Raw genomic sequence first — 111,848 nt, 5'->3', positions numbered from 1 at the left:
GTAATAGCCTGTTGTTTTCTGGTGCTGAGGAAACCCCCCGCTGCGTTAATAACACAGAGCGGTGTTCCCATTGCCTGTCGTCTCGGTGGTGGGGATCAGCCGGCCCTCTGCCACCTAGGGAAGCAGCTCCAGCGGTGAGCTTGGAAGTAAAACGAACCCAAATGCATGCCACACCTTGTTAAGAGACATGCGGAGGTGTCGAATGCTGCTGGGCAGCAGGCGGGCTCGGGTGTGTTTCTAACGGGAGCCAACTGCGTCCTCCTTGTCTGTCCTGGGAGAGGAAGGGGGCAGTGAGAGTGCCCTGTCCTGCCCAAAGGGGAGCTTGTCCCCAAGCCCAGCGAAGTTGGGGGTCAGCCTGTCCCATGGTGGCTCTTCCCGGCCTGTGCACAGGCACCAAAACATCTGGATTTAGCAGAAGGATGACATCGAGGGACACAGCTGGACAGGGCACCCTCGCTCCTTTCCCCGGGCTGCAGGGGATGGAGCTGGGACTGGGACCTGCTCCCTCACATTGCTGAAGCAACGATGAACTCACAAAATAAGCTAAAACAGTCATTTGTCCCTTAAACCTGAACAGCTGACAGATGCAACCTTAATGTCCTGCCGCCTCTTGGCCATTGTGTGCTTGTCCTGTGCTCCAAAAACCAGTGCTCAGCACCTTGCCAGGGTTACTGGAAGACAGCAAAAGGCCTTGCTGCCGAGGTGAAACTTTAATGCAATTTGAAGCATTGAGCACAGATTACAAACAGCACTTGATCCATAGATCTCTTGAGTCAACTTGGCATTTATGTTCACAAAATATGAGATGCCGATATTTACTGTATAGGACAACAAAATAGATAAGTATCTCGTCTTCCTTTCCTCCGGCTGAAATATGTTTAGTGTCCCCCTCAATAAATCCGCGTATGTGCGCGTAGTCTCCATTGTGCTGAGACATTATGTGCGAATTTACAAACATTTACAACTAAGTTAAGCTGAGGCAAAGCACTGCCCTGGGAAGCCAGTATCTAACAAATACTTATGTTCGAGAAATGCATAAAAGTCACAAGTGATTAATTCTCTCTAATTCTATAAAGGTTAAGGAGTTGGTGCTCTTGGAAATCTAAGAAACTTCTTCCTCTGCATTGAATTACTGCAACCAATTGGACAGTCAGAAGCAAAAAAAATGATGCAGAGAACAGGGGGAAGCGGGAAATATATCTCTAAATTTGGTTTATGCAGTATTTAAAGTACAAGTAAAGCCATTCCAGACAGTATAAGGCCCACACACTTTGAAATAAATTCATTGCATGACAGAAAGCCAGTAAAACAGTTTTGGCAGTGGTGTGATGTAGTGCGACAGTCGTGTTGGGTATGTGCATGAATCAGCCGCTCTGCACCCCGCTGAGGCAATGATCATCTTCACCACCCTAAACTGATAATGTGATTTTCAAACAATGCGGGGCTTTGGAGCAAAACCCGTGCTGAAGGATGGTGCTGGGCTTCCTGGCTGCTGAGGAAGGTAAAAATCCTCATCTACCTCATGCTTCATTTCAAAGCATTGCCCATCTTGTAAAGACCCTTTTATGCAAATATGCTGGTACCTGATATTTTATTCATTAGTGAAGTTCCCCAACTGTTTTTTCAATAAATATAAAATTATTATGTGATTCTTCATGTAATGGGAAGGGACCTGCAGAGGGAGGCAGTTCCCTCAGGTCTCACAAGTCAGTTGTTTTCCCTGGGGGTTAAAAGAGCCAAAGCATCTGTGCAGAGGGGGTCCCCCTCCCCTTGTCTGCTTGAATACTGAGCACATTTCAAAACCACCACGTCCTGCCACAAAACGGTGCTCAGCTTCAACATGCTGAGCGCCCACAGCAAGTGACAGGATGGATCTGCTTCTGCAGAAGACTGAAAATAAAAAAATGGAGAAGGAGCAGCCTCACGCTTTAAATTCCCTCTTTCTGAATCAAAGCCTTTAACAGACTTAGTTTGCTCCTCAGGCCGCCCTCTGGGGCCAATTTTGCTGCACACCCAAAGCCCCGCAAACTCAGCATGGCCTCAGAGGCGCCATGGGCTGCGGCACCGACTTGGGGCTGCTAAGATCATTCAGTGCAGTAATTGGTAAGGGCCATTAAACTAGCAAGTTTTAAGATATCAAATATTGAGGGATTTGATCCCCAAAAGGAAATAATAATAATTTTTAAAAAGTCTATTACACTTTCAGGCTAAGCAGCACAGTCAGCATTGCATTACACGGCATGAAATTATTAGTCGAGTCTCGATAGCAGGAACATCTGCTGGTGTTAGACATGGCATTTTTAATTAAAGGCAGCCGCAGAGAAGCCTGTGGTTCATCAGTTCAGCTTTTGCCGTGCGAATTGCTAAATCCAAAGGGCATTTGTACAAAAGATTTGGTCAGAGCACCTGCTCTGGACCTGGCACTGCAGAAGTGTGAGCAGAAAAGCAACCAAGGTGACAGGTAATTTACACCTGTGTCCGCCGGGCCTCTCACTCGGTGAGAGCATTCTGTGAATTCCTGACTGGAGCAGAACTGCAGGGGATTTTACAAAATTGAGATTACTGTTCTGTGTTTTCCAGAAGAGGGAGAAGATGGGTTTCCAACAGAAAAGCAAGTAACAGAGAAAAGCAAAGCAGAAGGAAGCTCTGCGCCCAGCCATGCAGCTGGGGACCACGTGCAAACCTTTGCTTCAGCAGCTGCTGGTGCTCCCCAGCTCCCAGCCAGTGCTAGGGTGCACAAATGGATGACACAGACACTCCCTGTTAAACAGTACCCCCCAGGAGATTTATCTTTCAAAGCAATAAAGGTTTGAACAGGGAATAATTTGCACCTCCTGCCTCACCCAGACCTCTGGCTCTTAGCAGGTTGAGAGTGACCAAAAATCACCATCAGACCTGGGCCAGGGATTTGAGCATGGCTGGAAAATGCCCCAAATCCCCGTCAGCGTGAATACATCCAAGAAATGCCTGTGTGGATGGAGCCAACAAAAAAAAAGAAGCCTTCTTGCCCTCTTCGACCTATCACTACCATGTGGGCCAAGACTGGTCAAGACCTACCACCACAAGCCTGAGTCAAGACTAGGCGGTCTCCTTTGACAGGACCCAGTGTTTCTAGAATAAAATATGAATTTTAAATCTTTGCAAAAAGCCAGGTCCTAACTCTATTTGGTGATGGGCAGGGATGAGGAGCAGAGAAAAGCTCTCATCCCAGGGTATGGATGGCAGAAACGTCGGGCCCCACGGTCACGCACGGCTGCCTTCCCTTTGGCGCGGAGGGGGCCAGGATTTCCCTCGATGAGCCCCACAGATGGTGTTTGTTTGCTCAGCCATGATAAAAAAGGAAAATATTTGGTGCAATCTGCTAGCAGGCAGAGCAGACATATGGTTGGCGCGACGCAAGCCTGGATGCTCGGGAAAACGCAGTCAAAGCTTTGCAGCCGCTTTTACATGTTGGATTACCCTTGAGTTGAGTGGGAAATTCGTCCACCTTCAAAGAACTTGGGTGCAGGTTTTGCACAGTGGCTGCTGTGGTTCAAACCCTCTTATTATTAGCCATACTCTAATTAGTCCTATTATACTATCCCTATTGTACTAAAGTCATGGTAATTAACCCCATTTTAATTAATGCAAGCCTCAGCTCTGGCTCAGCACTTGGAGAAATTCTCCCTGGTTCAATGGCTGTTCATCTGGCACACACAAAACACAGGTTAAAAACGACAGAGGCAATTAAAGGCAATTGCTTGTGCGTTTGGACATGTCAGAATCGAGGTGTGGGTGCAGCATCGCCTTCATTCTTTTTACTCTTGACTTACGAACCTGTTGTTAAATGTATCATTGCAGCATCAAGCCTGTGGGAAATCTTTGGGCCACCCCAAAACATAAAATCATTTTTATTTCCCTTTTAGTTAACTTTTAAAAACCCAAACCTTAATTCTTCTGACTTCTGTTTCCCAGTTATCAAGGCCTATTTCTTAATTGGGACTCAGCCCCAACTAAGACAGCATTGGTGACATTAAAGGTTTTGGCGAGGTTTTTGGGCTGTGCCGAGGGGGCGATGGGGGCAACGGGCCACAGCTGCTGTGATGTGAGCCACGATGAGACCTTGCACCGATTTGGAGTCTCTGCGTCCATCTGATCCGAAGGGAGAATGCTGAGGGCAGTGCATGCTCCACCGAAAACATTGCTTTTTTGGGTATTGTGGTTTGTTTGTTTTGTTGGGTTTTGTTTGGGGTTTTGGTTTGTTTGGTTGGGGTTTTTTTTGGGGGGGGTGTTTTGGGGTTTTTTTGTGGGTTTTTTTTGTTTGGTTTTGGTTTTAAATGCACAATCATTTCCTTTTCATCAGGATGCCTTTGTCAGGATTTAATTCCCTGCCCGCCTCCCGCTGTGTGTCCTTTTGAAGATGTGCTGCCAAGCGTCCCTTTGAAGTTCTTGCTTTTAAATTGACCTTTTGGTTGCCGTGTGCTCCTCAAGGCCAGTCAGGGTTCGCCACGCCATTGATCAGGGCTCAGCACCTCTGGTTTCATCAGGATAAAACAGATTACCAGGGTTGTGGGCTCTGGGCTTATTTTGGTGAGAAACTGGCCATGAATTCTTGACAAGAAATGTGCCTCAGTTTGAAGAATTCAAGTTATTTTGGGGACAGTGAATAGACCCCCTGGGTACACCCAAGCACTCAAGGGCAGGGCCAGGTGCTGTGTCCAAGCACCAAGATGGGGACCCCAATGGGATGAATCTCCAACCCCACCAAATTCAGAAGTGCTCTGCTGGGAGGGACGCGGCCACCTCGCCAGCCCTGGCGTGAGCTCCACATCCAAAACACCACGTATAGTCATGGTGGTGCCTCTGCCGGCCTTGCTCTGGGCCTCAGCTCAAATAAAGTCAAGTCAGGGGAAAAAAAATACACATATATATCAGCAAGGAGTATAGCTGGTGTTTCTGGAGAATCTGAAGCGCGTGGGTAATGTTCCCCTAATTTAAATTAAAACGCTCCTTCTCTGCTAAGCCTTCCCTCCAAAAGCAGGAGCAGAGGGCTCCAGCATCCCAGAAAACCCGTCTCACACTTTTTAAATATAAAACCAGAGCTGAGCTGCAAACAAAACAGTAAGGAAAACCATGAGGTTATGACAGTGATATGTGAATGCGATGTGGTACCTGGGAAACACTGGCACCATGCCTCGCACAGGGGCTGGAGGAAGGGCTGGGGAGGAGGGAGGTACAGAAAACTGCCCCTCCGAAATGTGCCGGAGACTTCCTGGTCCTGCTTCTCCCCCAGCTGCTGAGCTGGTGCGTGATGGCGAGACAGATTTTGCTCAGCTGCTCAGCCCGCCCATGCAGAGAGCCCAGAGCATTTTCCCGACTCACTTCCTACCAGGAGGAAACTAAGGAACAAACACCCAACATGTCTATATGTGATTACAAGTAAGGGTATATATATTTTTAAATAGGTAAGGATATTATTTTTTTCTATACTAATCCATACTAAATCCAAATTAACACGGTAGCAGTTGCTGATGATTTATGTTGTTATAATAAATAACTGCAACTGCATGCCACTTAGCTGATGATTAATGATCCTTATTTACAGTGCGTTCAGCTCAGGTCTGCAGATTACACTTGCAAACATCAAAGGAGAGTTCAGCTTTCCTTTTCTCCTGTATTGTGAGGCCATGGCGTAAATCCTGTACAAGCAGCCTTGGTGGCTGCATTTTAATCCACAAATAGGATTGTATAAACTGCCAGAAGAAACACCGGTCTGACCCGAGAGCCACGGGGGCTGCTCCCCTTCAGCCTGGGGGGAGAAGAGTGACGAAACGTGGCAGCAGCCAGCACCATCGCACCCTCCCCTCTGAGTTATCAGCGTCTGTCACTCAAATGTAACAAGCACCAACCCCTATTTTTGTGCTCTGATTTTGTCACTCCTCTCGGTTCACCTCTGAGGCAAGTGAGATGGTTTGTGAGCTCCTCTGCAGAAAACCTCCCTCCTCAGAGCCTGTGCTTGTCCCCAGACCTGTGCCCATGCTGCTCCCTCCTGCTGCCAGGGCTGGGAAAACAGCTTCCCATTGTTTAAGACGATTTCAAGGGCTCATATAACCACGTAGGCTGACATGCTCTGTTACATCGGCCAAGCGATCTCACCCAGTAATTTCTGCTTGAGCCAGAGCTCACAAACACCAAGGAGGGCAGCGGGAAACAGAACATGGCAGCTTTGATTTGTTAGGACGAGGCTGATGAGTAACACAGAAACTTAGCAGTCCTGGGATGACGCTTATCTCTCCCATTTAACTTAGCGTGAGAGTGGTGGTATGCTGTGCAAAGGGGCACTGTATTAACGTGTCCTATATCAGCTGATTTCAAGCACTGGAATTATCACGCATGGCAACTATGTGTGGAGCAAACTGTCCCATCTCACTTCCAGATGGCCAGGGCTGAACCATTTCTAACATCCCCACCCCTGCAGGCATCTGGGGGCCCAGGTCTGGCACATTAAGGACCTTTGAAGATTTGGTCCTTTTTTTAATGGTCGTTGGTGGCTTTTTTCTTTTGAAAACACCATTTTCCAGTTTAAAAACAAAGCTTGATGGGCAAACGGGTCACAAGCAGCCTCTCCAAGGACAGGCTTGTAGCTCAGGTGCAGGCACACTGCTTAGCTTCCCTAATCCTGCCCAGTTTCACAAATCCCAGTTTATAACCCAACCCTGAGAAACAAGAAGTTTCATTTAACCCAGCGAACCTCATCCTGACAACCAAGGGTGTTGATAACAAACAGACGAACTTTGCCTTTGCTGCCATCCGCCGATGTGTGGCAAAGACTTGTTTACGGGTAAAAAAAAAAAAAAAAAGCTGCTTGCTGAGTCTTTAATGAGTTGGGTCAATGCTAAAGGTGTAGAAAGCAAGTTAAAGGAGCAGCCTTGCTGCCCGTGGGAGAGAGAAAACACGAATAAGCTGCTCCAGCTTGTTCATGGAGAGGGTTATCGCAGCATGAAGCACCAGCCAGGAGAAAATGCTCCCTCTGCGGTGCCGCACTCCCTGGAGAAGCTTTAATAATTTCTAGGGAGGCTCTGAAGGATAATAATAATAAAAAAAAGAATAAAGAAGTGAGCCCGAGCAATCGCTCTCTTCCTCTTTCATGGCAAGCCTGGAGATGCCCTTGTCTGGCTGATCAGGTGCGGCTCTGATTTCCCAGGTTCCTGAAGCAGAACGGATTCAGCAGCATCACAGCCTGCTTTGCCGTGATGGATGGGAACGATTATAATTGTTAATCAGATTAAGCCTGTGGTCTCAAATTTTGCTCATCTTACTGACATTGAAGATACTCAAAGAAACACTTGAGGAGGAGCATACGAAGATGTATGGAACACGTGCTTCTGTGCACCTGGCAGTATTGATCTTAGGGCATGATCTGGTGCAAGCTGACGTGATTTTGCATCAGAATTGGATCCCTGGGTAATCAACACACACCAGCCTTCAGCCTGGCAGTACAGTGGGCAAAGAGGAGTCTCCCTCAGCTTTGCTTTCTCCCTTTGACAGGATTTTAAATAGGAATTTTGGGGGAGCAAGATGTGGTCCCACAGCATGCTGCAGTCCAGAGCAGCCAGGCTATGGGCTTGGACAGGGACTTCGACAAAGGCTCCAAGCCAAGGACGACACTCCTGACTTGCGCCTGCTGCATCTGTCTGCTCTGAGGGTGTTGTTATGATCAGGAGTAGAGGGAGAAAAGTATTTTGAGTTCCTAGACCTCAGATAATTCCCCAGAGATGGCTGAGGAACATCTAGAAGTACTGTTGTGTTTCTAGCATTTCTTAAGGTTTGCATTGTTAATTTTTTAATGAGTTTTCTTATCAAACTCAAATACTTCAGCTTCCACAGTTCCTGGGAGGAGAGGATGTTCAGTCACTGCAAGAGGGAAGGAGTTATACACCAAAAAGGGTAAAAAAAAAAGATCTCTTAACTTTCAGAAGCACCTGGATCATAATTGCTTTCCAGCAATCATTTATTAGAGAAAATTGCTGTTAAAAAGCTGAAAATGGTTTCTGTGTTTCTCCTCTGCCTTGCTCCTAGGGCTGGCCGGGGATAAATAAGAGGCAGCACTTTGGGTTGGGTTACCCAGCTCAGGTAAGAGCTCCAATTTAGCCAGAGAGCTTCTCCAGGCTTCCCCCTGCAGCCACCCAGAGAGAGGTGCCTTGAGAAGGCGACTTAGGGCTCTTCCTATGGAGCTCCATCCCTTGCGATCCAACCCAAAGCAGATCTGTCCACAAAGACCTTCTGCCATCAGCCCTGCTGTGCTAAGGCTGCGGGAGCAAGGGAAAAATCCCTCAGGCAGGGGCGCTCACAGCTGGGGCTGACACCCTGAGGAGCATTGGTGACCTCTGCAAGCAGTGACCCTGCTCCCAGGCCCCCTGGGCCACCCCAGGAGCTCTCCCCCCAGTAGAGAAGTGGACCACCATGTGGTGATGCAAACCCATGCATGACTTCTCTGGAGCTGTGTGTCACCAGGCAAACTTCACCTCTGTGCTGATGGTTCACTCAGCACGTGTCTGTTTGAAACTGCACTGGTGTAATTAAAGGTACTCTACTACTATAATTGGATGTGCAACCCTAAGGGACCTCCTTTAATTACATTTCGGTCTGGTTGGTATCATTTCAACTGAAATTCATGGCTGTCTTGCACAGGAATAACCCAATTGGGTCTGGTTATGGAAAGGCAGGTCATCCTTCTTCCTCCTCCCCATCACACACGGGATGCATGGCAATTTGTTAGGCTCTGGCTGTGAAAAAGCCACCATGGATTAAAGCAGAGGGCTGTGTAAAACCCTTTCAGCTCGTAACTAGGACATAGTAGAGGGCTGAGAGTTCACCTTGACCTGCTAAATGGAGGTAAAAGCCTCAATGATTACCCTATATTCACTTGGATTTTATCTCGTATGTGTTACCATAAATTCTGTCGTGCCCTGCAGATGTGCTGCTTCTTTCTTAGAAGGAGCTCACGTCTTCCCTGGCTCCAAAGAGATGCTTTATTTCTACCCAGCCTGCCTGTACTGAAGAGCCACTGCTTAAAATTCAAGAGCCTCCATTAAACTGGAGGCTGGGGTAGATGATCAGATTGTTGCTTTGAGCCTCAAAGCTTGTGGGAGTGCTGCCATTTATTTATCTCCCAACATGAGGCCCTCAGACCTGCTCTCCCTGGCGATGGCCTATTTCCAGAAGTCTCCTCCAGCAGCAGTTAGCAATGAAGTGGGGGGCTGCACCCCCCAGGAACCGAGCGCTGTGGAGAGGCACCTGGTTTCAAGCTTTGCTCTATATTTAATATATGGCACAAGCTATATATTCACCCTGGGCTGAATGTGGCCGCTGTGACTCTCCCCTGTTTTGGCATGTGCAGGTTTTCAGGTGCCGCAGGATTGTACCATGACACGGGCCCCAAACCCAAAATATTTATATGCCTTGGGGTGCCCTTGTGCAGCTCCCCTCGTGCGACAGTTATCTGGGGGGGCCGGCGTGGCCCCAAATGGGCCGTGCTCCCTGTGCTGCCCTGAGCAGGGGCTGCGCGCCCGGCACCACGGGGCTGATCCTCCTCCCTCATTACCAGCGCTGCGTATGCGGGTAGCGTGGGGAGCAGAGCCAACGGCAACTTTGTGCTGGCTGTGGCCCATACTAATGTTGTTCTTACTATTTCAGTGCCATCTTCCTTATTTCCACCCTCTCCCTGAACAACTAAATTAATTAGAGTGATTTTTTTTAATTTAAATACTGTCGTGGAATAATAATTCTGGTGATTTTTTTTTTGTCATTTCCCACTGCTTCTTTTCTCTGTTGTGCTCTCTTTTAATACACTGTTGATATTTTGTTACAGCTATGCGAGATCACAGCTGTTGTCTGAAAAAAAAATAAAAAGAGAGTAAAATCAAGCTATGTGCTGTTGCCATCCAACCACCATTTTTCTTCCTCCACCCGCTCACAAAAAAGCCTTCCCCTATTAAGTGCAGGAGCATCCATTTTTCTTGGCTTGTAAAAAGCCAGAAAACCTCACAGCAGCTTCAGCAAAGCTGCAGCAATGTGGGGAAGCTGAGGCCCCATCCCGAGCCTGTTACGAGGTGGGATCCTGCAAATCCTGGATCCCAGGAGTAACCCCACATGGGCAGCAGGTCTGTGGGCACCACCCGCTCCTGCACTTTACTAGTCACTGAGTTATGTTTACCTTGGATGTGTTCATTTGACCTATAAACCTGTTTTCTGATCCAATCCAGTAGCAAAACCACTCCTGAAGGTCGCCTGAAAGCACAAAAATAATCCTGTTAGACCCTGAATTTATATTTACAGTCATGGTCAGGGCTGAGAGAACCATGGCCCTTCTGGACAGCTTTCCTTGGCTGCCAGACCTTTTCTGACCCTGCAAGTTCAGCCCTGGGTGGTTGTTTGCATCGAGACTGAAGCTAAGCGAGGACCAGGCTGGAGAAGCACCGTGCTCTCATCAGCTGCACAAAGTGATAAATGAAGGAGAGCCCGGATGGAGATTTGAATCATCGTCTCCAAGCCCACAGCTCCAATTACAAAACTGATTTGAATCAGTCTCACCAGCCACCGAACCAATTATGAAATTCCTCCTTGACTCCCTGGCCCTGGACTTGTACAGCGATTGCACCGTGTATACCTTGTGGCTGTAATATTTTACAGCATTTTTAAATTAAGCTCAGTCGAGGCCCATGTAGTTCCAATTAGCACATATGGGCTGTGTGATCGCTCCGGCAGGGCTTGCCTGGCACTGCTGCTCCCGGTTGCCTCGAAGAAGGGTTATTAGGGTGGCTGAAGTGAGATTGCATTAAAGCAGTGAGATGAAAAGCTTGTTTTCCCCCCAGACAGCAGCATTCATCTCTCTTTCCGGGAGAGGTGATGCACAGTGGCACACTGAGGGCTTCTCTGTCCCTTCCAGGGACACCAGGGTCAGTGTTTTCGGAGATCTTACCTCCCTGCACAGACCAAAAAAAGGACTGCGCTTGCGGGCTGCCTGGCTGGTTTTGAAAGCAGAGGCATGTAAAGCAAAAATTTCTGAGGGAATTCAGAGAGGCCTGACAGTGGGGGGCACCTGCTCTGACACCTGCACATCGGCAGGGTGAAGATTACCGCAAGCGCTGAGGACAGGGAGTGTGTCCCCATCCTTCCCCTGACATCTGCAGCCTGCTCATCACCTTTAGGACAGATTTTATCGGTTATTTTCTTAGCCAGGGCTCTGCATTTCTGGCCACCCCCGGAACGAGAATCAAGCTCTCTCGGGGAGGCAAAGGGGTGATGAGAAGCCTGGAGCTGGTGGTGTGAGGCAGGACAGTATTACCTTCCACATTTACCATCCCAGAATTGAGCCTGGAGTGTGTCCCACCTCCAAAAGGGACGGGTTGAATCTGTGAGGCTCTGCAGGGATATTTGTGATGTGGCACAAAAGGTACTTCAGCCCCTGGTGATGTTATACACAACCTCCTTGACAGATGCTTCAACCCCCTAAACAGTTGTAACTGCTTCTCCACAGGTTGCAATTAAATTCTCTGAAGTATGTAAACTTTGGCCTGTTTGGACCAATACCTACAGACTTGATTGCCATAGCAGATGTTTTATTTTTACCTGTGAGTGAAAACAGGGAGTATATATCATGGCAGTGACACATTTAGCATGAAGCAGATGTTTCTATTAATGCCAGAATTGGGTGGAAATCCAAAGGATGCTTTTTTTTTGAAAACTCTATTTTACCCAATTAAACTGCAACTTGCTGAAGTATTCCAATGAATCATTTCCTTTTTTTTTTTCTTTTGTGATTAGTAGGCTCTAAAGGGACAAAAGAATAGTTTTGTATCAGTCTCCCTCAATTAAATGTAAAGTACATCTGGACAGAGTCTGAAGATCCATCTTTCACTGGCAGTTGCAAAGCCATCGACATAATAAAATAATACTCTGATTGGTATTACAAGGCTGCATTTAAATCATTGGCATTCATGCTCTGAGTCCTTTGCAGGGAGCACAAGCCCTCCATTAGAGAAAAGCTTAATTTTATACTGTGATAAGATATGCAATGAAAATGAGAAAAAAAGAGCTTTTGCAGAGCTGGAGACATAATAATAGAAGCTACAATGAATGTCTGGGCAGCTTTTTCAGTTACTTATAAACTGCAGGTGTCAAACACATTCTGGAAAGAAGCTGAATTCCAGTTTTAATTACAGTCAGCAGGTTGAGGCATAATTCAAGGCTTGATAATACCTTCGATCCATAACTAAACCCCTCCTGCTATCAGTAAGACGTTGACACCAAGATCAAGGAGAAAACGTGACCTCCCTGCAGTAGCTAAACTCTGAACTTCAGTATCCCACTGTAAAATCCTGAACACCCTTGATATTGAAAGTACCTATCCCTTGCATGATTATCTCAGCAAGTCTTAGCATCAAATGGGAACTGAACTAGTAAAATTCCTCTGATGATCAGAGTGAGAAAGATGTGTCATTGCAGCTTTCATCTAAAGGTTCCTTTGGCTCTAATTAGCTGGGGCGGGGCGGGGAGGTGAAAGAAAACCAAACAAAACCCAACCAACCAACCAACCAACCAAAAGAAAACAACACAAACAAACAAGAACCTTTGGCTGGAATTGTATGAACCTAAAACCAAGAGCTGTATGGGTCTTCCCAGGGAAGTACGACCCAGCTTTATCGGCAATCTTTTGCCAGCAACAGCCAGTTTATTGAGCTCAAAGACTTTAAGTTCATTATGTGCTTGAATAGCCCCACGTACATCAATGCCCTGACCCAAAACTGAGTCTTTGAGGCCTTATGCTGGTACATATAATAAAGAGTAGTATTAAACTCTTCTCCCTATTAATGATTCTGGGGGAAAAAGCAGGATGTGCGAGCTGGTGTGCTGAGCTCAGCTACGGGGGGCTGCTGGTCAAAGGTAGGCAGAGGTCTCGTTTAAAGCCAGTGGGCAGAGTCTTTGAAGGGGAAGCTAATTATGCCTCATTATGTGGGATAATACAGCTCTAGAGTTACAGGGGCAGGCACCACCTGGGTGTTGAGGAGGAAGGTCACTGCAGAAGAAGCAGAGGCAGAGCCGCCTGGGAGAGGGAGGCTGGCAGAGGCAGATGTAAGGATTTCTGAGCAAAGGAGATGCTTGTTGCTTTTACTCTGCTCAGAGAAACACAACCTTATGAAGCAAACTTTTCGTTTCAGAGGATTCAACCAATACACCTGCCTTGTACCATTCTTCTGTAATGGAGGAGCCCTGAACAAGAAAAGGGCTGGTTGGGGGAATGATCTTCTATTAGGTACCAAGAGCCAGGAACTGCCTGGGACTGAATAAACTACAGAACAAACCAAAACCACTGGAAGTGTAGATGTTTAAAATTATTATATTTGTGCTGACATAACCCACACATACAGATAAGCTTTATGTCATTACCAAAGACGGCCCCCACCAACGGCACCCGCGACTCTCAGTACGTAACACCTATGTACTCACAACACCCCTGTGAGGTAGGACAAGGCCATGAAGCCCATTTCACCAGTGGGGAACCTGTCAAAACTGAGCAACTTTCTCATGGTCACCCAGCCAGTCTGTTGCAGAGCAGAGCGGAGCGCAGGCTTTCAGAGAGGGCAGCCACGGGACTGCTTTTTTGTCAAACACCCTGCGCTGCCGACAGCTCCTCTGCTCCATCACGGCCATTGCTGCTGTAAGCAAGTGGCCACGAGCAGCAGGTGATGCCAACTAAGTCCTCTCGGGCATAAAAGAGATCATAAAAGAAGAGCTGGGAGTGGGGGGAAAAAGAACCTGTGGAAAGACCAATCTGATTTGTAACCAAATGCTAGTCTTAAATGCATACCACATTCCTAGTAACAAAATAAGTGCATATTTTTTTAAAAAAAGCATTTTAAGAAAACATGACGTTTATCTCCACCACCCCAGAATCATAGAACACAGGGCTGGAAGGACCCCAGGGGGTCATCAGGTCTTTTCCCCAGCTTCTACAATCCCCTGTGGTTTGGTCCCTTCAATAGATGGAGCTTATGGTGCTATCTTGGCTACTTGTGTCAGAGCTGTCCAGTGTCAGATCAGGACTCGCGTCCGCGCTGTCAGGATCAGCTTGATTTTTAGCAAAGTTGATGAAAACCTAGAAGTTTAAAGGAAAACATTCAGTATGTGACAGCATAAAGAATTTATAATATGAATTAATATAAAAAAGGAATGGCTGTGAGCCCGGAGAGAGTGCTCAGGAATGGATTCACACTGGATTTGAGAATTGCAAATGTTGGGCTTCTGCGGGCTAATGTAAATAAATGGATACACACTCCTGTACTGCTGAACCGACATCCAGGATGCAAAGGTGCATTCCTGTACAAAACCTAATTGTCCTGCAGCTCATGTTTCTGAAGTACTGGCGAGGTAATACCTGTGTGGTGGCTCGTTTTGATCACAGTGTAATAGAGCTATATTATTACTTTATAAACCCATCTGTCTATATATAATTGACATCCTTGCATGCAGAACTGCATATTATATAGAAAGGTATATATAATCACACGTAACAGTCTTTGTTTGAACAGTATCTAATGAATACATAAAATATTCTTACTAGAACGCTGTCTGCAATCACATTTGCATATAGACAAATCCAAGCTGTCCTCCCACAAACCACGACTTGAGGCTTCCTGCTGTTTGTCTGCCCATTTCTCTCACAACCACTGCCCCTTATTAAAACAATATTGAGGACCTCCTCCCCCCCTAGATCTCTGTTTAACAATCTGTAGGATTACAGGGCTGCAGTTTTTGCTCTCATCTCTGGGACAGACCAAATATATCAGATGCTGATGCTCAAGAGGATGATTTCTTCTGCATATTCCTTGCAGCATCCCTTCAGCTGATGTGGTTCCTACAATACTTTAACGCCAGTGAGAATGTTCTTCCAAGGGAAAATGGAAGGAACTCAACCATGAAGCTAGGTTTGGAGTAATGCTAAATGAACTTACAAGCAAAATACAGTAAAAGAAAGAGCAAAATCAAGCAAATTTCCAGGACTGGTGGGAAAAGCCCACCGCCAGGAAGCCTAGCACTGAACTCAGGGGTGATTCATAATCCTGCCCTTCATCCACACCTATGGGGCTGCTGAAATCTGCAGTTGCAAAGGGAAGAACAGGTTCTTTATGCTAAACAGAGCTTTCTATGTGCATTTTCCTAGTGCCAGCACAGGTATCTGGAGGCAGTAGTCCTGATAAAGTATCCCCAGGAGGAATATAGATGGAAATCCCTTTCAAAACATAGTCTATTGTGTGCAGCAGTCCATTATGTGTAACTATCAGTCTGCTCCCCTCTTAACAATTTTAAATGGATGGCCACACATCTTTAATTCCTTACCTCCTCTAAGGTTGTCTGACTCACTGAGAAGTGCCTGATATTGAAGACTGCTTTGCTGGCTTCCAGGAGATCAAATATATTTGCTACTCCTCCTGCAGAGACGGGAACGTGATACTCCACCATGTTGAAATGCCGATCCTGTGGGAACAGGAACGATGGAGTAGAGTTAAGAGGTTGCTGCCTATAAAGAGCCAACAGATCTGGTGGCCATCTGGCTGACAACAAAAGCAAAGAGGAGCTTTGGAACCACAGGAGAATGAAGGGGCAGAGGGTGTATTCTTCTGGCTCCCAAAGGTGAGGAATATTATTTTCTGGTATTGACCAGTGTTTCTCCATTGGGAATTTTTGTGAATTTTATGACTGGGAGGTGATAACTAAGCCCCAGAGCTGGAAGCTTGAGAGTAGCCATAGCATTCTCCAGCTCCAAGTCTGCTGTTTTGATTAAAAAATTAGGGTTGGGGGCCATTAGGGTTGGGGGCCAGGGGTTAAGGCCATTAGGATTAGGGGGTAGGGGTTAGGGTTATGGCCATTAGAGTTAGGGGCCATTACGGCTGGGGGCCAGGGGTTGGGGTTTGGGTTAGGTGTTAGGGTTTGTTGGGGGCTGGAGGTTGGGGTTTAGGTGTTAGGGGTTAGAGGTGGGATGGGGGTTAGGGTTAGGGCCATTAGGTTTGGGGGCCAGGGGTTAAAGGTTTGGGGTTAGGGGGTTAGGCGTAGGCTTTGGGTTAGGGTTTCGGTTAGGGCCATTAGGGTTGCGGGCCAGGGGTGTGTGGTTAGGGGCCATTAGGGTTGGGGGCTGGGGTTTGGGTTAGGGTCAGGGTTTGTTGGGGGTTGGAGGTTGGGGTATAGGGTGGGGGTTAGGTGTTATGGGTTAGGGCCATTAGGTTTGGGGGCCAGGAGTGTAGGGTTAGGGTTAGGGGCCGGGTTAGGGGTTAGGGTCAGGGGTTGTTAGGGGTTGGAGATGGGGGTATAGGGTGGAGGTTAGGGGTTAGGGGTGGGATGGGGATCAGGGTTAGGGCCATTAGGTTTCGGGGCCAGGGGTTAGGAGTTAGGGGGTAGGGTTAGGTTTAGGCTTTGGGCCATTAGGGTTGGGGGCCATTAGGGTCAGGGTTTGTTGGGGGTTGGAGGTTGGGGTATAGGGTGGGGGTTAGGTGTTAGGGTTGGGGGCCAGGGGAGTGGGGTTTGGGGGTTTTTGGGTGATTGGGGGTTTTGGATGGTGGGGGTGCTCAACCTTGCACTGACAAGTGTGTGCGTATGAATCTCCTACATTCTGAGAGCACAGACCTATATGCACCACATGTTGCAAGGTGTCTGTCTTGCTAGATCATCTTGGTTATTTGAAGGGCTTGAGAGGGCCTCTCCTGAAAGCATTTGTCCTGCTTACCTTCAGGCATGTGTTTGGAAAGTGTGACTTCATGAACTCCGTCAGCGTCTCAGTGCAAACTGTGTTGCTATTCAAGTGCATCTTCACAGTGAATCCTCTTCCAAACCTAAGGGAAAAAGAAAATCACAATTAACACAGTAGGAAAGAGAAACGGATAAAGAAAATCCTTTGAGAGTAACACACAGCCTCTTTGGGGAAATCTAATCCAGGCAGAGTGCAGCTTGAACGGGGTCAGGGTTGTTAACCCGGAGTGAATCTTAATAAGAAGCTGAGCTATTGTGATTACTAATACAATCGAAGCTCAACCCTAACATACATTTCACATTTTCAGCAGTGAACAGATTACTTTAGGGAACACATCTCTGGGAAAAAGGTTGTGAGAAAGTAGAAAGTGCATTAGTTAATACGGAATTTCAGTGGCGTAGTAAGAAACATAAATCAGAGAACGACGTTATTTTGATGCCCTGTTAACAAAGGTCTCACGTTCTGAGCCCTCAAAGCTGTAGGTTACTAACTCCATATGCCGTTCAGTAAAAGAGAAATAGGTACATTTTACTGACCTGCTCTTGATATGCTGCAACGAGCCAATGCACTGAAAACTCCCGTTCACCATAATTGCCAGCCTGGTACAGAGGGCTTCGCATTCTTCCATGCTGAAAAGCCAACCAAGAAACTTGAGTTGAGAAGGAAGGGGAAAGGGAAAGGGAAAGCGAAAGGGAGAAGAAAAAAAAAAGAAAAAGAGGGCCTCTCCATAACCCCCTGTGGACCCTGAGGCTGGAGACAGAGCCAAAACCAGCCCTACCTGTGGGACGTGAGTATCACCGAGCATTTGTTCTGCACTTCCTCACTGATGATTTTCCAAAGGTGGCGTTTAGCATTTGGATCCATTCCAGAGCTCGGTTCATCCTATCGGGAAAGACAGGACTGAATGTAAATTTACACTCAAAATCTGATCTTCCTAACACTTGTGCTTTAAATATCTAGAAACACCACAGGCATAACCTCAGACAAGAAGCTATCAACTGGCACTCTGCTCCTATGTACACCTGCGTTTTGCCTCTCTCTCACCTGCTGACAAAGCCAGCGTTGCATTTTTCCATTTAGAGAGACAGTAAGCCAGAGATGAAAGATGGTCTATTGTCTCTTATTTTTGCATCACTGATAAAATTGTTAGCCCATTTCCCACTGACAAACTGTTATTGTTGAGCATAATGCCTTATATAAGGCAGAAATAAACCAGCTTGGGTTCAGGCAGCAGTCAGCATGGAGGAAATTTCCCCACCTTCTATTTTTATTGAGATTTTTTTTAATGTCACAAAAGCAGCTAGAGGGCTGGTATATGTGGTCAGAAGTAAAGGCAGTAGTGCTGGGCTTGATATGAGCTTGGACAAGGGAGATTTATGTCCACTAGGTATCAAATTTAATATTGGAAAACCTGCTCACAGAGCACTGCACACATTCAAAACACAGCAAGTGGAAAAACTACACAAAAAGATATATTTTAGCAATGGCATCTCACATGGAAGAACTGGAAAGTTGAAAGTGAAAAACAAAAGGGGAAGCCAAACCTAGAAAAACAGTTTTATGTTCTAATCCTGGGGGAAGTTGCTCCTTTGCTCTCCTACAGATTTGGAGCCTTGGATTCTGCTTTTCTTGCAACACTGTGCAGGTAGTTGATAGAAACAAACAACAAACAAAAAACACAAACAAGACAGACCTGGGAACAAGGAGAATTTACTTGGCAAATATAAGATCTATTTTTGACCTCTGAAAGGTGCTAACAGAGAAGCCAGCAGACCCACCACTCTTATGCCCTCAAAGAAAATTTGAGTGCTTGCTAAACTTTCCTCTGATGCACATGTTGTCAGGCTACGTATGGGCATTTGGGGAGTGTCCTGCAAGCTGTACCTAAGGAGGTTCTGCTAAACTGTGGAAATACCTCTGTCAGCCCAGAGATCTGCTCATCTGCCCCACAACAAGGCCCCCGTTTCTCACCAGCAGCAGAATTGATGGATTCCCAATGAGAGCCAGAGCAGTTGACAATTTCCTGTTGGTGCCGTAACTGCACATAGAGGTGACTCTGTCTTTGTAGGCCATCAGATTCAGCCGGTGGAGAAGCTGGAGTACAACCTATGGGAGCAAGACGACTGATTTCACAACCATGTCCAGGCATAAATTACCACACGCGTATTTGTTTACTGGAAGACTAATTAAATCAATGTAAAGTCTGTCAATAACTGGAAAATGTTTTAACTCAAGCCCCAGTGTTACTCACTCCCTTGATGTCTCTCTCAGGGATGCCATGTAGCCTAGCATAGTAATACATGTGCTCTTCCACCGTCAGCAAGTCATCCAAGGCATCTTCTTGAGGACAGTAACCAAAGAGCGACCAGTGTGCCTCGCTAATGTCATTCAAGGACCTGTGTGAGGAAGTTGGCAAGTCATTTTAAACACAGTGAACTGTCAATGTACTCCGGAATCAGACAGGAGAGAGAAAAACCCTTTCTACTGCTTTCTATCCCTTCCCCAACTCCTGAAAAAAAATTCTATGAATTTGCAGACCTTCAACTTCTAGACCTTCAGTTCTGCAGAGGAAGACCTGTATCTGCGAGGTCTGTTAGCTGTGGTGTCTAGTACATGACTCTCTGTTCACCATCAGCACTTCAGATGGCACAGTTGTCACCACGCCTGCTCCTGTTAGACAGTGCGGGTCTTACTGGTCTCCAGATGCCGGCTCAGCAGTGGGATCATGCTCAGCTAAGGATCTGAGTCTGATCGCATTGGCAATAGAATGACATGGAAGAAGCACCACTGAGAGCAGCAGAGGTACGACAGCAAAGTGCAAACCCTGGGGAAGCAACCGTACCATCTCCAAAGGATGAAATTTCCTGCCTTATTTATTTTTGCTCTCAATGTTTTGTTTCAGACTTTTACATTTCTTTTCCTTTGCCGTTCAGCCTGAAAAACTCCCAGGCTGGTTTGCTCACACACTTTCCCCAGAAATCACGTCCTTCGTACCCAGAATGATCCTGGACCCGCAGCCTTCCGCTGGATGCTCCGATATCACCTGTCAGCATCTTAAAGATGGTCGTCTTTCCAGCTCCGTTCACACCAAGCAAGCCAAAGCACTGAATTGTGAGAAAGAAAAGTAGAAATGTAAGCATTTTGTATTTATAATGCAGAAAATATTGCTCTGAGATGAGCGCTCAGTGCATCTTGTGTCTTCTCTGGACCCTTGAGCAAGATGAATTGCTAGAGCAGCAGAGGTACTCGGAGCATATGAACGTTATAATGGAGGTTGTTTATGGTGCAATATACTGCAGCTTATATTAGGACCGTTTGTTTAATACGGTGAAGAATCAAGGATGTGCCTCTAATAGAGTCATTCCTTTTACTGCAAGGTACACTTTTGCAGCGAACTCATCTGACAGGCCAAATCCTGATCATCTAATTTGTGCAAAGCCTCCCATTGACAGGAATGGAGCTATTCATAGGAATGAGGTGAGTGAAGTTTGTGCTGTCATTGGTAAAACCTTAATGCGACACAAGATTTTTGTCAAATAATCTCACTAATGCACTACTTTAATAAGATTAAGAACTGGCTCCCTGTAGTGCAGTTCAGTATCTCATACTAAAATCTTTGTTTTATTGCTAAGGTTGGAGATATGCAGTTGTGTGTTGCATAAGCAACCACCACTGTGCTGATAATTCCTATTATTTTGATGTCGTTAGTACAGAGCAGCTGATGTGACAATCCTCACATGCTGGGCCTGCTGCAGATGTACAGCATTGATTCAAGGCTCCTGTCTTTTCTCGTGAGTCAGTGTTTTTGCAGGTAACTGCACTGACATGACCAAAGAGTGGGTTTTTTCTTTAGAGTTAGTTTTAAGTCCTGATTCATGAAAATGTGTGTTCAGCTGAAGTGATTTGTCTTTCCCTGGTGGGAAATACAAGCAGATAAGCCTGGCTCACTGTCTCCCATGCAGTTTAGGTGAATAATTGCAGCTGGACAAATTCTGCTGTCTTCATTTACTATATGGTAATCCACAGCGACTGCCTCCCCCAAAATGCACTGTGCTAGGTGCTGTACAAACACAGCAGGCAGACATTTTGTTCTGAATACAGCTCCATCACTGTCCCATCCACTTTTCTTCTTTTTGGGGCCTTCAAACTGTCGCTTGGTGTCCCAAATCCACCAGGAGCCTTTAGTCGCTACCATAACCCCAAGAATCAATAAATCAGGCAAAGGAGAAGGTCGGAGCAGAACAAACCATGACAGTTGTGCCGGGACAGCGACAGGGACTGGGAGAGAAGATGACAGTGGGACTGTGGATCTGTTCCAATTTCCCTGCCCAGGGTGGAAGGTGCCCGCAGCCTTTCCCCTTCGCTTACCTCTCCAGCAGGAATCCCGAGGCTGACGTTTTTCACAGCCACGATGCGTTTGTGAGGGAGGTGGTAGATCTTCGTGAGGTTCTGGAGCTGCACCACGTCGAAGTCAGCTTTGCCAGACTCCACCCGGTTCCTCTCTGCCTGGACGTCCCCGTCCTCTTCAGCCACGGGCGGCAGAAACGACGTTTTGCCGTGCACTCTGTCAAACAGGAACCTACGGGGAGGGCAGAGAGGGGACCTTACCCTCGGGCAACCAGACAGCGGTGCGCCTGTGTGCTTGGGATACTAAGGAGCCTTCCTGGGACATCCCAGGGCGTGCAAACGTACACAGGTATATGCACAGTTTCTATTCTCTCCTGATATTTGCACCATTTAGGGAATTAAAAAATCCCCTGCGTTCTCTTTCTGCCTATTTTTTTTATTCTTTTTCAGCAAATATTTTGAGCTGGAGGGGATCCTGCACCATAGACACACTCATAATGCAGGGGACAGGACTGGTTTTGGTCTTTCTTGTGGGCACCCAAGCCAGAGGAGATAGAGAGACTGAAACAGAGGAGGCTGTCAACGGACTGACCGCTCTTACCAACCAGCTGAACATCAGCCTACCCAACCCAGAGCCCTGAAAGAAAGGCCACAGTCTCAGCCAGCAAGGACTACCAAGAGACTCTGGCAACCTATACCTCTATTAGTTAATACTCTAATTACTGGTAGAAACTGGGACCGCTGCCAGAGAAAACTTACTCCTTGTTTGCAAAGTGTCTTGGAAATTTATGGGCTTCATAATTGACAATGATGGTGCAAGAGCCCAGAATTAAACCAAAGAGTGCTGGCTTGGTCTGTTTTCATTGCAAGACTCCAGATGTTACTTACTCTAGTATGTTGTTCCAGACTCTCTGAATCATCCTGTCTTGAACTGCAAGACGAATAGCAAAAAACACAGTGCCCTGGATAAACATGGCAAACAGCTTGGATGTGGTCTTGTCCAGCTCGAAGGTTTTGTCAGGGTAGTCCACTCCATAGGCTCTTAAGAAGCCCAGCAGTGCCTGATCCTGTGACAGTTCAATCAAGCCATAGCCAAAGCAAAATTGTGGGAACAGAAGGAACACGTGCCTTAAGTTTTCAGCGAGATCACGCAAGCCCTGAAAAACAAAAAAAAAGCCAAAAAAAAAGCAGCACAGTCAGTCACTGTTTTTATTCATGGAACAAACTCATCGGCTTTACTGTGGGACTGAAGTGTAACAATTACATTGGGATTTGCTTGTGTCTCAGAGCAGAGATAAATTGAAAGCAAAGAGCTCTGGAGACATCTCGTTTCACAGGCACAAGGTCAGAAAAGTCAACAGGCAGCTCTGAAGTTGCGATCACCCACAGCAAACAGCAGCTGGTTCCCAGCGCAGTCCCTCAGTGCTGCTCCAGCCGCTCACCCTGTGTGTGCAGCAGCGCCAAACCCACCCCTGAGCCAGAGCTTAATCCAGCCCAGAGCCGCCCTGTGCCTCCCAAAACCACACAGCTCCCGCACCAGCCCGCTGGGGAGCACTGCCCCCTCCCCTGGAGCGCTGTCCTGTCTGTTTTACTTAGACAAACATCTCCATAAAACACAAGATTTGGCTTTAAAAGACACAGATGAGCCTTTCCAGTTAACTCATGGCAAAACAGCCTGGTGTGCAGTCTCACACTCGCGAACTCTCACACAGAGAGATTTAGTACCTTTTGAGCAGAAGGAAGGATTAGCGCACATGGCAAAGCGGGGAAGCAGTAAATGAGCATGGAAAGAAACCAACTCCCTGCCGCTGGGGCACAGAGGGATAAAAGATGATCATAATTGCACATCCCTAAAATCCAGGGGGTTGCTAAACAAGCACTGTCCAGCTAGAGAGAAAAATCCGAGCCAGCTATTGTTTTACGAAGCAATTGCCCCTTATAAAAAAAGAAAACTACATGTGAGGTGTACATTTTATCCCAGCGATTCCCATGGATATCTCAGTTTAAGAGAAGGCTTTACTCTAGGGAATCATCACTGTCTCTGAGTCATTTTTCATCCTTGTAGGGAGAAGATGATTGCATTACAGAACTAGACGACAGACAGCCGGTGCTGGGCTTAATGCAGCACACGTCAGACTCAGGGCAATGACATCTAGTTGTCACTCTCCACAGTTTGTGCTATCATAACTTAGCAATGGTTCAAAGTCCCTATCAACTTCTAATCAAACATCTATACCCACCTCCTGCCATTCTCTGCACAGGCAGTTTTCTTCCTCTCTTTTTGTATTCTCCCCTCTGTCACCATCATTTCCTTCTTTGCTGGGGGTGCGGATTTACAGACAGGCAAGATTACTATTTGACTCATGCCCTGTCTGTAGGGAACCCCATTAAGTCCTGCGACTACTGTCCTCTGTTTGGTCTACCTCTAACACCTTGAAAACAGCCAGCTGCTAAGGACCTGATCAAAGCCACCAAACTCAACGAGAAGCCTCCTGCTGTTTCACCAAGGGTTTAATATTAGTAGGGTTCCTACCTGGTCCGTGGCCTTTTCCTGGGAGAGCAGAAATACAACCGAGTGAGTGATGATGGTATTGATGCCAAAGAACAAGTTGACGCAAACATAAACGATGAAGGCCATTCCTGTTTCCTTGAAAAACCCAGCCAGCAGGTACATCCATGAAAATGTTGCATATCTATAAATTGCCAACATTGCAGAGAATACTACAGTAACTCAAAGTGCAATTGAAAAACAAACAACTAAAGACCTCAGACAACATAATAGTTCTGTTTCGGCATGTGACTAGATTTCCATATTACAGGAGCTTCAAGAAGAAGAAACAGCTTTGTATCTGTTAGAATTTGGAAAGAAAGTTTATGTTACATACTTTGAACATGGAACCCCAACTGAAAGCAGACAGACTGGGCCTGGAGGATTCAAAGCCAGGGAGACAGTTTTGCTAAGTTTTCCTGATTTATGCTGCTGGTTAAATTTTTTTTTTTTCCTTCTCTGATTTTGAAATGCTTCTATATCTCGAACTTTGCAATAGTACAATAAGCATCTGCTTATGGCTTAGGTTGTCACTGTGACCTTGAACATTTCATACCCTCATACAGAGTTTGCTTTGAACAAAGTGGGCATGATGACAGTAGTTCAGCTCACTGCTTCTGGAAGGAGCAACTAGTTACCATATATAAAGTAAATGTTGAAGAAAAAAGCCCACGTATTCCTCCCTTGGATCCCAAATTGCAGCAGCCTGCAATATCCTGATCCTCACTCTGTGCAATGATATTTAAATAACTAAGCTCCACACTTACCCAAACATTAACAGAAGAAGAAATACTGCCAGTAAGTTATTGTTGTTGCAGAAAGCTGGTATCTGGAAGGATGAAATAACTCCTATTGAGAGTCCAACAGGGACCATAAAAAGTACCTGCAAAATGATATTAAAAAGACGTTATTAGGACGATAATTCTTAAACATTTCTCTAGAACTATGCAGAAGCAACAATGCCATGCCTGAACCTGGCCCCACAAGTGCAGTTTGGGTTTTCTAAGGGAAAACAAACACAGGAGGGGTCTCACTCCTCCTGAGACTTTCAGGAGTCTTGCAAATGAGTTCCTGCAAAGCCACTTTGAATGGGTTAAGCCTCAACATTCAGGACTGTGGACAGAAAGTGCTTTAAAAAAAAAGGTTGTGAATTAAGAATACCCCTTTGGGTTTTCTGTTAGCCTTGCAGTCAGACCACTTTATCGCGCCCTGTAAATCTCGTCTTTATAATGTTGAGTCAAGCCAGGGACCTACCAAACATCTGCTTCGAGAGGTTCCTCTCTTCCCCAGCCTTGGGGTTTAACAGAATTTACTGGCACAGGTTCACTGAGAAATATCAAGTTGCCGAGAGCACTGGATTAGTCTCAGCCCGCTGAATACTGATTGTGGCAAGGACTCCGGGGATTTTTCCGCAGGCTGATTTAACAAATACGCAGTGCTGGAAGGAGGGCCCGGATCAGAGATGCAGACACAGGCCTGCCCCATCCTCGCCCGAGCCAGGCTGCAGCCACGCTGCCCTCAGACCCCTTCCAAGCCGCAGGTACTTGTGCTATTGCCTAATCACCCTAGTCCCTGTAAACAGGCTGTTTAGTGCTGAGCACAGCAGTGTTAGGACTGCTTTGTTAGTGCGCATTGGTGTTACCAACACACCCAGAAGCTGAGGCTGTGCTCTGCAGAAAGGGTTGCGGCTCATGTTCCCCCAGGGATTTCAGCCCTTAGCCCTCACTGCGACAGAGGAGCCGGCCACCCAAACACCCTCCAAAATTTCATACTTTCAGGAACTGATGACATCAGTGGGATTTTTAGGCACTAGCAGAACTGCATCGATAGAAATTTGTTGGATACGTAGAGCTGATCACCATTACAGCATAGCTGGCAGTGCCAAAGCTCGCAAGCAGCTCTCTAACAATGTGAGGGTTTGACATTGTGCGCTGAAGGTAATTCATAAGACATAAAGTACTTTAGTCTACAGACACTGTGCATATTTATCCTCTTAGCCCAGCGATGCTTTCCAGCAGTGCTATCAACCCTCTTTACCATGAGGAAACTTAACTTCAGGGAGAGCAAGGGCATGCCTACGCCATGTAATGCAGCACAGTGCTAGGGAGCTCAACCATCTATAGGAACAAGGTGGTAAATCTATACAGAGCAGTGCAGCACTGTAGAAAGGAACGTGCTCAGGTTCTGGAAGGCATATAGCTGCATTATTAGCTTCCCTTGGCTTCAAAACCTTTATAATATATAACCTTAAAGTGAGCATTGAACCCAGCAATGGATTTTCGCCCAACAGGGGAGTGCCAGCTGGTGAGATGTCACACTCTCTACTCCCAGGGTTTCCAGAATGGCTGTAGCCTCAAGAACCAAAGCCTTACCCCAGATGCGTAAAGCCTGCATGACAACTAATCTAGCCCTGCAAGCTACCAGAAAGGCAGCTTGCTGCTTGCATGTTAAAATTGAAATCAAACTCTGGCCTGTTGTGTGTTGCTCTCATATAAATGTGCTGAGTGCTTTGCATACGCTCGAGAGAGGAGGAGTGCCTTCGCTTAGCAAAATCCAGCGGTGTGGTTCACATTTAATAGTCTTCAATGCCTTGGAGAACAATTACTACACAACACTCTTGGTAGTAATAATATTAAGATGACTAGGCAACCAACTTTAAATAAAGACCTTTTTTTTCCCCTGCTGTGTAATGCTACTCTTAGTGCATTTATGAATGTGAATTATTTACCAGATCATAAACGAAGTTAGTCACCCAATAGCTTGTCATCCCAATGCCTGAAATATGCTGCAGTTGTTTGGCTTTGGTTTGATGTTCTTTTACCACGTAGAGCACAAAGCTTGCCGTTGTGATAGAGTAGCCAACCAAGACAGACATTGAAACTATGATGTCGAGTAAACTGTTGAGCCTGGGGAGAAAGTGGAGAAAGATGTATATGGTGAGTCAAAGCGGCAGGTTTCCCTCACTGCAGCAGCATTGTTTAGAGCTCAGAAGCAAAAGGTCCTGATTCTGTGCCAGCATCTTTTGCTGATGTTAATTACTCCTAGCAAAAAGGAGTCACAGCACTGAGTCGTAGCACTGTACCATGGCATTGATTGGGAAATTATGTAATTATTATTATTGTGGCAAAGCACAAACGTGTGATGCTGTAACTGTGATCTCCAGGTCTATATGAGATCCTGCAAAGAAACCATAACAGGAATCAGCAGCTCTGATGGCAAGCAGGATGCTACTCATGCGTAGAGGGAATAAAGACAAGGAAGAAAACAGTTTCATCATTGAGAGATATTCAGCAATTTAGGCTGGTTTATGGTTTCCAAGAAGCTGGTTTGCTCCTTTTGAAGCTAAACAATTCAGGCATCAGCCAAATGAATCTTCTTACATTATTTGTTCTTGACTCTGTCCTCCGGGATATGGGTGAGATGACAAGAAAATACCTACAAAAAACAACAACAGAAAAAGAAATTGAAAATGTGGCTAACTTAAAGCTTCCCTCACCAGCTCCTGATATTGACAGTAATACAGAAAACTCTGAGTAGAGAAGAAAAGCAGATCAAAAGCTGGCTTTCGCTCTGTCATCTTGGTGTGATGTTGGGCAGAATTCTGAGCATCCTCATTTTTCCTATGACTTCACTTTGATGCACAGCAGATCTGAAATTCAAACCCTAGGCCTTGTTTCTGCATCTATCTGGCTGATGGTATCATTCACTTCAGTGAGAGCACTCCCACACCTAAAATGAGGCACATGGTCATAGGTCCATGTATTTTAGGTTGGATTCCTCAACACAGGCACATTCAAAACTGGTGAATATGTTTCATTTTAAAGTTGCTGCTTGATGATCTCACTGCATTTAATTTGTTCTTTTATCATCAGAAACAATCATTCCCTATTGGCTTTTTCTACAACTATTATCTTCCTATGATATATGTCTTTCTCAATACAACACCTGTCGAGATGCTAGCATAAAACCAAGTAAGCTGCAAACACTTTTGTTCCCAGTTTGGCAAAGAACTAATTCTGAATTATTCTGTCTTATGCAGCTAGGGAAAAAAAAAATAATAGCATTTTGTCCAAAGGAACCAGCAAAAAATCTAGTTACTGTGTTGGTAAGCCCTATGTGAAACTTTGCAAAAAGATCCCTTAAAATGTGTTTGTATCAGGCACAAGCTGCAAGAGAGAAATCTTCTGATCTTGTGCATCATATTCAGAAGAAGATTTGGTTTAAGTACTTCTTTACCAAGGAGAACACCTAACCCAAAATATAATACTACTCTTCATCACAGTACGTTTGCTGTTTGGAGGCAATTTGTGCCTATAAAACCAGAGTTTCCTAACAAAAGGAGGAACCTGGGGGGCTCTGGTGGGCCAGTTGCAACCTCCAGTGAAGGTCTCTGCCCAGGTCTCACCAAGATGACAGCCCAGTCTCTAAGATTCCAGCACCTGAGAAAGGGTTTAGGCTAAGATGTTTGTGTGGCTGAAAACAAGGTACTCAATCCATATTTAGGCCCCTAAGTAAATGCCTCAGTTCTCAGGGAGCTCCGGAGGACCTGTAGCTGCTATTAAATCCTGAGCAATTTGCTAGAACATGCCACCTCTGAAATTTAAGCTCCTTACAGGCAGGCACCTGACTTTCAGCAGTTATACGCGGAAGAACTATTCTGGGCTATTTTCCCTAAGAACCAGCACTCCACACGGGGACCAGAAAGGGGGAGACCGTGGGCTGGGCTGATTAAGTGCCATACCGAGCAAATAAATTCGAAAGGGAAGATTTCATAGGAAATTCATTTTGGAGGGGGGAAAAAAAAACCCTCAGTCTTGTCATCAGTGAGAGAAATGGAATTAAAATCTTGGGCTGCTGATAAAGCCACACAAACAGCCAGGAAATGTTTCCCTTCTCTAAAAGAGAGAGAGAAAGAAAGATACCGTCTGTCTAATCTGTTAATACTTCACTATAAAGCCATTTTCCTTTACTGAAGCTTAGGCTAGAAGTCAAAATTTCCATTTCAATGCTTTCTCTTTTTTGTTGGTTGGGATTGAGAGAAAGCACAATATACGTAAGTCAAAAGCTATTATGACTTGCTTAGTGACAGGGTAAAATGTTTTTTATGTATTTTTTAAAAATATACGCAGCCTAAGTCAAACCTCTAAAGCAGGACTGGCACCTCTTTCAAACTGCTGAAATGACAACACACTTTTATCTGGCCATTTCAACGGTTCTTAAACTGTCATTTATTTGTCACAACAACAAATAGATTTAGCTGCCAGGAACATACCATGCAGAACGTCTGTTCAATTGTATTTCAAACTGGATTTACACTACCCCAGGGGAGCTATCCTTATCCATTCATTTTATTTCCCCTGTTCTATGGCTTGGATCATTAGTGGGAAGTGGGGAATTATCTGCCTGGTCATTTACTACTAAGCATTTCTTCCCAAAAATGCATAAGCAGCAGGACAGATGGAATAAAAACTGCTGCTATTCCTTCCCACTGAAAATTGTTGTGGTGGGTTTTTTGTTTTGGTTTGGTTTTTTTTTCCCTGGTATAAAACTTAACCTGTGAAAACTCTGACTGTTCACAGGAGCCTCCTGCCTTTGCTCTCACTACAGCATGTGTTGGGAATACAGAGACAGGGCAAGAAGCTTCACTGCTTAATAATTCAGCTGCTCTGGGACGTTCCTGCGGCTGGAAGTGCCTGGCTCAGGTCTCCTCTCTCCGCACCCCGGCAGGGGCTGCAGCTTTGCGCAACGTTCTCGCAGGGCAGACCTAAGAGCTTCAACCTTCTGACCTGTCGGGCATGCTGCAAATCTCGAAGGCATGCGCCAGGGGGTATTTTAGGATGGCGGCGGGGACAAGGCACCAGTTTCACTTGTTGTGAGCCGAGCTTGTTGCGAGGGGAGTTTCGGTGCATCGGTACGTGGAGGTGGGATGAGAGAGATGCTGCTTTGACTTGTAATCAGCGCTCTGCTCTTTAATTCATGGCATGACACTCAAAGCTTCAGACCAGATGCCTTTTCCATTGTAGTTCAATTGAGACATGTGGACGAGCGACAGTCTTATGAGTAAAGAGACACTGTCACCTATTTCACCATCTACCTGGAGCGGCAGGTCTCTGAGGTGAGGGGGCAAGGCAGGACCAGGACAGAGCTGGAAGGGCACCATTTGTCACAGAAAAATCAATTGGTAGGGCACTTCTGCACACAATTGCTACTCTTGTCAGATCCCATAAATCTCTGCATAAGGTTTCTCAAAATGGCATCAACATAAATCTTTCTCTTCTCCCTGCACTCCCGCCCTCTCTAGAGACGGGCATACACACACGGACGCGTTTGTGCCCATGCCGCACCCTTAAAGTAGGCTAAACCACAAATGGGGAGAGAGGGTGCCCTGCTTTATCAGCAGGAATTTGGGTTGCTGTATTACATTACTGAGGAGAAGCTCTGAGAACTGATAACCCCAAATGCGTTACGCTAATACTCCTTGAAATCTGTGTCTGCTGCATGTCACAGGAAAAATATAGCTGAAAATTATGTTTCTCTCTTAATCTCCCTCTCATTCAAACACAAACACACACACACATCCTGAGTTGCTCTCAGCAGAAGGATGACATATTAAAATTTATTAATATAAACCACCCCCAAAGATGACCTAATCTATGTTTAACTAATGGGCACCTATCACGAGAAAGCTGTTTCAGTACAATGATGGGAGGCAATAAATCAAATAGCAACCATTGGCATTTTTTGGATAAAGGAAGTGGTTTACGTAGGAGCTGGGGTCATCCCTGTCCAGCTCCCCTGAGTCTTTGACAAAGACAAATTAAACGTGTGATTTATTCATGGTTTTCAATTCTGTTTATAAAGGAATTGCATAATTAGGAATACAGAAATGGCCTCATTGAAGTCAAGGTAAGTGTTGTCATCGATTTCAATAGAACCAGGATATTCCCCCCTAAAAGAGGAGAAATAATCTGCTCATGTAAAGGGACACTTACCATATCTGGAACTCTCATTTTCTGGCAAGTTAGCTCGGAGAATGAAGTTGTTCAAGCTGTTGAGATAGGCTGGAAGGCTGTGATAACCTTCGGGATTATACCACACCTGCACACAATTGAAAAATTGAAACAATTTGCGAGATAAATTGTTACTGATAACATTTTGGTTTGTTCTGCTTGCACAAATGATTCATTCCATGGTTGTTATCTGAAGTCATAAGCTCTACAAGTTGAAGTCCCACGATTAAGCCGCATCAAGTACTAAATGAGCATAAAATCACATTTAACTTTCAGCAGAAGCAGACCCATCAGCCTAATTTGCCTTCTGGTAGAGAAGAAAGAAGCACTAGCTGAATATGTGACCTAAAGCAGATAGACATTTGTTTTCTTCTCTGTAATAAGTTGCTCAGATCTGACAAACGCCAGCAGTGGAGAATTCCCAAAGAAAGTTAAGCAGTCAGATGTCTAACACGCCTTGAAAGCCAGGAGAAAAAAAGGTTGCTTTGGGGCAGAAAATAGCCAGTTGTCACCTTCTCATTCAGCAACAGCACTTCCCTCGCCATGAAAACTTTTCTTACCTATCCATGATAAACTCTGGGGAGTGAGGGGGAAAATCAGATCACAGGGCATGCACTTTGGGCGAGTTTACCATCGCCTACTTCAGGCACAACTCACAGCACCCAGGTTGAAGGTGTAAGTCACCTACCAAAGGACCGAGAGCTTAGGCTATTAAGGTTAGAGGCTTCAACTCAGCCCACAGCATCCACCTTTGCATATCCCCAAATCCTGCATGCTCAGTGATTTCATTCTCCTTGCCCAGCAGAGCAAGGACTGGAGTCTGCCCAGCTTCCAACACTATGAAGGTTTCCAGGTGTTAAATCTGACACGGGATAAGCAAACAGCAATGCTTTCAGATCTAAGAGGAAGCTGTAAGACTGGAGGGGTGAAAACCCCTGCAAATTCATTACATGAGCTCTGAGGGATAGTGAAACAAATCGCGTGATTCCCTTTCATTGGAACCATCTCTGAAAATAGTACTGCTCTTGCAGGAACACTCTCCTGGTAGCTCAGTTTTGCAATGAGATCACAGGATCTTGGTAACTCTCTTGCATCTCCCTGCTCCCTCAGATTTCAGCCGTGGTGCTTTTAACGCTGATGTGTTACAACATTTTCACTGAGCAGAAACAGAGAAAGGGTACATCAGGATGCACCAGCCAGCCCTAGTTAAGATACATACGTTCTCTCATGAGATAAAGGTGCTAACTAATTGGTCTTTTCACCTCTGTATAATAAAATTATGATGGCAGAAAAAATATCTCCTGCTAGCAAGAAAAGTCAGACCAATAAAGAAGAATGGGGAGAGGAAAGGAAATGAACTGCGAGCCATTTCTCCCATGCCAAGCTGCAGAATTCAGAGGGTTTCACTTCATTTTCTGAAATATCCCTGAACTCAACAGCACTTTTCCTGAGTCCCATGCTTCCCATGCTAGGATAAGCAGATGGAGATTAGTTACCTTAGTCAATGTTCTGTTGGGGGGCACCGGCCTGATATCAAACTGAAGATCTGGTGTCAAAGGCAGCCCGAAGCTCCAGCCACCGTACCTGAGTGAAAACCAGAGGGAAGTGCATTGCTACCCTCATTCAAAAGCTTTAATACCTTTGGCTGGTGCACGTTAGCATGCCGCCGTCACCCCAGCTCATTCTAGCTTGACTGAAAAGAACGTATCCCACTACATAGTGTATGACCAAGCCAACACTGCTGCAGGAGCCCTTATTTGCAGGGAAAAAAAGGAAAACAGAAACTTGGCTATCGCTATCACAAAACTCTGCTGAAAGCCTCTATCTGAGAAACATTTTGGAGCCGTGTGGACTCCTAACCCGCTGGAATAAGACAACTGCTTCTTAACCAGAAGACAAGCAGCTCGGTGTAAATCAATGGCAGATGAACATATTCCTTGACAACCTTAATGGCAGGCTATTTTTGCCCCAAGACATGCTGTGCGGCTGCGTTGCAGAGTCCAGACACACTAATAGCTCTAACAGCCCCATGGTGCAAGAAAACGCTCAGCCTCTGATTTCACTGGAACAGATGCACTTGTTTAAGTGAAGCACGCACTGAGAGTCTTCAGAGAATCAAACTTGGAGCAAAGTCTCTCCCCAGGGTTTACTTCATGACAGGCTATGTCAGATTTTCCTCTTCTTAAGCATTTCTGAGTCAGACGAAGGCTTGTCTACAGATCCAGCCATCAGCCTACAGGCTGATTGACATGTTATCCCTAGGCTCTCTCTGCTACGATCAAGCAGAGCGCTTGCACAAACGTTTATCTTTAACTCCCCGATTGCAGGACATTTTACCTCCTTTCACCAGATTCACAGAGACCATCAGCCAAGACGCCCTTCTAAACCTTTACTGCGCTGACACCTCTCCAAGCCCAGGGGTAAGATATGTATAAGAGTCTGTTCCCAGTAGGATTCAGAGGAGAAGGACTGGAGATTTACGCTGTACCGTTTCTGCAGGAAGTCTTTGGCAGTTGCCAGAATGTAGGTCTCCACGTTGTGCCCTGTAAGGTTATAAACTGTCCGCGTGGAGAAGGTCCTTCTGTGAGGGGGAGTGTAGTTTGTCTGTGGACATGTCTGAGTGGAGACAAATGAACAAAAATGTTAGTGTCTGCGTTTTAACTGAAAACTAGCATATCAGGATAAGATTGAGAGCAGGTAATGGCAACAATTTGGTCCTGGAACCGATTCCTACAGAAGCTCATGATTCACAAATCAGGGTGCAAAGACACACGGCATACATTCCTTCACGCTGTCCTGAATATATTTATTAAGGTGCTTAAAAACAACCTTTGCTTAAACCTACACTTCAGTTCTACTGACATCAGCAAGATCTTGACACGTGCTTTATGCTACGTAGGAAGACTTTTGCTGAATTAAGGGTGATCCTACTTAGCAGAGCGTCAGAGTGACTGCACAGACAACGGCACAGGGCAAAATTCACCGAGCGGAAAACTCTGTGGTGGCCTCAAACTCTCATCTTGCATTTCACAGCAGCTACAGTCCACATTTTTGCTTTACTATCAGTCATTGGGAATATTCACCAGAGCTAAATGAAACCTTGGATTAGAATTCTGAATACATAATTTAACATGCTGAGGGTCAAGGTCACATCGACTGTTTCATAAGGTTGAAGTGTCCTCGCAGACAGCATGCTGGTTGTTTCTTTCTGCTTATCCATAAGAAAAACCCTGGTCTCTCCCATTGTGTATCTGTTCATAACTTTGCATCAGAATACACAAAATAGCTTCCTTCATGCTGAGGAACACCTGCTTCTGCTTGCTAGAGGTGAGAGTCAGCTTTGAACATTATCCTGACTTATCCGAGAAATTATGTCAACACTTTTCATGATGTGAAATTAAGTATATGTCCAGAAAACCACATGAAATAGCCAGATTTTAAGGAATGACTGTGAACATTCAACTAAGTTCATGCTTTATTGTACAAATGGCATACTGCACCTTGAGTCTTATTTCCTACTGGAAACAAGCTGAACAGCACTGGAGGGAGAAGAGATCAACTTCAAACTGGATTGTAAAATTGTAACAGCCTTGGGGCAGAATCTGCCTTTTCCCATATAAAAACACTAAGCCCAGCAGTGTCCATATCTGGTTCTGTATGTACCACCGTAATGCAAATAACTAATATTATTTATCATCACTATTTATAGTATGGAGCAGAGGAAAAGCAGATGAATCTAGCCTTTGCATAAAGTTAAATTCTGACAAGCAAACAGGAACAATATGCCTTTATATAATGACTGTGCTTGAATAAAATGCAATTTTCATCTTTAACACAATGCAATTTTCTTCTTGAATATATGTTCACCTCTGCTAAATGGGATAATCATAGGACAATCAACAACAACACTGAACCTTTTCCCACCATAGGGAGGAAGGCAGATATATTAACATGTGAATCTTCTGAGGATGCTGTTTGCTTTCAAAACTGGTGCAGACAGTGGTTATCCAGCGCACAAAGTCAACAAGGCCAAAAAGAGACAGGAGGAATCTGAACACTGAGTTCCCCTTAGTATGGTGCCTGCCCACAAAACCCCTCCCAACCTACAAGACCCCCCAAATATCCTCCCAAGCCCCCTCTCTTTTGGGTTCATTCAGATTACCTGGATGCCATCTGTGCAGTTGCAGGCAGAATATTGAGTTTCCTGGTCTCCGCTGATAACCCACGGGCCAAGCATATCCTCCTTTAAACACTGCCTGAAAATGAACACATTTTCCTCTGAGGTTCTCTATGCTCAGGTGTGCAAATGATGCTAATTGCTGTCATGTTTAATGACAGCAAGGATGGCAGTGAGTAGCTTCAGCGGAAAAGCAGACCTTCTTGTCAGCTCTGGGTGATTCAGGGATGGGTGCTCAGGGAATACCCATCCTATACCCATCCTACACCCATCCTCCCGCTGCCCTCAGTGCCCCTCGGCAGAGCCCTCACTCCTGCTCTCTCTACCAGGATTCGTTCAGCTGATCAGAAGGAACCCAGACAGCACTTCATTCCCACAGTAGATGGTGTAAGGAGTTGGCATGTAAATGCCAAAGTCATTTTACAGTGCAGAAATAAGGGCTACTGTCATTGCAATAACTGGGGAGTCCTGCGATGGACTGTATGACTGCGCAGCCACTAAATACTCAGTATAAACATAAATGTGGCACCCTTGAGCATGTAAATCTGCCCAGGATTTTACTACCAATTCCTTGAAAATTTATCTGCAGAGCCTGAAACAAACCAACCCTCATGGCACAGCTTTTAGACACAGGTAACAACAGTTACACTAAGAACTTTCTGGGTGGGCTCAGTGTTATAACTGGGATTGCTGGGGAGGCAAGGGCTACTTCCCAGACATGAGAATAGCTTGCTCTCGTCCTGGCATCCTGCCACTACCAAGGCTGCTCCCTCACTACTCATAGTAACAAAGGGTCCACTTGTGGTGGTGAATACTTCTTGGGACAAGCAAAGAACACCAGTGACAAGGTCCTGGGACTGTGTGGAAGTCCCAGTCTCAGCCTTAAAGCAGAATATAGTTCTTCACACCAGTCACAACTACACAGCTCCCCGTTCAGAACTGACATGCATCCCGCCAGCTCAAGTCCATGGGCAGTGCAAGCTCGTGCCTGCCTGCAAAAGGCCAGTTTGACATCTCCTAATGAGCTGAAAGAGCCTGCAAGTCAATTTGAAGAGAAGCAGGAGATATTTTTTTTTCTCCGCATGTGGCAGCAATGTATGAAAATTCTGCAGATGATCAAAGATGGTTATTAAGGTCTAATGGCTAACAGTGTTATGTCAATTCTCTTGCAGATTCGGAATTTAAAATGGAAGAAAACCAAGAACTACTTACGAATTGCTTTCATTCATGCATGTGTTATCTGTTCCAGGGAAAGCAAGCATTGAAGTGACTAAAGCATCTGTGGTTTCATTAAAATTCCTAAGATTTAGCAAATAAAAAAAAAAGAAAAAAAACAGAAAAATGTTCAAAGAACTTGCTGTGGCTGAATGAAACAAGATTTATTTACGATGCTAAATAAACAATTATTTGTGGTGCTAGCCCTGCAAACCACTTAAGCACCTGCAGTACACAAGCATAGTCACACGTGTTTGAAAGGATTGCTCACTGCACACATTTCAGTGATCTGCTGCCTCTATATCTAAGCAAGATAATGATGAACTTTTGAGCAATCAAGATTCTGTTTCCAGGGAGAAAGCATCTACTGCAATTTTCAGGCACTATTTCCAGCCTCGTCTCAATCAGCTCTCTCATCCGTGAAGTCCATTTGGTTTTGGTCATTCAAGAAGATGCTTCTCGCTTCTGACCCATTGCTTTCTAGCAGTGATCCATCAGGAGAAGCAGAGAACATTAGGAACAGAGGACTCCAGTTGTGGCTCATTCCGCCATCTAGCAGTACTCAAGCGGAAAGCCATCAGCAGTTCCTTCATGTTTCTTAATCATAAATTTCACACGAGATTCTGGTAAATTATTTACTCTAATTTCATATTTGCATTTGTTCAAAGAGCTATAAAAACGACATTTTTTTTAGGGTTTGTTGTTTCAAGGGGCTTTTACATAGCAAAATAACAGCAATTTTGGCTATTTTTTAAAAAGCTTGATTTAGGAAAATCATTTTTTAAATCAAGGTAATCTAAGTTCATATTCCTTGGACAGTATTCCCAAAGTGCAGGTAAAATCCTAACATTACACCTGTGTGGCATTTGCTAAAGCCTTCTTCTTATTCATTTCCCCATTTAGCATTGAATCTGAGAAGTCTGAGGACCCGAAACATAACCCTGTGGCCATAAGTATACATCTACTACAATGATAAATCAAGAAGAGTACTGAGCAACATCATACATTGAGCATAGTAACAGAAAATTGGTTGCTAATGCTTGCGTTATCTGTGTAACATAACTACACAGATGATGTAACCACATGTTATCTGCATAACACTTTTCCACTGGGTAGTCTTAGAAAGATTATAAAACTGGTTCTTTATAAACAAATGGGTTTAAGAATCACAGAGAACACCCCTCACCCGAAGAAGTCTGCCTGGTCGGACGTGCCGTACAGAGAGGGGGAAAGAATCAGCTCGGGATATTCGGTCTCCTTGGTTCTCAGCGTCCCAAGTCCCATTGCAGCCATCACAAAGAGGACCGGGAGGACAACCTGAGCAATGAAGCCTCTGACATCCCGCCGGGTATGGTGGAATCTCTTAATGAACAGAGCTGATGTCTTCCTAAGCAGCAACGGCAAACCCTGCAGGCTTTTTGATCTAATCAGGAGCTGATCTGGGTACAAAAGAAGAATGCATTTTGTCGTGGATCAGTATTTGTGAAATGCAGGGAGAATTGATGGTTTTAGTACCCTGAGAGTATATTTAGCTTCCTGTACTCCTTAACAGACAGCAAATCAAAACTATTAAGTTGGACACATACAAGTGTCAGGCTTGGGACAGGACTCAGATTTTGGCTCGAGTCATAAGCTCATGTAACGCCATTTTTTTTTGTTTAATTTCAAATGTGTATATATAGTGAATTCATTTTGAGATCTTGTAAGAGGAACACAGGCTTCCAGATGCTACAAGTTATCTACATCCTACACCCCAGCTGCAACTTACGGAGGAAATGTATTATTATTTTGTATCTGCAAACTGGATTTTTTCATAATTTAGAAAGCAAGCCCTTGGACAAATCAATAAGAGAACTAATCCTGAAATACGAAAGCAAGGCGCATAAAACAGCTGATCTTTTGCACTGACAGGCTTGTGATATACTAAAAGAAAGCCAAATTCTGTGCAACCTATTTCTCTTTATGAACTATTAACCTATATAATACATGAAGCAAATCCTTTTCAGTGGTCTCATTAGGAGTGACGCAAAACACTTCTCTAAGCATATGAGTTACTGTTTACAGCAACATTTACAGTGCAGGGTCAGCTTTGAGAAGCAAGTTCAAAAACACCTCTGCATTGTCCCTTGGATGCCTCCCTAACTATGAATGGTATACTCATAAGTACAAAAAAATGCTTCTACTCTGAGAAAGCATTTCAACCAGGTATTTGACCATTTTTGTGCCATGACACCTTTTGCAGCTCTCAAACCCTCAGAGATACTGCTGTAGCTCGACTCTCTTCTGAACATGGATTTGTCCCTCTGCCAGGCCCTTTGAGCTGTTTTTCTGCACTGCAAGGGCTGGGACACAGCAAAAAGCAGCAGGGAGGACCCAGCTCAGAGCTGTCTTGCTTTTGCAACAGGCTAAGAGGTTTCCTCAAAGTTTCTCTCCAGTTCTACTACTTGTGTAGAAATAATCCTCTACATCAATTACAGCAATTACTTTCAGAGGTATACATTTGCTCTTTCACCCACACACTGTACTTGATTAGATTAAAACCTGGATCAATTTAAAGGAAGGCGGATGCAAACAAAATCCCTCTGTAATTTATTCTGTGATTCAGACTATTTCAAACCGGTGGATCTAAACTGTTGAGTGTTTTACTTTCAGTGATTCACTAATTTTGTGATTCCTGGTTGGGTGAAATGTGGTTTTCAACAAAAAGCGAAGATGGGGAGCTCAAATCAGTCCATCTGTCACTGTTTACATCTGTGGCAAATCTGAAATAGAACCTGGAGATAATTTAGTACCGTCTCTTTCTGTGAAGGTATCCGTGCTCATAGACATTTCGTCACTGCCAATTTGACCACTGGCGCCAGGAGGTTGTTGAGGCAGTTCAGCATCTTCCTGCCGGTCCTTCCCTAGCTCTTTTGTCAGATTGAGAAACACCTATGGAGCAAGACAGTATGAAGGAAAATTGGTCCAAATGACTCCATTTACCAAAACAATAATCAAAATCTACTCTCCTACTTTGTAGCTGTAGTTGGTACAGCAATCGTAAATTACAATCCTCTTTCTCTTACCTTTGTGCTCTGTGAAATTCACTTTTTTCAGGATAAAATTGTTGTTGTCTGGCTCCTTGTTACCTCTTCCTGTCTCTCTCCTGCTGCAGCAGCGGAAACTTAAACCTTTGCTGCTGCCCCCTGGATTTACCCTGTCCTAACACCACCTACTAATGAGTAGGTGTAAATGAAGCTGCATTTCAGCTCAGTCTTACAGAACTCTACTCTCTCCACACCCACGCAGTAAGCACTGCACAGCTGGCTCTCCCTGCATGGCACCAGTGAAGATACAAGGAGGGATGTTTCCCTGGGATATTTTTCCCTCTGGCCTCTGACAATCGCGCTGCCTCCACACTGGGAATGTGCATGGCCATGGCATCCCAGCTGCCTGTGGTACATGGTGTATAACTCATTCTCCCTGCCTCAGTAAAACTCCTTGAAAGCAAGCAAAAATTTCTGAGAAAGGTAACAATCTCCCTCCCTCCTTTCTGCAAGATGAAGGTCACCACTGTTCACCATTTAAAGTTACTTTTTTGTTTCTGATGCAACTAAATGTTTGTGTTTATTTGACGAGAGACTTCCCATGGGCAGAAAGGTGCCATGTTACTCCAAGATGCACCAGGTGACTCACTTGTACAGTACAACATCCGTACTGAAGTTCATCATTTAGATGGTTCACTAAATCCCTCCCCATTCACTGCATCTGTAGACAAACCCAGATCTGTGGAGACCAGGAGAATAGTTCGAAGAGAAACACATCATTGCCCTCTCTACTTAGTCCAACTCCAGTATCTCATTTTATGGGTAAAATGCCATAAAGCTGTTAGCAAGGTGAGACAGTGGTACACTTTGTGCATTAGTATATTTATAACTTGATAAATACATCTACACACTCAGATGTTCATAAGTCTAACTTAGCGAGCAACCAAACCACTTGGTCCCCTGCCTGCAACTGTCACATGCAGAACATGCTACCGTCTGGCCCAGAAAGCAGAGCCACACGGTGCTGTGAAGCTGATCTCCATAACATTTCACTAAATTGAGCAGATCCTGAGCAGATCCATACCTCTTCCACAGTTGTGTTTGAAATCCCGTAGCAACCAAGGTGGAGATCACTCAAGCTGGTATCGAGGGCTCTGAGAAGCGCCTGGTACGCCCCTGAGACTGTGGACTTGAAGGGGGGAAGCACGTACACAAGCTCTCCGCCAATGTCCTCCTTGAGATAAGCCTCCGGGAGGTGGGACTGGATCAAGGAGGTCACTGCTGTGGTGTCACACTCCTCTATCATGTTCTGAAAAAGGAGGAAAACACTCTGTGGTCACTGAGAGGGCTGCAAGGTCAAACTTCCTACAGTAGGATTTAGCCCAAATCCTGTCCCAGAGCACAACTGGCAGGTGATCTCAGCCCAGGTATGCAACATTTCAAGTTAAATAAAGTATCAAAAGGAGATGAAAGCGGGTTTCTGGCCCTTGAAGAGGGAGGTGTGGCACCATGCCCACCTTGGTCCATCCAAGACCTCACTGGGCTCCCTCTGTCTGCAGGGATACTGGGACTGGGCTGAATCAACCACTCTGCACTAGCTAGAGGGTTTGCAGTACAGAGAAGCAGCCTAGAGAGCCACAAGAGAACTGACACCTGAACTTGGCTGCCAGCACAAATACACTCTTTTTCCCTTGAAAACCCGGACTTGCATGTGGGTTTTTTTCATTTTCTCTATCTATACTGGAAAAGAGGCTGATTTCTTATGGTATCTGCACATTTTTCTGTGTGTTTGGGTTATGAACAGCACTGCAATAAATGCTGTCAAGAGCAGAGTTCCCCCTTCCCTGCAAGGAGAACATTTTGCCTCGGGCCAGTTACTATCAGTGGACTCTCCCCGTCTGCTTTCTTTCTCTGAACTCCAGAATTTTACACTCTGCAGCCAGCCTTGCCTTTAACTCTCTAGGAAGCTGTGTTCAACAAAGCAGAGCACTGACGTTCCCGTTTTCCGAGCGCATGGAGGCTGGTCCGGTGGCCCTGCTGGAGAGTCTCTCTCTGCTTCGAGAGAAGTGGGGGCCGCACGTTCTGTTAGCATCTCTCACTGAAAGGCAGCACGCTCACATCCAGATCCTCCATAGTTCTTTGGTACCACTACCGTCCTTGCATCTGTCACTCCCTGAACAAGCCCTGACCGCCCCCTCTCAGAGACGAAGCTGCTGGGAGCTCCAGCTCAGCTCCACGCAGGCTCACAAACAGGAGAATCTCTGCCTCTTCCTGCTGTGGTGACCGTGCTCATGGGACACGAAAGGGAGCCAGGACCCAGTGGGGAAGGGAGGATAAAAAGAACGGCACCGTGCACCTGGGATACAGGGGCCTCACGTTCAGATCTCTGCCTTGTCAACTAGAGCCGCAAGGCTTTGTGTAGAGGGGTTGAAGCTAGGATTCCTGTGTTTTGGTGAACTCTTTCTGAAGAAAACTCATTATAAATAAAAAAGGATGTGAATTCCAGCATGGGATAGGCAGAGCAAGCCAGAGAGCAGAGTGACTGCAACCCAGGCATCTCAGTGGCTGAGCCATGTGAAAAAATGATGTTACTGGCAGCCCAAGGAAACAGACCAGAGTATTCTTGAATCTCTGTGGCTAAACCCAAGGGTTTCAACCCAAAACACACCCCACTTTCACCTGGGCATAAAGAAGTTATTCCATGAAAGTGAAATTATACTGGAACAACTGTTCCACCGCAGACATCTACGACTGAGATGAACCTTCTGCAGTATGCTTCATTTCTGCGGGACACTATGACATGCCTCCTTCCTTCCTATCATACAACTGATTCGGTTTCCCAGCCAAGGTGCTGGAAATTTAGCACCAACTCAGACACAAACCTTCTTTTTTGTGAGTGTCAGGTGGTATCCATCACCAAATGTCTCCTTGAGGTAGAATGGTGAACCACAACATTTGAGCCCTCCATGCTCTAGGAAGGCGATCCGGTCACTCAGAACTTCTGCTTCATCCAAGTGATGTGTTGACAGAATGATGGTTCTGCCTGGAGAACATAAAGCTGATATCAGCCACCACAGAATACGTGATTCCACAAGACAGGTGAAAGCTATGCGGAATGAGGGAACAGAACATCACATGAAAATCCACCGCGCTTTTTTTGAATTATTAGTGAAATTGGATGAAAGGCAACGTGAGAGAGAAGCTGAAAGTTACTGCATTGTAAATTGTGTACTATGGTAAAGTTACTTTTCAAATGACACTGTGAATTTACAAAAACCAACTAGGATGCACCCAGAGGGCCTGCAAAATCCCAGCCTGCCACAATTTGTTCTCTGTGGTCTCCAAAACTCACTGTCTGAAGCCACTGATTTCAAGAGTGGCACGAATCACCTTTGCCACTGGGCAGCATCTCGTCTCATAACAGTACCTTTTTTATTCTTGGAGATAATTTCCCAAATACTTCTCCGAGAGCATGGATCCACTCCTGTGGTTGGTTCATCTAGTATCACCACCCTTGATCCACCCAGCAGAGCAATAGCTATAGATAACTTCCTCTTCATTCCTCCGGACAGAGAGCCAGCTAGCTTGTGACGATGGCTGTACAGTCCTGTCTCCTTCAAAGTCCTTGAAAACAAAGAAAAAACAACCCCCAAAGGTTGTCCTTCAGGCACCTTTTAAAAGCAGGGAATCTGAAAATACCCCCCAAAAAAACATAACTGCAAATGAAAAACTGCTCAAGTATGGACTGCTCTACTGAATGGTCACAGTGCAGGGAAATTATTCACCCTGTAGCTCAGTCACTGGGATTCTAATTCAAAACATTTTTTTAGGATGTTTTCAAAGTTTCCATCTGAGAAGTCAAGGTTAAAGGCTCAACCTCATCATATGAGAACACCAAGATCCCAACTCCCCGGGATGTTCTGGCTGCTTCACTTCTCTGCACAACCAATAAAGCCAACATCATCTTTCTGACTGGTTGATTAAATCTCTCTCTGGGGAAAACTGTAAAGCAGCAAGGACTAGACCCTTAGGCCCACAAATTCATCTCCAAAGAATTGCCACAGAAGCTTGCAAGCCCCCTGGAGAAGAGGTGTTTTCTTACAGCCACAGATATCAAAATATTCCTCTAGTCAAACCAGGGTATTCTTTTAACTCTAAGTTGGATCTGCAATGGTCCTCAAAACGATTCATTTGAGCTTTGCAGTGGCAATGGCACTATCACAGAATAAATTTGGCAGCCCTCTTTCCCTTCTCCAACCCTTCTATGTTTATACCTCTTCACTTCTTGGTAGAGCTCCTGTTTACTCCAGTGAGGGACTTTGATGTACCCATAGAGCAGCAGGTGTTCCTTTGTGGTGAGGTAGTTGAAAAGCACGTTGTGCTGCATACACACCCCCATGTCCTTCCTGATAACTTCCTGGTCAGTCCTGATGTCTTTGCCATACACAAAGATAGTACCTGATGACGTAGGGAACAACCCAGTCAAAATAGATCTGAAAGGCAAAAATAAATAGAAAAGGAAGTCAGAAGGAGAAAGCCATAGTTAGTTTTTTCACACGGTCCTGTACCTATCATTGCTTTCAGAGTTTCCTTACATCACCATCACGCTTCTTCCAGCCAGAGACCACTGGCCACTGCTGCTTCTGCTGTCTGACCATGCTTTGGCAGAGCCGTGGCCAATTAACATCAAAGGACATCCTCATACCCCTCTGTGAGAATCCGAGGGCAAGTACCAAGCTGACACACTAAACTCTGGCTACTTTTCAAGTGTACTTTTATCTTTTTCAGCCTTCCCCTCCCTAAGTCAGACCATTGCATATCCCGTGCATCAATACTCATGTATGCCCCTGGCTTCCAATTTAATCACTGGGAATTCATATAATCCAGTTACTCTTCATTCTTTGAGGTTTGTCTGCAGTATCCAGACAGCCTCATATTGCTAACCACAACAGAGACTGAAAACCACATCTTCATCTTACTAACCACATCAGAGCATGGAAACCTGATTTCACTGCCATTATTAACAAAAAATGGGGGAGGACTTCCAGACAAAACACCTCACAGTTGGCAGCACTTTCATCTAGTTCAAGTGAATAATTACCTACCTAGCAATACCTAGCAGACCTGAGTCAAACACCCTCTGCTCAGAATAACTACTTGCACATTATAACTAATTTTTGGTGCTGTCCTGTAGAGACTAAAGGGAGAAGATGTGTCTCAGACTGCCCTTCACCTTCCCAGAGCTTCTCTGTCTCCTGGGAGTTTTAGCCATCATTAAAAAGGGAAGAAGTAACTTGTGACCTTACTTAGGATTTGAAGCTGGCACTATGTCTCAAGAAACCACAATACTTTTCTGTATATCACCTTTGCCTACACTTTGCAAAGAGGATATGAGATGAATTTATAATAAGTTGAGATGAAGCACACATCTGTCTTACTGGTTTTGGCTCTTCTGAGGCTTCTATTTATCAGCTTAATGTTGCTTTCAGTGTGACGCACATATATATCAGTGAAGAAGTCAAGTTCTACAGGTCTGTTTTAGTGCTATTATCTAACAACTCAAATAATAATTTATAAATGGCAAGGTTGGAAGGGCTGAAAGGCTGATATATTAACCCACTAGCATTCCAGCCCAGCCAACACATGAGTTTGTACAGCTGAAATACACCTTTACTAAGCTTTCTTGCTCACATCACTTCAGCTTTGGTGTGTGCATAAGCTGCCCACAGCTTTCAGAACAACCCAACCTCAGGCACCAAACTCTCATGGAACAAAATGCTAGGACAGCTGGTGTGCTGTGCATTACAGGTATCCTACCAGACTAGAAAGCATGTTCCCAAGCAGAAAAGAACCTTTAATTCTAATAGATGAAGGGACTGGCAAGGTCATCCATGAGCAAGATAAAACTACAGGAGGGATTTGGCCTAATAAAGAATATTATTCAGTCTCCCAACACTACGCAGCCCCACTTGCTCTTTTGTTCACCCACAGTATAAAAAAGCAAAAACATCTTTGAAGGATACGCACATGGTTGTAGTTTTCCCGGCTCCATTGTGTCCCAGCAGGGAAGTGATATTCCCTTCGTAGAAGTTGAGGCTGAGGTTGTTCACTGCAGCTTTGGATCCATATACCTTTGTTATGCCACGGAGGGAGACTCCCAAGGTGAGATCCGTGGGCTCCGGCTCCAGGTGAGGAGGGGGAGCACCTTTGACACCAAAGAGAAGGGTCAGACGACAGTTACTGCACTGCAGCGCATGTTTGTGCTACTGTTTCCACCTCAGAGATAAGCAGGGCTTTTAAAAGCAAAATGCGGCAGAAGTGGGTGCCTTTCAGTTGGGAACATAGATAACATTTCACAGGATCTGTACCATTTTGAACTCTATGGGATTTCTCCTTTTTACTTCCGCCGCTTCTAATAACTCCCGACAATAAGCATTAATCACCTTTGAAAGGTCTCATATTTAGATGTTTCAGAGCACCTAACTTAATTTATACTAAGCAAGCATAGAAAATTAGAGGACATACAGCAAAGTTGCCAAGTTATTTTCAGTTAGGTAGAAATAGCAAGCTTTTACATCTGATCGCACAGTATTTCACAGGCTAAATATTTAAAGAGATGAACAAAGAAGCACACATCCCTTTTGCCAAGTGGAAATCTCTATTTGCTTGCACTAACAAAAATGTATTTCTACATAGAGCTTTGTAGAGTGGATATACACATCTAAGGTAACTGCCCAACTACAACACACACAAATATGTATGTGAATTATCAGTACTGGATTTCCACAAATAGGAAGAACAAGTACAATTTAAAAGCCGTATCTCCATTCATGTAACAGCTTCCAATTTTTCCTGAGCTACAAACCAGGATCAATACAGAAACGTGCTTTCTCAGTGTGGTGCCCCTGTACAAATTTGGCTTCCTTTACCTAGAACGTAAGTTAGTATCACTACCCCATCCAGTATTCACATACATATCTTATTGTTGAGGGTGGCTTCTTTCCTTAACATCAGCTTGGTGAAGAGAAGGCCTCCTCGTTTGTCATTCCAGAGGGGGAAGTAACTGTTGTATTCAACCCAGTAAGATGGAAGCAACGGGAAATACCAGGGGGCAGCCATGCCATATCTGCCTGCAAGGAGAAGGGGAATCTCATTCAGGTGTCTGTTTCTGAGGAAGTATCAACATTGGGGTGCATTCAAAATTGCAAAAATAAAACTCCACAGAGATCTCTCCCCTTTTGACATGCTCATGTACTACTGATACTTGGTAGAGACTTTGCCTGATTGACAAAATGAGAGGCATTCACTAATTTGTTATTCCGAGTAACTTCACAGCTGGAGGCCAGGAGTACTTTACATTTTCCACTGGGTAGATTTCTGTATGCCAGTGGACTGCTTCATTAGGTGGGGAAGAAGACTAAAAGACAAATGTACTGGTTCTTGCCCAAGGCAGGAGTTACATTCTGAAGTCAAATGATATAAGTAAAGCAAAACAAAATCACTCAACTGACAAATGCAGGCTAACACACTCTGTTCTCATTTTCACCCACCAGACCACAAACATATCCTACCACATCCTTGGTTTCAGCTTCTTCAGGAGATCCACCTACCCATGCCTAGAAACAGAAGATGTATCCTGCACGTGCAGATTGCTCTACTGCCTGAACCATGGAATGAGCCAGTGTTGAATTCATTGTTTTCCAAAAGAGATGGTTCAGCATCAGCCTTGATGCTTCATATCCTTACCTGGGAAAACATTCCTTATATACCATCCCAGGATGAAGTAAATGAGAGAGTCTATCAGAATGAGCCAGCACATCAAACCAAAGGAAGTGTTGTCTCCAATCATTGGGGACTTATACATGTTGTCCCACTGCAGACCTGGAGAAAGGAATTTAGAAACGCAGAATCCATATTAGTGAAATGTCACTACCATGGGAGCTCAAAGCCTAGTTTTGTCTACAATAAACATACCTATGCCCTGTGCCTCATATCGAGCAATGTATTGACTTGCATAACTGAACGCAGTTGGAGACAACAAACTCTGCAGAATAAAGAAAAAAAAAAGAAAAAATAAAGAACTTATGAATGAGTCTGAAAGAGAAATAAAGTCAGTCAACCAATCAGGTACCTCATTGGCTTGGTCCAGGAACCAGAAAAATGAATAGGGTTGGTTTTGTTTGGTTGGTTGGTTTTTTCCCCAACAGTCACAAAGAGCACCAGACCAGGCTTATGATGGGCAGCGCTTCTGCTGATGGGCTGTAGCATCTCCTTAGAGCCCACCTTTCTTTTGCTTCCATACCCAGGACCAAATTTTCTCCGGCATACAGGGCTCTATTTTAGGCTTTTGAAATACAGTGGTGCTTGTGAATTACCAGCCATGTCATTAATATTTTTACCACTTGCATTAATAGATGTCCTTTCCTGAATCTGGTGACTCAAAGAAAACAAGTCTGCCTTCTGGAACCTAATATCTGCCTATTTCTACCCTTGGTAAGAAACAAGGCTTTACCTCTGTTTCAATGGCTAGGAATTTGAGACAGATGAAACTAAAGGGTGAGCAGAGCTAGCAATGAGCAGAGCCAGCCTTCCTTCACAGCCTTGCTACCTAAACTCCTTACTGAGACACACTCATTTTTCACGGTGGTTGAAAGTAACCCATTTTGCTTTGCAACTCAAAAGGGCAAAGTATGTAGCTCAATGCACTTTGATTCAGCCGGCAGGTGGGAACTCACTAGAATTCCCCAAGTATTGCTTTGGGTCATGGGATACAATTAATTCCAGGTCTCCCTCAAATAGGCCATGGCCAACTCTCCTGTGAACACCCACTGATGGAATTCAGAAAGGCACCAACTCAGGTATGTTTATAACACAAGTTATAATAAGAGTGGAAATTTATTGAAGGTGCACACACGGTCCTCTTACTGAAAAGCAGAACTTACCAGTAGGGTCTTCACAGAGAAGCTCAAATGATTCTCGATGACGAGCAACACAATGAAGGGGAAGAAGGTGAGGATGTACACAAGACTGCCCACCAAGGCTGCTATGTTGGTGTTGTTGAAGAAAACACTGATGAAGTAGCTCATGGCTATGATGGACAGGCTGTAGTCCATAAAGTACAGGAACAGGAGTGCTGTGTTTGCTTTGGGAAGGATGTCACCCACTTTCAGAATAATGACGAGGAAGGTGACAGTAATTAGAAGGAAGATGGCACACTCTATGAACCAGGCGATGAAATGGCTGCTGGCATTAACACCCATCATTTTCATGTACTACAGAGAGAAAGGTGAAAAGAAGAATCACAATACAACTGCTTATTAAGAGATCTTTCTGCTGATACTGAAGTGTTTCTTTTTGTATGCCCTGTCCAGAAGCTGAAAATCAAAACAGGCTCTTTCATACTTTGGCATACTGCACGTTGATAACCAGGGAGAAACCACGCACTCATATTTCTGGAATGCCCCAGGTTTGCAAAGCAGTCTGTCACAAAAGACCAGCACAGACAGGATCTGCAAGTATGAAGTGTCACAGCCCACAGGCTCCAAAGCCATTTCTGCCCTTAGATTTGTTACTTTTTTAAAGTATTTTGGTTATTTTAAAAAATACTGCTAATTGACTCGGTGGCTTCAGTGTAACAACTCTTCAGTGTCTTTGAAAGCAAGCCATTTCTCACATACCCCCAAGACAACAAATAATCTCTAAATTACCATGGTTATGAGGAAGCAATATTAAATTATATTAGCTGATGACCTAGCCCACAAGACTTGTATAAATCTGTATGTTTGTATTGCTAAATCCAAAAGAAACTACAGGTGCTGGTGTCATTTTGTTGATTATTACACACCTTAGAAGATTACTGACAGCCTGGTTCTTAGAGACAGTGAAACTGGGTTTTCTAAACTAGAGCAAGGGGCTATCAGCTAGTCACCAGGCTTCATTTTCAGTCTAATCGCACTTCATAGAGTGCTCTTTCTTGGAAATGTTTTTGGTGAATCAGTATTTGTTTCCATGGTACTGGATAAAACCCAAGTCTGCTCAAGCTTTTGTTGCTTGCTGAAGCTTAGTTTTACAAAAGTTCTTTGCTGCTCATCTCTGTTGACTGTGTTCACACTGAAAACCTGAGTTAATTTAATAAATTCCCTGTGTCTCAATGTCATTTCTTTTCCAATAGGCAACCTGAATGAAGAACTTCATTTCAGGGGAGCTGACGTAATATGTAGCACCTTCTGAAATATTAAGTATAATAACTTCAAGGATAGGAAATAAATCACTTTTCATGTCTTTGTCCCCAGCAGGTATGACTCAAAGTCAATTTTTAGAGAGCTTTAAATCTTCAGAAAACTTGTAATTTTGTGAGGTCCCCATGTTTCAAGTGTTCATAACTGCAAAGGAATATTCTTGCTACTTGAAGGGCACATGCCCTGCATTTCTGTGGTTTCAAGCTTGGTTACAATGTCAGAATTCAAACACTGCAGGTCAGACAACAGGTATTTGGAATATTAGTTGCCTTAATGCTTGTTTTGCTCCATTTAACACTGCACATGAGACATACTACCCACTAAAAAGGAAAATCTGTTTATAATTTTGCACGCCCCAGAAAGTTTCACCGTACCTCATAGAGCCTCAGATCTTTCTCTTGAACAAGTGTTTTAACAAAATCAGCTATAAACAGCACCCAGGCAGCCATCAGAGCAAATGGAAGAGAGTAGGTCACACTGGTTAAGAACCTGTAAAAGGCAAATAGAGGCTTTAGCTGAATACAAAATGTTCTGGGGATTAAGGCTTTATACAGCATATATTTTTCAGAATAATACTTTGGCACAGGAAAAGACATACTTATATTTCAAAACGTGGACTGTAATTAATAACTACAAAAAAGCTATTTTGCTATTGCATCAGATTTTCTATTCATGGAACTCCTGACTGTTCAAAATCTTTTTTTTTTCTTTTTCTAAATCACAGAGGGATTTCCAGATGCATTCTGCAAGTTTTGCACGACTGGCAGGAACAGGAACCACCATGGGTAGGGGCATCTCCTGGTTCTCTGATGGGGCGCATCCCATTTTGAAACGTCACAGCAGCCAGCCATATTCCCCAGTTCTGTTCATAAATATAATGGCCAAATTTTTTTATCAGGCCATATTTCCTAGTGCTGGAGCCTGGATATAGGTATTTCCCCTCAGAGTGTCTGTCCTATTACCCCACAGGACAGGTATTGCAGATCCAGGTCTGCAACGTGGGCTTCACAATTTTTGGCTCCTCACTTCAGTTAAAGCCTTCCTCCCGTGCCAAATGCACGCAAAGACATCAATGGCCAACGCAAAGTTTCTCCTTTTGTGATGGAAAGCAAACTTTTGTAGCGGGAGATTCACTTTGTTGTATCTACAGGGCTATGCTTTCCTCCGTGATTTCTAAACCTGGTTTAAAAAACTTAGTGTTATTCCTAGGTAAAACTTAATGTGCAATAACAGTAAGAAATTAATATGACTACATCTGTTTTTGAAATTTCTTACCTGTAAAGCTGAAATTTTCCCACAAGCCATATTTATAAAGAACAATGAAAGGGCATTTCAGTAGCCCTACTAGCTCTTTGTTGTTTAGGGTTTCTTTTGGCTACCACCTTGTGCATGATCTCTAGGCTACTAAAAATTCAGCCTTTCTCAACACCTTCTGTGTACTGGTGTATGTATTTACTCTATTTCCCTACAGGATGGCAACTATGTGATAACAATCAATATACAACCATTTTATGATGACGTCTACTGGATGTAGATCCAAAGCCTTTAGGTATTTTAATAATTGAGCAAACCCATGTCCCTCTGAACCTGGGGTGAGGAGGGGAACTCAAAGGCAAGTGGTTTTCTCAGCAGCTCAAGAACAAGAGAAAGAGCAGTTAACGCCTCCAGCAACCAGTTAATCATGGTACAAAACTCTCTCTCAGCAATAATCCACATATTTGCCGCAAGAAGTTGACACTTGGTTTGAATGCTTACTGCTGCATGCTTGCAGGCACTTTGCATGCTCTTACCTCGAGAAGAGATAACAGGTCCCCAGCTCTCTTAAGTGACAGGAGGTTAATAGGTCTGCTATAGGTCCTATACCTATAGCTCCCAGATAATCTTCTAGCTCAGGCGGGAGACACGCAGGCTTTTCAACAGAAAGAGTTCCTAGGTCTAGTCTATACTCTTGGTCTGAGGGAGACCTTCATGTCAGGGTGGAGGGACCATCCAACCTACCAATACTATTTGTTGAACATCCTTCAGTGCTTTCTGATGGACACTGAAATCCCTTCCCTGTGTGTTTTCCACTCACTTTGGCCACCAGCTGCGGTCAGGGTAATAATTCTGAGGACGTACTATATTGCCAGCTTTCCAACGCAGACCAAAATTGCCTTGCCAGAAGGGGCAGGTCCTCAGCTGTGAGAGATTTGCTTCTCTCCATTGCATTTGGCAGAAATGCAGTTTATATTAGCTGCAGATCTGGCTCAAAATGAGAGGAACAGAAGATGATCCAAAACTTTCTGATCTGCTTCACCATTCAAAACTTAATGCTGGTCCACAAACAGTTCACGCTGCACTGGTCTGTACAACAGGCTGTTAACTCTGGCAACCCAGGGCATCAAAAGCTTCTCTGTCCTCCCTCGTTATTGCAGAGATGAATGGTATAATTTCATCTTCCCTCTTATCCTTCTTAAAGCATCTGAGAGGCACCTGTATCCAGAACTATTCACTATACACTGAACATTCGATAGAATCACTGGAATGAATAACAAATACCAGAGCTGGATAGCAATCTCTAAGAACAAAGCTCATAAACCTAGGGACTTTTTGCCCAATAAATAAATTTTCTAAGTTCTGCTGCATTGTCTGCATGTAAACACCTGCAGAACAAGCCAACACCCATATGTAACCCAAGTCCTTCCAACCCCAGTCTCACTTCTACTATGTGTGGTAAAAAAAGGGACAGAGAATTTTACCTGCTGTAAAACCTATAGTTACCGTGACAATTCAGGTACATACAGAGCACTGAAAACAAAAGATTAAGCAAATAAACAGAGATAATTTATACTAGGGTCCAGATTTTGTTCAGACTCTTGAAAAAAAAAGAAAAAAAAACCCAAAAAACCACCACAAAATGAAATTATTTCTATGCTGTGTGAACATCGAATCAAGGAGACCAGTGCAGCTGACGCACTCCAGCAATCAGACAAGATGAGCTCACGCAAAGCATGAAGACAAAAGCCGCACAAACTTACATATCCTTATTGTAGCAGGGGTAAGGCATGGCCTGGACCTGAACAGCTATTTCCTCTGGATTCTTGCCAGTCTGTAGCTCAATAATGGCTCTTTCAATGCTGTCCTGGATATAAATAAACGCCCGGCTGTAAATCTGGCTCTGCGAGGTGGAATTGTGCGGCCCCACCGTCCAGATGCGCTCCCTGATCCTGTTGGTGGTTTGCGTGATCCGGCTGCTCATGCGGATGGTGTAGTTGAGCACGGGAGGGAGGGCCAAGTCCCCAGGGCTGCTCTGGCTCGAAGGCAGCTTGAAAATGATACCTTGGAAAAGAAAGGGAAAAAGGCTTCCCCTTCAGAGTTGATAGCATGGGAGCAGTACGCACAGATATGTAGGAATTCCTCATTTTTATAAGCCTTTTCTACATTACAATCCATCATTTCATTTCTTTGCTGCACAAATAATGCTCAGATGGGTAGGCTGCTTATTGAGGGTCTGGAAGTGGAAACTATACATCACTGCAGCTACTCATACTTTCAAACGTGACCAATGATTCCGAATGCGAAATATACCCCCAAAATACACCCCCAAAGCCTTTAAATCTTTTCCAACTGAGCACTCAAAAACCAAAGGCTCTCAAAATAGCCAGCTGTATTTGGAAAAATCTTGCTGTTAACATGGACTGTCACACATCTGTTGGGTATGTCACACAGCACACGTGCCTCTCATGAACATGTCCAAAGGTTCTCTTATCAATACAGCTCACGCAGTGATGCTGTAACATACAAATCTCAGGAACAGTGTTGAAAATTGTTCATGACCTATAAACACATTTTTGTGCCCACACAAATTCCCGCAAAGCTGAGATGTCTAAGAATATAAAAGCTTTGCAAGTTCCTGTTAAGAAATGGCACCCTGTAGGTACAGTTTGACAGACAGGACTTCTTTTCCTTTAACATGTCTGTTTGAGTAGAGGCAATACCATGGAAGTTCTTCTGCCTGGAGTATTTTTCCTGATTATTCCATATATAAAGCATACGATGGAATGGAGGAGAAACATGGAAGAAAACTGCTTTTATGGAAATAGACAAATATTATCGGGGTCTGAAGTTTCAAGAAAACAAAAAGTTTTATCTCCTCCTCAATTATGAGGTATAAAATCAAACAGGTCACGGGACTTATAAGTAAAACCTAATTGAGGAAATATTTGGTGGTATTAATAAAAATTAAGACATTTGAATTAACATAAGTTCCTATTCTCTACTGCCTCCACCCCTCTCTGTAGTCTGATCTGAAGCTACAATCCGATCCCAGAAATGTGAAACGTGTGACTGAGAAGACCTAATACAATATCGCAGTGTTTGGCTGGAACATCTCCAGAGCTTTATGACCTTCTAATAAATTGAACTGTCTCATATTTGGACTTGATGATCTTAAGACTTTTCCAACCTAAATGATTCTAGGATTCCATGATCTCTTTTCCAATTAAAGCTTCTTTTTCCAGGGGACCTGAAAGAAGGCAGCTGTCATGAAGTTCTCCTAAGTGCAGTGAAATTTTGTTCAAACTAAGAATTAACCAAGAGAAAACACCAGTTGACCAAAGGCTTTTTATACAGACAGGGGCGGTATAAGAGAAGAGGACATACAAAAAGGAGAGTGTAAACCACTGCCATAAGGAGGTCCCAGTGTGCGGGTCCCACAGACACCGGCTCAGAACTGATCGCTGTGTGGTGGGAGCTGTGACCACAACAGTTGCTGGTGGAAAGTCAGACTTCTTATGCTGGACTCCCACCTTGCACGAGGCCAACTTTAATTCACAGGGGGACCCAAGACTGTCACGTACTTGCAAAAAGCTCGTTCTTCAGAAAGAGCTCTTTAGCCATCTTCTCCATTTCCTCTAAGCTCTTGACTGCTCGAATGCGATGAAATGAGACACAGGAGGACACATTTACAGCAAGGGTAGCTAATGTATTCAACTGATCAACGATGTCAGCGTTGTTCTGTAATTCCAGACGAATATCATCTGAAAAGAAACACAAACAAAACTAGTAGCATCACTACACATAGCAAAAAATCCAACACATCATTCTGCTCTTTACACTAACAATGACACTAGAAAAGAAGAAAGCCATCATACTAAACATTAAGTGTAAAATACATTTCTGCACTTAGCAGTGCAATGAAGGTATGTTGTTGACCCAATTTTTATGTTAATCATTTGTAATATGCTTGTGAGCTCGCCTTTGGGAGGATGCCAGCAATGGGATGTGACAGCCATCCCAAATCAGAAGTTGTTACTAACCTGCTGAGGTTTTAGACTCGCATATGATGCTTGCCATTCATTCCACATCTTACAGTTTTTGATGTAATCAACTTGTCTGTTGAGCTGCTCTGTCTCAGGGGAGAATGTGCTTTATCCAAGCACATCAAGGAGAAGTTATGTCTGTTGTGCTGATGTGTGTACTAAACCTGATAATGCAGTTTAATAAAGACGCTGCTGTTTCTTGGCTGCTGTAAAAGGTGACTGCATAATGCAGTGTAACTAATATGGAACAGCTGCTGCAGGCACGATGATTTTATGGAGAGTAAAGACAGGCGATGCTACTTGTGAAATAACACAGGGGTCATCACAAACAGTATGTAAATATCCTGACTGCAACAAACGACAACCACTCGTGGTTTATGCTGGGTTTTGCTGGCACAACCCAGATTTATGTTGATATGTGTGGCCACTCATTGAAAAAGCGGGTAGGAACAGTAAGACCAGCCAGGAAGGACTGTGCTCATCACTCTGTGCAAATACAGGGGATGCATCCACCACCGCTGTTAGCTGGTGATTCCCACAGTGCAGATCAGCAACTCTCACCTTGAAAGACCATGCAAGACCACTAGAGAACAGCAAATTCTGGCAGAGCATCTCCTGTAATGATGCCTCTGGCTTCATCAGCCTGGGTACCTTTATCTGATCCCTTGCTTTTCTGCTCTGGAAAACTTTTAAGCTGAACCCTGACGTGATGCAAGTGAGCTCACCTCAACATTTCCCAGTAGAGCCTCAGGTAGCTGATTTGAAGTGATAATTATGGCTAAACAGTGTCCTCCAGTGGCCACACTCAGCTGCAGAGATTCCCATCCTACTATCCCTTCACCACTCACCAGATACATATCTTCATACAGGCCCTTTGCTTTCCAAGAGCCTTTTCCCACAGACCACTAGGTTTTTGAGTCACAGTTGAGATTGCCTTGCATTAAAGCATCCAATACTAGCCAGACAGCAGTACCAGAGGATGGCTTACAGTTCGGTGACTCTGGAGCTCGCAGACCTGAAGTACAAATAGGACAGCACATGTGGACCAACTTACCCAGTTCATTTATTTGACTCAGCAGTTCAGCTGCATCCAAATTCACCATCAACTTGATAAAAACTTGCACAAAGGGATTCTGCAGGGTGTTCTGTTAACAAGAAAAAATAAAAAGCATCAGTTTGACCAGAGGCCCCTTGATCTTATTCAGTGTATTTCTAAAATACAACAAACCAGCTGCCTTCACTGTGCATTTGTACTACCCTCCCCTACTCCTTTCCTGACCTTCCATATTTCACTCAGTTTATCAAGATGGGGAAATGTTAGCAATGAAAAACATCATACAGAACCCTGTGAGTCCAGGCTAATGTTTCTTGAAGTCAAGAGAGGATGCCTCTTGTCTTTCTACCAGGAATCAGAGTCCCATAGAAGATTCATAGAAAATCTTTGTTATTCTGAAAGTGCAGTAAATTTCACCTGCGTCTGTTTTAAGTCCTGTGAACACAGCCAGAGAACGATGGGTAGGTGACCAAAGTTTAGCTTAAAGACCGATAGATTTTTTTTTTTGCTAAATAGTTTATTATTCCAGCAACGAGTGCAGCCAGCAGAGAATATTTCATTTCACTTTTGCATATTCTACTCTGGATTTTCTCTCAGTGCCATGGAAATTAAAATGAATTCCAGCCACCAAAATTAACTTCTAATACTTCAGGGTTCCAGAGATCTAATTTTCATAGTTTTGTAAGAAAAGTAGACAATTTTTACTGCAGAGAATGGGAAGCAAGTATGCAAAACATTACAGTCTACTGCTTTCTGTATCCAAGCAAGGCTAGGCTCCTTAAGAAGGGAAAAAGAAATTTTATTTACATTCACTGAGGTACAAAGACATCTTATAGCTCTTATGTGTGTACCCAGAGCTACATGCTTATTATAGATACTGTTTCATTTTATGAAAAAGTCATTTCTTGCCTGGTCTTGGCTGGCTGGATCACTCCATCAAGCAGAAAGTTAATTTACAAACTGAAGAGCATTCTCCACTCATCTTAGCCCTTCAGCAGGCCTCAGCATGGCCAGTGTCACGGAGCATATTACAAACAGGGCATTTCAGAAAGAGGATTTAGATGGGAAGGTGCATCAGGAATATTTCTGTTACGAGAACAGGCAGGCACAGAAACTGTAGAGTCCAGCACAAAAAAGCCTGAGAAGGGTTTCCCCAGCTGACTTAAGATGTCCCTGAGGTCTGTGGAACCTCAGTTTACCTCAGGGCAGAAATCCATCCTCCCAATTCCCTCCCACAAGAGAGACGGGAGAGGTCGGATCTCATACCTTGATCATCAGAACTGTCTGGTTTAGCTTAGTCAATGAATTCATGACGACAGGAGAACTGTCCAACCACTCCTGGGACTTCAGGGCTAGATCAGCCATCTGCTTCAGGGTTGCACTAGACTATAAAAAAACCCCACATCATGTAGTGATTCATTTATTCATTTACCTTAAAGCTTTTTAAAAATAAACATGTCAATAAAACAGGTGAGACCAACTTTGGTTTCCTTAGGATTTTTCTTAGCACCCTGTCACTGCTTGGCAACATGCCCCTTAACACATTGAATTTGGATGCAAATACTTAAAAGTATGGCCTCATATGTGACATTTGGAGCATGCCTTGGATATCAGCATTCCTTCTACTACTGGGCTGCTTGTGAACAAGCATTGGTTATAGCATCTGTCCTGGGAGACATCACTCTGTTACTGGCTGAAAATATGGAGGTAAAACCTTATAAACTGAAGGCCTTAAAAAATTGTATTATATATATTAGACCAACAGCAATATTTTGGAGGTAAGATGCATTCAAAGACAAAAGATGACTCATATGACCAGCAATGCAACTAGGAAAAGATAATTTGACTAATACTCCAAACAGCAGGAAAAGAAACTTCTGCTTCTCAAAGAAACAAGCCCATGCTAGATAAATTAAAATCCTTTTGAGTGGGCATATCTCAATGTCGTGTAAACAGAGCCATACCTTTTCCATGATTGCCCGAGTTTCTATGGTATCTGGTGTATAAAGGATCTTCCCAAGCACCATCGGTTTTAAAAAAGACCAGATTAAAGCTCCAGTTGGGGTCTTGACCAGGTCCAGGTAAAAGGATAAGCAAAACGGTGCTGCAAGGGGAGAAAGGCAAACAAATTGCTTTTTCCTAAGAAACGTACCAGGGTATTTTTTTCCCCATCTGCCCAGTTTGTTGCTGTGCCCAGTAAAAGACTTTACGGCCCTCTTCACTGACTGATTTAATGTGTCTTGACAAAAGCAATCCAGCCCCAAAACCTCCTGTTGCTGAACTCAAGACAACAAAAGTCTCAGTGTTCAAGCCGGGATTCTCTGCTTGAAGGTTAAATTAAGTTCTGTTGAACTCATAGGAGCTAATAATGTCAGTACAGTCAGAAAAACTACATATCAAGAAAAAGCACTGACCTGTCAAGCCCCAAGACCAGATCAGCAACAAATGGGAAACAGCACAGCATCAAGCACTGCTCTGCTACACAGGCTGTTTTCCTTTTAACATTTATGGAAATAAACCGCTGATAATTAGGGCAATGCAGATCTTCAGCTCCATAAATCATGAGCACTTACAGCCCTCCAGAGACATACAGGGGAACAGCTCAGCACTGCATCTCTCTGGAAACAGCAGAGTTTGGCTCTGAAATGTTTTTTGCCTTAAGGAAAAGTCAGACTTACTGGAGTCAGGAGGAATCCCGTATTTCCTTATCATATTTTGGACATGGGCATCCTCCAGAGAAGAACTGTTGCTTACATGGTCTCCAAAATCTGGAAGCAAGGACTCAAAAAAGAGGGGTGTGATCTGCTGGTTGCAGAGAACTTTTGACATGGACTTAAATGTGCCACGTGTTGTCCTAAAATTGTCTGGTTTAAATAATGCCTGCAGAAGAGATAAAATACAAATAAATCCTGCATGCTAGAAGCACCCCACTCTGAGAGAAAAGGGAAAAAACAGAATTAGAAGGCAAGGATTGAACATTTTTATATTGCTTTCTTATGAGAAGTTTGTCTCTACAAAAAATAAAGTGACTTTCCATGCTTTTTTGGCTAATCTCTGCTATGATAGAGGTGGTAAATTCATTTCCAGGTACGGGATCCAATGTGGGAAATGTCTGCAATGTGTGATTACCAGAAATGATGCCTGTGATCTGTGGATCAGAGAGGGATTGGATCCAGTGCTGGATGAAGTTAGTGCAACCTGAAGTTACTGAAGCTGTCAGAGCAGGACTGGGTTTGTACTGAATGTTTTGGGCAATCTTGAGGCTTTGGGTGTGATCTAATGCACACCAAAGCTAGAGCAAAGTTTTGCTGCTGATTTATGTGGTTTTGGATAAGCCTTGTTCTCCAGCTGTTTCCACAAGCTGACCCTTTCCAGTATTTTGTTGGAAGCCTACACTCCTTCAAGACAGCTGTTCATCCTCTGCATTTTTGTTCCTAGTGTCCCTCCCACAGCAGATGTTCCCACCGTCCCCCCCATCATGAGCACATGATGATCCCACTACTCCAAATCAAAGCTCTCCCAGGAGGGCAACATATAACTTTGATAGAGATTCTTCTTAGAACACTGCTGCTTCTAAAGAGAATCAGTAATCAATGACTTAATGCACCTTTGACTTCTAGGGTAAGACATTCCTGTGGAAACTGTCCCAGTGGTGTTTTGCCTCCAAAGCACATGCAGACTACACATACCTTAGCCAGTGGCACATTTCTAGACTGCCGGAGCTTTTTCAGTGAATGAATAGCTTGTAGCAACGGTTCAACACCAGATTCAACCTGGTGTCTGAAATATTTCATTTTTGTCAGAAGGTCTAACATCTTGTCCATGGGTTTCTGCAATTCCTTAGGGAAAAACATCTGCGAGAGGCAGGAAGGAAATCAATTATGATTAGCAGGAATCTGTGTGCACATGCATGCACACATCCATATTGTATTAATTTTAAGACAAAGACTGTGGGATTTGAAAAACAATTAGGAGGCTTAGGGAGAGGATGTCCCATGGGAAATGAATGGGGTTTGTATTCCTAAATCCCCAAATGCTTTTGAAAACCACTCCCCTGAATATTACATATTCTGACCAGTGCATGTTTTCAAACACCTACAGTTAGGAAATGTCTCTCAGATATTGCCTGGGATATAATCTGAGTCTCTAAGAGGTAGCATTTCACACAATACAGATGTCAAACACTACAAGTGACTTTTGACCTGAGCCAAATTCATTGAAATTCTCATTTAATAACTTTTCCCCCCAGGATCACTTCTGTAGCATTTTTAAATATGTATTCAATACACACTTCTCCATGAATGGTATTTTTACACGCTGTTTATGTAGTTGTGTGCATGGGATATTTGAATCATTTAATAATTTGGCAGTGCCAACTAGATTGGGAAAATGCATTTTACAGGACTTTTTCCAGGGCTTTCCTTTCCAAGGAATAAAAAAAATTTAGCCCAGTGCCTTATTTTTGTGAAGCCTGACCTCAGCTAGGAATGTTCAAGAGGTTGTGACAGCATATAAAAGATACTAGCAGATGGGGAAGCATTTAGAATAGGTCCCAGTGCCTTAAAATGAGGTTTGCTGGCCTACACCAGCTGGGATCTTCATTTATATCCACACCGTCACGGCATGGATATGCAATAAAAATTACTGCATGAGCAAAGCCTGATCTTTGCCTTGTGTAAATCAGTGTAGCTTCTGGCCACTGCAATGATATTTTATGACCTTTCAGCCACTACGTGTGGCAAAGACTATAGAAAGCACTCTACAAATCCAGCACTAACCTTGTATAAGAAATTGTAAGTGTCTAAGTGTCGTAACAGGGTGACCCCCAGGATGTACATCTCACGAGTCCTCTCTGAAAGAGAGAGATTGCAGAACTCCTCTGCTACTATTTGCAGTTGTGGGTCAGCAAGACGGGCACTACAGGACTCCAGCTGGAGGATCTGAGAAATGAGCTGTTTGCACAAAGGAAGAAAATATTTGTTAGGGGGGTAGACCGCTAGCTATGGCACGCATGGATTAATCTTGCCTTGCTGTTGTGCTTTCCACAAGAACCAGAAAATGCCTACCCATTACTCCCACTGCAAGGGACAAATCCTGAGGGTTGTACCTTACTGCTGAGCTGGCACAGTAATAAAAGCTTTTGTGGCTTCAATTTCCCATTGATTGATGCACGTGAAGTTTGGAAAAGAGTGTGCTCTTTGGGGCTCGGTGCAGACAAGATGGTTGGGAAGGGGGAAAGCATCTGGAGCTTTGCTTGCACAGGTAAGCTCACCTCTTGTTATTTTGGGGACTATTTGGGGCTATTTTTGGGACCCTGCATGCTCTCAGGAATTGTGGTTAGAAGTCTGCTTTTCCATCCGGGCTGCAACAACTCCTCAGCACTGAGGACCCTACCGAGGACACCACTCGGTCCTCATTAGCCTGTTACAGTGAACTGTGCCCTTGGTACGGCTCTGGGCGATCACCACCAGGCAGCGCATGGCTGCTGAGCAGCTGCTGGTGACAGCCAGACAGACCATATGGCTCTTGGTCTCCAATAGCTGAACTAACATCAAATACTGCCCTCACTGCATTTCTGATGGCTATCTGGATCCATAACATGCTATGCTGCCTGTCCCTGTGGGATCATCTACCTCTCTCTGGGCTGTCACACACACAGTGATCTGCTTAGCTCATTCGCTAACAAATTTTGGGTTTAAAGGTCTGAGAGGTAGAAAGCAACAAGATATCCCGCCAGGACGATAGCAAACTTACCTGACTGCTGTTTTCTGGGAGAGATGCTTCCAGAAGAGCATCAATACTGGCTGTGGACATTCCTGTTGTGTTTTTGAGATCCTCTTTAAGCTGGTCCACATTTTTAAACACCTCTTTAAACTTTTCTGTAAAGAACAATCGATGTAACAGCTTTCTCCAGGCATACAGCAATCTTAAGCACACAGATGGGACTTTAGGTTACGTATGGAAGTGCGGTACATCACTGATGATAAAAAAACAACTTGCAAAATACAGTCGTGTTTCCTAGGGTTTAACATCTGATTTGTGGGCTGAAGTTGCCAGGTCTAGCGAGAGCGAAAGTTACTCAAAGACTTGGAACTGTCAGCACATAGGACTATTTGGACTGTACAGAAAACAAAGAGTAGTCTAGAATATGTTCTAGAATTACCCCAGGTGAAAGAACCCAAGGACGTAGTGATTTCAATTATATAACTTCTTGGCAGCTAAGCAAGTCTTGGGGTTTCCAGCTGAAAATGGGGCACCAGTGATGATGTTTAACAACATTGTAAAGTAAATACTGAAAGCTACCTTGCTTCCTAGAATCTGTTAAATTCCCAGTGATGTTCAACATGGAATTCAAAGTAGTCATATACTGAGGAATCTCTTGAAAGAAAGTGATTTCCGGTACATTTTCTTGAAACCTAAATTGGAAAAACCAAACAACCAACAAAATTGGGAATATGAAAAGATGACAAGAAGCCATTTCATCATTTCATAAATAGAATATAAAGGAATCTAACTCAGAGGGAGAACCTTACCACTCCATTTGTGTCTGGATGTTTGTGGCATCCCCAATCAGTATACTTTTAAGCTCTTGGGAGATTCTTCTGTGATTCAAGACATTGGTCACAACTTGATTGCTCAGTTCAATAGCATGAAGGAGCTGCTCATGAGATTGACTTTGTTCACACAGTTCTCCAAAGCTAACATCAGGGAGATGGCAAATATGCTGTACTGACTTAAAGCTCTCATAGTCACAAAGAAGTCTTGTCAGATCCCGGAGGCGAGATATCTTCAAAGGAAATTTTGAAAAGGAAGACAAATGTACAAACACCAGTTAGATGACAGAATTAGAAAGGGCAAGTTTTAAAGAGTCTAGCTGTCCCTTTCCACTCTTCTTCAGGATTAAAATTTCAATATGTTTTTAGTTCACTAAAAAGGTCTCCAACAGAACAGTTCACAACCATCATTCCTACATGAGTTTGTAGCAGACGTGGGTACACAACATTGCACAGGATCTAACAAACCTTGCAAGCCTCAACATATTTCCCCTGCCCAACATGCATATCCAGCAACACTCCATTTGGACTTACCTATTGATGACTTAATATTTCCAGAGACCAAATAAATCTACCTTGTCCAACAGGCTTAGCCTTTCAGATACCACCTGGTCATCTCTACTACAGTATTTGAAATGGAGCTGGCTAGAAGTCAGCAGAATAGGCGAAGTCCTATTATGGGCTTCCCTCTTGTCTGACATCACTTTATATTATCAGTCTCTTAGGGCAAGAACTGTTTTCTGCCTACAGTACCTGTCACAGGGAGAATCACTGTGTTATTGTTACAGACATTAGGCTGCAACGGCATTGCATACTGTTAGCTTTTTTATAAAAAAAACTTTTTAATTCTATTTCTCATACAGAAAAATAATGTGTATGCATGATATTAGTGCAATCATGTATGTATGGTGTAAGAAGCATTTTATCCAAATGAGGCATTGCCAAATCCAAACCTAGTGAAGGAAATCCATGAATTAATATTGTTTAGGTGCTTAATGTCAGAAATCATTACGGTGTTGAGGCACTCAGGGCTAAGGGTGCATGCGGGGACTCGGACTCCAGCCACGCCGGTGTTGGTACAGCTCAGACATACCAATAACTAAATCAGTGGTGCTTCCAACTGCCAGTTGAGTATGCGCAATGCCACTGATTTTCAGCAGGGCAGAGTTATCTGCTATTTGTGCCTTTGGAAACTCCTCCTGACATACTTCTCAAATGAAGCTGAGGCAGCCAGGAACTGGGACTACCGATCTCCGCTCTGCAAGGTGCTTCGCTAAGTATCAGTGCATTGAACTTTAAAACTACTAGTGCCCAGATTTATGAGGAATATGATGCCACTAGCAACCTAAGCAGTGCTCATCCTTTTGGGATGGCTGGTGGAAAACAGAAGCCATTCTATCCAACAGACAGGGAGGGCAGGAACACCTCTCCCTTCTCAGAAAAATGGGTGTACACTGGGTAGGGACTCGCATAACAAATTCCTCAGCCCATTTAATGGTGAACTTTAAATATAGGCAGCAGGCAGAAAGCAGAGTTTCAGTCCTAGTTTTTATCAGGTGGGGTTTTTTAAGAAACTTTTTTTCCATATGCTGTTTCAAAAAAACCTCTATTGCACATTCATGTATCACTGCAGGATGTCCTTCAAGTCAGCATTTTAAGCAGACTCACTTTTAGCTTCAGGAGCTCTGGTATGGATGAATGTTTCTCAGAGGTATCATTTTGCATAAAAGGGTTCTTTTTCAGATGAGCTCGCTTCAAAAGCAGTGTGATGTTTTCTGTGCAAGGAAGAAAACAAAAGTTACTTTAGACAAAAATGCCAGACTTGCAGAAACTTCACAGATGGGAATATCAGCATTTTTATTCCAAGGCCTACTGAGCCTTGCTACTGTTCACAAAATTCCCACGGCTCAGGACCTCTGAAATCACAGACCAAGACCTGGGTTTTAATCTGGATATATTGGGTTTGCATGGCCCCCTGCACCGCTGGAGGGGGAGGAGGTAGAGAAGGGAAGAAGGTGGGGGTGGAGGGAAGCTGTTTTAAGATTGTTTTTATTTCTTATTATCCTACCCTGATTTGATTGGTAATAAATTAATTTTCCCCAAGTCGAGGTTGTTTTCCCGTGATGGTAACTGCCGAATGATCTCTCCTTGCCCTCATCTCAACCCACAAGCCTTGCATTATATTTTCTCTCCCCTGCCCAGCTGAGGAGGGGAGTGACAGAGCAGCTTTGGTGGGCACCTGGTGTCCAGCCAGGGTCAAGCCACCACACTGGCTGTTAGTGGAGCCAGCTCAAGTAGGCGCTTTGCTCCTGAAGAAATCCACCCCACGCTGGAAACAGGACTCCTCACGGTGCCCTTCAGAGCACACGCAATATCTCTATTCTGTGAGCAGATAAACCTCTCGGGTTTTACAATAAGCTCATATGATGAATATCGGTGTGAAATACCATGTTAACTCTCAAAAATAACTGCTCTCTTCTCACAGGTACATAAAGCTGTGAAGGCAATATAGGTTTCTATTTGTAAGATTTCTTTATCTGAGTGTCAGCAACCTGTCACCACACAGCCAAGAGTATACGTGCCTTTTGGATACAGCTGGATGGAAAACTTATATCCACTATGTGACACAACTCAAACAAAAAGGAGTCTGGCTTCCCAAGGTCTCATCACTCCAGTTAATTGCCAGCAGATGAAAACATGTAGCACTATTCCTTCCCACCATTACATAAAATACTTTGAAAAGACAGGCACAACATATTCCAGCTGAGGTCCCACAACATTAATGAAATCATGATTACCTGTCAACTTGCTGTCTTCAACTTCAGTGGCATTTATTAAACACATCAGGTAAGGGCTATAGCTGTTATTTGCTGTCACCTGTAAGATGGTGTTTTCAAATTCTAAAAACAGAAATCTGAAAATAAGATAGGATTTTAAATCAGCTTCTCTTTCAGAAACAAGGTGTATTAGTGAGCGACCTGTCAACTGTGTAGAAGCTGTTCCCTGGCAGTGTAAATAAGAATTCCAGATGAAGCCATGTGTCTCCCATGACATCTCTTAAGTGGATACCCTCCCAATTTTATTTCATCAATTCTTTTTGCTGTTATCTCCCAAAGCTGTCATTCACTCTCAAACCATAGGTAAAGAAAATACACTTAAAAGCTTCACTGTGGATGCAAGATACAGATGGAAAGGCACACCTTGGGGAGACTAACAATCAAAAATTAGAGAGCCATACCTCAGAGGAGTTTCTGACATTTACTACTGGTGGCAAGCCTCCCTACAGGACTCTGCTCTCACTGTGAACTGACACATGCCAACACAAAAACTTTTTGAAAGTCTCACTTTTAGCTGTACGTTCAGTTCAAGAAGAAATTTCCTCTTCTTCAATTTAACCCATCTGATATGTAGTGTGCTAAATTATGGTAATTTCAGGCTTAAGTTGCTCCACTGGGAGACAATTACATACATCTCCTCCTGGAATGAGAATGATGGTCACCACTCATAAATGCAATTACAATAAGCAAAAAGGAAACTCACCGTGTGATCAAACTGGTCGGTGATAGGGTTTGGTCACTCTGAGTCCAAGGCAGGGTCTTGTTGGACAGGGTTTCCGCCATGACGATGAAGTGATGAGACACAATATCAATCACACTGTCAAAACCAGTTTTGTTGGAGAAAAAAGACAAGTGGGAACTTAGATTGAATTCATTTAGCAGATCAGAGAAGTTCAGCCTCTTGAGAATGTCGCGACTGGCTTCTATAATTTCTACAGCTGACACATTGTTGGCAGAGTTGTTTTCCACAGCTTCCAACAACTTTGCAAAGGCAGCCACTTTGGTTAGACTCAGTTTAGAGTTTAGCAAACTGTCAATCACATCCCAGACACTTGAGTAATAACTCCATTTGGTGAGGTTGAAGGTGCCTTGGAGTCTCTGCAGCAGGTCGTTTGTGTGGAGCTCATCCTGTGCCACGCCAAAGAGCATGGACAGGTTATTCCAGCCTGCTGAGCTGTCAGAGAAATTCAGGGAGTTCAGTACTGTTTCATTCAGCACGAAAGGAACAAGCATGTCCAAAAGCTGAGACGGGAGCACACCACGCACATCTTGGACTGGGACGGGACAGGAGACACCACTCCGCAGCAGCTCCTCCGTGACGGCAGTCAGAGCTCTCGCCTTCTCCTGTACCCAAGAGTTTTCCAGCTCGGAGACAAGGTTTAATTTGGAAAGGAAGCTCAGAGAAAACTGCAGAGACTGGACCATGCACACCAGCTCCTTGGAAAAGCGTTCACTGCTGTTCTTGTAGACAGCAGCAAACTCTGGAGACTGCTTCAGGTTTCCTAGGGCAAGCTGGAACATTTTTGTGAAGGTGCCATTGAGCACTGTTCCACCCTCCACGTCCATGGAATCAAAGAGGGCTTTGCAGGGGCTCCCGGCTAAGGACTCGCTTAGAGTCACATTTTCAAACAGCATCTCAAGTGCTACGTGGAGCATGTCTCGTGCAGAGCAGTTCTGGGGTGTCCCATAACCACTGTCGCTGTTCTCAAGGAAAGGACTCAAGGCTAAATGCAAGAACTCCCACATTTTTGCCTCTAGTGTAGTACTGTGCTGTAAGGAAGACTCATTGAACTCCTTCTGCAGCAGCAGATGTGAGAAATTACAGACAATGTCAATTTTTTCTTTGAATGTTTTGTTTAAGTTGGTGTCATGAAGGACTTCCATTCCTGCTCTCAGTATTTCAATCAGTCTCTGGGTGTAGTTACTGTAAGAATCAAACAATAGGTTGACAGTTTCAAGTTCACTGACATTATAACTTTTCTGCAAGCCTTTTAAAATTAACATACTCCTTTGCATGGCTTGTAAGTGTGCAGAGATGTTGGTTCCTCTGGAGTCTTCTTCACTATACAATTCAAATATAGAGGATGCAAAGTTTACCAGCTGCTTCAGTTCCTTACTGAAAGGAAGACTGGAGTCATTTTCATTGGCACCAAACTGATTTTGCAGTATATCTAGAAGCAACTGGGAAGTGAGAGCATCTGTGCTATTCCAGTTCATGGACTGGAGTACTTGAGCAATCTGCCAGGAAGCATGAAGTTCATTTCCCTGCCTTCCATGAAGAGAACTCTGGAGTTTCTGCATCAGTTTAGACAAAGAGGAGATCAGCAGATAACGATCACTGGTATTCACCTTTGCCATGGCAGGAAGAAGCTGCTCAAGGGACAAAAGCTGTTCTGCAAAATTTTCAGAAGTTACGGGGGTCAACAAGAAGTCAGAAAATAATGATGACACTTTTTCATTTGTGCTGAGGTAATTTTCAATGTCTTCAAGCGAGATAGCATGAAGTGCAGTCATTTTGATAACCTCCCATGCTTTCTCTGTATTAAAATGAGTCCTGTTTAAAATGATCTGATTCCAAATCACTGCAGCCATAGTTAGAACATCTCGATTTTCTTTTCCATCAGGATTAGGGTAGAACAATCCTTCACCACCAACTTCACTAAGGGGAAGTACTTCTTGAAACATTCTTTCTATCTCCAGCGTGCTGTTTGTGGTAGAGCTTGAATTGGAAAAGAGTTTTAACGACCTATAAAAATCATTCAAATCTGAGGATTGAATTCCTCCACTAAAATTATGAAAGATCTCATATATCGATGTTTTGCTGGGAGCAACCCCGAAGTCCACAAGAATTAGAGCTTTCTTTGTAATTTCCAGAAGTTTCACATATTGATCCACTTCTGTCAGGTTCCATTTGGTGGTCAACACATTGCCAGTGGTGTGCCACAGCCGCCAGAAATGTCCCCACTCGGACTGGTTGGAAGCATTTCTGCCCACCTGCAGCAGTTCAAATACACTGCTGTTCCTCACAGAAATGGTAGGTAACAAATGGGAAAATGTGGGCAGCCTGTGCCAGCCTGCTGAGCTGTCAGAGAAATTCAGGGAGTTCAGTACTGTTTCATTCAGCACGAAAGGAACAAGCATGTCCAAAAGCTGAGACGGGAGCACACCACGCACATCTTGGACTGGGACGGGACAGGAGACACCACTCCGCAGCAGCTCCTCCGTGACGGCAGTCAGAGCTCTCGCCTTCTCCTGTACCCAAGAGTTTTCCAGCTCGGAGACAAGGTTTAATTTGGAAAGGAAGCTCAGAGAAAACTGCAGAGACTGGACCATGCACACCAGCTCCTTGGAAAATCGTTCACTGCTGTTCTTGTAGACAGCAGCAAACTCTGGAGACTGCTTCAGGTTTCCTAGGGCAAGCTGGAACATTTTTGTGAAGGTGCCATTGAGCACTGTTCCACCCTCCACGTCCATGGAATCAAAGAGGGGTTTGCAGGGGCTCCCGGCTAAGGACTCGCTTAGAGTCACATTTTCAAACAGCATCTCAAGTGCTACGTGGAGCATGTCTTGTGCAGAGCAGTTCTGGGGTGTCCCATAACCACTGTCGCTGTTCTCGAGGAAAGGACTCAAGGCTAAATGCAAGAATTCCCAAATTTTTGCCTCTAGTGTAGTATTGTGCTGTAAGGAAGACTCACTGAACTGCTGAACTAGAATATGTGTGAAGTTGTAGACAGAGGTAATTATTTCTTCACTGGGAGCTTCACTAGCACTTGTATAATGAAGGATTTTCATTCCTGTCTGCAGAAGTTCAGACAAGCTCTCAAAGGTTTTATTGTCAAAATTAAATAAAAAATCTATAGATTTTAATTTACTGACATTATAATTCAGCTGTAAGTCTTTTAATATGTACAAGGTCTTTTGTATGGCTTGAGCAACTAGTGAGATATTGGCTACTTCAGAGTTTTCCCCAAACTCTTTAAACACGGCTGTTATAAATTCTGACAGCTGATCCAATTGTTCGCTGAATACACTGCTTGAATTATTATTCCGCTTTTGTAAATGGCTGTTTAATACCTCTAAAAACTGCCCATAGGCTATGATGCCTGTGTTATTCCACTTCATTGATCTCAGCTTTTCCCCAACGCGCCAATAGGCATTGAACTCATCCCACCAGGTTTCACCCATGGAGCTCTCTACTTTCCGCATCAGTTCAAACACAGGCATCAGTAGGTACTGATAACCTAGGTTGGTGTCTGTCATTAGAAAAAACATCTTCTGGAGAGCTTGGAGCTGGTCTGGAAAGTTTCTGTAGGACAGAGTCTTAAGCAGATAATCAGAAAACAAAGACTGTATTTCTTGCATTCCATTTAAATGTTCTCTGAAGTCTTCCAAAAATGATGGCACGCTAGTGGAGAGCAACATTTTGACAGCATCCTTAGTTTGCTCCGTACTAAAATTAGAATTATTTAACATAACTGGATTCCAAATCATTGTAGCTAATTTTAAAGCATTCTGAATTTCTTTCCACTGGGTCATTATATTGAAAGTGGAAGTTCCATTAAAGTCACTCTGTAATTGCCGTGATGCGAAGTTATAGATTTCATCAATTATTTCCTTATTATATGGTTCCTTTAATTTATAATCATGATGTGGATTCATTCCCAGTTCAAGAATTGCATACAATTTCTGTAATGTTTTATTCTTCAAATTTCTGAATAGATTTAAGCTTTTTAATTCACTTCTATTCATATTTTTCTCAAAGCCTTTTAAACGATGTAGAGACTTCTGTATGGCTTCTAAATCATCTGAATTAATGGACCTCTTGGAGTCTTTTCTACCAATCTCTGGTGACTTTATTTTTCTAGAGGGAGGAAAAAAGCATTTTAGTGAATATGAAATCAATGCAAGTGGAAAAGTAAAGTGATTTAGAGCAAAGAGAATAGATTTGAATTATACTCTTAGTAATATCCCTTTAGCTAATGTCTTACCTCAGAACTTCCTCCAAGTCAGACACTAAAGTCCAATTGTCTTTCCAGTTAACCAAGTGATTACAAATATATCTGGTCACCAAACTTTTTTCTTTATCTACAACAAACATTTAAAGAGTATATTAGTAAAGATCACATTAGTTTGGAAACTGAGAAGAGCTGTATGGCAAATCTTTCAAAGATAACATGCATATGGAAGTAGGCTCCTACAAGACACAAGACCCTGGTCAGAAATTCGACTGTTCTTTTAGGGTGTAACTCTTCCTGGCCTTCCAAAGGATGTCAGGATGCTACCTGTCATTATCAAAATTATTTTCCAGCTCAGGAACAGCTCGATGTTCCTAAGACCTGGGTGCTAACGGAGCTCTACTCCCGCTTTAGGAACACTTGGCTATCAGAAATGCAGCACAAGCTGCCCAAAAATGTATTGTTTCTTTCCCTTTATTCAGGAATGCTTTTTTACTACCCACACATAGGCTCTGTCTGCAGCATCATTTATCTCTCCCATAGCCATTTACACTCATCTTGAAATACCTGTGTGCCCAGTCCTCTCACTAGCCACATCTCCATGTTTTCTTTACTTGCACTGCATTAATCTGCTTTCTTCTTATCCACTCCAACTTACACAATTCTCCATCAAACAAGAAGTAGAGAATGGAAGGCATTTACCAATCTGTTCCTTGCAGCACTTAGATGCTGTACCTTTCCCTTGCCCATTTGCACAACCTCAGTTAGAGGAAGATGCCTAGGACCCCGCTGTGAGCAGACAGGGGTTTAGAGGAACAGTTAACCTTGATGCATACAGCTTGTTGTGCAGCCCAGCTCCTACCTCAATATACTGAGGTTTGACAGAGCACACAACTACAGGCAGATTTTGACCAAAAAAGAAAGAAAAAAAAAATCAAGGTAAAGAATTACTGCTCCCCATTTCCACTGAGACTGCAAACTCATGTCTACTGACAGAACAAAGCTTTTTTTACTTTTCCATTTGAAATGAGGTATTTTATCTAGATTTGTAAAAAGTTTAAAGAATTCATTATGCTGAGTCCTGAACAGTACGCAATCTGTATGGTTACTCATTAGCCTGCAGTTTGTTTCTCCTCAGCACCACAGGTTGTCAGGAGAGATACAACCATATGTGGAAGAGTCTTACCTTGCTCCAAGCAGTTCAGGGAATATGGAGGATCTGTAACCCCATCCTGAACAGTATTGAATCTATCATCAGTCACAGGCAATGCAGAGACATTCTGAGCTGCCAGCACAACACTAAAGGGGAAAGAAATTTTTAAAAATACCAACAACACAAAACCCAAACAAGAACAAGGAAAATAAAATGTGGTTACAGGTTTATGAGATGAAATAAAACAAGTGTTCAAATAGGAGACAGCTGGAGTACAGCCTATCATTCTTAAAATGTCTGACAGACATGGCATTGTCCCTACTTTTAATATTTGTTCAGTCATGCACAAAATGCAAATAAAAATATCTTTGATGGAAAGCCATGGCGGTATACTAGCACAAACATATGTGTTGCACTCATTAGATGTACTTATTCAAAGGCTTATGCAAAATCTATAGATCACTTAAATCCTCACAATAGGGCTTAGAAAACATTCAGGTGATATGCCAGCCCCACTGCTGCGGGTGAATCTCCTTCTAAAAGAAATCAAGAAGTGAGCATACAAGGCTCCAGGGAGAGCAGGGATCCCTAGGGAACAACATCTGTGGATGGAAGAGGCAATCACAAATAACAATTACCATTTCCAATTCTGCCTCTTTCCTCTTTTATACTGTAATAACCAGGCTGACAGGGAAGCAAGGAATATTTTTTCAGTTTTAGGAAAGAATGAGCTGATAATCAGGCATACTGTATCACAGAGGAAGTCATTTAAAAGACACTCAGTTCAATGTGCGCAGGTTACTGAAAACTTCACGGCGAGTATTAGTCCCTTTTGCTTCTCCCGTATAACGAGTAGCTCTTCACTGTCGGCACAGGGTCACCGTGAAACGCACAATCTCTCGCCTGCCTGAAGTTCTGCCGGTGACACACAAAGAACCTAGCTGAGCTGATTTCAGTGGCATGAATAAATACATACTGATTTGTGGGAACAGACTGCTAGTGAGAACAGAGCACCAGGGATCTCTTCTCCTCATTTAACATAATGTCTCCGTGCAGGTTTCGGGGACTTGGTGCTCACCATTTCCATTCTGCAGAGGTGCTTGTTAGCAAGAGTCTTAGAGGGGGAGGAGGGGGAAGAATCTGCAGTTATAAATGGCATATTTAGTTGAGCAATGGCAGGGCCAGGAGGAGGGAGGCACAGGCTTGCCAGAAGTGGACACCTAGCATACAGATCAGAAAGCAGCAAACATGGAAACAAGTGGTGTTATTGCCCTTTTATTTCAGTCTTGCAGGGCTTTTGCAGACATTGGCTTTAGACAAAAGGTTCAGCTTATGTGCTTATCTGAAAAAACTCTCTTTAAGCAACAAACCGGAGCATTTGTGAATTCCGTCTGTAAAACAGGTTTGTGTGGGCAATAAAATCTGCTCCTAAACTTTCTAGAGAATTCATGATTTTGAAGTTAGCGTTTCATAGTGGTGGTTGCTATCACGTGGTTAATACAGATGCCACAATGAGCAAAAGCTCTTTTCCTCCGGATCTTCATATTTATACTACCAAAAAATGCCCTGGAGAGCATTTCTTTTGGAGGTCAGTACTGCTTGAGTAAAAGACATGGCCAGGCTAGCCAAGATGTGCTTTTGGAAGCATCATTAAAAATACTGTTTGTGCAATCTCTTTGCAGTAACTCTTTACTCATGCGCTTATACTGCCAGATGCTAGGCATAAAAGCGCTGCACAGTTCTGGTGATGAAATTCTCTGTGCTTCTTTGTTGTGTGTATGATAACTTTGCCCAGCTCTGCAGCTGTAGAGCAAAGGAGAACAGCACAATAAATATTACTTCTTCCTGGGCACTCAAAGAGTGCAAGTTCTCAGGCTTGATTCTGCAAGCCAGTAAATGCAAACAAATGCGATAGTCCCGTGACTGAAACAGCAGCACAGACAACACATCTCTGAATAAAATTAAAATTCTTACCACACTGCTACTGACTCCTTTAAGGGTAGGACATTACAACTTACAAATAGTTCTCACAATGCCATATGGCAAATTAGCTAGATATTAAATGTACAGGTTTTTAAGTGCCTTGGCAACATGCCAGTGATGAAAAGTGAGTCCCTCTAAGCCTAGGTGTCACCAAAGTGGCAAAGTTTCTACAACCTCTTTTGGAATCTTAACCCAACTGCTCACATATCCAAGGGGAAAAAAAAAAAAAAAGTCTGAAGACATTCAGCTGCTTGCTGTCCTCTATGTGCTGTAACAAGTGACTATTCAGAATAATTTATAGCAGTGTCTGCCACATATCCAGGAGATGATACAGAACAGAATCCCCTAAACTCTTGAGTAACTCAAGTCTTCCAGATATCAGTGAGAGTTTAGCCCATCTATGGACTAGGAAAGAGATTTCAAGGCTAAACCCATTTTAGAAGAGGGGTTTTTTTGGTCCTAGCTGCACAGAGCATCAACCATTTCAGCACAATTAATGAAGTTAAGCCAGCTCTGGATTTTGTATAACCATTGAGCAAGAACATAACTGGTACTTTCTTCTTAATGTCACACATATTCAAAGCCCCATTTGTTAAGAACCAGATCCCCTCTCTTCTCTGCTTTCTTGGAATCAATCTTGAAAGATAAAACAACAGTAAATCAGGAAATCAATTTTTTTAAAGAAAAAACAAACAAAAAAAAGAATTTCTGGCTCTCCTGCAAATGCTTAAGGTCTTCCAAATCAACTTGAATTTGGCTCTATGGTTTTCTGGAAAGAAGGGGCCAGCTGCTGTCTTTGGCAGAAAAAACATTCCAGCCAGGAATGCCTTTGTTAAAGGCAGTGGCTGTTACTCACCACTTCTTCTATCCACACAGGGGCATGGCAGTGCCTCTAACCAGGCTGGAAGAAAACTAAGAGTTCATATAAAGCGTCCATTTGCAAACTGACACAAGAGTCATTGAGAATCAAAACACTGCTCACTTTCCAGAGGCATTAGTATGGAGTCATGTCTTCCCCCAAATAAATCATGCTCTTAAGCTAATACCCCTTCTTCAAAATGAGAGGTGACACATCCTTAGAGTTCACTACACAAACCCATCAGCTTTCAGTGACTCTCCTGGCATTCTCTGTATTTTTACCTGCTTGGATTCTGAAGGAAATCCATTATATCTTGCAGTTGTGTGCTGCCCTGAAACACATCTGGGGCCAGCAAAAGGAGATGCCACAGGGAGGTATCATTCTGTACTTGGGAGATGAGCATTAGAAAGGAGACCATTTCGTTGACAAATGCTGCCTGGTACTGTGGGTTGTGTTGCACCTTAACAAATAACAACACAAAAAATTATTTAAGAAGAACCACCCTTGTTGCAAGTGGGTCTTATGATTTTCAGCTTGCACTGCACTTGTACACAACCCTACAAACAATACATTCAAAGGACTCTCGTGACAGGCAATAACAAAGAGTGACTGTGCTTTACCTTCACACCCGAGATTATACAATAAATTCTCTGCATAGACAAGCCCCACAATTCACAATGTCCCAGCCAGTCAAAAGACTAGGAATAGAAGAAAAATTAATATCAATCCTCACCCTGGCAAAAAAGTAGGCATTACATTTAAAGGATTAACTTACTTTAATTATATGGCTTTCCCAAAGACAAGTACTGCTTCAAGCATGAATTGTTGGATCAGATGCAGGAGTTATTGGATGAAGTTATACAGCTAAGGTAATACACAATTAAATTTATTGCCTCCCCTAGCTTTAACTATTCTTATTTACACCACACCTTGCCACTGTTTCATCTGCCTATCATGGCAGCAGGGCCAATAAAGAAGAGAAACAAGACCTAGGCATGGTGAGAACCCTTAGTGGCCACCAGCTGACAGCTGGATGTCCCTGCCTTTCCGAGCTGTGTTCTCAGCACTAAGGTCTCTGGACTAATCCCATTCACGAAAATTAGCTCAGCCTCATCATGCACTACACGCACTTTGGTATAGAGATGAGCAACTCCTAGGCAGGTGGAGTCACATTCTATCTCCCTAACACTGCAATAAGGTGTGTGACTAACACAGCTACCAGCTGCAGATATAGGAAAGGTCCCAGGCACTCACCTGAGAGAGTTGACTTCTGAACTCTTGGGTAAATGACTCTAAAAGTGACAAATCAGTAAAGCAGAACGTCCGGTGGATATTGGCTGCCATCTTCTCTTCAGTGAGATTGGGATGTGCGATATATCGTGACAAGACCTCACACAGAATGACTTTGAGATTTGCTGCTGGTGAATACTGGCTCTGGCTCTAAAAACAAGACATAATGTTAAAGGTAGCTTTAAAGCTCTACTCTGTTTGAGAGAGTTTTAAACAGTGATGAGAATTCAAGGGGTAGTAGAGACATCTGAAAAGTATTGTCATTACAAGCACTTACACACAGAGAATTCTAGCAGGTGAACAGTGTCACTGAAATCCCTCAAACTCCTCATGTAAAGAGAAATGTGTGCGTAAGCGTTTGTAGGCCTTAATACAAAAACATAAGCATACTGGTGTCCATTACATGGTACCAACTTCCTGTTACAAAGGGAGTTGTTACTACATGTAATCAATTACCTACATAATACACACACAGTGCCTGTGATGCCGCTGCAGGAGTATTGCGAGCAAATAACAAATTAAATGGCAAAGCCTGTAACATCGTGTCTTTATTTTCACGTGGAAGAAAACACACTCTGAACAAGTTTTGAGCAAAATATATCTCAGGGTATTGTGTGTGGCCATATTTGGGAATTCACAGTATTATGTCCCAAGGTGTCTGGTTTACCTGGTTTCTGCTTAGAAGGCAAGAAACTTACCACAGAGCTTAAAAATCTACCCACAATAACTGTTTTCCTCTTCCCAAAATAAAGCACATTCACATAATTGAGGAGATCCAAAAGCAATAAAAGCTGTATGTTGGTACTTTGAGCTCCTAACTCTTTAAATGTGACTATACATAAATGCTCACACTCAGCTATTATGCAAATACAGACCTACCTTCCCAAAATGGAGGATTTTGTTGAACATGTTGATGTTGGAAGTCAAGTTGGATGATGATGAAATATTCTGAAGGGTTTTTTCTCCATAAGATACCAAATCCCCAAATGCTGCAATAACAGTTTGAAACACCGTATTTTACTTAATGTCTTTTAACCACTTTGCTTCATCAAACCATGACACAAGATAGCCAACTACAGATTTGGGCATGCCATCATTATTAATCTATTTCCAAAGGTACAGCCAATGGCATTCTGTAATTACTTATGTAAGGTTTTTTCTGATGTAATTAAATCTTGGATTACATTCTAATTTTTAAGAAGTTACAGAAGGAAATAAATGCATTTATCTGCTTGCAGTTGAACATTAATTTCCACCTGTTTTCTCCAGTCCTGCAGCTCCCCCATGCAGGAGGAGACATGGGTGGCCTTACAAGGAAGCCCATGGCAGATCAAGCCAGCAGCCCTGTAAGGGCAACTCTCCAGATGTAGAACTGAGTTCCTTCCTGACCATCCACGGTCATCAACATGCATTGATAGTTCCCATAACAGTTCATTGACTATTATTTTCCCCATGTCTCTGCATTCAGTTCCTTTTGTGTTCTGCCTTTTTTTGCCCATACACAAAGGACTGAGTGCATTGGCAGGAATGCTAATTGGAACAGTGAACAGCTGGGGCAGAACAGTCACAGAATGCAAATTTGTAATCATTTGTTTGACTGTGAGCTCCCTTGGAGAAAGGACTATCCATCACAGTGGCTTGTGGATAGTACTAGCCATTACCATCAATAAATGGTAGTTGTAATGATTTATGGAAAATTTACGTCTGAAAGTTCCTTCAAGAAAGAGAATCACATCAGAGGAGAACATCACGAACAATAAATATCCACTGTGGCACAGAAGACTTATTTGTTGGATAACTGTGAATAAGAAATACATTTGAAAAAATCATAAGCTGTTTATGGACAATTTGTGGGCAGTAAAAGGGCAATATTCCATAAATAGCCAGGTCTTTAATTAATGTCCAAACAGTCCGCAATCTCACATTACTTCTGTAAAGCACAACAATTGAATCCTGGTTACTTGGTGAAATTCTGGTAGTCTTTTTTACGGACGGCTTCTTGTAATTATTCCCAAGCATTTACACTAATGTCACAGCCATGGTCACGTGCCTGTATAGAACACATAAATCATCCTAGCAGTGCTCTAGTAATTGCATCTCTGTCCACAGATCTTCAAAAGATCAGCCTTTAAAGACCAGAACTCTGCAGAACAGTGAATAACCTACCCAGTGAAGCATTCCTGCTTTTAGGAACCTCTGCGCTCCATGGTGATGGCTGGTTGTCCTTTGTCACACTGGATGAGCTCCTTTGCTTACTGGGGGAAGGAAGGAAAAAAGAGAAAAAAGTTAGAAGAGCCCTGCAATAACTCAGTTTCTTATGATCAAGCACACACTTAACTACCCATGACTCAGATGGGTCTGCAGCTGGATTTCATGGCAGGTGTGTTGAAACCTGCGTTGTGCAAAAGTCTGGTTCCTTCTAGAGCCCTGGTGTGTATTCTGGGGAAATGAACTGGAGCACTTTGTCGAGGTTTGATTGCAGGGTGACAATAAACCATGGCAGATGTATTGTTAACCTCCTCTTCCCCCACACCTTCCCCTTCAGCCCCTCCCTCTCCCCGCTTCCCACTAAGGACAGGCGATTGGGAGGGAAAGAAGGACAGAGAGAAGAGAGTTGGAAACATTAAAAATGTTTTACTAATGCTACCAATAAAAATAGAGAAAATAATACAAAATATACACAACTGATCTTGAAAGTCCCGGCAACTGCTCCGGCAGATGTGGGGCCGGCACCCGAAGTTCTGGACTGGACCCTGCAGCCAACCGGAGCTGGATTCAGTCTGTCACTAGGTCTCAGTTTGCAGGGACGACTCGCAAGGTCCTCTCCCAATGTCGGCCACAAGGACAAGGACGAGATCCTCGTGATCCCCCACTTTTATATGAAGTATCACGTGAATGGGATGGAATACTTAGTTGGTCAATTTTTGGTCACCTGTTTCAGTTCACTACTTCTCGTTGCCCCTCTCGCAGGATGTGTATCCATCCTTATCAGTGACCTTGCGTTCCATTGCTATGGCTACCCAAACATGTATCTAGCTTTCAGGAAAGCACAGTTTGTAAGAAGACTTTAGCTGACCGAAAAATTCACTAAAAGAGAAACTTGTTTTTAACAAAACCAGGACACACTCCAGGCATGAAACAGATGGAGAGGGCTGCATTCATGCCTGCTCTGCAGGGACACCAAGGAGAGGCAAGGCTTGACATACATATTGGGTCAAATCTTTAAAAATTCCCACTTCTGGAAAGAAGGCCTCATTGCATCAAGTCCTATTCTGTCCTCCACCAGTGTATGCTCAGCAGAAGAAACAGTGCAGAACCTTATGGCATTGTTAATGACCCTGGGAATGAGCAGAGAGCTGGAATGGCTCTAAGCTATAATACCTGGTCACATGCCCCTACCACAAAATCCTTCAAGACATCAGGACCTTACTTCATCCTTCCCAAACATTTCACTAGAAGGAAAAAGAAAGGGTGGAAGATGATGGTGTTGAGCTTGGTTTTTGTTCCCTTTTATTAATGGAAATCTCAAGCAACCATTACTTGCACACCTTGGTAAAGGCTTCTGAGGAACAGAATCAAAGATGAAGAACTTTTCCCGCTTTCTCTGCTGACCACTGGTAAGACGCAGTTTCAGGGCAAGTTATAAAACTGTTTAATAAGAGCTTCAGTGAGTTGTGGAATGGGAGGGGCAAAAAAGAATAGTCTGCAATTGCTGAATATTACAAACCCTAGAATATTACACAATAATATATCCAGAGAGTGAAGGGTCACAGCTCAAATACGTTGCCTTCATGACAAACTCACCCGTGGTGATTTTGCTCCTGAGGCAAAGCTGCATCTATTCATGTTGGCTTCTGGAGCTTTCCCCTACTCAATCTACCTTCTGCTGAGGTTTGAGATTCTGCTGTATACTGCTGGGTTTGCTGTGACTACTTAATAGTTGGGTCGTTTTTCTTGTTGCATAAAATAGATTTCTAAAGCTGACATTGACCACACAAGGGTAGGTATACTACCCACATAGTTGTGTGATACTTCACACAGCCAACTGTTAGCATCAGTAGTGGTTAAGATGCTTATTAATGACTCATGTGACTTGAGCTATAGTTTGGCCAAATCCTTTGATTTTCAGTTGGCAGGAAAAAAGTTATTTCCTAAATAGCTGTACAGAAGCCAAAACCAGAAAGCAAGGAGGATTTGTAGCTATTGAAACCCATGGAAGACCTCCAGCTTTGGCACTAGAAGTTCCTGTTTCTTCATTTCAATATAACCATTTCAAATTAACCATTGTTTAACATGCTCAGGGAAAAACAATGACACCGAAGAAACCAGTGAAGAGCTGTGAATCCAGGCATCCAGTCTCTGCGCGGTTCTGCCCTATTCTGCTGTGTGACCTTGAATTTTATTAGGATTCACCTTGCTTAACTTTAGTCATCCACATATTTAGTCACTCAGTCTCCTACTAACCAACGGAGAGATCCCGACCATTGACTTGGACCAGGACATGTCAGTCCCTCTGCACTGACTAAGGAGGACCCCTGAGGAGCCACCAACCTGAGGATCCCCCATCCTGCCTGATGGGCTCTCTGGTAGAAGGCATGGGGCCCACCTTAGCTCTCCAGACTCTCAAGCTCTGGCCAAGGGGGATTTCGAGGCTCTGACATAGACATTATGGAGCAGCCTCTCACCTGAAAGCAAACATAAGCAACTAGGGACCTTGTATGCAAGATGCCCAGATTTTCAACTCTCCATTAACCAGTCAGGCTTCACGGTAGCGTGTTCCCCAGGGGTGTGCAAGAACTGGGCACACAGGATGTAGAGACAACCCTGCCTGGCATGTCTGAAAACAAACGCTTCCACTGGTACATCAATGAAATTGAAATGCCTCCACTGAACATTTCAAATTCAACAAACCAGCATTCCAACAAAACACGCCCAGCCAGCTCCACGCTGCAACTCTCCATGCTTTTGTGGGCAAAAACTGTTGCTTCGTTTTCATCTGTTTCCTGATACGTTTGATGGCTTGCAGAGAGGACGCTCATTTCTGGTTGACACCTGGAGAATCTACTGAGAGCAGTTTCTCCAGAATGAGTGTACCTCAAACAAGAGCTGTTGGGGATCATTTGCCACTTCCACCCAAAGAGTCCTGAACCGATGGCCAGAGTGGCAGATCAGCACACTGGGCTGCTCTTGGTGCAAGTCTCATCCACTGACACCCTGCAGGACCAGACCCACAGTCATGCAAAAAAAGCTTCTTTGCTCTGACCTGGGTGAGCAAAAGCATTTTTCTCAAGGAGTAAACTTCTACTATCAAGCCTGGACCAACTGACACATTACTGATAGCTGTCCCTAATATGAACATTTTTTACATGTCCCGTGTTGCAGTCCAGCTTTTCATTTCTAGGTCTTCAGATATCTGAGATAATTCTGTTGTGGACACACTTGCACATACACACACGCATTGCTGCTCCCTCCGCCTCAAAGCAAGTTTTGCTTTACAGCTTGTAACCCCAAGATATATTCAGATTCTCTTACAGTCTGAGAGATGAGATGTCATTAAGTCTTGGCAGCAGATCGTCTGGTGTGTACGGTGTGCCTTTACATCTGGCATCTGAATCACACAGCACGGTTTGCAGGAACGGGAAGAAGCCTGCACTAGGAAGGTTTCGGGGCGCAAGATAACCTGGAGGAAGGAGGAGAAAGAAAATGCCATTATTATGATGCAGATGTGCACTTTTTTTGCCATGTGTTTATATCAGTATACACTGTTTCTTCTTACCAAACCATGACTGATTCTCAGTTTTACTGAGGCTCTTTCACTCCACCCTGGTTGCACTATCTGCCAAATCCCACTAGAAGTGCCTCCTCAACACTGACAAAGCTATGAAAGGCTATTTATTAGTAAAAAGAGCCAAACTATTTGTTTATAAAAAACCTGTTAGTCCCAAAGCAACTTCGGATGTGCCTCATCCACTCCAAAATGCAAGAAACAGGCAAGAAATTACAAAAGCACCATAGGTTTATGATAGCCTAATTCCACCTTCAAAAAAATGAAATAAAAGCAGGCACATGGCCAGAGCTACCTGAAGCACCTAAGAGCATGTTCTCCAAGGCTTGGTTGGATCAGTTTCTATGCAAAGCCACAAGCTTCAGTTTCAGGCTGTTAAAACAGGGCTCTGGCTCAGCTTTTACCACAAGAAAAGGGATACAGATCCAGGACTAGACAAGCTCCTTTGCTTTTGTGCACACCTGCCCAGGGAAGGGAGAGGAGCAATCTTTCACCACCACCCCCTGCGTGTCTCCTGCCATCTCAGAGCAGCTCCCATCCCATCTGCTTGGTGACGTGATGCTGGCAGCCAGAGCTGAGGGGTGAGGTGTATGTCCCTGTCTCTCATTTCTGCAAACACGGAGTGGACCTGAGCAATTAGAGACTTTAGTATTTTATGTGCCACTTGCCCTGCTCTGCTCACTGCCAGCCCACAGAGTTCACTGGCTGCTTTTCCTCTCACTGACAAACGCTATAATAAATCTCAGAACTCTTTTGCTGGATCACAGCAACACATTATTTAAAATAATCATTTGGAAAATTACCTGGCAAAGGACACTGCTATTATTTCTACTATGGAAAGGAGCCAGATTCACAAAAGGCCTGCAGGCGGGCTTGGGGTAATTGATTACCTTGCTCTTTAGACTACAAAGATGACCTGTGACTCTTGCCCAGGCACAGTTCTATCTCTAACCCATCCAACAAAGACACAATACTACATTTGTACTACATTTGTTAATTATAGCTGTGGTCAAAAAACAGGTGTTCCCAAAGGGGATTGCAGGTGGAGTACACGGCTGTCAGTCTCCTTGAAGGAGATCTGACTTGCCTGAGCTTTCCTCAGCGTGGCTGGTCACAACCTACGAGTGTGCACTGCATTTTTGGGTCAAAATGCAAAAGCGTATAGTTTAGCACCAGAGCTCCCAGTGCTTTGGGCCAGCGAGCAACTGGCACAGCGGATCACTGAGACCTGCAGTCAAAGGCACCTGTTTTGAGTGGTGTTGTGATTCTCTTGTACATCTCAGCAGAGAACTGCCCTAGAAAATTAAAGGAGATGATACCCTGCCAGAGCAGAAGGCTGGAGCTCTACATGCTGTAGGAAGCTCCCCCAACACTCACCGCATCCCCGGGCCACCACAGTTCACATCAGGCTGAGCCAGCTCCCGGTCATCCCAGAGCACCAGGGAGAGTAAAAGATCTCTCCTGTCCCTACAAGCAGTCTTTCTGGTGTTGGGGCCAAAGGACCAAACATAAGCCACTCAAAAGGTTTGGAAGTGTAATTAGGTCAGCTGCCCACGAGGGAAACTTCAGAGTAAGGCACTTTAATCTGGAAGCTTCTTTGTGTGAATATCCCCACCACGCCCGGGACATTTGCCTTTTGTGATCACCAGTTACAACCCTGCATAATGGTGTTCTGCACACACTGGCATTTTTCTCTCGTCTTCCTTCTGATCTCCCATAACCCTCATTCCCATGCAGGAAACTGACCCAAGCCCCAGTCCAAAAATGCACACCAGAGACCTCTCTTTGTCATTGTTTCTACCAAAATGCAGCTTCAAAGACCTGGGAAGCCATGAGGTTCAGGATGGAGAGCACGACCAGAATGAAGTGAGACAGGCAGGAGCGAGGAGAGAAATGGCTACACCCTCCAGAGCTATCCATATCTATCAAGGACAAACAGGGCCAGGAATTAAGCTCATGTCTCTTGGGAGACGTGGAGCAGCTGAAGCAGTGGAACTCCAAACTGGACAGCAGAGTAGGGAACACAAGGATGGGGCTGGGAGCTTGGGGAGCCCTGTCTGTCTTTGGAGAGATGTGAGATGTTTACAGAGACAATTACGCTAGAGATCCTGTGGAATCCAGAGTGGGGGAAGATACTTCCTTGAGATATAAGCAGCAATAACAAATTTTAAAATTGGACTCAAAGGCGGTACACTTTGAATTAAGTGGACAATTAAACAATCAGTTGCTGTATCACAGCAAGGTGTACGGCATAAGAACAAAGTGATTATGTCAGCTCTTTTCCTTTTGATACAGCAGGCTGAAACACAGAGACAGGAATTTGTAACCTGAAGTTTGGAAGTGCTGCCTCTCATGGTGGTGGTGTGATGCCTGTGAGGACATCATTGACCCGATATGATTGAGGTATTCAGTGAGGCTCTGCCAAATCCCACCAGATGCTGAGCAGTTTGCTGGCATCTGGATACAACCATGGGGCCTGATCCATCACTGAGTCACAAACCGGTGTAACCCCACGATGTTCTTGGCACGAAAGCAATGGCAATGCCAGAGAGGACTTTTCTGGAAAAGGCCTGGACTCTGACAGCAGTTAGAGAATTAAGGCAGTTTTTCAAGAAAGACCATGACACAGAAAAATCTGAAATATCTGTGCCAAATTCCCATTTGGTGCAGGTTGGATCTACGCAGGTTCTTAATCCTGAGTACCTAGCACAACTGTGCTCTTTGTCAAGCACACAAACACAACACAGGCTTATCCATCAGGATGAAATGAATTGTCACGTTGGCTCTGCTGCCTGCATTGATGAGCTCTCCAATGACTCCAAAGACAATTTAAAGACCTGGTTCAGATGCAGGCATCCCTTCCGCAGACACCTGCCACTGGGAGATGAATCCCACCCACGCTTTCTGGCACGGCAAGCTGATGGTATTGAGGGAGCCACGCTGTGCATACTGCCTTCTTTATGCTATTGCCCCGCCAAGCCAAGAACACAGTGGCCAGCCTAGTGTGACAGGTCTGTCACTCCCAGATAACAAGCACTAAACCTCACCACCACCAGAACCACCAAGCACTTGTCCCCCTGTTCGTACCGCCTTGAAAAATCACGTCCTTCAGGCCAACAACTCGATTTATTAGAATTTAATAGAAGCTGAGCAGCACAGCCACAGGAAGCTCAGCTTCTGGCTGTGCTGCCCCTGGCCAGGGTGCCTGAAAGCAGAGCAGAGCACAGGGCACTGTGGAGGAAGCACAGCTGGTTTGGGAATCCAACCCCCAGACATACAGCCTACCCTCAGAGCTCTCCCCTGCAACTCCTTCTGACCCTGCAAAGGAAGGAATTTGCTGATGAGAAGGTGAGTCAAGAGATTAAGGCGCTCCCTGCTCCATCCTCCCGCCCTCCGTCCACTTGCTCGTGGCAAGGAGACGCGACTCCACGGAGCCACGCGAGCTGCTCTGCCCACACATCCACGTCCACCACCTGCGTCAGCCCTGTACGCCGCTGCAGGGACGGCTGGGAAGGAAGCTGGCTCCTGACTCCCTGTGTCGCTTCAAGGAGACACTGAGAACTACCTGTCCCTCCCCTTGGCTGAGGTTTATCCAGCACATCCACCACATCAGTACACTACATAAGCACTAGCTGTGAAACATTATTGAAGGAAAGTTGTAAAGAGTACGCAAATTTTAAAGGACAGTCTTTCAATGGGGACAGTTTTACAATCTGAAACATAACACCACCATTAGTGACTTCCATAGTATTTCTATTGTTGGGAATCCCCTCAGTCTTCCACACGCTGCAGAAGGGAGCTCCTTCTCCCATCAAAGTCTATGGCAATGCCACATCCAAGGAATATGGATTTCCCTAGCCCTGTAGTCCCCAACTTTATCATGCCACGTCACACAATACAGCAAATCCACAACATAGACATCATTTTTCATTCTCCCCACTGCATTTAGCTTTAAATCTCTTCATTTCCTAAAATGACAGTTACCTGTGGAGGGTGTCACTACACCACCTATGAGCCAGGAGGGAGAGACCACTGCCCCCACTGCTGCCCCATGTCTGAGCTGAGAGGTCACCAGCACATTTCTCATCAAGCTGGCTTGTCTGCAACCAAAATGTGAGCCCAGGTTTGTATCGTGTTAGTAAAGACTGACTTCAGGGCTTGCCAGTAGAAGAATCCCAAGCACAGAGGCTTTTGCTGTCTCGTCTTACTGAGAGCTTTCATTTTGTGTCACCACTGGAAGAAGGGCACTGAATCTGAAGATTCTCCTCCCCAAAGGGCAGGAGAAGCCAAGGGCTCAGTGCTGCATGGGCTGGCTGGTTCTCCCTGCTCAGGAGCATCTAGCCAGGCCAGCCACATCTCCAAGAGCTGACAAGAAATAAAGCATGCACAGCAGTAATAATAAACACAAGACACCTACAATAAATACAGGTATGACACTGGAAATTGTGGCATTTCTGCATTTGCTTTCATTCAGAATAAAATGAGGAAAATTCATTTGTCTTATTTCCCTGAATGTTGTAGATTCCAGCCTGCTTCCCTTCAACAGGAGCAAAACATTTTGTTTTCTTCAGGTAAAGGTGCCTCGTATAATAACGATGAAAAATGTCAGAGTAATAATAGATGTCATACAAGACAGATGAAAATTATTATTCCACTACGATCTATAAGATTAATTGAAATTGACTGAAACGTTTAAATCTAAATGGACCATGTTTTACGTTGCCACATTGATTTTCCTTCTTTCATCGCACTGAGGTTTCAGGCATTTGCATTAGCCAAATCCAACCGTTCATCTCAAGGAACTGCGCATTTCGGCAGACTCCAGGCACAGCACCATGAACACAGACCCCCATGCCACCCCCATCGGCAGCATGAATGCCCACACTGGAGCAAAACAAAGGAAATAAGGAGTATTTTCAGGTTATCACTGCTTGCATTTATTATCACTGCTGTGCATGGAACAAGGGTATAAAGACAGGACTACGTCCACATCCAGTACAAGTTACACTCTAGTTTACACCAGCCACATCCCTTGTGTAAACCAGCAACCAGTTCACTCAGTGTGCAAAGGACTTCCCTTTCCCTCCATTCCCCAGTCTCAGCTCTGCTGCTCTGATAAACACTGACTATACTGCGGCCTCAGAATTCCAACATGCAAATCCCCTTAAATACAATGGAACTACATGGGCCATATCTTTGGCTTTCAAAAAGTCACCCATGCATTCCTTCTCCCTCTTCTGACCACACTATATTTCTGGTTTCAGGGTTTCCTACCAAGCTCTGCCATCCAGCCTGCAAAACCAGGCAAAATGTATATTCTATTCTATTAATATCAAAGATAGAGGATGTCCACTATGAATAGCTACTTCTTAAATAAATTTGGGTACATTAACTGTATTCGCTTCTCCCTTTACCACCAATTTTAAAAAGCATGCTAAGCTTTTCTATTTTCTATCCACCCATAGTTTAGTGTTCTATCACTGCCCCTCCTTGGGCATGAAAAAAATTCTCTTGGCTCAGATTTCACACACTCTGGTACTGCACATACCTCATGCATTAATTCCTTCCATAGTTCATAAAGAATCCATACAAATCTCAACTCCCCCACTGGTGAATTAAAGGTATTAATGAGCAAACGACTTCATTAGGAAGTATTGTGTTTAATTGAAAATGCATTCCATCATTGCTAAATCACACAAAGAGACTTAATAACTGGGACTCTTCAGCAAAGAAAAAGATGGCCAAAAAATGGTTTGATAGAGAAATAAATATGATCATGATCAGTCATGAAAAGGGTGAGTAAATGATCATTCCTCACAACACGGACAAAGAAACACAGTGAGATCATGAGGCAGCAGACAAAAGGAACAGAAAGTACCATTTGAAACAGATATCAAAGTGTTGTGGAACTCACTGCTACATGGTGGCGTATGCTGAAAAGTGGATGTTCATTTTAAAAAGTATTAGATGAATTCACAAAAATAGATTTCCCAGTGGCTAATAAATATGAGCACTTGGGTGCAACCCATTCAGCTTCTGGCTGGAGAAACCTTAAAACCTTGACGATTTTTCACAGTGGAAGGAACACCCTGTGCATTGCATTCCTACATGTAGGAGGAGCTCTAACCCAGAGTGGCTATTCTGACTTTTTATCAGCTGTGATTTACGTTTATCTAAAACATTACAAAACATAATGAAAATATTTACTGCTACAGTGATATACTTCCAGTTTTCTAAGCAAAATGTTTATATTTGTACACACGACCTTCTCACTTCCTTTCTAGTTTTTCCCATAGTCACACAGCATTCAACTTTATTCCTTTCCTTTGGTTAAACAGTCAAAAAGACAAACATGACTGTTTCATGATGTGATGACAATGTTGTTTCTCTTCAACCACATGCAACTGCCCATTTCCAGCTTTGTTCTCATCTATTTCTGAATAGCAACATACACTGCCTATCTTTAATAGAAAGGTTTATGACAACGCTAGGACTCTCTCCAAAAACTAAACCCAACCATTAAATTTATGGAACAGTATTAATTTTGAAGCAGGGTATTTTTCATAAACACATGGAAAATGGTCCAAATAGCCAGCTGGCCTATTCCTTATCTATGAAAAAAAAAAAAAGAGTATTTAATCGCCATGACACTTATATTGCTGTGACATGGTGAGAAAGCTTCATGCACTTAAAAAAAAAGGGAGGAAAAAAAGGGGAAAAAAAAATGGAGGGGGGAGGGGGTGAGGAGCAGTACAGGCCAAATCTTGTTCAGTGTGTCCAAAGCCCATAGCAGAGCAGTGATTAGCCCTACTGATTTTAATGGGATTACTCGGATGTCAGGTCAAACACGTACTTAAGAGCCATACTGGATCAGAGCTAAGGGTTTGGTATTTGCACTCCCACTGTCCCTACACTGTTGCCTTTCATATCACAGAGCAGATTTTTAAAACCACTCTGGAGCCAGCAGGCGATTTCTTTCACCCTGTTTTGGCCAGCCAGCAGAACTGCCATTACCTCCATAGTTCAACCTGTTGAGCAGACAGCACTGAAAGAAATTCCCTGAGCTCACTGCAAAGTTGCAAGTCACCAAACACCCTCAGTATCTATTCTATCAGAGACAATGTGTCTCACAGTCCCTGGAGCACACACATTTCTCCACTGCCTTCCTGTTATGCTTTAAGCATCCCTGGCCCCCTTTTCCTCAACCCTAATTTTTTTTTTTTCCCATATAGAAATCATTATGTAACAAAAGTGTTGTGAGCATCTATTACACACGCACCGGTTCTCTTGGGTAACGCATAGCCTATCCTGATTTTCAAGTCACGCGCCCATTACCCGGATCCTTTTTTCCTAAATATAAGCTTAGCAGGACCCCAGATAACTCCTTTCAACCCCTGCCCGCCCAGAAGCCCAGTGTGGCTGGGTGAGATTCAAGAGCCTGCATTTTTCATCTTTACAGCAATAACATCTGTTTTCTCGAGTATCCCAATAACACGATGTCCTCAGCTGTCTGAAGCAGCAGGCAACTCACCGCAAGGCTCCTCCCTGTGTTGGTGGCCTCAAAACAGAGGAAGCATTTCATCGCCTAATTCTTCCCTCAAGCATTTCAGGCTCTGCAAATAAGACAACCAGCCCAGTGCAGACTGCAACTACTTCCATGCTTATTAAGACTAGGCAAGCTAGTTTTGCTCACCCACAGACCTTCACCTTCTGCCCTCTTATTTAATAAATTTTAAAAAAATCGACAATTGAATCTGAATGCATTGGGTTCATGTACTGATGAGGGAGATCTTAAAGACAAGAGAGTATAAAAATTTCAAAGGAGCAGGAGAAGCAGCAGGTGTAAAGGGAGGAGAAAGAACCCACAAACCAAACGCAAAGAACAAAGTGAGGGAGATTAAAACCTTCTAAGGGGTATTGCAAATTCAGGTCAAGATGGGGAAGTGACAGACTGATGTCTGCACCGCAGGCAGAGCTGATGGGGAGGGCTGACTGCATTGGGGAAGGATGCACCACCGACAGAAGCACAAATACACCATGAGAGAGGAGGAACTGTACACTAGCCCTTTTCCTACAGAGCTTTTTTCAAACAATATTTAACGCAGACAAGGCTAACTTAGCCTTGTTGTAATAACAGCCACCTTGCTCTTGTGCGTAGGAGCAGCAGGGCACGGCACAAACAGGACCTAAGAAGAGAGTCAGAACATTTCCTTGCTAGAAACTGGATCCTAAAAGCCTAAATCCATACCTAGACTCCAGGAAAAAAAAAAAAAAAACGCACAAAAGCTGTATTTACTAAGCCAGTGTATTTCAATGCTGAGTGCATCCAGGTAGTCTCTAGAGTTCAGGTTTAGATTCTTTTAAAAAAAGTGACCGTTCCAGAAACACAGACATCAATAACTGCTAACGTCAGTGCAAGCCAAATTGCTCAGTACCTTTGGAAGAATACTTCCCTGCTTCTAGGTCCCAGCATGTGGATTCAGATGCTTCAGGAAGTCAATTAGAACTAAGCGACTGCCCCAAGGCCCTGTTCTAATTCAGTAGGGAGGAAAAAATGCTGGTAACTCAGGAGTTCCTGTCTCCAATTCTAAACATCCCTCAGTCACACCTCACAAGGCGGAAGACTCTGAGGAAAGAATGGAGGTGTAGAGATTTATGGAAAGAGAGGCATTATAAACATCACAGCGCTGTTTAGGCTGTGGGTCTCAGCTAAGTAGGAGCTTGGACAACTCACTGGGAACTGTATGGTTGCACATTGCTTATGTGTGCAAAGAGATCAACATATAGGTCTATTCCAGCAAATGTGGGGATAATTAATGTAATTCATACCCTCCTTCAGCATCGTGTCAATGAAACAGTGTTGTATGGCAACCTGCTCCCTGGCACAACAGCAGCTCAATAGAATGAAACAAAACGAAGTTCATATCAAAGCAAGGAGGGACCTAATGAGGCTATTTTGCTAATCACACTGCAGTTGAACACGGACAAAAATATGGTGTTGGGTTGTGCAAAAAGGGGAGAAAAGTGACAGAAAAGAATGGGAGGAAAATTAAGACAGCAGTGTAAAGGAAAAGGAAGAGTAGGGCTGCTCCACCACAGGCAAATGGTAAAGGAGAGCTGGGAGTCTGATGTGTGCTTGTCAGTATAGAGTAGGCTGAACCCTTGGAGTGGATTATGTCTTGCATAAATCTCCATGACGTATCCAAATTAATGGAGTGGCCTGTGTCACTGTCTCAACTCCCTGTAATTAGCATGAGAACCTATTAATTTTTCCACACTACTGGGAAAAGACATGAGTTCAGGTTCTTCCAACTATGAAGCAAACTCCTTTAAAGTGGAAGCATCTTTTTAGACCTTTCTGATGTCCAGTATGGTATCTCAGAGGAAGGACAGTGCTGTGGCTCACCTTGCTCCATGCCATCTGCCCCATCACTCACATGGAGAATCAACCCAGCTCAAGGTCCTTCTCTATTAACTGTGGGACAAGATTAGTGTGAACATTCCTCCATCAGGGCAACACACTGGGATTGAGGCAAGGGAACTATCTGTCAGAGCTAAGAGTGGTTTGAGGTCCTTAGTTATGCAGACCCACAGGGCAGGAGCCCTCTGAAGGCATCTACCAGCACACTGCTGCAACAGCCAGCGGGGCGGCGACATGCATGGGTGACAAGGATGGAATGTGACAGGCAGAACAGACACTTTGCACCCACCACAACCAGCTGCATTATCTGCTTCCCCAGTGGTATGGGATTAACATCTACATTTATCCTTTTCTTTTAAGCAATATAGAGCATCCTCCTCCTTTTTCTGACACTGCCCTGCCCAGGGTAACTCATGTCTCAGTTACCTCTAACATGGCAATAGTGCTCAGCACAGAAGTCACAGGAAAGCTCCGCCTGCAGGTATAAGTCACAGCCACTCTCCTAAGGCATCTCAGATCTGTGCTCTGTGACTCACACTGATTTTTCCAACCAATTCTGGACCTGGTCAAATTCTGGCTACTAATCACAGTAAGACTGAATGGAGTATAGCTCAGAGATCCTCCTATCCTGGATCCTCTCCCAGGAGCACTGGAGCCAAGAATGAGAGAAGAGTATGAGTATCTGCTCCTACATAGCATTGCACCACACAGCTCTGGCTCTAAACCGGACCTCAACAGCTATGCTGGTCCTGCAAAACAATGTAGTGCACAACTATTACGATATTGCCCCAGAATATTGGCTGTAAAGAGCAGTCTTGTAGAATGTCTCCAAGAGAATGCAATACACCCTGAAGGCATCTCCATGGGCTTGAAGAAATGTAGGTGGACATTCTAGGCAGAGGTAAAGAGTAAGATGTGGTTCACTGAGAAGAGTTTGACAAATTCCTTGGCAGAAAAGATTTGGTGGATTTTAAGGCCAGGCCCATCTTTCCAGAGCTTTCTCATCTCCGGGATGGTATCACAGAGGAAGGATAGTGCACAGCTTCCTTCCATGAAGAAAGATAAATATCTGTGAAAGGGGCATAGTTTTCACAGCCCATGGGCTGTCCCGTGGAAAGGCGGGGGAGCAGAGCCCCGGGTCTAACGTGAGAGCAAGGCTTCTACCACATCCTCTCCGTAGCACTGAAGAGAAGGGTTTGTGAATGAGTGGACAACCAACCACACCCAAGAGAGCTTCTATGGAGAATAATGACGAGCCCAAACTGGCAGGAGGAGAGAGATGGAGAACAGACAGGGAAGAAGGTGGGCAGGGAAGACGTGACAGGGTGTCGCAGGGCTTGTTAAAGCAAGGAGTGTAATTGGGCTTCTCTGTAGACTGAGTGGGTTGAGCCCTGAGGGACAGATTGTATCTCGTACACAACTCCCATACCTTGCAAAAACCCGTAGTGACTTTAGTCCCTACTCACTCTAGAAAACAGGTGATACAGGCACAAAAGATTGAAAGATACCATCAAACCCAGTTCACTGGCTTTCATGCTGCAGGCTTCCAATCCAGAGCTTCCTATTCCACACGGATACCATAAAACACATCGGAATACCTTCTAGCAAATTTAAAGGCTGTAATAAAGAGGTCAAAAGCCACAACTGTGATGTGCATAGTAAACTGGACTGGGATTTTGTTTGGTTAGACTCTCAGATCATCACAGAAACTGGGTATCCAGAAAGAGAGAAATCTCTTCTTCATTTCTCCTGACAAGAATCTCTGCTTACCTTGAAATACATCATCAAACAGAGGTCTGGGAGAAAGAAGAGAGGTGTTGTGTTTGGTTTGGGGTTTTTTTTCTGTTTTTTGGTTGTTTTTTTTTTTTTTTCCCTCCTAGATGCTTTAGTTGTGAAAAAGATTATATATTAGATGGATTTCAGCTCCTTGTTTTCCTCAGTTCTTAGTTTTCCCATGAGCATCCTCTTGACAGGTGACATTTATTTGGCATGTCATTTCCCTTCCAAGTCCAGTCTGGCACAAACTCTCATTGCATTCGGTGCTACACAAATATAATTCAAAGCAAGCGACTTGCTCTTGCAGGAAACTCTTGCAACTTGGTCATTCTTGACTGATATGTGCTAGGTAATTTCTCTACAAAATCCTCAATCTATTGAAGGATGTCTAATAAACATTCAAAAGAACTTACTGTCTCAAATTTGAGCTATTTTAATTGAGCCAATAATAGATTTCATGATATTTCTGTGGCTCTGAATCTATGAGATAAGCTTACAGACTGAGATTTTCTGGGGGGAGTTATCTCTAAGGCTTCAAAACTCAGAATGTGAGTAGCTTATTCTGTCCATGTGACGTGGAGCCTGTGCTTCCAGACTTTGGTCTACCTGCAATCATTTCTTGACAGCAGAACTGGAAACAGCTTCTTGTCACTTCTTAACAATTATGTTTTTTTAAGGAAGGCATTAGAACTCAGCACAAAGTGGATTTTATTCCTATTCAAAATAAACTAAAAACTCCCTCCTGTACTAGTTTTCCTAGATGTGCCCATCTGCCCTATTTTTTTTTCCCCACCAGAAAAGGAAGTTCCCAAATGATTTCTCTTTTGCTTTTCAAGCAAAAAGTTGATGCGTTTTTCCAGTTTTCAAAAAAAAAAAAGAGGGGAATTGTCAAGTGGCTACTCTTGTTTAACTATGGAAGTAGCAGGAACTGGCTGTTTGATGCTCTGGTTAACGTTCTTCATCCCCTTGGGATTCTTAGAAGGTCTCTGAACATCTGCATCACAAGAATACATCACAACAATTATTTTACAGCATAAACCCTCTCTTGCAATAGAGAGTTCCTATCATCTGCTTCTAAGAGAAACAGACACCTACTTGCATATTTACTGAGACTTGTCCCAAAATAGAATTCATCTGTGGAAGAAAAGGGAACTCGTCCAAAGATACTGCAAAGCACAACTGATGAAGCTACTGGCTGTTCCTAAGAACCTTCCTTCCAATCCATTAATTCAGAGATGAAACCATCCAGAGCAAACATGCTCCAATTAAACAAACATTCAAAATAATAGCCATGTAGAGTAAAAGAATAAATATTTTACCATCGAGCTGGTTCTCTTGACATTCATCTTATCGAGTTTATCAGGGACAAGAAGTACAACCAATGGAGAAGCGTGGGAGAACTGCCACTTCCACACTTGGGGTTTTCACAAAGTACGTGTCCCATCTTGCCTGCTCCAACTGGTTCAAGGGAATTTGGGAGAATTTAAAATACATAACATGCCTAAAGAAGGCCTTTTGCTGACAGCAGATGGGCTTGGTGTTAAAAGATCACCCTAACAGACCAAGAATGTCCTTCTCCATTAAAGACTTCCTGTGATACTTTCAGAATGTTGCTCACTCTGGATTTCCACCCCGTCTACAAAATTAGGTTCACAAACCTTTAGTCAGATCAGGCTGCAAGCTCTCAAAGATTATCCTAACTGTATATCCAGTATTTGTTAATGTGGTCCGTTTTCACACATCACACAGACAAAGACTTTTTAAACAAAGAATCACACACATCACACTAACCAGGTCGAGCATTTCCAGTGCACATACATACCATGAAGTGCAGATCCCTCACGGCCACATTTTACACGATAGCTACAAACACTGGAAGCCAACTGCTTGTCCTCACTGCTGCCAGACTGTCTCCTCTCCCCCTGCATCAGTCTTCCATGCCCCAAATATAAAAATCCAACATTACCCACACCAGGGCTTTGTTCTTGCCCTGCTGATGACAGCTTAATGCAGGGCATCTGTGTGGTGTCTATTCTACTAATTACATGCTGCAAATATTTTAGTAAGGATAATTTTTGAGGGTCTAACTCCTACCCTGTGCTGGGAAACTACGGCTCTCACTAAGAGCTCTCTGATCAGCTTCGTGCTGCAGCACATGGATGGGATTCAGCAGAACAGATGTGCAACGCGAAGCAAGAATCCTGCTTATACTTTCATGGTCCCTGCAATAAGACCGTGGAAACCCTCTAACGAGCAGATAACAAAGAGTGCAGCTCCACAGTTGATTTCTCCCAACACACTGGTAGGCCATCACTGAAAACAGGGGCTCAGCCCTTTCAACCTCTCCTTTCATCTCACTTGGGACTGCACTTCTGAGGCCATGGAGAGCAGAATCAGGGATCCGATCCAACGCAAAAATTAACTTTGTGGAAGGGAAAAAGGCTTCCCACTGGATAAACTTTGTGCTCTGCTTTACCATACAACTTCATGAACAAACACGCCCAGGGCTGGGGACATGCTGCTTCTGATCGTGATAAGGGCTCACGAAATCAGTGTAAGTCTTTTAGAGCAGATTCAAGCGTACCCATGCTGTAGATACAGACACATCCTCCTGACGCAGAAAACATGGCTTGCAAGTAAAAAACAGCTTGTGCAAACTCATCATCCATTTAACCACCACCAACTACACACCCACCCAAAGACCTGCTCTTTGACTTGCTAGAAAGGACTTCCATACTCCCTCAGGTCACAGGAGACAAACGCCCTTCAGCTGAGCCTTAGTAGTAGCTGCCTGAATAGGTGCTTTTTGCCTGTAGCACACAAGGTAATATCTTTGATGTTGACCAACATCATGCTTGTTACCTCCCCTCCATAATCCCACTTGAAGCCTATACCCTTATTTTAATGAACAGGATCTCCCCCAGCTGCACTCTTGTACCTCAATTTATCATGTAAATTTACTTTGCTGTCTGCAGCAGCAGTATCCGAGTGCACCTTGATAAGACAGTTCTTTAAAATTGTTTTCTAATTATAAAATTAATTTGAAAAAATAAACAGGAACAACCTCAGAGGAACACAGGCATTTTATTTACAGCATGCTGCATCCCAGGAAATCTCCACTGGAAACTACAAAGAACCAAATTTGTAAAAGTAACAAAATGCATCAAATTAACACATTAGTCACCGAAATGAGAACTAAACCCCAAAGACGTAAAACGAAACCAGTTACTTACAGTTTGGCTGTGGTTCTGGAGGGAATCTGAGACGGATAATGGCCAAAATTATGAAAACCACCACAGGCCAGGAAATTAAAATGAACGACCATATCTGTAAAACAGCAATGAAAATATATCAGTTACGTTTGTCATATCAATGTGTCCCAGAGCTTGTCTGGAATGTTCAAATAGCACCCCAAATGAATTATAAGATGCATTGTAAATCACACCTGTCTTGGTATGCATACTATTAAAATCCAAGTATTATCTATGCAGGAAGGAAAATTACATGAGATTTTAGGAGCAAATAACAAGCCTGAAAATAACATAAGCCTTCCTGTGTTTCGGTTTGGCTGATAATTACTGAGGACAGTGTTTACACAAGCTTTGAGACACTGCTATGTAATAGTAAAAGCACGCTGAGAAGTACAAGACTTTTGGAAGCACTGACGGCAAGATAAAAGAGCTGAAGTGTGAAAGGTTGGTTTCGCTTTCAGTGAATGGCACTGCTCAAATGATGGGTAAAAATGACTTTGATTCAGTTATAGGTCAAAACTAAAAAAGTTTGGCAGGTGAATTGACAAGTCTACGGCTTTTTTTTCCCCCCAAATTTTCACTGTTCTTCTCAAACAGTAGTTCAGCCCCACAGCAGAGCTGAACAAAAGGATTTTCACCGCAGTCATTTACAGGATGTGGAGCTCAAGTGTGGTTAAGGAAGAGGTTTGTGGAGTTGTGCAACCAGTCAGCTGCAGAAATCACATTTAAACACTGATCACCAGGATCCCTCATATGAGCTTCTGGCCCCAGCAATCCAACTGCCCAGCATCCTTCCATTTCCAGACTCTAGCAGTCCATACAGACAAGCTGAGATGGGAGATGGTATAAAATCAGCCTAGTATGTTGGAAAAAAACATGAAAATGTATAGAGCTCTCATCTCTGACATGAGGGTTGACCATTTCAATGGACAGGAATAAAGAAAATACAGTCTGCTAGTCATCTATTGTAGTAAACCAATCTAGGTACGAGACCCTCAGTTGGTCTTAAAACTACAAGCCTTGGAGTTTTGTAAGCTAGGAAAATGCAATTATTCAAATAATCAACTGCTTTTGCACTAGCTGGCTAGCTTGCTACTGTGCTTACTAGATTATAGTTTTCAAACCACTCCACGCTGCAAAATTGCTGTGCTATCTTCGTGCCAATTTTTGAAACTGCAAAGATGTCTTTCTTCAAAATCATCCCATTTTTCATCACCGTGTTGCTACTTTTTTCAGATCAGCACATATTACCCCAAACTGTTTTTCCATAGTAATTCCAAGCCCATAAGGGTGTTTTCATTTCCTGTGATACTTACTGGAACATAAAACCAAACAAACAGACAGACAAATCCCAGAGAGCAATTCAGTTTACAGATGGTTGTTTTACAGCAACTCCATCCCTATCATCCCTGGCAAGATCACACAGTCATGAAAGTAGGAGCAAGATTCATGCCCCAAAAGAGGCACCTGATAGACATCAGACCACAAGGCACATCTCCCGTATCCCTTCAGAGAGGGTACTCCTATGATTTCAGCACTCAGCAACTTTTTAGCTTTTACAGACAGTACTCTTCCTGCCTCTTATGTACACACAGACAACTTATATAAAAAGATGCTAGTTTCAGTGATGAATCTTGTTAAATTTTTATGTCACCTGTTTTCCCTATAATCAGTCCCCAAACACACTGTTTAACTTTGATTAATTCCCATGCAAACAGTATTATTAACTTCTCCTCCTGGTTTAGTACCAGGTTGGCTAAAGTAAAATTATGGGTTAACAGCACAGGAACTGGTATTAGTCACAGGCTGCCTAAAGGAAGGGCAAGAGATCTGTCATATTCTTGGAGGAACAAATTAATACTGATTGTCTCCGGGAAATTTTTATAGCTCTCTGTTCAGATCTAAAACAGCACTTCTACTCACCACTTTCAAGACAGCTCCTCCCTTAGTATCTCTGTCCTTTGACTTAATTGGATTTAATAGTAGCTGGGTACATCAGTTGCAACATAACAGCATTCCCACTGTCCCAGGCCTTTCTAGTCAACAAAAACAAGACAGACATCCTGGCCAAGCTGATTGCAGGTGGAACAGGCTGACCTGAAAGAAGCCATAACCAGCCTCAGTTTGGCTCTTGGGACATTAAGCACTGCGATGCAGGTTGCATAATCCTTTGGTTGCTGGAATATTTCACTGCTAGATTTAATTGCTCACACCTCACTTAGTATCTCCGGTTGCAGGCACATTTTCTGTGTTTGAATAACCGAGTTGCCTAGAAGTGATGGATGGAAAGCACCAGAAGTGCAAGGGGCACTGATTTCTCCAGTTTCTCTGGGAACACAGGCCAAATCTTGCTCCTGAGAAGGCTGCCGCCTAAACTCACGAACATTCTTTTCTCGGCAGGAGCAACCCCTGGCCATGGCTGCAGAGCTTCAGCTGACTTCAACAGAGAGCCAAACAAGCCATAGCTCTCTCCTGTGCGCTGCACAGGTAGAAGCAGTCTCTCACGAGGCTTATTTCCAGAGGAAATAAAGCGTAAAGCAAAAGGAAGAAGCAAATATGTTTTGTAGCCCTGGAGAGGTTGATAAACAGAGCAGGAAAGCACTTGAGCCTGTGCGGGGAGGACATGGGCTGTCTGGTGTCAGACCATCCCACAACACACCAGTTAGCCGAGGAAAGGGCAGCCAACACCCCTGCAGCACCTGGAACTGCCTGCATAGAATCATAAAACAGTTTGGGTTGGAAGGGACCTTCAAAGGTCATCTAGTCCACTTATCTAAGTTAGTAAGGTAGTTTCACTCCTGATCAGAAACCGAGAGGCACAACAGAACACTTCCCTTGCAAAGCAAGCATGGTTAAAAAAAAAAAAAAAGGCAAAAAAAAAAAAGCTTTCTGAAAATCTGGTCCATAAGTGAAGTCAGATTACACAAGTAAATAAAACCAAACAAAAAACCAAACAAAACCCACAACAAAACAAAAACAAACCCAAACAAACAAAACCCAAAACCAAACCAAACCAAAAAAAACCCAAACAAACAAAAAAACCCTACCACCGAACCAGAAAACAAAACTACAAGCAGGAGGACAGAGAAATCAGGATGTGTTTGGGAGCAAAGATCTGGGTTTACCTCCTCACATCTTCTCCAACTGAACAAGCTCCCTAATTTGGAGCAAGAGAGGGAAATGAAGGAGGGTTGCAGGGACTGCCTGCCATAAAATAATCAGTAGTGGCCAGATTTTTATTTTAATTGACATTTCAGTTCTACAGAATTGATATTTCAACTCCACAGGAAGCCAGAATTAAAGCAAGTGATACTTCATGGTCAGAAGTACAGGTAAGGCTTAGGTTAGCATCTACTCCAGGTACATAAGAGGTGAGACAGACCCAAGACTTCTGCTTTTAACAAGGCTGTTACAGTTTCTCTTGAGAAATTAGACATAATTTGTGATTCCTCTGCATTTCAGAAAAGGTCTCCTGTATCCTTAGCACCAGCGAAGGATACGCTACTGTAAGGTGTGCGGCATGTCCACAGCTCCTATGGAGGATCATGAGGAATCAGACAAACTCAACACCTCTCTGAATCAGGCTCCAAAACTGAGAGGCAGGATAGGGCGGGCAAGAGCGGACCTTGCAGAAGCATGCAGTGATATGAGGCCCCGTGCTCCATCCTCAGATCACACCCTCCATGGCCGTTTCTCTTCTGCCGGCATTTTCTGCACCTGCCAAGGCTTCCATTCAACTGAAAAGTTTTAAATAGTCACATTTGGATTACTAGCAAGAGGAAAGGTTGCAATACAAGTCCATGAACAGCAGCATGGTTCTGCTGAGATTACCATGCAGCTGTACCGTAACCAGCCTGGGACTAAACTACCTGGCAAGCTTTGCCTGGACATACAATGCCACCCAAAAGAACATTTTTCTCCCCGATGCTGCTGCAGTTCAGATTGCTAGACATTGCTGGCAATGGTTTAGCTTTTGGAAAGAAAGACCACTTGGGGTGTTTGATTTGCAACACACTGTACCACGCTGGAAATCTGTCCTACCTGCATCTCAGAGACACTTTTTTCTTTGTCCCTCCTTTACAAATTGTTCTATATAAGGGCACCCCCTCGTCGCCCCCAAATCCTAGGGACCCCTTGGAGGCTGTACACAGACCACGGGGTCTGCTCACAAGGGAGGAGATGCTGAACTGCAGCCTGAATTCAGGCCTGCCCACGAGTTTGTGCATGGTTTTGTTCGCATGGACCCCTGCCCCGAGGGAACAACTGTGGCACCCACGGTAGTCACTCTGGACTCCTGAGCCCTCATGCATGAGCGCCAAAGCAAGACCCAATCACTTTGGCTTAAACAGACCCACCTTCGCTTCCATCCCATTCCTTCCCCCTCTGCCTCTATCACCAGCCCTCAAAATATTTTTATTTTAATACTGTGACCTTCCTCTCCTGCAGTGCCCCCTCTCGCTCCTCAGCTCCTGCGATTTCCAGCATCCCCCTCCTCTGCTACTTCATTTCCACACTCACCGGCTGCCTCTTGACACTCAGCCAGTTCTTCCACAGCAGGATCCTCAGGTGCTGAGAGAGCGCAGCCATCCTTGGCCGACCCCACCAAAACCAAACCGGCTGCGTGTTCTTCCTCCCCACGCTTAGGAGGCAAAAGCAGAGGCTCTAACCCAAACGGGCATCCAGTGTCCAATATCCAAGCCTCTGCCCCTTCCCCACAGCATAGCTCTGAAGCAGCTACTTCATCCACTTGTGGCTGCTGTACTCCCAAGTAACCGTAGCTCTTGTCCTCACAGCAATAGCTCCCAGCAAATTCAACAGGTTATTCTTCTCCAGGCAGGCAGGCGCAGCAGCCTGCCTCCACTTGCGCTAATTACAATATCCAGCCTCTCCTGGCTGCTCCTTGTTCAAGCCCTAACCGATAAAATGGATAGCATTCCAAAAAGATGCTTCTGCTTAAACAAAAGGTGATGCATGCCTCCTCCTCCTCCCCATGATGAAACTAGCTGTCTGCCCACACACCGCTTCTGCTGGAGAGGTGTCATCAACAGGAACGAGTTGGGCCACTTGCCAGGCCAGTCCAACTTCCAAGTTCACAGGAAGAGCTGGGAAGAAGAAAGTATCCACAGCACGCATCTTCCTGGCATTGCTGATTTGGAATTAGGTTTTAATACTTTTGAATGTCTCAAATCCACCCACCCAGGGAAATTAGATGAAAGAGTTAAAAAATACATAATACATAAAAACAAAAATCCCAGGGATGGATCTGATTGCTCAGCTTCCTGCACCTTCCCTTTCCTCCAGATCAGTCCTGAGGTTTTCACTGATACAATTCAATCTAACACATCAAATCCACTGGGAATGGGATTGCAGGATCAGGTCCCACAAACATTTCAGAGCACTACTATAGCTTGAACATTGTTATTATTCATTGAATTTTTCGAGCTAGTGGTAAGAAAAAAAAAAATCTGAAAGAAAACAAACAAACAACCAACCCCAAACAGCTAGAGATGAAAGGAAAGAGCAAATGGCAGGTACACAGGAAAGCAATGACAGCAGAGGGGACTGCTCCTTGCATCAAGGACTATAACAAATTTGAGATTTGAAACCAGATACAGACTTGTTTGATGAGCTCTGGTCCTCCTGCTCAGGAGAGTAACATGTACACTCAAGCACCCCATCTGCTAACACTGAGATCATCCTCAAAGTACCTAAGCAAGTCATGGAACACTTCACTGCTCTCAGTGTATTTCCTAAAAGAAATCAAAAAAGATTCTCCTACGTGGCACAAACTTTGTGCCTCGAAAATGAAAAACATCTTGAATGAGTTCTTGCTCAACTTCACCCAGGGACAACAGCAGAGGGGGCAGCCCTGCCACCCAGAATGATCTTGGAGGAGCTGGGATCCAAGGGCTGCAAAAAGCACTGTGAAAGACAGAGACTTAGTACTCAGTTAAGAGAAACAGCTGCTCTGGATTAGTTAGGAAATAGGGAATAGCAACAGAGATGGAGCAGTCCCTGCTGCACGTATCTGCAGTCTAAATAGACTGGACATTCCAATGGTGGGAGTGGAGCTGGAGCTAAAATGAGCCTAAAAGGCTTCCCTGATATGATTTTGATAGTGATGGGAAGAAACCCAAATGTCTAACCTCCCAGCTCTACATTCACATTTTTTCTACCAAATGTCTTTAGGAGAGAGGGATCTTGTTTGGGTCTGTGAGTCAAGAAAAGGCACTGCTCCTCAGGACGTCATTCTAGTTCAGCCACATTTAAGAAGCACAGCCAAATTAATTGCATTTGGTCCAAACACCATTTGCAAACTTGATTCACTTCCTCTCTGGGGCTGAAAAAAAGAAATCCAAATATAGATCATTCCACTCTGAGGGTGTACGAGAATAAGTTCATAATTTTACCATTCACTGCTTTGCGAAGGTCTTTTAAGGCGAGCATCTGATTGCTGCTTTTTGGTATTCAGTCAAACAACTGTTTCAAAAGTACACTGTGATTTGGATAATCATTTTCCCAAGCAAATGCACATCCTTACTTCCTTTGTGAACTGAGTCAACAAACATTCCCCTTGGGAAGTACCCAAAGGGTAATCTGTTCAAATTCACCACTGTACAACCAGAATAACTCAATGTCAGTTGGCTCTCAGAGCACCTGCACTCAACTCCCCAAACACCACACTGTTGCAGTTTGAGAACACAAGATGAGAGTTTTATTAAGCCATTATACCTTTATGCTTTTTAATTCCTTTACTTAACAATTCCTGCAGATGGCACAGGAGGCTGTGCAACCACATGGCCATTCCTGGACAAAGTGACCAGAGCAGACAGATGTCCCAGTGACAATCCAAATGTGCATATAGGCAGAGAGGGAGAGGAGGGAGAGGACAAATTCTTCCTTCTCCCACTATGTTCTCAGTTTATTCCTCTAGTTGAAGAACTAGGGCTTTTCTGGGCTGAAGGGCAAATTGTGGGTTCAGGTCATAGGGAAGAAAAGCAGTCTCTGCTTATGTGGCTGTGAAGCTGAGGAAACCCTCAGGGGAGCTCTGAGCTGCGATTTCATCCAATGCAGGTCTTTAGAGACATGACTCATCACATGTACCACAGTGGTGGGTATACCTCACGAAAATGCCAAAAGCAGGGGCTGTAGCCTCCAGGGGAAAAAAAAAACCAACAACCCAAACAACTGACAATAAACCCCCAACTTTCCCAATGCACCAAGAACTCACAAACTGAGACCTTTCCTAGAGACGTTCTTTCAAGTAGTGGAGTTTTTACTCCAGTAAAAATGAATGCACTCATGCCTTCCAGGTGTGCCAAGTTGCATCTATGAGAAATGAAAGCTCAGGGAAGTGATGCAAGACAGAACAGGTAAGAGAAGAAGATGAAGCCCATGAGTGAGTGACCTGCAAGCGTGCTGGAAACATACTTGCAGGAGGACATATCCTTATGTGTCCTGCTGCATGAGGGCCAGCAGCTGCATGTGCCACGGGCAGCAGCACCATGCAATGCAAGGGAGGGATCCATGAACAGAGAACATTGTCCTGTGGAAGAGCTGCTGCACAGGGCCACACCAGGGGTGCAGGGGTGCTCTCTCCAGATCTGACACACTGGGATGATGAGAAGAAATGGCCAGCCTTAGAGATAATGTTTCACTAGTTGTTTGGTCAAAGCAATAGGTCCACACACCACAAAGCTAACAGCACCATAAAACACAAGCAGCTGTCTGCTCATTCACCCCCTTGGCTTGGCTTTTAACACAAAAACAGCTGGAGCAAATCTGATAGAGCAGAATATTTTCCCCCTTTAAATCATTGCCAGACAAGAAAGAAAAAACCTATTCTGCTGGCTACCAGCAAAACACCCCAAACAAAACTCTAATCTTGCAGTGACTGTGCATGCTACAACTAACCTGCTGCAGAGACTTCCAGAGGCACACAAGGGAAGGGTGGTTAGATGCCCTCAGGGGCCTGGAGGAGGAGAGACCACACCATTAGCAAGAGAAGCAGCATAACCAGATTAACTACCATGCCAGAAAAATACAGACAAAGCGGAATGAACCGAAGGAGATCTGCAAGGGGAGCGATGGGGTAATGCCATGACTCATGAAGAGGCAGGACTCTAAATTCGGTACTTTCCTCGTGCAGGGTTTGCAGTGTCTTTAGTTACCGAACTTAACTCAGGAACAAGTCTGGACTGTGCAAATGGATTTTCCTCGTGGCTTGTGTAAGCTAATACTGACCAAATGTTTGACACGCTCTCCATAAAGATCTCAGCGATGCCATGCACAGGCTTTCTTTAACTGTGATCTCTCATCCACAAACACAGCCAAACCCAGGACTGCTGAGCAAGCAGCCTTCAGCCCCACACTCCCCTCTGCAAGCTCTGGGCACTCGCAGACCTGTCTGCTCAAAGGTAAGTGCACTCTTACATCTCCTGTTATATGGCACTTTGCTCAGGTCGCATGCACTAGCAAGGCGCTACAAAATTCAAGTGTCACCATTTCTACCAGAACAGGGCAAGAAAAGCCTTCATGCAATAGGTATGACTAATTTTCAGCTGAAAGCTGTTGGATAGCTGCTCTTTTTCATCCAGTAGCCCTCTATCAAGGGGCAGGCCTTCAAACAGAGTTCAAATTTTAGGATGCTCTCAAACCTGAAAGAGTAGGAATCAAAGAACATCACGTACTCTTGCAGCACCAAGAAAGGTAAAAGTTAAAAGGCTATATCCAACTTAAAACACTGCCTTCCTCATGGGTAGAGAAGCTCTTGCCTGAGGACTTGAGAGGTTTAAGCAACATGGTGCACAGAGCTGGATGATGCTGACGTAGCACAAGATTCTTGTGTGAACAGAACATCATTTGCTAAATGATAAAAAAGGCTTTTGCTGAGCAGCCCATGACATTCCCTAGTGAGAGACTGCACATACTCTCTGCGTTGCTCCACATTCCTTCCAAAGGCATGGCAGGAGACTAGAAATAAAAATGCCTCCACATTTCCTGTGTGCCTAATTTCAGGCACCTGAACAAGGCATGGTTTTTAGAGAGATGCTCACACAGCACATTAGGAAGAAAAAAAAAAAAAATCAGAGCCCTCAGAAAACCTGAAATAGACAGCAATATTTTTTAGACAGTATGGAAACTCTGGGTGATATGGCATCACCACAGTACCACTCTGCCACCTAAAAAGATATTTCCACAATTTATTGATTCCCCCCCTTTGCCCCCCCATCAAAACACATTTGCAAACCAGCCCCCTCTGGGAGCAGTTTTCCCTCCAGTGGTCCACAATCATCAATTAGCTCGAAAACACAAGAATGTTCTCACACAGGACCCACTCCAAAAAGCTCAAGGAGAACTGTGCTGCTGGTTTTTGGCTCAACACCCTTAGATATTAACTGCTTATTTCTATAGAGCAGCCTCGGGTTTAGGAACAAGCCCTCAAACCAAGGGCAAGTTTTGGGATACTGTGATATAAGAGTAGTTAAAGACCAAAATGTCCGAGTTTCCTGCAAGTGAATTAGAGGCATAACAGGCTCAAAATGTCTGGGACAGCATTTTCAGAAGAGCTCATCATTGGGTCTTTTATATCAACAATGCTCTACAGCAGCAGATGTAGGGAAGGGTGGGGAAATGCAACTTTTGGCTCTAAAGCCGTGGTGCTTCTGTTCAGAAGTGCAGTGTTACCAGCCAGCCCTACTCATTTGCTCCTAAGGTCACCTTCATCTGCATCTGGTTCCAGCAAACCCACAGGTCCATGAATCACTTCCCACCACACCCAGCAGCTGAGGGCTTTATTTCTGAGGCTCCCACATGCTCACCTACCGTAGTCCAGGCTGCTCGCAGGCTTCACACTGCCCCTTTTCCATCAGTTACAAACTCCCGTGATACCATTCACACACAACGCTGAATCAGGATTAAAAGTTAGTCAGAAGAGAGTTCTTAGCACAAGGAATGGACAGTGAAGCGCAGCTACTCCTGATAGACTCTGGCGGTCACTGATAACCCCAGGTTAGTCTCTCCCCGGTACAAAGTGCAGAGCCACATGCCCCTTCTATTCCACATTCTTGCTCATCAAATAAGCCCAGCAACATATAGCCCTTCAGAGTCTGCATTTAAGCTCACTAACCCATTGTGCTCAGTCATGTGTGGTGTCTCCTTAACTAAGTCCCCTTCTCCTTCTCAGGGCCAGGGTCTAACTTCCAATCTTCACAAATCCACTGAATCCCAAGGCTTGCAAGTGAGCACTACTTGATGCAACAAACAAAGTATGCCTGTTTCAAGGAAAACTTTGCTCAAGAGCCTTGCTTTGTAAGAGTAAGCAGATAATATCATTGAAAACTTCATCAGTGTGTCCTTCAACCCTTACTCCAGATTATTGACAATGTGAAGACCAACTCTAACACCAAGCCTTGCAACAAGACATTAGACAGCTACCAGCATCCAAATTCTCTGACATTCCTAGTTTATCCTTTTTTGTGCATTCAGCTAGTTTCCAATCTGTGTCAACCTGGACAGCCAACAGATGGATCAATTAGAAATCATAGTATTTGTGGTAAGACTGATAACAAGGTCAAAGTAAGGTCACTATGAAAAATGGATTTGACTTCGTAAAGAACAGTGGGTATTTCCAAGGCTGTGGACAGCCATGCTTTCCAAATGGAAGTGTCAGCAAAGCTGCCAACCCCGCCCCGCAACTAGCTTCTAAATTAAGAGGCCTAAAGACAGACTGCAAAGAAAAAAGAACAGCACTGGCAAAATATGCTTATGACAACAGCTGTATCCAGAGTGTGCTGTTGCATGTGCAATGGAAGCACACATTTTCTGAAAGATTAAAATCATATTAAGTTTAAAATTAACTATAGTCACCTGCACATGATGTGAAGATAAACCCTCAATCATGTGGATTTAGAAAGGTTTTCCATAATAAATGGAAGATTGTTGTCACAGCTGGTTGACTTGAAACAGTAGAAAGAAATAACACCAAGAGCATATATCCTGATAGATACTGCAATACAGAACTTTAAGCCAGTATCAACAGAGCAGTGATCACCACTACTGAAAATGAACATTCGTCTTACTTCTCACCATGTAAAAATGGGACCAGCTCCCAAGTAGGCTTATGTCTGGGCAGACACCTTTGCACTGAGCCTGAAATACTGGGCTGAAAGACCCAAACACGTCTGGGTTGAGTACAGATGAGTGCAGATGATCAAATAGCTGCCTAACTTGTGGAACGTGGGGCAAGACATTCTTAGGAAGATATTTGACAGTCTTGACTGCATAAAGTTAGAAATGAGCTTGTTATTTCAGATCTCAGGACACCACTGAAAAATTAAGTCTGATGAAACCCCAGCAAAACAGAGGTAAAGCAAAATTTCAACTTGTACAGGGGGTGCAAGATTTTATTGAGCTATTCAAAAGGCAACCAACTAGACCAAAAACCTGCTCAGCGTTATAAAGCAAACCAAAGCAAAGCTTTGTTCTGCTCCAAACAATATAGTCTTCAGATATACAAGGCTGACTGTATCTGATACCGAATACTAAAAAGTCCTTGGCCAAGCACATACCTTGATGGCAGACTACTTCAAAGCCCCAAGCAGCTTCAGCCAAAGCCCGCGAGACTTGGTTGATACATGCTGAACACCACAGAAGCCTAGCAAAGTCACTAAGTTGCTGAGATAACAGAATTTAAAGGTAGCAACAGGGAAAACGAAACAAAACCAGCCAAACAACAAAACCCACCACAACAACAAAACCCAAACATGAACTAAGTTTATTATAGGATAATAAAACACTTACTTATAATCCACTTTGCTCAGATTTACTAACTGATTTGTGAGCTATATTTTTTCCCCCACAGCTTGAGCATTCATAAATGCTCCTTCTCACATACATTTTCTGCTACCTAAACCAGCACAAGATTCTCAGTCCAGGCACTTAACCTGTTATTGCTCTACCCGGTTGCACATTTCTATGAAATATCTACAGGTCCGTGGGATTTATCCACCAGCATAACCTGGTTGAATTCAAGCAATAGGTTTAGAAGCTATGCGGAAGGATGGAAAAACAACCCCACAGACTCAATTTCTAGAAGCAAATAATCCAAAAGAGCACTCTAAGGAGCTAGAGTCACTATACTCCTATTTAATAGGTTTCTAGGGTGTCTATCTATCACCAAGTCACCTGGGTGTTATTACAAAATCAGCTAATTAAAGCCACACCTTGAGATCTAAATGAGTGTAGGGAGTGTTGATGAGTAATGACAAGTTACACAAGGTCTGTCAGCCTCCTATAGCTGGGAACTTGCTGGCTGCACAAGAAAAATATGTGTTGTAATAATCTCATCCAAGCATCGCAGTGATGGAGGAGCACAGAGAGAAGCAGAGAAGGGCTTGCTCACCTACAGACTGTTTTTGAAAGCTCCTTAATTTACAGAAAAGGTTCAAGAACCCTTTTGCCTTATCAGGTCATTGATAAAAGACAGATGTCCCACAAGAAGGTTTGATTCTGTGACTCATACAAGGGAGACGGGCAATCTTCAGTGACTGGGTGAGGGAGGTGGCTCATCCCGAGGCTCAGTAATCAGCCTGGGAGAGAGTGCTCACCCCTCCTTTCCCTAACGACCAGCACCCTTCCCGAGGGAAAACAGCGTGGTCCTTCAGGAAGGGTTCTGATCTGATTCACCGAGATGACAGTGAATAAGCCCTGAGAAGGGCTTATTACAAGGCATGCTCTCAACTGATGGCCCATATTTCCAAATCTGCAGGTGCCTGAGCACAAGGCACACAGCGTGGACCTCGGAGAACTGGGGAGCAGGTGTGGTACATGTGCTGGGGAAGACTGGGAGCTGCTGTAAGATGTGCTGCCATGTACTTGGGCCTCAATTGCAGAGCTGGAGTTTGCAATTACCAAGCTGCCTTTCATCAGTACACCCTCAGTAGTGGTTGAATGATGCACCTTTATCTTGGGAGTTGCCCTTGATACACACAGAGCTCTTTAGCCATGATATGCCCATCCCTGGATGACCAAATGGGCAAGATTTCACTCTAGATTTACACCTCAGAGAGTTGTCTACGCTGGATTTATCTAATACCACACTGCAGTTTTATCTCTCTAACAGAAATGACGGCAAGACAAAGTCTAGAGGTGATATTATGACTTTGCCATCAGATGGAATGTTTCTTGGGTATGGAACAGAGAAAGAGAAGAAGTTAAACTTGAGTACTGTTGGACCGTCTTGCGCTAAGGGCACAGCAAGTCCAGCATCTTCTGGATAGCCACAGATAAGTCAATCACATCCAAACCAGACCATGCTTGGTGGGCATGCACCAACCCACCATGCAGGACCAGCTCAGCAGGTCAGGCAGGTCCTGGTTGTACTGGTCCTGGTCCTACTCTACGTGCACTGCAAAGCTGAAAAGCAAGCTGTCTGGAGCCAGGAGTCCAGGACCTCTGGATGTCTGGCAGGCCTGGCAGATCCCCCTGACTGTTGGCCAGGTTGTTTGGTGGCTATATTCTGGGCTTCTTGGTCCAAAGTCCAAAACATCCCAAATGACTGGCTGGGTTTTGCAGCTACCAAGTTGCAGAATTGGGCCAGAATTGTAGCCACCTCTGTAGTCTAGAAACCTCAAACAAATGACCTTGGTTGTTGCTTCTTGTTTCTTTATTTTTTCTTGCTCAAAGAAAATTTCTGTCTGGAAAAACTTTTAAATTATCAAAAAACCCCACCAAACCCAAACTCCAGATGTGTGCCCTTCTGGATGCCATTACAACTACCGTAATAAGAAATACATTCTGTAAGAAATTTATAGCCATGATATGCAGCTGGACCAGTGGTAAGAGAACAGGAACAGACACAGTGCCTGTGCATGAAGATTAATACCTTTCGGAAGGAAGTTAGAGTCTGCCTACAAAGGGCTCTGAAGAGCTTTATTATTTATGGATAGCATCATTATTTAGAGTCCAAAGGTCTGCCCTTTTTCTTCAGCTTGTTTCAACAGACATCAAAGGAAGATTCATCAGTGTCTTCCTCTCCATTGCCAGGAGGTAGTAGTAATAATAATAACTGGGGGGCTCTTTATAATCAAAATGCTTATAAAAACCATACTCTAATTACTTAATAATGAGACGTTTGATGGTGCACTGGAAGCAACATTCATTGCCTCCAAGACAACAGAAGTAGCACCAGATGTCTACTTGGGGAAAAAATACCATGGAAGAGTGCATTCTCTGTGGACACTAATCTGTGTAACCCCTTGAAAGGAACTAGCTGATGTCTTGTTTTCCAAAACTAGTTTCAAGACAGACTATAGTCTACATACATATAAACATGCACCTCACTAGCAATGGGTGAGCAAGCCTCAGTTTGTGCCACTCTGATAATTCGAAGACAGCAGTAAGGACTTCTCAGGGGAACTGGGATTGTGATATTTATCTGGGACATAACTTCTTCCTGGAAGTGAAACCAGAGGATAAATGTAGAGATAGTGTCCAGTGTCAGGGAGATGACATGGCATGGCATTAGCCTGCTCACCAGTGCAGGCTGTTTAACTTGTATGAAGAAACCTAGAGAGCAGGTAATAGCAGAAATCATCAACCAACAGATCAACTGTCTCCCATAGGAAAAATTTATCTTCTCAGCACAATAGCAGCAATATTGAGGAATCTGTGATATCTAGACATTGATCTGCAGGACTACTTCAGCTATTGCAGAACCAACATTTTGTCTCGTGCATTTGCATGAAGTGAGTTAGGCACAGATTAATTTGGAAAAAGGCTGGGCTAGCAATGGAATAAAATATTGCAAGCAATTCTGAGCTGCATGACTATTTTCATATTGCTTTGGGCACAAAGGTTGCCCAAGAATGCATCATTTTGAGACAGGCAAGAGCCTTGGGGCTCCATTAATGTAAACCACTGTGTTCCTACACCACTGGTATTTACAGAGACTTGCTCAGTCCCATATATTAATGTCACTCTGATGCAATTTCTTACAAGTGGTGAAAATGGATGTTTTATGACAGTGAAGTATCCTAAATTTAATGGAAACATTGATGAAAATCTTAATTAAAAAAAAAAAAATCCGTACCAAACATTGGTTAAACAATCTGTCTGCAAAATCCCAAGAAGAAACCATCTTAAAATTCATAGTCCTTAAATATCCCAAAGCCCCACTTCTACAGTCATTGATACACTTCACAGACACCTTTAACGTGGAACAGGTATGTGGGACTGGGGCTCCAGATTATGGGAGCCAGATGCCTCTCCTTGGTGGCAGGAAAGCACTTTGCATGCTGTGGATGCAATTCAAAGCACCACAGAAGTCAAACCTTAATATAGACATCAGTTAGGACTATTTCATTATTCAAATCTCAGGACAGCCGTGGAGTCAGGTGTCTTCTCCTTTTTCCACGAGAAAATGTGAAAACCCCACACTGCCTTCTTCCTTTGCCCTGGACTGGAAGTTGGGGACTTCCAGACAAGATTCTGTTGCACACGTTGGCTTTGAGCCTTTTTTTTTCTCACTTTCTGGGATGCACAACAAGCGTCACATGCAGTTCTTTTTTTTTTTTCCACAGACAGCAATCGACAGCTGCAAAACCAATTCCAAACACAGCCTGCATCACGTTTCAAAAATCCCACATGTTCTCCATGTATGTGTGTGTGCACATGTGCACAATTTAATTTACTGTGGCTACAGAACTGCACTTGTAGGACTACATTTAATTTTTTATTTTTAATCTCCAAGGTGGTTATCTGTGACAGTGAATGTGTCACAGGACAAAATCACTTGCAGCGATTGCACAAATCAGCCTCCAGCCTCTTGCCTTAACAAGCTCTGCAGCCCAGTGATCTTCAGCATGACACTCCTTGCGTTTTATTGCTGGCTGGAAAGCTTTTTGAGTCTCTTTCAGTGCCAGAGGTCTTTATTGCTAAATAGCCCTGGCTGTTGAGTAATACGTGAATTTAATGTACTCGTACTGGAATGCCTGCTTGGAAGGTAGTGGAAATTCAACCTAAAACTGCAATCAACTCTTTTTTTTGGCTTTTTTTCATTCTGTCTCTGAGTTTTCTCTTTGCTGTTCGTAAACTACTTCCTGGGCTGTTTCCCAGGCCGTTACAGCTCTTTATGAACAGACTATCACCTCAGGCCTGCTTGGGCACATGAAAGAGATGATCTAGAGGAGGAAGGAGCAGTGTCGAGTCTCATAAAAGCAGCATCCTACTTGTGCGGCTTTGACAAGACATGAAATAGTCCCATTCTTCCTGGCCATCTTATTAAT

General features: G+C 43.9%; 1 protein-coding gene across 2 annotated transcripts; it reads right to left on the bottom strand.

Annotated features, from left to right (window-relative positions):
- Positions 1–13,393: 13,393 nt before the first annotated feature.
- ABCA12 (ATP binding cassette subfamily A member 12) lies at positions 13,394–100,311 on the bottom strand. Of its 2 annotated transcripts, XM_065637541.1 has the most exons (54): positions 100,081–100,311; positions 95,545–95,638; positions 80,862–81,009; positions 77,496–77,584; positions 76,209–76,318; positions 75,294–75,479; positions 74,321–74,499; positions 71,231–71,343; positions 70,078–70,174; positions 65,793–69,950; positions 65,051–65,166; positions 63,921–64,027; positions 62,232–62,485; positions 62,002–62,114; positions 61,453–61,577; positions 60,477–60,650; positions 59,388–59,552; positions 58,377–58,578; positions 57,663–57,802; positions 56,965–57,084; positions 55,699–55,789; positions 54,183–54,362; positions 52,362–52,662; positions 49,719–49,833; positions 48,049–48,378; positions 47,081–47,150; positions 46,853–46,987; positions 46,081–46,236; positions 45,134–45,311; positions 43,381–43,599; positions 42,534–42,730; positions 41,989–42,149; positions 40,191–40,415; positions 38,873–39,011; positions 37,267–37,519; positions 36,078–36,164; positions 34,851–34,944; positions 33,177–33,304; positions 32,185–32,272; positions 30,671–30,776; positions 27,059–27,113; positions 26,407–26,584; positions 24,446–24,561; positions 23,664–23,823; positions 22,019–22,287; positions 21,152–21,362; positions 19,778–19,887; positions 19,035–19,179; positions 18,755–18,889; positions 17,562–17,665; positions 17,320–17,412; positions 16,760–16,865; positions 15,379–15,516; positions 13,394–14,137 (listed from the first exon to the last, which is right to left on the bottom strand). In XM_065637541.1, the coding sequence occupies exons 1-54, from the start codon at positions 100,147–100,149 to the stop codon at positions 14,018–14,020; spliced, it is 11,952 nt and encodes a 3,983-aa protein (XP_065493613.1). In that variant the 5' UTR covers positions 100,150–100,311; the 3' UTR covers positions 13,394–14,017. The 2 variants fall into 2 exon arrangements, 1 of the variants encoding a protein (XP_065493613.1); XR_010606383.1 differs by lacking the exons at positions 13,394–14,137; positions 15,379–15,516; positions 16,760–16,865; ... (10 more) ...; positions 27,059–27,113; positions 34,851–34,944 and having other exon boundaries at positions 30,692–30,776.
- Positions 100,312–111,848: the final 11,537 nt, after the last annotated feature.

This window comes from Caloenas nicobarica, chromosome 6, assembly GCF_036013445.1.
Source record: "Caloenas nicobarica isolate bCalNic1 chromosome 6, bCalNic1.hap1, whole genome shotgun sequence".
NCBI classification, from domain to species: domain Eukaryota; kingdom Metazoa; phylum Chordata; class Aves; order Columbiformes; family Columbidae; genus Caloenas; species Caloenas nicobarica.
This window is presented reverse-complemented; position numbering and strand designations above follow the sequence as displayed.

Bases quoted from the DNA above. Each gene is read 5' to 3' on its own strand.
- ABCA12 (XM_065637541.1), bottom strand. From the start codon at position 100,149: ATGGCTGCGCTCTCTCAGCACCTGAGGATCCTGCTGTGGAAGAACTGG. The intron at 75,480-76,208 runs GTAGGTCTGTAT...TCTTGTTTTTAG, and splicing joins AAATCCTCCATTTTGGGAAG to AGCCAGAGCCAGTATTCACC. The intron at 58,579-59,387 runs GTATGTGTAGTC...TCTCTTCTGCAG, and splicing joins GAAATGTGCCACTGGCTAAG to GCATTATTTAAACCAGACAA.